The sequence below is a fragment of the Sturnira hondurensis genome, unplaced genomic scaffold (genome assembly GCF_014824575.4).
Source record: "Sturnira hondurensis isolate 20B ecotype Veracruz unplaced genomic scaffold, ASM1482457v3 Scaffold0019216, whole genome shotgun sequence".
Lineage (NCBI taxonomy): Eukaryota > Metazoa > Chordata > Mammalia > Chiroptera > Phyllostomidae > Sturnira > Sturnira hondurensis.
This window is the reverse complement of record NW_028091847.1, coordinates 4669037-4813215: the sequence shown is the minus strand read 5'-3', so window position 1 is coordinate 4813215 and position 144179 is coordinate 4669037. Positions and strand designations below refer to the sequence as shown.

At 36.3% G+C, this 144179-nt stretch overlaps 2 protein-coding genes across 10 annotated transcripts; one reads left to right on the top strand and one right to left on the bottom strand.

The window, feature by feature from the left end:
- The first annotated feature begins 50131 nt into the window (after positions 1-50131).
- On the top strand, positions 50132-109016 carry FXR1 (FMR1 autosomal homolog 1). 5 transcript variants are annotated; one of them, XM_037027658.1, is made up of 18 exons: positions 50132-50234; positions 66690-66742; positions 68409-68502; positions 76398-76469; positions 76908-77056; positions 77279-77372; positions 77806-77922; positions 79252-79422; positions 80842-80920; positions 84476-84585; positions 92843-92929; positions 94490-94547; positions 94635-94697; positions 98113-98316; positions 100365-100565; positions 101235-101315; positions 104947-105038; positions 105769-109016. In XM_037027658.1, the coding sequence occupies exons 1-18, from the start codon at positions 50184-50186 to the stop codon at positions 105937-105939; spliced, it is 1947 nt and encodes a 648-aa protein (XP_036883553.1). In that variant the 5' UTR covers positions 50132-50183; the 3' UTR covers positions 105940-109016. The 5 variants fall into 5 exon arrangements, with proteins under 5 accessions (XP_036883553.1, XP_036883554.1, XP_036883551.1 ...); XM_037027659.1 differs by lacking the exon at positions 101235-101315; XM_037027656.1 differs by having other exon boundaries at positions 94490-94697.
- DNAJC19 (DnaJ heat shock protein family (Hsp40) member C19) lies at positions 98046-119406 on the bottom strand. Of its 5 annotated transcripts, none has more exons than XR_005063851.1 (8): positions 119117-119330; positions 118305-118356; positions 118156-118229; positions 117059-117138; positions 116446-116516; positions 115103-115180; positions 102760-102810; positions 98046-98431 (listed from the first exon to the last, which is right to left on the bottom strand). XR_005063851.1 is itself a non-coding variant. In XM_037027661.1 (7 exons), the coding sequence occupies exons 1-6, from the start codon at positions 119117-119119 to the stop codon at positions 115110-115112; spliced, it is 351 nt and encodes a 116-aa protein (XP_036883556.1). In that variant the 5' UTR covers positions 119120-119330; the 3' UTR covers positions 102591-102810; positions 115103-115109. The 5 variants fall into 5 exon arrangements, 2 of the variants coding, with proteins under 2 accessions (XP_036883556.1, XP_036883557.1); XR_005063849.1 differs by having other exon boundaries at positions 98046-98427; XR_005063850.1 differs by lacking the exon at positions 98046-98431 and adding an exon at positions 100040-101330.
- Between the last annotated feature and the right edge of the window lie 24773 nt (positions 119407-144179).

Here is a 144179-nt window from a genome sequence, read left to right as displayed (position 1 = left end):
TTGTCTACACAAATAAAGATTCATTTTTAAGACAGCAAGAATAAGTGAGTACTTCCAAATAAAAATAAATCCTGGTTCTTACAACCTCTGTTAATAAAATATGTACATAAATCACTACAAATTACCCAGAGGTATGGTAGCCATATGGTCATATTTGCTAAAGACAGTTCTACCTTATGACTGTATTTCTGGAATAACTTATTAATAGGATCCCTTTCAATTTAAAAAGTTTGAATAAGTCACTATACAGGTATATTTTTTAAATTTTCCCAGGAAGTTAGCAAGGCTTGCAGCTTTTCCTCTTATGTCAGCAGAATGTTTGTGATCCAAAGAACCCAAATCCTTGCCTCTACCGATGTGCGGAAATGCAAGGCTGGCCCAGAAATGCTCAGATCCCTGGGCTACATTAGGGTGAATGTAGGTCCAGGGTACACTCCAAGGCCCCTCTGGTCACAGTTAAGACAAAAACTTTTTTTTCTTTTTGACTCCTTGGCTGAAGTGCCCTTAAGGTTGACTCCTGCATCGAGCACCAGAAATCCTCCACGGGACAGTGACCCGACACCTCACCATCACGACACCTCTGGCGTGTCTTTTGGGGCAGAACTCTGGTGCCACCAGGATAGGTAGTATTTTCAAAGCACTGCTATACATGTATAACCAACAACCCTACTGCTTTGTTGGAGATTCTTTGGATGAAAAGTAACAAATACCATTTAAATAACAAGCAAGACTAAAAAATGTTCTAAATTAATTCAAAAGTAACTTCAGGTACTTTGAGCATAGAGCCTAGCCAAGCCCCTCAGGGGGACCAGAACCGAGACTGGTAAGCACAGTTAACTTTTTCTCTTTCTCTCTCCTTCTATTTTCCCTTCGCTTCCTCCTCATCTTTCATTCTACAGGATTGCAGGTCTGTTTCTTTGAGCACAGAGGGTCATTTTTCTCACTCTGTAGAAGTGCTTATTCCGCTACTTCATATCGAAGATAGCCACTCTGAGTGGCCCTACATGTCCTCTCAGGTCTGGCAGCAATTAATTAGTGTAGCATCTCTGAGTCCAGATTCCAAATTCCCAAAAGACAGACTCTGATAGATGTATATAAATTAATGGAATCAGGTATCCACTCTGACTCAACCTATTATGGATGGAGTACGGTACTAAAATGACCCACCCATGTAGGTTAGGGAAGAGAAATGTAGTCTGGATAGACACCCCCATGAGCATCTGCTAGCTTTCCCTCTTTCAGAGAAGTTGCCAAGTTTCTCCTCTTTGATAATATACTCTGACTAAACAGGCAGAAAACGAGCTCTTAGTGACTCAAATCCACATACCACTAGTAACCATAGTTTCCCCCCATAGCTGCTTCACATTTTCTTAATTCTATTGCCAACTTCCAAGGGGACTAGGAACATAGTCCTCACCCACTTTCTTCTATACCTAAACTCCTGTGATGAACAGTCAGGAGGAAGTCATGGGTCACTCATTTGAAGAGCAAAATCTTTATTCTTTTGCTTTTTCATCCATTCACTCATGTTACAAACATTTACTGCATCACTACCATGTGTCAGGGCCTGTGCTCAGTGCTGTGGGGAGAGATGAGACTCGGTCCTCATTCACAGCCATTCACAATGCACTGGTAGAGTCAGGCAGATAAAAGACTGATTATGTTACAATGTGATATGACCTGCAACAGAAGTATATACAAAGTTTGTGGAGTACAGAGAGAAAGGGTCTAAATCATCCTTGGGGAAATCAAGAAAGCTGTCAAAAAGGTTATATTCCACTGGGGTGCTAAAGGAATAAGACTTTTCCTGATGGAGATCAAGAGGAAAATTCCAAGCTAAAATAACAACAATAATAAATAGCTATCACATACTTAGCATTTCCTGCATATACATACTCTATCACATGCCACACATGGATTATCTTGTGAAACCTTGCAACCCAGCTGGTCCACCTGTCACTCAACTATGCATATGGATCTCAGAATCAGTCACTCAGAACACAAGATCCTCAGGGCAACAGAACTATGAGCAAGTAATAAATGTAATAAATGCTAATTGATAAACTGACAATATTTTTAGTGTGTGTGTGTGTGTGTGTGTGTGTGTGTAAGAGGAAACAAGCACTCTTATATACTATTGGTGAAAGCACAACTTCCTGAAGTACAGTTTGTTAGCATGCATCAAAACTCACTCCTAGAAATTGTTTAAGTAAAGACTTTATTGATTTATTTTCAGAGGGAGGGAAGGAAGGAGAAAAAGGGGAAGAGAAACATCAATGTGTGGTTGCTTCTCACACAACCCGTACCAGGGCCCCAGCCCCCAACCCAGGCATGTGCCCTGACCTGGAATCGAACCAGTGACCTTTTGATTTACAGGCTGACACTCAATCCATTGAGTCACATCAGCCAGGGTTCACTCTTAGAAATTTATCTTAAGAAAATAATTGAGAATTTGGGGAAAGTACAAGGATGTTTATCACCATATTGCTCATATTAACAATCTATGATATTCAACAATGTTGCCATAAAAATGATGCTGTAGATGTATATTTATTGAAAGAAAAGATGTCCATGACAAATTTTCAAAAATCAATATACAATTGAAATATACAGAATAGTCTCAATTATTTTATTTAATGTATGTATGCATATATATAGTATTTACATGGATATATAAATGAAAATATACATATATTTTAAATGTGCTTATATACAGGGCAAAAGTAAGTTCACAGTTGTATGTAAAACACAGAGTTTATACTTGCATTATTATTTATTGCACTGTATATCTATGGATGTGTATTTTTATTTTATTTAGGCATATATTTTATTTGTATAAATTTATATGAAACACTATAAAGATATGCACTAAAATTTATCAGTGAATTCTCTAACCAAGAATTTGAAGGTTCGATAATATTTCTTTTGGTTTAGCTCTTTTTTAAAATTGTTCTACAATATATTCATATTATTTGTGTAAGTAAAACAAAAATGAAAGTTTTAAATGCCATTTATTATGATAATTAATAATTTAATGACATTTAAATGTACAAACCAAGAACAAGATCTCAATGTGCAACCTGAATTCAACATAAAACTAGTTTGTATTTATGTAGCAGTCGTATCTCTGCAAGTTGTAAATTTGTGGATCTTTGGACAATATTTTCGTAGAGATTACTTACATATCCAAATTATCTCCTATTCCAATGAAGCTGAACAATCTAAAAAAGGGAAGTTCCAAATATGCCACTTACTAACAATTTGAGCTTTGGTAAGTCACTTAACCTCTCTGTGAGCCTCACAAATTGGTTATAAAAAAGAAAATAATAACCTCTTTTACTAGTTTTTTTAAGAATTGAATGACTGTATCTGTGCACACTCCATAAAACCTTATACTAATATTCAGTGGAAATTTAACAAAGATTAGACAGTAGGTCCTTAAGTTCTCCTTTTGGAAATCTTCTCACAGTTAGAATGTCCAATATTTTTATAGACCGCACAGTTACAGGCAGTATGCTCTTTATTATTCGGTCATATGCAACCCATAAGGCATTGCCAACCTAGGAAAATCATGTTGCTTTTATTTATAGGTTTGGCCACTGCTTTTACAGCTTTGGAGATCTGCCATAAAGAAGGGATTTGCCTTGCTAGTTGAAAACTGTGAACCTGATACAAGCTTCTTAATGCACTTAATTGCCCCTATATAGCAATATGCTAAGCCTGACAAAATAGCTAATAACAAAGTTCATGCTCATTTTAACTTCCTGGTTCTTTTGTAAGCATTTGCCAAAGGACCCAAAACTAGAGTCATTTTTCTGCCTAGTGTGATCAAAAAGTTAGTTATTTCAGTCGCTAGAATCCCTTTTTCCTTCTAGCTCCTTCTACTCTCCATAATCCGAGAAACTGATTTTAAATACGCTGACCACTTACCCCACATTTCATCTGCTAAGCTCTGTCTCTTGTGACTTCACTGGACACCTGTTTACTGTACATTATCGGAAACCACAATGTAATATGACATTAGAGTTTCTAGTTATACAAAATCATTTTCTTTACAGTAAAATTATTGTCACAAGCAGAGTCCCTTCCTCAAGTCAGCTTTTGACAAATACTCTCTTAAAATCATATTGGCAATGCTGGTAGGCATGCTCATTTGGAGAAACCAAGGAGACACTAATTTTGGAATCTTAGAATCTTCTGGCTGCTATGACTTTGAAAGAGGATGTGTTTGGTGAGTTTATAGCAGTGTGTTCTAATCTTTTTGGGTCTATGACACCGTTGTGAACGTACTAGGACACATCTGAAGCATGCTTCCATTCCCTACCCTGGCTGTCATCCATTAGCCCACCCAACTGTTTTGATATGCTATTTTCTACCCTTACACTTATCAGGATAATGGTAAAGCAACTACAAATGGAAGCTAAACTCAGAGTGTTCTTTGTCTATTAAACTCTACTTCAACAGTCATGGCATCCACTGCCTTTTTTTATAATTGCTTATCTAAATGTAATTTGTTGATGGCTGAGTGAAGGGTTGGGTGGGGAAGGATGGATAAGAGCCAGTTTGGTAAACTTCTGATGGTATTTTCAAAGTCTTAGTCTTGCCCCTCGCCCTGGCTGGTGTAGCTCACTGGATTAGCACGGGCCTGTGAAGCAAAGGGTTGCTGGTTCGATTCCCAGTTGGGGCACATGCCTGGGTTGCAGGCCAGGTCCCCAGTAAGGGACACGGGAAAGGCAACCACACATTGATGTTTCTCTTTACTCTTTCTCCTTCCCTTCTCCACTCTCTAAAAATAAATAAATAAAATATTTTTAAAAATAAAAAAAATAAAGTCTTAGTCTTGCCCCTAATACTATGGAGAAATGGCTTCCATTAAACAGTTGATGGCTTTGGAAAACTGACTTTTAGTGAACTGACCAAGAGACATTTGGTCAAAGTGTCAACTTTACGATGAAGGACCTCAAAGTTAGGTTTTGATGTTATTGCTGAGTTATACATATAGTCTGCATTTAGATTCCTGGGGCTGCCATAAAAAAGTACCACAAACTGGTTGGCTTAGGCAACAGAAATTTAATTTTTCACAGTTTTGGAGGCTATAAGTCTGGAATCAATACCAGAGGGGAGAGGGGAGGGAATTTCAGGGGAAAGGGGGAAAGGTTTATAGTAACAAGTATAAAGAACACATGGAGTAAAATGAAATGAAGTGAAATGAAATGAAATGAAATGAAATGAAATGAAATAAAATAGCAATGACATACTTTATAAATCTAGAACAAATATTCCAAAAATTTATATAGAACCTAATAAGACTCTGAATATCTTCAGCAATCCTGAGAAAGAAAAACAAAGTTGGAGGGGTCACAATATCTGATATTAAACTTTACTGCAAGGTCACTGTGATCAAGACAATCTGATACTGGCATGAGAACAGACACATAGACCATTGGAACAGAGTAGAGTGCCCAGAAATAAACCCATTTCTCTATGGCCGATTAATATTCAACAAAGCAGGCATGAGCATACAATGAAGTAAAAAGAGTTTCTTCAATAAATGGTGTTAGGAGGACTAGACTGGTACATGCTAAAAAATGAAACTAGACCATTAACTTATACCCATACACTGGAATAAACTCAAAATGGATAAAGTATTTAAATATAAGTCATGATACCATAAAAGCCCTAGCAGAAAACAGGCAGGGAAATTTTAGACATCCCACATAGCAATATTTTTGCTGATATATCTCCTAGGACAAGAAAAGTAAAGGAAAAAATAAACAAATGGGACCACATCAAATTAAAAAGTTTCTGCATGGCTAAATACGCCATCATCAAAATGAAAAGGGAAAGGACTTTATGGGAAAACATATTGGCCAATGATACCTCGGACAAGGGTTTAATCTCCAAAATATATAAAGAACTCATATGACTCAACACCAGGAAGACAAACAACCCAATTAAAAAATGGGCCAAGGACCTAAATAGACACTTCTCTAATGGAGACATACGGAGGACCCAGAGACATATGAAAAGATGCTCAACATCACTAACCATCAGATGGATCTGTATTAATACCACAGTGAGATATCACCTCACACCAGTCAGAATGGCCATCATTAATAAATCAATAAACAACAAGTGCTGGTGAGGATGTGGAGAAAAGGGAACCCTAGTACACTGTTGGTGGAAATGCCAACTGGTACAGCCACTGTGGAGAATAATATAAAATTTCCCCTAAATATTAAAAATTGAACTGCTTTTTTACCTAGCAATTCCACTGCTGGCAATATACCCTCAGAATCTCAAATTACCAATTCAAAAGAACTTAATCACCCCATTGTTTATAGCAGTGCCATTTACAATAGCCAAGTGCTGGAAACAACTTAAGTGCCCCTCAGATGAATGGGTCAAGAAACTGGTACATTTACACAATGGAATACTACACAGCAGAAAGAAAGAAGAAAGTTCTACCTTTTGCAACAGCATGGATGGAACCGGAGAATATTATGCTAAGTGAAATAAGCCAGTCTATGAAAGAAAATACCATATGGTCTCACCTATAAGAGGAATCTAATGAAGAAAATAAACTAGTGAGTAAAATAGAACCAGAGGCACGAAAACATGGAACAGACTGAAAGTAACCAGAGGGGATAGGGGAGGGGGATAAGGTGGAAAGAAGGGGAAGGGACCAGTCAAGGAACATGTATGAATGACCCATGGACATGGACAACAGTGTGAGGATTGACTGTGGGAGTGATGGGTGGGCTGGGTGGAGGAGGGTAAAGTGGGGGTGGGGGAACCTGGACAATTGTGATATAATAAAAATAAATTTAAAAACAAAGTTAAAATTGTTTCTGAAATAAGTAAGTAAATAAATAAAATTTAAAAATAAGCTTTCATATATGTGGGAATTGATACAATTACTTAGAAAGAGAATATATTGCAGAATAAAAACAAAACATCCTCAGTGCCTATTATGTATCAGGCAACATTCCACCTACTTTAAATGTATGTACTTAATCCCCACAATAATTCCTTGAAGTTTTATTATCTTCATTTTGTATATTAGGAGATTGAGGACATACAGCATATAAATTTTGCCTATGGTGAGTTTAATTTAAGCATTGTAACCAGGGTTTAAATACATAAAGTCTGAGTCTATGTAAAAACAGAACAGCCCCAGAAGTGTGACCTAATGAGCTCTGATATCTAGAAGTAGAGAAGGAAAAGCCAGAAAAACACTGAGAAAGAACAGCCAAAGAGATAAAAGAGAAGTAGTTGAGAGAAGTGTCAGTATAAGCCAAAAAACCGAGCGCATTCGGAAAAGGAAGTGGCCAGTAGTATTCCATGGTGCTCAGAGGTCAAGGAAAATTCATGCTGAAATTAATTCTATCACAGGTAGCAAGCTCAGCTCATGACTCACATTATAGCTTATTTCTGTTGGTATACTTTTCAACAGAATGGCTAATGGTGTGATTCTAACTTGATAAATAATAGGGATATTTACTTCTACTATTATATGTATAAAGCTTTACCTATAATGTGTCTTGCCTTAAAACACATGAAATACACAAAGCCAGACACCCAAAATATAATTTGGAGGGGACTTTTCAGTGGTTAACTATAGAATATCTTACTGAAGTGATTCACCTTAGGATTCTTTACATGGGGATTTCTCCTAATACGTTTAAAATGTGATTCATTTTTCAACTCCATCAGACATGACATCTTACAGGCACATTTTCTATATACCTGTACTATGATTTTTATGTTTTAGTGTTTGCTAAAATTAGGAAAAAATTAAGCTTTCAGAAACAATAAAGCATAAAAGCTGTTAAATAAAAATTAGTTTGTTCTGTTGCTCCAAGATTATCTCTTTAAAATTTTCAAATCTTATTTTCAGTTTCCATAAATAAATTGTTGGCATTTTTGTTCTTAGATTCTTAGGAAGAATCTTCACATTCTCAAGAAATTTGTTTGTGATATGGATAATAGTGAAGAATTCCATTTTCATCAGCATATATGTGCTTCTTCAGGAATTTTCCAGTACTAAGTATCTTGCACCTAGTGGAATGTAAGTTAGAGATCTTCCTCTCAAATAATCTATTTGCAACATCACTGTAATATTGTTACGGTTTCACTTTGATGAAAGAGATACATACCATGCAAAATGGTTTTTGGTTTCAATTTTTCAAACCTTATTAATAATACTAGAGGCCCTGGCCCAGTGGCTCAGTCGGTCGCAGCGTCATCCGATGCACCAAGATTGTGGGTTCCATCCCCCATCAGGGCACATATGAGGATAAACCAATGAATGAACAAGTAAGTGGAACAACAGATCCATGTTTCTGTCTCTGACTCTCATAAAAATACTAGAAAGTGGGAAATTCTTATTACTTTCCCATCTATGTTTGTTTGATTTAAATTTGGCCTAGAGCCCTGGCTGGTGTAGCTCAGTAGATTGAGCACGGGCCTGTGAACCAAAGAATCACAGTTCGATTCTCAGTCAGGGCACATGCCTGGGTTGCAGACCAGTTCCCAGCAGGGGACGCAGAAGAGGCAACCATACATTGACATTTCTCTCCCTCTCTCCTTCCCTTCCCCTCTAAAGATAAATAAATAAAATCTTTAAAAATAAATAAATAAAATTAATAAATAAATGTGGCCTAGAGATCAATATGCAATTATTAATAGTCTGGTCCTAATCTACAAAAGAAAAGAATAGGGGAAAAGACATGGTACTTGACATGAACTACACAATCTAAGGAAGCCCATGAAAGTGAACATACTGCTTCTATTTCCTAGTATCTACAATGAAAGAAAAGGAAATAATATATTGGAGCCAACAACCACGGAACCAGAGCAGGTTCATCCCCTAGCACAGTGACAGTTACACAGTGGGTGCCCAGTAAATCAGTACAGAACAAACAAATGAATAAATAAGTGAATAATGAATGAAGCTTGAGTTTGCTACAGTAATGAGAAGCAGGAGGCAGTGCGTTCAATGATAGTAGTGAATTTGTACTACATGGTGTTCGTGTGCCAAGCACTTGAAATAATTTTAATAACCAATTTTCATTATCATTTTCCATGTACTCTACTGCTCACTAGACTATTACTAATTCAAGCCTCACTAGGTACCATCATTATCATCTGTCATCCTTTTATCTTACAAATGAATACAATAAAAGACAGAGAGGTTAGGTAGCTTGCCCCAAATCACAAAGCTGCTCAATGATAATGCTGGTTTGAAATGTTTGCATTCAAATTTGCTCTTTTAACCTCCAGGTCATCTTATTGATATTCTATATCTTTAAAGGCTCTCTATTCATTGCATGTGCTAAAATCTTTCCAATTCAACCACTTCCTTTAGGTGCATATTAGTACTAAACTCTTTACAGCTGTTTTTGTGGCTTATTTCAACTGCCAGCAGCCTCATCTGTCACTTCCAGAATCACTGACTCAGAGCTGAGTAGCAGCACAAAGATCAGTATAAGACAGTAGCCAATTACATGGGTTTTGGCCTTGGGCTAGATCCAAATCCTGGTTTTGCCCCTCTACCAAGAATTTCTTAAAGTTCTGCTTATTATAATCCTCTTTTTCCACTTTGGAAAAAGAGGCACATCCAGTGAGAAGAAAGTAGTGGGTACCATTTACCAGCTACTGACTACATTAGTTCAAGTTCCTACTGTTGCTGAGGACGAATACCATATTACCTCACCTATAAGTGGAACCTAGTCAACAAAACAAACCAGGAAGCAAAATATAACCAGACACATTGAAATTAAGAACAAACTGGCAGTAACCAGAGGGAAGGGGGAGGGGATAATGAGAGGAGGGGGGAAGGTTGTCAAGGAACAGGTATAAAGGACAAAGACAAAGCCAAAAGGGGGTAAGATCAAAGGTGGGAGGTGGGGATGGCTGGGATGTGCGGAGTGGTGAGGGGAAAATGGAGACTACTGTACTTCAACAACAATTTTTTGGAAGAATGAAATCTTATAAGAAAATGCCTAGTGATGCACCAAAAATCATTCTCCATATTCTGAGAGATTGGCTATGTTTACTCCATATTGAGAATGAAATAAAATACAGCGTGGTGTATTGTATTTCATTTTTAAAAAGTTCCTACTGTTACTAAACTCTGGCTCAGTCAATGAGACAGCACAATATAGTCATTAAGGAGTGGGTCCCTCTTCCTAAGGAGTGAGCCTCATTGTCAATGAGTCCTGACTTCTGCTGAAGCTGCTGTAGGAAATGGAGCAGTGAGAAGCTGGTGCATTCTTCGGACAACTGGAGAAAGTGGAAAAGTAGGGACCATAACACTAAACTTAGTCCAGCAGTTTTTAAGTGCAATCCATGTAGTCCTGGTGTCTCTAAGATCCCTTCAGGAATCTGCAAGGCTAAAGCTATTTCTATAAAAAAAAAACTAAGATGCTACTTTTCTTCTTCACCGTAATGATATTCACTAGTGGTGCAAAAAGTAATGATGAGTAAAACTTTTGTTCTCTCAGGAAGAATCAACACTGGAACAGCAAATTATGCTGGTAGTTATATTCTCCACCATCATATACTCACAATAAAATTAAAGTGTCATGTTCACTTAAGAATATCTCTTATAGAGCAATAAAGATAAGTACATTTATTAAGTCTACACTTCTTATAAATATTTTGTATGATGAAAAGGAAGTGTGCATAAAGTACTTCTGCAGCATACTGAGATGGGGTAGCTGCTTCTAGGAAAAGAATTTATTGCAAACAAGTTACAAATGGAACCATCTTATGTTTTCATGGAACATCATTTTTACTGGAAAAAAGACTGATAGACAAATGATGAATTATCAGGTTGGGTATTCAATAGACTTTTTAATATCTTTTAAGGAACAAGTAAGTCGTCACTTCAAGGAAGACAACAGATTATTTGTTTCCTTCCAGTAAAATTTGAGCATTGAAGAGAATAGTAAAACTGTGGAAAACTTGAGTTCAGCACAGTGAATTTTATAATTTCTTAGCACTTAAATGGTTTTCTGATGAGATTGGTGGTGATATTAACAAAATAAAATTGATATTGCATAATGAAATGAGTCAATATTCAGAAATGCTGAATAAGTCAATAAAGCAACATTTTCCCAGTGATCAATGAATAATCTTACAAAACATACATTAGCCGTAAAAGATCCATTTAAAATTCAAAATAGACCAGTAGATATTAGCACAACTGAGTGCACAATGTTTATTTATATATGGTTTCAGACCACAGTTCCATTAACCTTAAGATCTACCATTTGTAGGGGGTTGGTATAATATAAAAAATAAACAAACAAACAAACAAACCATCTAAAAAATGGGCAAAGGACCTAACTAAACACTTCTCCAAAGAGGACATACAGGTGGCTAATAGACATATGAAAAGATGCCCAACATCACTAATGATCAAAGAAATGCAAATTAAAACCACAAGGAGACATCATCTCATACCTATCAGAATGGCTATCATCAGTACATCAACAAAGAAGTGCTGATGAGGACGTGGATAAAGGGGAAGGCTTTTGCCCTGTTGGTGGGAATGCAGACTGGTGGAGCCACTGTGGAAAGCAGTATGGAGATACCTCAAAAAATTAAAAATGGATCTGCCTTTTGGCTCAGAAATCCCACTTCTGGGAATATGTCTGAAGAAACCCAAAACAGTAATTTGAAAAAACCTAAGCACCCCTATGTTCGTTGCAGCTTTATTTACAATCGACAAGACATGGAAGGAGCCCAAGTGTCTATCAGTAGATGAATGGATAAAACAACCATGAGACATTCATACAATGGAACACTACTCAGCCATAAAAAAGAAGAAAATTTTACCCTTTGCAACAGCATGGAGGGGCCCAGAGAACATTATGCTAAGCGAAATAAGCCAGTCAAACAAAGGCAAATACCATATGATTTCACTCAGATGTGGAATCTAATGAACAAATTGAGCTAACATACAAAATAGAGACAGAATCATAGATAGAGAGTGGGGTGACAGCTATGGTGAGGTAGGGTAGGAGGAAGAGGGATGGAGTCAAAAGGAAAAAGGACTCATGGACATGGACAACAGCGTGGTGATAGCAGTGGGGATGGGGGAAAAAGAGGGCTAAATGGTAATGGAAAAAATAGGAAGGCAGAACAAGTGAATTGCCCAATATCAGAAATAAGTTGCTGAGGGTCTGAGATGAGAAACTAGGTTCCTAAATTCCTATCTCCTAATAAAAAGTTCTAAAAATATTACCCCTGTTTCCGTAGTAGTTAGCCTTATTATGATTCTGATGGACATGGCTTCAACCTTCTCCCTGATAAGAACTTAAAATTTAGAAATACTTCCCAAATTTTTAATGCTAAAATATTTGAGGACTTCTACATTTAGTGCTTATATTTTAAGCATCTATTGACAAAATGCTGCAAGGTATTATTATATCCAGTCTACTGACAATATGAGGTGTACATTTCAATTCAGGTGACTCCTTCCAAGGATCCAAATCCCACAAATTGAAATTCAAAGATGTTTATCTAAACCTTAGAAAGAGCTAATGACAAGGGTAGCCTTCAGATTCAGATCAACACAGAAGGCAATAATTTGTTCCAGCAGTGGAGAATTCTGAAGTGTGCGTGAAAGAGACAATTTTCTCCAGAAAAGTCTGAAGCCTTTTCCAAAATTGTAGCAACTTGGGTGTGGTGGGAGAAATGGGACTCAGTCTTATCTCCTTTGTGAAGCGAGTACTACTATGGCTTTAACCAGTGTTCAGATGTATCTTATTTCAACTCAGAGATATTGTATAACAGCTCGTATTATTGCATTGCAAAAACAAATGTAGAATTGAAGCAGACGGAAGCTGCAAAGTAAAAATGGCTATGTGCAAATATAAGGTGTGTCAGTGTCTGGTCATATTCTGCCCAACATTTAGACGTAGAGAATTTCAGAGAAATCTTACACATCATCTAGCCAAACCTCCCTTTCAAAGATGAGGAAACTATAGCCCAGAAAACTTAAGTGGCTTGCTCACATTTTTTCAGTGAGTAAATGCCAGAGATGTAACTGAAAACCACAGGCCTTTCTCTGTACCACAACTTGAGCATCCAATCGCTTTTTTCCTTGATTGTCAGCTCCCTGTGTCTAAACTTAGACCGAGGTTTTCCTTACCACACCACAAAAAGACTACAGTGTGTGAAAGAAGTTGTTAAGTAGAATCAAGGAAGCTTATTTAATTTCTGAAAAGCAGAAAGGTTTGTTTAATGCTAAGAAGTTTGATAATAGTTTTGCCAGTTGACAGAGGTTCTTAGGATTCAATTACAGGAAAATATTGCCAAAGTCCGCAAGTGCTATCCTAATTTTTCAGATTACTTCCTTAGAAAGTGTGTTTTTGATCTGCTCTTCCAAAGAAGAACAAATGTGTAGACTTCAATGCTTAATAAAGTTGAAAGCTTCTCCCTGGGGTAACTGAAATTTTTATCAAAGGGGCGATAGACCTGGTTGCAGCTGCAGCAAAGAAGAGCCATATAAAGCCAAGTGGAAAGCAGTTATCCATCATTGGTGGTACAGGGCCATTGAACATGGTGATACTAATTGGAATCCATTTCACAGGACATTCCACTACATGCTGGGCACATGACCCTGAAGTTTCGAGTCCCTCTGGTGTATAAAAAAAGTTCAGATGTAAAAATAATCATACAGATGGTGAATTCACTAGCCTTGAATGAGCATAGCTACCCTGAGATCTAGATGGCTGGAAAATTTCTTTTTTAAATAATGCCCTTTGAGTAGGTCCCCTATATATGCATCTTCTTTTACAGCCATTTAAAAACCTGTCTTCTAATAATTTCACACAGAGCTTTCAGCATGGCAACATTCAAAAGAATAAAATCAACGAAACACAGCAACTTTTGCTTTTTTACTTTTGTGCTTTGGGAAAATTCCAATTAAAAGATATGAGGCAGTTCAAGTTGGAATTTCTTTATTGCTTCCAAAATGAATAACTTCTAATCTAACAGAAAATTTAGAGATATTTAAGGCCAAGGTAGTATGGAACATGTTTCAGGTACAGCAGCCCTATGCACTCACAATTTAAATTCTCATATCTTTAGATGCTCATATTGTTTCTGATTGCAGTTGCGTGTAAAGAGAAATCACCATATTTGTCTTATATGCAACAACCATTTCTGAACTTCATCACAGCCTCTTTATCTTACCCTTTAAACTGCATGTTAGAGGAAAACCCCACAATGTATAATAATATCAATGAATAATAACCCTAAAATGTCAGAAATATTTTTGAGATATAGCGAATTGATGAGAATAATAACTTTCTTGGATTCCCCAATTTTTCCCAATTTTAGAAATAAATTGCCTTGAATACAGATAATTAAAAGTAAGCCCTAGCTAAATGAATGTCCTGAAAAGTATCATACTTCAAGTCAATTTTCATTTACTTGAAACTCAAAGCCCCAAATTTTTATGTACATTAATCTTTTCTTCAACCCATATGACACATGCTATAAAGATATTGAGTTTATATTATATTCAAGTTCTATTTCCCCCCAAGAATCAACACATAATGTTGACTGGAGTTTCATTTAACATGTTTATCTAAACATAACATTTATAAGAAGTCCAAGTATAGAAATCGGCACAGTTTCAAACATATTTTCTTAACCTAATTTGGGTAAACAGAATAAATATACTTTTTCCTCTTCCGTAACCATAGCCAATATCTCTTCTATGTTTACCTTTCTACCAACAAGTGAAATTTAAATGATATCTACCTTCCACAAAATGATTATCTTTGAATCTACTGGCACCCCAAAAGATGAGCATGATTACGGTCAAGGAGAACAGGGAGGATATTTACAACCAGAGCTGGTTTGATGTGGGAAAACTTTTATGAATAGCTTACCTAAAGGTCAAATATCAATGCATATATTATTTAGGTAGAAGCAACATGACCTCTAGAATCACCCTCTAATAGGTGGAATGGAACTGATGAAAGACAAATGACAGATGAAAGAGCATGATATTCCACTGCGTGCCTTGCTTCCCAAGTAGTGTCTTGCATTGAGAAGCAGCCAGAACCAATATTTAATGGAGATTATGAGATAGGCATGGAACAACTTGCCAAATTCTTTCTTTATAATGAATAACTCTGGTCATCACAGGTTTCATTAATTATAGCAGTAACAATTCAATGTGGCTATCGTTGAAAAAAGGTTAACAGGACACTAAATAAGTCATTTTTATACCAAGTCATTATGTTGTCCATAATACTTTCTCCCACAACTCTCTATTAAAATTGATGTAGCCATAATATTCTGGGAAGGTTGTGAGCAAGCACTATTCCATATATAGTATCACCACAAAACACAACAGTAAGTAGAAAGCTGTAATAAAAATCTCTTCCTAGATTGTCCACTTTCATAAATGTATATCACCTAGTATTACCCAAACAATTTATTTGTATGCACAATGGATAATCAAAGTTGAGAATTTTCATCCTCAGTCAGAGTACAAACGTTTTCAAACAGTCATGGTATTATTGAATTCTTTTTCATAGTGACTGACAAATCGTGACCATTTTACCTGCCTAAGATACATACCAGAGAGATTTGAGGAATGTTTGATGGTCCATTGAACTAAAAATCAATCACTGACAATATAACATAATAGCTTTAGAATCAGACAAATCTAATTTGAATTCAGACTACAATACATATCAATTCTGCAACTTAGATCAGGCTATATGAGTTCTCTAATCCTCATTTTTTAATTTTAAAAATGAAAATTATAATACTTTCAATATAGGGTTGTTATGATTAAATGTGATAACACATTTAAAACCTTTAGCACAGTGTCAGACACATAGTAATTACAGAGATAAATGGTAGCTATCAGGACCACCACCAGACTTCATAGTTCATCTGAATTAGAAAAAGCCCTGTGGGTATCAAGTTTGAAAGCAGAGCATGAACTGTATTTTAGCCTTTCCTGGCCACCCAGCCAGGTGCTTCTGTTCAGGGTACAGCCTGTGCAACTGTACTCAGAGGCCTTGGGAGATAGTATCAATTACAGTACCTGAATTATCCATTGATTAAATAATTCCTTGTTTATAAGATTTTTTTCCCTCTCTCTAGGAAGCACTTGTTATTTTGACATTCAATGAAAATAAGAAGGCAATGAGATCAATAATTTCATACACACTATTTCAAGTAGCAATAACAGAAAGCTATCTGAAAATCCTCCAAAATTTGGAAACTAAGAAACACACTTCTAAATAACCAATGGGTCAAAGAAATCAATAGGGAAATTAGTCTTTACACTTTCCCTATTGTAATAGGGAAATAATATACATATAATATTTCAAAACTTATGGAATACATCTTAAGCAGTATTTAGAAGTAAATTTATAACATTAAACACTTTGAGGAAAAAAAGAAAGGTTTTATATCAATGACCTTAGCTTCAATCATAAAACAAACAAACAAATAAACAAACAAAAAAAAACAGAAAAATGCCCTGACTGGCATGGCTCAGTGGGTTGGGTGTTGTCCTGTGAAATGAAAGGTCAGGTGGGTTCCATTCCTGGTCAGGGCACATGCCTGGGTTGTGGGCCAGGTCCCCGGCTGGGGCGTGTGAGGGGCAACTGATCAATACTTTTCTCACACATCAATGTTTCTCTCCCTCTCTTTCTCCCTCCCTTCAAATAAATAAAATCTTAAAAAAAAACCAAACTTAGGAAAAACAAGATCAAATGAAGCCCAAAGTAAGCAGAATACAAGAAATAACACCACAGCAGAAATCAATGAAATAGGAAACAGAAAAACTTAGGGATCAATGAAAAGAAAAGCTTTTTTTGTGAGAAGAGCAACAAAAGTGACAAACCTATATAGTCAGACACACTAATCAGGAAAAATGAGAGAAGACACAGGTGACCAAGATCAGGAATGAGAGAGGTGAATTAACTTCAGATTCTACAGATAGTAATATAGCTCTTGTAAATAGTAAGAGCATATTGTAAATAGTAAGAGCATATTATGAATAACTTTGTGCCACTGAAGTCAGCAACTTAGGTGAATTAAAATTCTTTGAAAGATCTATATTCACTAGCATTTCTTCTGAAAATGCTGTTTCTGATCAGTAGGCAAAAGCTGGTTAGCATATAATGAAAAAGAACAGAAGCAACATGAATGATTATAGGACATAGTCAAAATGATAGCTTTTTAATATTTTATTGATTATGCTATTACAGTTTTCCCAATTTTCCCCCTTTGCCTCCCTCCACCTAGCACCCCTGACGCCATCTGGTGATCTACCCTCATTGTTCCTGCCTATGAGTCGTGCCTTTAAGTTCTTTGGTTACTCCATTTCTTATATTTGCTCTCAACGTCCCCCCGCCTATTCTTTAACTTCCAATTCGTGCTTCGTAATCCCTTCATCTTTCTCCCTTTTCCTCAGAAACCTCTCCCCACTGGTCACCATCCCGATGATCTCCAATTCTGTGATTTTGTTTCTGTCCTGCTTGTTTCCTTAGTTTGCTTTTTAGATTCAGTTGTTGATAGTTGTGAATTTGCTGCCATTTTAATATTCATAGTTTTGATCATCTTTTTCTTAACTAAGTTCCTTAAACATTTCATATAATAATGGTTTGGTGATGATGAACTCCTTTAGCTTTACCTTGTCTAGGAAGCACTTTATCTGCCCTTTAAGTTTAAATGACAGCTTTGCTGGATAGAGTAATTTTGGTTGTAGGTCCTCGCTTTTCATCACTTTGAATACATCTTGCCAGTCCCTTTTAGCCTGCAAAGTTTCTTTTGAGAAATCAGCTGACAGTTTTATGGGTACTCCCATGTAGGTAGGTAATTATCTGCTTTTCTTTTACCACTTTTAAGATTCTTACTTTATCTTTAATCTTTGTCATTTTAATTATGATGTGTCTTGGTGTGGTCCTCTTTGTGTCCATCTTTTTTAGGGCTTTGTTGCTTTCTTGACTTGTATGTCTATTTCCTTAGCCGAATTAGGAAAGTTTTCTTTTATTATTTTTTCAAATCAGTTTTTAGTTTCTTGTTCTTTCCCTTCTTCTTCTGGCACCACTGTGAAGTGAATATTGGTGCGCTTGATGTTGTCCCAAAGGATCCTTACACTACCCTCGCTTTTTTGTGTGTGTGTATTCTTTTTTCTTGCCATTCTGAATGAATGTCTTTTGGTTCCCTATGTTCCAAATCATTGGTTTGGTTCTTGGCTTTCTCCACTCTGCTGTTGATTCCCTATAACTTGTTCTTTATTTTAATTAGTATATTCTTCATTTCTGTTTGGATCATTTTTATGCCGTTGAAGTACCCACCAAGTTCCTTGAGCATCCTTATAACCACTGTTTTGAAATCTTCATTTGAATGTTGATGTATCGTTGCATTTGGTTTGCTAATATTTTGTTGAGGATTCTAACCATCTATATTCATTGGGGAAATCGGCTTATAATTTTTATTTTTTGTACTGTCTTTATTTAGTTTTGAGATTAGGATGGTACTGTAAAAAAGAGTAAAAAGAGTTTGGGAATCCTCCTTCTTCTTGAATATTTTAGAATAGTTTAAGAAGGATAGGTGTTAAGTCTCCTTTGAATGTTTGCTAAAATTTGTGAAGCCATCTGGTCCAGGACTTTTGTGTATTGGTAGTTTTTTTTAGTACTACTTCAATTTTACTTGTTGTTATTGCTTTATTCAGGTTTTCTGCTTCTTCCTGATTCTGTTTTGGAAGATTGTATGTTTCTAGGAATGTATCCATTTTTCTCAGGTTGTCCAATTTCTTGGCATATAGTTGTTCATGGTAATTTGTTATAATCCTTTGTATTTCTGTGGTATCAGTATATGTTACTTCTCTTTCATTCCTAATTTTATTTATTTGGGTCTTCTCTCTTCTTTCTTGATGAGTCTGGTTAATGGTTTGTCGATTTTGTTTGTTTTCAGAGAGCGAGCTCCTAAAATTATTGATCCTTTGAATTGTTTTTTTAGTCTCTATGTCATTTAATTCTGCTCTGATCTTATTTCCTTCCTTCTGCTTGCTCTGGGTTTTTTGTGTTGTGATGGTTCCACTGGTGCTTTTAGATGTAGGGTTACTTTGTTTATTGATATTTTTCTGTCTTCTTTAAGCAGGCCTGTATCGCTACGAACTTCCCTCTCAGGACAGCCTTCGCTGTGTCCCATAGGTTTGGGTTGTAGTGTGTTCATTTATTTCCAGATAGTTTTTGATTTCTTCTTTGGTCTTATTGTTAACCCACTCATTACTAAATAACAGGTTATTCAGCCTCCATGTGCATGAATATTTTAGAGTTTTTTCCTAGAGGTTGGTTTCTAGTTTCAAGCAATTGTGATCTGAGAAAATTCTTGATGTGATTTCAACTTTCTTGAATTTGTTAAGGCATATTTATGTCCTACCATACGATCCATCTTTGAGAATGATCCATGTGCATTTAAGAAGAATGTTCTTTGTGTGAAATGTTCTATAAATATCAGTTATGTCCATTTGATCTAGTGTTTTTCAATTTTGCAATATTTTTGTGTTTTTTGTTTGGAAGATATATCCATTGTTGACAGTGGGGTTTTAAAATGCCCTACAATGACTGTATTGCTGTTTATCTCTTTCTGAAAGTCCTCCAATATTTTGTTTCTGTATTTAGGTGCACATGTATTGGGTACATATGTGTTTATAAGAGTTATATCTTACTGGACTACTCTCTTAAGCATTATGTAGTGACCTTCTTTGTCTCTTGTTATGCCTTTTGTTGTGAAGTCTATTTTGTCTGATATAAGTATTGCTACCCCAGCTTTTTTTTTCATGTCTGTTTGCATGGAATATTTTTTTCATCCCTTCAGTTTCAGCCTATGTAGATCTTTTGTTCTGAGATAGGGCTCTTGTAGACAGCATATATGTGGGTTTTGTTTTCTTATCCCTTCAGCTATCCTATGTCTTTCGATTGGAGCATTTAATTTATTTACATTTAAGGTCATTATTGATAGGTACTTATTCATTGACATTTTCCCCTCTGTACCTGTGTTTCCCTCTCTCTTCATTCTCTCTTCTTCTTCTTCTTCTTCTTCTTCTTCTTCTTCTTCTTCTTCTTCTTCTTCTTCTTCTTCTTCAAGCATTTCCTTTAGTATCTCCTGTACTGCTGGCTTGGTGGAGACGTGCTCTTTTAGACTCGTTTTGTCTGGGAAGCTCTTTATTCCATCTTCCATTTTAAATAAGAGCCTTGCTGGATAGAGTAGTCTTGGTTGCAGGTCCTTGCTTTTCATTACTTGGAATATTTTATGCCAATCCCTTCTGGCTTGTAGTATTTCTATTGAGAAATCAGCTAATAGCCTTATCATAGCTCCCTTGTATGTTACTAGCTGTTTCTCCTTTGATGCCTTTAGGATTCTCTCTTTGTCTTTAAATTTTGCTATTTTGATTTTAATGTATCTTGAAGTGGTTCTTTTTGGGTTCATCTTGATTAGACCCTCTGTGGTTCCTGGACTTAGCGGACTTTTTCCCTCACCAGGTTAGGGAATTTTTCTGTCATTATTATTGTAAACAGGTTTCTTACTCCTTGTCCCTTTCTTCTCCTCTGGTAAACATTTTTATGATGAAAATATTGTTATTTTTATGTTGCCCTAAAGCTCTCTTAAAGTATCTTTGGGGGTTTTTTTGGTCCTTTTTATTTTTGTTGTTCTGACTGGGCGTTTTTTCTATGTGTCTTCCAGCTTCTTGATTTGACCCTTTGTTTTGTCTAGCCTTCTTTTAAGGACAGGAACAGAACCAGAAAAATGGAGATCACATGGGGGGTTTTCAGTGAGGAGTTTGGAGGAGAGGAAGGAGGGTAAAGGTACAGGGAATAAAAAGCATAATTGGTAGGCATAAAATAGGTGGGGAGAGGTTAAGAATAGTATAGAAAACTGAGAAGCCAAAGAACTTATATGTACAACCCATGGACTTGAACTAAGGGGGCGATGCTAGATGGCAGGGGGTGCAGGGCAGGGGGGGCAAAGGGGGAAAATGGGAAAACTGTAACAGCATAATCAATAAAATGTACTTTAAAAAAAGATTATTTTTCTGGATTCCTGGAAAATAATCTAGGCTCTCCCTTAGCTATCTTGTTCATGTGTAGGTAACACTAAGTTAAACCATCAATTTAAATTGTATTTTACCATCTATATAATCATTGGAACTTGAAATTCCAATTTGCAGGTCATTATGTTATTCAGCTCTTCAATCTTCATTAAAAATAGGATTCTCTCCACTTACCCCTTTACCCATCCAGAGCATAATTGCAGGCAGACCACCATCTTTTGCCAAAAGCAAGATGGTGAACTTGTTCACTTCCTTTCACATTCTCAGCTGCTATTGAAATACTATGAGGCAGGTGAGAAAAGAGACATAGAAAATTTTTTCTGTCATTGGTGCTACTAACAGAAAACTGCTAAATATCTAAATAACAGATATTTAAAGCTAAGTCATTCTTACAGATGGCTTTATGGGTTCTTTAGAGACTATCCTGCTAACTACAACTCCCATAACCTAAGTTACTCTTTCTGTACATATAGCTATGCCTTTAGCTGCTGCTGGATACAACAGCCCACCTCCCAGATTCTCTATTGAAGATCCCATCACTTTCCCAGGCAATCTTTTTGGAAAACATCTCGCTATGTGAAATTACACATTTTCCTTATTGTTTAAGTCAATAGAGTCATAGTTTTAGATTATCTGCAACCTAAGCACTTGTACTGATAATAGTGAGTTAAATTTTATTCTTCTCTTCCTTGTGGGCTGCTTATTTTAGGGAAGAGGAATTTCCAATTGTTTTATTTCTCTTTAGGAAGTTTCCGTGGTCCTGGTTTGCATGCTCTTAAGTTTAGTGCCTTCAGAGTCTTGGAAAATATCAACAATCAGTGAAATATGATCCTGAATAAAAAGTATAATAAAGAATCGTTTTAAAAGCCTTCAGAACCTTGCCCTGACTAGCATGGCTCAGTGGGTTGAAGATATTCCTGTAAGGCCAAAGGTCACCACTGGTCCCTTGTCCTTTGTGAGACAGGCAACTGATCAATATTTCTCTCACACATTGATATTTCTCTTCCTCTCTTTCTCTCTATCTTCCCCTCTCTAAAAAGTAAAAAGTCTTGAGTGCCTTATCCCAAAACAAAAGGCAAGATTCCCACACTTTTCTCCTTAAACCTCCCTAAGTGATTTTTTTTAATTGACAGATTTTCACTGTGTTTTGGAGATTAGAATGCCCATATGTTTAAAGCAGTAACTGTAATACTTTTGCCTTAAAAACTAACAAGCAACCAAAAGAATTAGAACAAAAAGCACAAATTTTGTACCCAGCTACATGCTAAACACACAATGAACCAATTTGAATATAAATATAAATGCTATTTTCAAATGCCTGCTTAATTTCATAAGTAACACATAAATATATTATGAAAGATTCAAAAAGTCTTGAAGTACCTTTCCTTTTTGTAAGTATTTGAATACATACATACATATAACTAAATATTTTACATGAATGGGGACATCATAAATATACTGTTATTCTGTGGCTTGCATTTTTATTTAGTAGTTTGTTTTGAAAATTTTTCCAAGTCAGTATAAAGAACTCATTTTTTAAATATTTTATTTATTTATTTTTAGAAAGAGGGGAAGAAAGGGAGAAAGAAAGGGAGAGAAACATCAGTGTATGGTTGCCTTTCACGTGGCCCCCACTGAGAGGCAACCCAGGCATGTGCCCTGACTGGGAATCAAACTGGTGATCCTTTGGTTCTCAGCCTGCACTCAATTCACTGAGCTACACCAGCCAGGGCCTACAGAGCTCATTTTAACAACTGCATAATATTCATAATAGTGAAATGCATAGTATTTATTTAACCTCATCTATTAATGGACATTTAGGTTCATTCTAATTTTTACTTATTACAAACCATGCTGCAACTATAAACATTCTTTTATTCATATTTTCCTATAGAATTAAAAAATATATATATGAAACAACAAAATATTCTCTGAATTACTTCTATATGCTTGCTGAAATTTCTTTCTTCAGTTATATATAGACAATTGTCTAACAGGTTGTAATAATATACCACTTGAACAAACACATCACTGCTTGTGTGGATATTACCTAAAATAGTATGCTTAATAAATGTCTCATGTCTCAAAATGGAACTGCAACAGACAAGCTGACTAATCTAACTGGGAATGAAAGCTGACTTTAGTCATTATTAATTACACCAAATTCCCTTCCTCCCTTCCTCCCTCCCTCCCTCCCTCCCTCCCTTCCTTCCTTCTTTCCTTTTTTTTCTTCCTGTTTTTTTCCTCCCTCCCTCCCTCTCCCCTCCCTTCATTCCTTCCTTTTTCTCACATTTCTGGGTATTAATTATTTATGAAACATTTTATGCTATATCTTTCAAGTGTTGGTACTTCCATTACCCGTGAAGTATATCTGTGTAATAATGATTATGTATGGAAAACCATTAAGAAATGTTTCTGACTGGTGTGGCTCAGTGGGTTGGGTGTTGTCCCACAAAGTGAAAGGTCACCAGTTAGATTCTGGGTCAGGGCACGTGCCTGGGTTGCAGGTTCAGTCCTGGTCAGGGCACATAGGAGAAGAAACTGATCGATGTTTCTTTCTCACATCAATGTTTCTCCCCCAATTCTCTTCTCTAAAAATAAATTGATTAATTAAATATTTTTACGTGTTTCTGATTTTTACATTAGAAGACTGAAAGATCAATTTTGAAAAGTAGTTCTCTTTTAAGCAATCACAGAATTATACTTGTCAAGCTGTTTGTTTTTCATTACAAGGGAAGATTTGCATTACAATTTTATGGCCTGAAAGAAAACCCTGCCGTGCTTTTCATGTCACCGTGCAGTCTATATATAGATTTGCTCATTCAGCAGACAGAAACCAGAAATTTGATAAGTTATACATAAGGTATGAAATATTCCTGTGTTAGTGGGTCAACAAACCAGACAATGACACCAAATCTTCCTCACATATTACTGTCTGCATTAGCAGTAATTCTTAGTTTAGCAACCTAAGAATATTGTAACAGAATCAAGGTCTGAAGGTATCATAGGGTATTTTTAGACTTCTGTGGGGTCATGATCTGCTCTTTTTAGGTGTGGATTTCATGTATTAAAATTCAAGAACTAGTTTTCCCAACTTTAGAAAGCCCTTAAGACAAATACACAATGAAAAATTCTGTGGGGTCTCAAACAGGAACAGAGGATACATTTTAAGTTTAATTCCAATGTTGTTTTCAGTAGTTATTCAACTTGTTTACTGCTGTGCCCCAGGTCTTCCCAGGCAGCCAGTTGTAAAAGGCTTCTTTGATTTGGCAGTATAAGGGCCCATAAAGTAATGGACACTAAGTTATTCCAATTAGCACACATGCCAAGTCAGATATCAGTCAAGCACAGCAATAGATAACATTCCTTTTATGTGTAAGGGATTTTGTTAAACAAAACATCCTGCCAGGTTAAATTTAATTTAACCGTACTAAATAAAGAAGACTTTCAGACTCCTTGAAAACAGATTTCTTAGAAGGCAATATATTTGAGTTAAGTATAATTAAAAATCTTATACTCTCTCAGCATTTTTGTACTAACATCCAGACCATTCTCCCTTTACTTTGACCAAAGATTTTTTCTTAAGGTAATGAGTTAGAATTGACTTTGCATTTGTATCTCCAAAAGCACTTATAAAATTAGAGAAAAAACTTTAAATGCATTAGTAAACAAATCACAGGACATTTTCGTTCTAATTGCGATTCACTTTAAATAATCTTAGGTAACTGCATAAGTATTTCATACAATTTGTGATTTATAAATCATAAATGCTTTCTCAAATTTTGATTGTATGATAATATAGTGATTTTTTTCTAATTTTAAAGTGCTTATTTTAAATGATTTTATTAATTACATAGAAAAATAAGTGCCTATTATACTCCCTTAATTTTGCAACATATGCAATTTGTTGATTCCTGCTCAGTGGTGGCATGGGATTAGGTCATGAGAAGAGGAAATTCCACTCATTGTTCATTTCGATGACCAAGGCTTGCTAAATATTCACCACTAACCCCTTAGCTGTTTCCATTTTATAGACAAGAAATTTGAGGCATGGAGACACCAAAAAAACTTCCAAAACTCGCATAATATTTTAGTAGCAAATCAGAATTAGCTTTCTGGAAATTTCAGGATGTGACAATTTACCAAAAGATTTTAAAATAAAGCATCAGTGCAATGACTGAAGATAGGAGTGAATTGTAACTGATGCCACAGAGCAGTAGTGCAGAAGCTTGTTACATTTCACGTGCCCTAACAAGGAAAAAAAACCCCAGGGCAATGTGTATAAACAGTAAAAGCAATACAAACGTTCAAATAACATATAAAAGTATGTACTCTCGCAAAGAGCTAAAGAAAACTAGATACACATAGAAAAAGTCTACAAGGACACACACAACCCTAAGAGTAGTTACTTTGGGGAATCAGGGTTGTAGAAGGAAAGACTTTCATTTCCAAATAAACATTTTTTGTATTGTTTGTATTTGTCACAACCAGGAAATATGATAGTCAACAAATATTTACTAAACTTCCACAGTATATGGGCACTGTATTTGGAATGTGTCAGTGAATACAACAAAAATTCCTATTGCCATGGAGTTAACATTCAACTTCTGTTACACTGGAGTTCAAAAAATAGCTGAGGTACCTTCAATTTAAGTTTAATTCAAAGAACCACAGTAGAAAAATTCAACAGAGGAAACTGCTGTGATTTCAAGCAATACAAGTTATATTCAGGTGAATTTATTTGTTTTTTTACTTTTTAAAAAAGATTTTATTTATTTTTAGAGAGAGGAAGGGAGAAAGAGGGAGTGAAACATTAATATATGGTTACCTCTCAAGCACCCCCTACTGGGGACCTGGCCTGCAACCCAGGCATGTGCCCAGACTGGGAATTGAACCGTAAACCATTTGGTTCACAGGCTGGCACTCAATCCAGAGCCACACCAGCCAAGGCTTTTTGTTTTTAATGGCTAGGAGAGAAAAAGACCCATGTAAAGGTGGCAACAAGGACAAAACAAACAAGAACAGAATTTAGTGATAGATAATATTTCAATATGCAAACTATTTTTATCTCTACTACTAACCATGTTTTATGGTTGAGTCATAAAACTTAAAGTAAACCAAGATTAACAGTTAGAATGTATCTTTGTAATAGGATATGATTTCTGTAGCGCACTTGAGAAGCTTTAACTTTTTGTAAATTGGGCTTCAGAGGACAGGAGGAAGAAATCTATTGGAGAAATAAGAGTACATCAGAATACAATCTGAACTGGGGCTTTGATTCTTAGCCCAATTGGTTCAGCTAATTTGCTGAACAAGGTATTGTTAATATTCCAGGGCAGAGGCATTTACTGCTTTGCGGCTGAATAAAGAAAGGGGCAAAGTGATTGCCTCAAAATCTCTCTTTAATTAAAAATTGATTCCCTTCTTACAAGGGTGACTCATGTTTCTGACTTAGTATTTTCCATCATCAAAAAGGTAATGTTCCACACATAGAAGGCACTAATTTTTATTTATAAGTCATACATATTTTTCAAATGTCTTTCAGACATGTACATGAACACCATATCATTCAGGGTGCAGCTTTCATCAGCTTTAATTTTTAAAAGGTTTTACTTATTTATTTATTTTTAGAGAGGGGAAGGAAGGAGGAAAGAGAGGAAGGGAAACCTCAATGTGTGGTTGCCTCTCGCACGTCCCCTACTTGGGGACATGGCCTGCAACCCAGGCATGTGCCCTTGACTGGGAATGGAACCAGCAACTCTTTGGTTCACAGGCCCACGCTCAATCCACTGAGCCACACTAGCCAGTGCAGTTTTAATTTTTAAATGTCCTTAAATTTATACTTAAAGGGTTTTTTTCTGCTACAGGATATATTTCATATTTCATTTCAAATGAAATGATTTTGGATGCTATAACAAAGTTTTCAAAATGCTGTGTATACCTTGTACTTTATCAGTTATACTGAGGAAAACATGAATTTCCACATACTCACCCATAACAATCATACCTATCTTCCTACTGGGTACAATAAATTATGATATAGAGAGATGTTGTATATATGAAGGTAAATTCTATCATGTTTTCAACCAGCATTCATTTTGTTAATCTTGTATTCTGAAATACATTTTTATATTATATTTATCTATTTATATAATATACACTAAAATTATATGATGTGTGTCCAAAAAGTATCCAGCCACATGCTATGGAAAAATAGAGACATTTATTGAAGAAAATGCAAGATACAAGAAGCATTGTACACAGGATAATGATGCCTTAGTCCCCTTCCAAGTAGGCACCTTGAGTCCTCACATAGTCCTCTGATCTTTGTTGATTGCAGCCCGTATATACTCACCATTCTCAGATGTTCTGCTCGTTGCAGGCCTTCCAGAACATGGAGCACTTTCAACAGGTTCTCAACCATCTTTGAAGTGTTTGCGCCACACTTTTATTTGAGTTGTACCTATTGTATCATCTCCAAAAGTCTTCTGAATCATCAGAATAGTTTCCACAGAGGAATGTTTAAGCTTAATGCAAAATTTAACGCAAATTTATTGCTCTACTCACTCAGTCATTTTGAACACGAGGGCCATGCAGTGCACATGCTCGCTCAACAGGGTCTACCACTGACTAGTACAGTGAAGTCATCATTGTTTACACATACACATTCCACTCCACTCTCCTTAGCTGCCAGGTTATATCAATGTAGTGCAAACTGTTCTCATTGTATTAATAATGGCTGGACTTTTTCCTCCGTGTCACATGTTTCTTTGAATATTGTATGTATAATTTTTCTTAATTTATTTAACTAAAAATAAGCAAAAGTCAAAATAACACTGGTGGAGAGTGATTTCTTAATAATTAGAGGAAAGCAATGAGTATTCTTGGTGTATTTAATATTGTCATTTTTCAAGTGTTAATACCAGTTAAGCATTCCAGATTTTTTAAATAACACTTTCCTAGGAGTACGGTGAATTATATGTTGTAAAATGACTCAAAAGACTCTTGATTCTTTTACACATGAGTCTTCTAAAAGTTGTTAGTAAAATCAAATAGTCACCCAAGAATTGGTAAACATGTTTTTTAGAATTTTCTATGATATTTATTGTTGACTTTTATTTTTACTTTCTCAAACTAAATGTTCTCTTTCATGAATAATGAACTAAATTGATATGGAAAATCTTGAATTTATCTCTAAAACTGAGTTTATGAATTTGGTGAAATAGAGTAGGTTAAAATAATTAATTTTGCTGTGGCATTAGAAATCAGAACAAGTATGTTTTGATCCTCTTTCAAGTTCTAAATGAATCCAATACCAGTGGAAATACACAAAATAGTTACAAGTTGTTTAAGTAGTTTTTTAAAAGATTTTACTTATTTATCTTTAGAGGGGAAGGGAAGGAGAAAGGGAGAGAAATATCAATGCATGGCTGCTTCTCATGAGTCCCCTGCTGGGAACTGGCCTGCAACCCAGGCATGTGCCCTGACTGGGAATCGAACTGACATCCTCTGGTTTTCAGGCCCACGCTCAATCCACTGAGCTAGTTTAAGTAGTTTTTAATAAGAGCTCAGCGACCTTGCTGGTATGGCTCAGTGGATTGAATATCAGCCTGCCAATGAAGGGTACACAAGTTTGATTCCCAGTCAGAGCATGTGCCTAGGTTGAGGGTCAGGTCCCTGGTTGGGGGTGCACCAGAGGCAACGACACATTGATGCTTCTCTCCTTCTCTTTCTCCCTCCCTTCCCTTCTCTCTAAAAGAATAAATAAGTGTAATCTTTTTAAAAAAGAGATTCAAAAGAAGTCATTTTTTAAAAAAAAAAAGCTAGGAGAAAGGAAATAAGTAACAATTATTGAGAATGTAAATTTGCCAGGAATTGAGACAAATGTTATTAGCTTAATCCTTACAATGGTATTATGATGTAGCAAATGCTATTTACAACAGTTTAGAGATGAGGGAAAACAACCTTCTCAGTGTCAACATAATTAGGAAGTGTGGTTCAGTCCCAAATTGGTGACATCAGAATCTGTCTTGAACAATTATACTCTACTGCCCATTTGATTGGTCTTATTTTTCTCTGTTTCCTGGTTTACTGTTAATTTCCTGTTTTTACCCTTTTTCTTCTCCTCTTTCCCCAACCTTTCTTTTTGTCCTTTTCCAATACAAATGGAGAAATGCAAGAAAACAGCAAATATTGTTTCATTGTATTGGGAAAACTACATTATGCTTATCATTTATGTTTTACTTTATTTCTTCTTTTTCTTTTTCTTTTTTTAGGGTCAAAAACGGCAAACAGCAGAGTCCTAAAGGGTTTTATCACTTAGGAACTAGCATACTCAATTTGAAGAGAGTTTTCAAAAGATATTGTTAATAAAAGTGTGATCCGAACACAAGGAAAATGCAAGAGATTGCTCAGTAGCAGTTGGACTCCCCGCCACGGCCAGCCAGGCCCGTGGGCAAGGGGAATTTGTGTCTTCCTGAACTTGGAGACTCAGAAAGGTCTGTGAAGAGGGTCAGCTGGCAGGTAACTCTGATCTTTGGCGAATGGATGCAGACAGATAGGATGGTGGAACCAGCTCCCATGGCTCTCTGCCCTCCTACCATCTCCTGCTGGGCTCCCTATTAGCGGTGTCCACCCTAAGGTGCAAGGTGAAAAAGCTTGCTGAGGTGGTCTGCACAGTCAGTGCCCCAGGGCACGGAGAAGGCTGAAGGGTGGGGAGAGGGCGAGCAGGGCCAAATGGAAGGTCTCCACCGCAAGTTGAAAGGTGGAGTGAGAAGAGCAGTGCAGCCACTCTAGCTGGAGGTGTTTCCTTGTCTTCCAACAGCTTTCATTTTGGCTAATACCAAAAACAGCTTTTCCTGGTTAATCCCATTGGAATTCATGTAACTTCTTTGTACAAATTGCAATAACATGAAATATTTTATCTGTGCCTGATTAGCATTTCTTTCATACATCTTACAGTTCCTAAGTTTTTGCAACATGTTATGTACCCAGGCCTGGGGCCTCCTCGGTCGGATGCGCAGGCCCTGATACTAGGAAACACAAGGTTCAGAGTTACTATTGAGTTTTCATTTTTTTGCAGTTTTCTATTTTTTTCAGCCCTTTCTAATTTTCCAAAATAAATAAATATATAATTGTCTTGGTACATTTGGACTGCTATAACAAAATGCAGACTAGGTGGTTTATAAAAAAACAAAAATTTATTGCTCATAGTTCTGAAGTCTAAGAACATGGTCGTGGCAAACTTGGTATTGGGTGAAAGTCCACTTCCTCATAAAGGTGGTAAGGTTTGAAGAGAGTTTTCACCTTACGTTATCTATTACCTTAAGGTCATAAGGTTGTCTTATCACCCTAACCTCACATTAGAAGAAGCAAGGTATCTCTCTGGGGTTTCTTTTATAAAAGCACTAATTCCATTCAGGAGGACTCCACCTGCAGCACCTAATCACTTCCCAGTAACATCTTGAGGGTTAGGATTTTAACACATGAATTTGAGGGGCACTAACAGTCAGTCCATTGCATGTATGCGATGTATGCAATAAAGTGTATGTATTTTTATACCTCAGAGATACATGTATTTTCCTATGATACTTTGCCTATAGTAATGATATTATTGAGTAATGATATTTCTAAGTTTGTCCTCCTTGCATTGTCTCTGTCTTCTCTAAGCTGGGCCACCTTACTGGCCTGATTGCTATTCTGCCTATTCACTTATGGCCCTGCTCACTAGGTTCTTTAAAAAGGGCTCATTTGAACTCTCAGGGAAGCTGGAACAATAACATACAAATTTTGTTCACCTTCTATTCTCCTTAGAAGGATACCTTCTAAGGGTTCAGCAGAAGTAAGGCCTGCTTGAGTGTGGTTGGTAAGGTAATAATATGGGTGTAATAGTTTATAGCTTTACTTTGAATGTCTCACCTAAAATGCCATACGGTGTGCTTGAGTGTGGTAGTGTTGTGTTACAGAATTCCATGCTTACGATTTTTTAATAAAGGATTTCATAATTTAAAAAAGGTGTTGTTTGTGCTGGCCCCCTGTATATGTAACATTGGCAATATAGCCCTTTCTGTATACAGCTAGGTTTGAATTTGTCATTTAGGTTTTAAAACTAAACAGTGAGCACGAACTGCCTAGAGATAGTAATATAAATTATAAAGAAAAGCAAGGAAATAATTAACAGAGAAGTCAGGAAAGCAGTTACTTCTTAGAACCAGAAAGAGAGATCTTCCATCTGGGAGTGTCCTTAAAAAAATTCTAGGACACTGATAATGCTTTATATGCTAGGCTCATAAATAATCAGTATTTTTAATTTTAGTATAAAATTATTTATATTTTGGACTTAACCTGCTTTTTCTAATTTTGGCTAATTATTTCTAGGAGGCATTTTGAAAGATAACTGCAGATAATATATATATACTTTTAGTACATTTTTTACATTTAGTACATTTAAAATATATTTGGGGTAAGTAAAATTTCTTTGAAACACGGAAAATTTAATAATGTTTTCTCCAATTTCCAATATAAAGGAAATTACAAAGCCAAAAAGATGGAAATAAATAACTTTCACAAATTTTACTATCCAATACTTTTAAGGGTTCTTAAACAGGAGAGAGAATTGGCTTTATAAAACATACTCTTAAGCAGGCCATATAATTTCATAATGATATGAAATACGCATCAAAGAAAATTATTCTAAAACTCTATAAAGCATGGCAGTACCACAGTTCTGGTCAATTGTGATAAGAGGAAGTGGCTGGGGTACTCTATAATCTGCATGTGAATTTGATTTAAATTGTTTTGCTTTGAATCTATACTTGGTAATGTTGAGGAGAAGATAATTCTATACAAAGAACATTAAATCAGGTAGGTGCAGTTGGGCGAAAATGGGAAAGAAGACAGCTGCTCTAGTTGAGCAGATAGAATTTTTTTCTTAGATTTGATGAATCATTTGGCCAGTTTAATTGTTTGTCCTGTTTATTTTTCTTTTGTGGGTTTCTCATGAGGAAGCTAATGATTTTTGGAAAGGAGTTTCAGTAATACTAATAACACACTACTATTAAGAACCCGTAAAAACAGGGGATGACAAGTGTGCATTGGATTCAATGCACTGGAAAGAGCCAGGTTCCTATCTATAAATAAGGTTTTTGTCCTCAGCTAGGTATTATTAGGCATATTAATATATTAGGTTAACATCATCAATGTAACCAAACACACATTTGTAAGGACATTAAGGTAGTATATTTTAAAATTTGAGTGCGATTTTAGGAATAACTGATACTTATAAAAACAGTTTTTCACTCATTCATCAATTAAACATTTCTGGAATATACACAACATGTTAAGTATTTGCTAAATGCAAAGTACATAAAGAGCACAAAAAATCATGGTTAAGTTTTTTAACCCTCATATTCCTTTGATAGGTATATGCTGAGTAAAATTTTTATGACTACATGAATTCCCCATCTTCTCCCAGGGAGTAAAGCACAGGAGAAAAGGGGAAAAAAGGAGCTAGTGCTTGGATCCTCAATTTTCTTTGAATTCTCCAATTTATTAATTAAATGGTGCCTAAGCTTTAGTATCAAGATAGTAGTCATAAAACTTACTAATATACTACAGTGATTGTTTAAACGAAAATTGGCTTGGCATTAATCATGAAAGAGACCAAATAACGCGACTTCACCTAGGAAAGCTTGAGAACTTAAAATTGTTAATGCACCCAAGCATTCTTGATATTTTACTACAATTTTGCTTATAAATTTATTTTACTCAATGTTCTGATCTGCTTTGTAAATTCTTTTTCTACCGTGATCAGAAAATAGTAACATTTTTTTCTTCTCCACTAAAAATTATTTTCTTGGGGAAAAGGGTGTCTTTGGTAAGATGCCATTTTTGGAGAATAGTATGTAGTTATCTCACAACAACTCAGCATGTGCAATATAACTCCGTAGTTTACCTTTTCTGATTACCCTCATTAAAAGACACCAGTTTTCCAGGAAAATGTATTGTGAAGGCATTTTAATGATATTCTTTTGTTATTAATATTATTGCATTTTCTATGCAAAATGTTCATATTAATGGGTTAGAGAAACAGCAAAGTGACCGGAACCTTAAGGGATTACATTACTAATAAGACTATTTTTTTAAGTAATACATTCAATACTGAAAATAAACTTTAGTAAAATGGAGAAAAAGCTTTAGCTTTGAGCTAAGAGCTTTCATTTTATCAGGGTATGAAGATGCTGAACAAGCAAGTACAGCAAAATGGGACAAGTTCCAGATGGGGTAAAGGACTGGGTTCTGTTAGAGCCCAGAGCAGGGTACCATAGCATAGTCCTGTGGGAAGGCAATGCACTAGTTCCTGGAAGGAAGTGAGGTTTGCGCTGAGATTTTACAATAAGAAATTACAATATGCATCTATAGTAGGAATATATGGGCACCATAATGATAATACTTAAAGGCACGCCCATATTCCTTCATAAACTTGATATTTGACAGGTAATGTCAAATGATGACAGGTAATCACAAACACATAATCATTAGGCAAGCAACTCCATCCACACTTTAAAAGAGAAAACATGTTAAAGAGGTTAAGGGATAATTAGGATTTTAATTTTACCTTAATCAATGTATGTGGAGTTTAGGCATGCTCAAAAAGAGGGTACATATATATTAGTTGACATAAAAAGTTTAAGCCTTCCTTGCATGTCAATTGAAAGTCAAGAGAACGAAGAATGTAAAATGTTCACTTATTCAGGAAATCTCAAAGCATACTGAATAAGACAATGAAAAAGTATAGACTCATTTCACAACAACTAAGCAACTATATTACTATTTTTATATTAAAAAAAGTGATTCTGGCATTGCCAAAGAATTCTGTATTTCCAAATATTTTCTTGATTTCAACATTATTTTAAATATATTTGTAAAGACAATTGTATGAGTACCCCTGAAAGAAAACCAGTTTAAAAAGACAGGTTGAAACTCACAAGTCTGGCCATGTTGCCTAAAACCTCTGCTGGCACCCACCACATAGGATTGTTTGTGAGAAAATGAAATGTAACAATGTGCTTTCTAAATTCCTAAAGACTGTTTAAGTTTATTCTCCTCCAACTTTCTCTTGCTCACTGTGGCTGGGGCCAGGGCCTTATAAATAATAAAATAATAGAGGAATACTTATTCCTTTATTGTGGAATAAATGATTCCTTTATTATTGAAAAGTTGAACACAAAGTGGAGGATATCTTCCAGAAACTAGAGCATGATTAAAAAATGAACACCAGGAAAAGATAAGAACATAAGAATATTGGTTTAGTAGACACTATATCCAAATAGAAGTCATTCTAAAAATCAAGAACAGAGGAAAAGGGTGGGGGAGAGATTATCAATGCAATAATTCAGGAACATGGCCCAAAAAGAGAGGCGTGATGCCACGCTGGAAGACCCTACCTTGTGCCCAACCCACAGATATAAATATCCCACATGAAAGCAGATCATCAAAATACTCAGTAATATTTGAGACAAAAATAAGATATTAAAAGCTTCCTTGAATTTAAAAGAGTGATCCCATAGAAAAGACTGGGGATAAGGATTGCTTTAGATGTTTCAAAAGCGACATAGCAAACAAGAAGATACGTGAACAACACATTTTTAAATGCCTGAAGAAATTGATTTCTGACTTAGAATTCTATAGCCAGCCAAACTGTTATAAGCTATGAAGTAGAATAAAAATACTTTGAGAAATAGAAAAATGTAGGAAGCAACTGAAGATTGTAAGCCTCCAAAGAGAAAAAAAAAAAAAGACGGTAAACAAGGAGCTCTATCTAACACAGGAGAGAGGTGAAGTGAATATCCAGGTTGTTGGTGAAGGGAGATCTTAGAATGATAGTTGTGTATCTGGTGAAGAGTACAACCAGTCTAGTTAGAGGTAAAAAATACCTCTAGTTCAGAGGAGGTAAAAAATCTCAGGTGAGGGGACATTTAAGATGAACCTGTTGGAATGTTTGTTGTAAATGAACTTCTTGAAAGAACATTAGACAACTAATGGGAAGTTTGGGATTGAATCGTTAATAAGTAGTTAGAACATTAAGCAAATTAAAAAAATTAAAACTCTAGGAAAAGTATAAAGTAATCCCATAAAAATAATCCTCATTTATCCTATGGCTCAGCTCTGAATATATATGAATCCTGAGCCGTAGGATTGAAATTTGATCCAACTTAAATTTTGATAAGACTAAATTGGAAGAAGAGCTATAGAAAGTATGTATGTTGTAATGGAAGTATTAAAAAGATCTAAAGCCTCTTTCATCCTGAGAGGTAGATAGTTAGTGCCAACATATTATTTGGAGATACAGAAGTTTGCAAAATAGTAAGCTAAACAATTACAAGTGGTTTTCTCTGGGAAAGGAGGAAGTGATTACAGGTGGATGTAGGGCATGGCAGTTTCTGAAATTTCATGAAAACTAATTGATTCTCTCTCTCTCTTTCTCTCTTGTTTCACCAGAGGACACTTTTTCTTTGCTTTCAGAGGAAGGGAGAGAGGAAAGAGAAATGTCGGTATGAGTGAGAGAAGCATTGATTGGGTGCCTCCAGACCGTGCCCAGACCAAGGACCTTTCGTGCCCAAACCAGATGGAACCCACAACCCAGGTAAGCATCTTGATTGGAATCAAAACCACAACATTCCAGACGCAGGATGACACCCAACAAACTGAGCAACACTGGACAGGGCTCAAGGGCATACATTTTGAAATCATAAAGACTGAGATTAAATTCTGACTTTATGCTTTGTTATACGGTCTTTGGTGAGTTAATAGACATCTTTGAGCTTTTGTTTTCTTTTCTGAAATGAAGAATAATAATATCTGCCTCTAAGGGCTAGAAAGGATTAAGTGAAGCAATATATGTAAACATACCGACTATACCATCTGGCATGTAATGAGTGCTCAGTTATTGTTATTAAACTTTAGAAGCATATTACTGCTAGAAACTATTTTCATTTCAATGACAGAACTTTATTTCAAATCATTATAGGTATTTTGTGCTTTTTTAAAACTACTAGTCATGATTCATTGTTGGATCATGAAATTAATTCAGTGGGTCATTATTGATATTTTAAAAACTAAAACAAAGTAGTAATGTCTAGACTAGTAATGACTAGTACTTCGCACTAATAGTTTATTTAAAGGTTTGAGCAACAATGACCTAACTGTTAATGGGATGCAGAAAGCTATTAGAAGGTGATGATGGCTCTCTCCTTTTAAATAAAACCACAATCACAGTTATTAAAAAATTGTCCATGTTTACAGTAAGATTGTCCTGGTTCTCAGGACAATCACAAGCCAAAAGGTACTTTTGTGAGTCCATTGCATCCTAGCTCATCTTTCACATTTACCAATAAAATTCTGAAATCTTTTAAGTTTAGTTTATAAAAATGTCTTTGATAAACTCTCATGTTTTATTTTTTTAATTTAAATTATTTTATTGTTGTTTGATTACAGTTATCTGTATTTTCTCCCCATGCCTCCCCCATAAACTCTCATATTTTAAAAGAAGCAGACACACATTTATCACCCAGACCTTGCTTTCTCAATATAACTCCTCAATATCAGAAACCAGGTCTCCTTGGAAAAATGGCTGATTCCACAATAGGGTAGGAAAAATATGAGATGAACCTGAAACATGTTACTCTGCATAAAAGTACATGTTGTTGAGATATTAATGAGCCATGTTAAAAGAAGTAACAAACCAGTGTGAAGAGGTTCCCATTGGTTAAATCTGGGATAAATTATGAATCAAAGGGAATATTTGGGGAAATAAGTTATTCTTGGGCTGGAGAAGGGAAAATACAAACTGAGCCTAGAGCATCTTACAGAAATAAAAAGAAAGTAAGTACTCAAAAAATAAAGGGATGGACTTATCAAAGGAGCCAACCTGAAAGAGCTTTCAATGGACAAAGTTGGAATGATTTGAACAACAATATAAAGCAGTATTGGATTAGACCAAAAACATAAAATAAAAACATAAGTCTATGTTTATATAAGAAAATCATTAAACAAACAAGAATGAAGAGACACATTTTTATTACTAAAGAATTTCAAATAAAATATGTAGATATTCTTTCTTCCTGGAAGTGGAGCTTAATCCTGCCCCCCCAACTGTCCACTCCCACTGCCTCCTGGCCTTGAATGTGAACTGGGTTTATTAATTTCCAAAGCACACAGTACAGATAAAGAGTAAGTGCAGTGGAGAAATCCGAAAAACACATTACCTTAACCAAGTGATGAAGACTAATATCACCAATGGTGAGTCATGTTGATGGCATTTGACCTCTGTGATTTGATGTGATGAGGACACCTCACCTTTTGTGGTATTCTTCCCCCATATCCTTAACTCCAGTCTGATCATGAGAAAAACCATCAAATTGAGGGACATTCTAAAAAAAAAATCTGACAAGAACTTCTCAACTGTCAAGGTCTTGAAAAACAAAGACTGAGAAACTGTCACAGAGGAGACAGTAGAGACATGATAGCTATATGCAATTTGGCACATTTGATTGGGTCACAGGAGAGTAAAAGAGTATTAGTGGAAAAATAGTGAAATTTGAGTAAAATCTGGAGTTTGGGTAATAGCAATATACCAATGTCAGTTTTTTGGTTTTAACAAATGTACAATCGTAATGTAAGATGTCAACTTTAGGGGAAACTAAGTGAAGAATATATGGGAACTCTCTGTATTAACTTTGTCACTTTTCTATGAATTTAAAATTATTCCAAAATAAAGTTTATTAAAAAGAACAAATATAACTTAATAATAAATCATTAATAACAAAGTATAAGCAAAGAGCTCTAGAATAAGGAGGACCATACTTTTCTATGCAAATTCTGAAAAATTTTCTGAGCAATGTGGAGATGAGCAAGTTTCTAGGAAAGTTGATTACAGCTCCCAGATGATAAGAATTCGAGATGCTCTATTTTCAGTCCTTCATACCTAGAGAGGTTGAGAATTTTTCTAAGTTTACTTGGCTGGGCAAATCATAAGAACAGCTATTTTTTGATAGTCTAAACTCCAAAGTTCAGGTTTGGATGAAACCTGGCTAGAATTTGAACTCCAGCATGAGTTTCCAGTCCTGTGAGAGCCACGTCTTTGTTTTATTCCACCCTTAATGGGTTCCATTGTCCTTAGGATAAAAGTTTAACTAAACCCTTAGTTTGCAAGGGATCTTCAGCTCCAGGCGTCTACTCTTTGGGGGCCATCACACGATCTTTTTTTCTCCAGCTAGAATACTGTCCCTTTTAACTACTGTCGCCATTCCACCTGGTTAAATCTGGAATCATTTTTTCAGGTTTCAGCATAATGGCACTTCCTCAGAGGCGTCAAGTTATCACAATAGAATCTGCTAGCCACAGACAGCCGTTCTCTTGCCTTCTGCTCAAATATACTTGAACAATTTTCTTTGTTATTAAATTATATTACTAATGGGCCCTGGCTGGTGTAGCTCAGTGGATTGAGCGCGGGCCTGTGAACCAGACAATCGCGGTTCGATTCCCAGTCAGGGCACATGCTTGGGTTGCAGGCCAGTTTCCAGCAGGGGCCAGTTCCCTGCAGGGGATGCACCAGAAGCAACCATACATTGATGTTTCCTTTCTCTCTCCTTCCCTTCCCCTCCAAAGATAAATAAATAAATAAATAAATTATATTACTAATGGAACTCCAAATAAATGTGAAGAGGAAAAAAACAGCGTTTTAATCTCCTAATTTTGTTTAAACTCTTTCTTTGCATATACAAATTTTACATAGTTATAATTGTTATGCAGATCAACTTTTATATTGTGCTGTATTTTTTATTCACATAATGTTAAGCACTGCTCATGTTGTTACACAGATTAGGCATTAATTTTTATTATTCCTATCATAAATATTTCATTCATATTTAAAGCCTAAAATATATTAAGTACTAGACAAGATAGTGTTGTGCAAAAGCAGAAATAAATCTTTACTCTAGGGGACTTTATGTCTAGTTTACATTAGTCAGACCCTTTGCTTTCATTAAATTTATGAATATTGTTAGTATTAAATACCATAGTCTATATTACTTTTGTATCTTTTATGAATGTTATTATTAAATACTACAGTCTACATTGATGTATTATTTTATATTCTGTGAATGCACAGTGCTTTGTAGCCTCTTTCTCCAAATAGTCCCATCTATAAATTGCATTTACTCTTATTCTACTTTCTTCTCTTATGCAGTTTCCCCAGGAAATCTCATCAGCTATTCTGATCTTAAATGCTAAATACTTACCGTAGACTCAAAATTTAATCTTTACCCTACACCTGTACTAAAATCTTCGCTGAATGTTTTAAAGACAGTTGAAATGTAGTATTTCCCAAATAGAGCTCATCTTTCTTCACAAATCTTCCCTCATATTCTACATCAGTAGCATCTTATGTACCCAATTGTCCAAGTAAAACCTTAAATTTATCCTCGAGTCTCCTAATTTCCCATCATATCTCTAGCTACTAAGTCCCATTGCTTCAACATTTTGAATACGTCATTTTTTTCTTTTTCTCCACTCTCACTGTTTTCATTTAGGCTTCTTTACACTTGCAATAGCCTTTTAACTGGTTTCTACCTTCTCTATTTTGAGTTTTAAGTCCTCCTTTCTCTTTCTAAGCCCAAATGTGCTAAAGCAGTTTCGCTGATTCTAAACTTGTGATGGCTTGTTCATTGTCTGGCACAATTACCATCATTTGCTAAAATACACCAGTCATTCTAAAGTACTTTATATGTATTATTGAATTCTCACATCAGCCCTTTTGGAGTAACCACTATTTTCAGCCCAGTTTTACACATGAGCAAACCTGGACACAGTGAGGTTAAATAATTTACCCAGGGTTATAGCTCATGAGTGGCAGAGCCAGCAGTTGGACTCTGGAGCTGCAGTCCTTAATATTATACTAAAACTGCCTTGCAGAAATACACTAATTCCAACCTCTTAACGTGGTTTGTAGTATTCTTCCCAGTTGGATCCACAATTCATCCATACGTTCATTAAATACTTATTAAATACCAAGTATAGATAGGTTTTTTTAAAAACACCTTTCTTCATGGAGCTTATGGGCTAGTGAAAAATGAGAAAAATACTAAATAAATTTTTGTTTTAACATGAAAATAATGAGTGCCAAATGTTATTGTACAATTAAGTGAACAATACAATAAAATAAAAATATTTTTAATTCTATGTGATTAGAGTAAGGCTTCAAATGGGCTGAACTTTCCTTTTTTGTACTTTTGGTCATTTCTCATGTTGTTCTTGGGTTTGGAGTGTCTCCTTCCTTGACTACTTGACAAACTGCTGTTTCTTCAAGATGCCACTAAATTGTCTTCTGCCTTGTGGAGGCACACTGCCTTTTCAGCACAGAATTGACATTCCTCTTTTGAATGCCCATCTTACATGGGACAGAGTTGCAATGCTGTGTGGTCTGTTGAATTATCATTGCTTATTTCCCCAGATTATGAACAGATCAGTCTGATTTTTCTTTATATTTCCTTAAACCACACCTAATACTGGGCATATATTATCAATGAACATTTAAAACCAAAAATTAAAATGATGACAGCCAACACTGTACTGTTTATTATGTGTCTGGTTTTCTTCTAAGTGTTTTACATAAGTCAGATGAACAGATGGGTAGGTGACTGTATGAATAAAAGGGAGTCTAACTGTGGCTTGTATGGCTTGGTGGATTGAGTAGACAGCCTGTGAAGCAAAAGGTCACTGGTTCGATTTCCAGTCATGGCACATGCCTGGTTTGCAGGCCAGGTCCATAGTTGGGTATATGTGAGAGGCAACCAATCCATGTATCTCCCACACATCGATGTTCTCTCCCTCTCTTTCTCCCTCCCTTCCCCCTCTCTCTTAAATAAAACCTTAAAAATAAAAAAAGAAACTCACAGAGTCTCAGAGTCACCATTAGCTTCTACTCTGTTTACATTGCAGTAGGCAGAACTCTAAGATGGCCCTTGTGATTCTTGCTCCCTGGATATCCATGTTTTTGTGTGGGTAGAACCTATAACTTGCTTCTGACCAGTAGAATAGAGTAGTCCCTTCTTATCTGTGGTTTTTGCTTTCCTTAGTTTGCCAGAGATCAAAATACTAAATAGAAAATTCCAGAAACAAATAATTTTTTTAAAATATAGTTTATTGATTATACCATTACAGCTGTTCTATTCCCCCCTTCATTCCCCTCCACCCGCACACTCCCTCCCCCACCATTCTCCCCCCTTAGTTTATAACCACGTGTCTCAACTTCTTTAGATTCTGTATTTCCCCCACTATTCTCGCCCTCCCCCTATCTATTTTCTACCTACCATCTATGCTATTTTCTGTGCCTTCTCCCCCCTTTTCCTCCTCCCACCCCCCTGTTTCTAACCCTCCATGTGTTCTTCATTTCTATGGTTCCACTCCTGATCTAGCTGTCCTCTTGGTTTGCTTTTGTTTTAGGTGTGGTTGTTAATAACTGTGTGTTTGCTGTCCTTTCACTGTTCATATTTTTCATCTTCTTTTTCTTATATAAGTCCCTTTAGCATTTCATATAATAAGGGCTTGGTGATGATGAACTCCTTGAACTTGACCTTATCTGAGAAGCACTTTATCTGTCCTTCCATTCTAAATGAAAGTTTTGCTGGATAAAGCAATCTTGGCTGTAGGTCTTTGGATTTCATGACTTGGAATACTTCTTTCCAGCCCCTTCTTGCCTGTAAGGTCTCTTTTGAGAAATCCGCTGACAGTCTGATGGGTACTCCTTTGTAGGTGACTGTCCCCTTATCCCTTGCTGCTTCTAGGATTCTCTCCTTCATTTTAGTCTTGGCTAATGTAATTATGATGTGCCTTGGTGTGTTCCTTCTTGGGTCCAACTTCTTTGGCACTCTCTGAGCTTCCTGGATTTCCTGGAAGTCTATTTCCTTTGCCAGACTGGGGAAGTTCTCCTTTATTATTTGTTCAAATACATTTTCCACTCGTGGCTGTTTCTTTCCCCCTTCTGGTACCCCTATAATCCGGATGTTGGAACGTTTAAAGATGTCCTGGAGGTTCCTAAGCCTCTCCTCATTTTTTTGAATTCTTGTTTCTTTACTATTTTCTGGTTGGATGTTTCGTTCTTCCTTCTGGTCCACTCCCTTGATTTGAGTCCCATTTTCCTTTCCATCGCTATTGGTTTCCTGGACATCTCCCTTCATTTCAATTAGTTTAGCCTTCATATGTTCCTCTAATTTGTGACTAAGTTCCTCTAATTTGTGACTGTACTCTACCAATTCTGTGAGCATCCTGATAAATAGTGTTTTAAATTGGGCTTCTGAGAGGCTGGCAATCTGTTGGTCGCTTAGAGTTATTGGCTCTGGGACTTTGAGTTCTTGCACCATCTTTTGGGCTGTTCGTGCCTGTTAAGTAGCAGGATAGGAGCCCTAGGTTTTCACCAGAGCAGGGCAACTCAGTCGCTGAGTTGTGACGTTGTATGTGGGGGTGGGGTCAAAGAGGGACAATGGCTTCCCTCTGCCGCCCGCCTCCGCGACCCCCACCAGCACCGCAGCCACCACCGTCACCAGGGCCACGCGCCCTGCTCCACTGCATGCGAGTGTGCCACCGCTGTCAGCCCTCCACCACTGGGTTCGCCCCCTGGGGCCTGCGTGGTCCGTCTCACTGCACGCAAATGTGCGACCTTGGTCAGTCTGCCCCGCACCCCGACTAGGTCCGGGCTGCCTGCGCTCCTAGGTCTGTCCTTCCCGACCCTGCTCCGCTGCTGGCTCTGCCTCTCTTACCGTCCCCGTTGAACGGTTCATAGCTGTCGGACTTCCGTATAATTCGGTTTTCTGGTCTCTGGGTGTGTCTTAGTTCTCCAAAACTTTTGTTGTATCCAAACTTGGTTGTGGGAGAAGGCACAGTGTTTCCACCTATGCCTCCATCTTGGCGGAAGTCCAGAAACAAATAAATTTTAAATCATGCCCCTGAGTAGTGTGATGAGATCTTGTGCTGTCCAGCTTCATCTCACCCAAAACTTCAATCATTCTTTGATTTCGTCCAGCGTATTCACACTGTATATACTACCTGCCCACTAGTTACCTTGGTTATCAGATCCACTGTCGTGGTATTGCAGAATTTGTGTTCTCATAACACTCATTTTACATAATCATGACCACAAAGTGCCAAGAGCGGTGATGCATGCAATTTGGATATGCCAAAGAGAAACTGTAAAGTGCTTCCTTTAAGTGAAAAGATATGTATATATAGGGAAAATTAAAAATATATATGTTTACTACTATCCATGGATTCAGGCATCCACTGGGGTCTTGGAACGCATTCCCTGTGAATAAGGTGGGACTACTGTATGTCAAAGGTGAAGGAGTTTTTCAGATTCAATTAAGGTTCTTAATAAACTGACTTCAGGGTAATCAGAAAGGAAATCATCCTGGGTGGGGCTAACCTAATCAGGTAAGCCTTTTAAAAGAAAGTCAACAGGTCAGAGGCTGTGAAGGTTAATTTTGTCAACTTGGCTAGGCTATGGTACTCAGTTGTTTAGTCAAACCCCAGTCTAAATGTTGATATGAAGGCTATTTAACACATGATTAACCTTTAAATCTGTAGATTTTGAATAAAGCAGGCTATCCTTGCTCATGTCTTTTTCCAACACCACCAAACAATTCTTCAATTCTTGGTACGAACAAGTGGGTGTCTTATAAATTTAACTCAATTATGACGTTATCTACCTGGAGATAGCATTAGATCCCACAGGTTAAGGGCTCAGTCTCACAAGACTGCCCACACTTCAGAGACAATACCCAAGTCCAGGTTGTCACCTGTGCTTCTGGTAGACCTATAACTTGGAGGTTCCCATGACCCCCTTCTCAGGCTCCATTAATTTGCTAGAGTGCCTATCACACACTTTACTATGTTTACCAGTTCATTATGAAGAATATTGTAAAGGGTACAAATGAGCAGGCACATGAACAGGTACAAAGGTGGAGGTCCAGAAAGGTCCGGAGTGCAGGAGAGTCTGTCCCTATGGAACTAGGGTGCATCACCCTCCCAGCATGTGGATGTGTTCTTCAACCTGAAAGCTCATCAGATTGCATTGCCCAAGAGTGTTTATAGAGATTTAATTTCCTGCCTCCTCCTATCCCCTTTTTCCTTCCCAGAGGATGGGGGTATGACTGAAAGTTCCAACCCTGTAATCCCTTGGCTTTTCTGGGAACTAGCCCACCTTGAGTGTACTTAGGGGCTCCATCCTAAGTCACCTCATGAACATGAACTTGGGTGTGCTTTAAAGCTCCTATGAATAACAAAAGATACTCTTATTACTGACAAAATTCTACTTTAGGGGTTATGAGGAAGAGATTGGTTGATTAATTGATTTTAAGAAATTTGCTCACACAATCCTTAGGGCTGGCCAGTCTGAAATCTACAGAATAGGCCAGCAGTCTGTAAATTCTGGCAATATTTGATGTTACATTCTTGAGTCTGAAGGCAGTCTGGAGGTAAAATTCCTTTGTGGGAGACCTCTGTCTTTTTTCTTAAGGCCTCAACTGATTGGATGAGATCCACCTGCATTAAGGAGGATGTGGTATAATATATACTTGAATAGATAATATATGTTGTTTAAAGCCTCTAAATGTGTTAATTGGTTTTTAATGAAGCAATAGAAAAATAAAAATTTCAATAATTTACCACAGCCAAGTGAAAATCTTGGGAATTGATGTTTTTTTTTTCTGATTATTGCTTTTTGGTGGGGAGATATGTCATTTCATTTAAAAATTTGCACTTTTGAAAAAATTATAAAAGGTAATAAATGCACTTAAAAATAAAGTAACAAAATATATGTGAAAGAAATGAATCCTCCAACCCCCATAAATACATAAACTGTTTTGCAGCTTATTTTTCCTAATAATATATGTGGAAGAGCTTTATATTATTTTTTCAAGTATATTTTATTGATTATGCTGTTACAATTGTTGCGATTTTTTCCCTTTGTCCCCCTCCACCCAGTGCCCCCCTCCCCTTCAACAATTTCCCCTCTCTTAGTTTAGCTCATGTCCATGGGTCATGCCTATAAGTTCTTTGGCTTCTCCTTTTCCTATACTGCTCTTAACATTCTCCTGTCTATTTTGTTCCTACCAATTATGCTTCTTGATCTCTACATGATTTCCACCCATTCTTTCCCTTCCCCTCCCAGCTGATAACTCTCCAAATGATCCCCATATGTATAATTCTGTTCCTGTGCTGGTTGTTCGCTTAGTTTTTTTTTTTTTATATTCAGTTGTTGTTAGTTGTGAGCTTGTTGTCACTTTAACGTTCATAGTTTTTATCTTTTTCTTAGATAAGTCCTTTTAACATTTCATATAATAAGGGCTCAATGACGATAAATTCCTTTAGCTTTACCTCATCTGGGAAGTATTTTATCCCCCTACCATTCTAAATGATAGCTTTGCTGGATAGAGTAATCTTGGTTGTAGATCCTTGCTTTTCATTACTTTGAATACTTCTTGCCAGCCAATTCTTGCCTATAATTTTTTTTTGAGAAATCAGCAAGAGAAAAGCAGAGAATTACCTACAAAGGAGTGCCCATAAGACTGTCAGCTGATTTCTCAAAAAAAAAATTATAGGCAAGAATTGGTGGCAAGAAGTATTCAAAGTAATGAAAAGCAATGGGCACTCCTTTGTAGGTAATTCTCTGCTTTTCTCTTGCTGCTTGTAAGGTTTTCTCTTTATCTTTAGCTCTTAGCATTTTAATTATGATATGTCTTGGTGTGGTCCTCTTTGGGTCCAATTTGATTGGGACTCTTAGTGCTTTCAATCAAGACCTACATGTCTATTTCCTTTGCCAAATTAGGGCTATTTTCTTTATTTTTTTAAAATAGATTTCTGATCTCTTGCTCTTTCTCTTCTCCTTCTGGCACCCCTACAATACAAATGTTGGACCTCTTGACGTTGCCCCAGAGCATGCTTCTACTCCTCTTATTTTTTGGCTTCTTTATTTTCTTGTTCTGATTGTTTGTTTGTTTGTTTCCTTATGTTCCAAATCATTCATTTGATTCTTGACTTCATCCACTCTACTGTCATTTCCCTGTAAATTGTTCTTTATTTCAATTAGTGAATCCTTTGTTTCTCACTGGATCTTTTTTACACTGATGAGGTCCTTACTATCATCCTTGAGCATCCTCACAGTGTTTTGAACTCTGCATTTGATAGATTGCTTATTTCCATTGTGTTTAGCTCTCTTTCTGGAGTTAATCTGTTCTTCCCTTTGGGCCATGCTTCTTTGTCTCCTCATTTTGGCAGCCTGTCTGTGTATATTTCTAGATATTAGGTAGAGCTGCTTTGACTCCATGTCTTTACAGTGTGCTCTAATGTAGTAGGTGTCCTGTAGGGGTCCAGTGGCATAGCCTCCCCATCACCTAAGCTAGGTATTTGAGATGCACCCTTCGTGTGGGCTAAGTACACCCTCCTCTTGTATTTGACTCTTGGTTGCTGTTGGCAGGTCAGTGGGAGGGATTTACCAGGGCCAGTCAGCTGCAAAGATTGGCTGTGACCACCTACCACCAACCTCCACCCTCTGTGGAGCATCAGCTGTGCAGGGGTAAGGTGGTGGTGCTCCAAAGTGGTCTGTAGTTGTTCACTGGGTAGGCTGGCCCTGGGGTTTCCTGCGTGGTGCAGGCCAAGGTCAGCCCCCACCTGTGTTTTGTCCGGGACTGCCCTTTTTGAGCTATAAAGCAATCTGAGAAGGCTGCTTCTTGCACTGGGCTTGCAGATTCCCTGGCAAAGCCAAGCTGAAACTAATCTGGCTGCTGCTAGTGCCCAGCCTGGAGCTCACTGAGGCCAGTTGCCTGTTTGATAGGAAGCTGTGAACCATGAGACAAGACCAGTTATTCATATTGGAAAAGCAGCTTGGGTGGGCCTGTGAGTTGGGTAGGACAGAGTCTCTGGGGATCGCCAAGGTGGGTCAAACAGTTTTCCAGGTTGATGGAGTCTCAAATATGGCACCAGTCTGTCAGCTCTGTGGCTTTGCAGGGGAGGGCTCAGAAAAGGGACAATGGCCTCTGCTTGCCCTGGTGCCAGACACTTCAGCCTCTTCCAATATGCAACTTGTGCCCTTCAAACTGCCACTTGGTGCTGGAGCTATGTGTGAGTCCGAATGGGTGAATCGTGTGTGTGTTTTTTAAGGGTAACTGCTTGGAGCTCCATAGGTCTCTTCCACTGACTCAGTTCCTCCTAGTGGCATTCAGAAGTTGTGGGGACTTATTTTCTTGGCATTGGAACCCTGGGCTGGGGGGCCTGGTGTGGGGCTGGGACTTCTTGCTCCCGAGATACCCCTCCTGAATATTATTCACTACATGTGAGTGAGAGACCAGCCCGTTCCGTATCTGCACCCCTCCTACCATCTTAATAGATGTGGTTTAATTCCATAGTTGTCAGACTATGTCAAGACTATTCAACTTGATTTTTGACATTTCTGAGTGATGATTGTTCTATATTTTAGCTGTAATTTTGATGTGGTTGTGTGAAGAGGTGAGCCATGTCTGCCTATGCTGCCATTTTCTATATTTTTACATATAGATCTACTTCTACTCCAAAGGTTTCCAATTATTCTTGGTTCATAGCATCCTTAGTATCTCAATACTCAGTACACTGCCCAAATAAATACCTAATGACTCAATTTATTAAGTAATTAGATCAAAACAACTTACAAAGCATTTATGTCCTAACAATTTAATAGACATGTGCAAAATTAATAAATGTAAATTATCAGAAAAATATTTTAATTTCATTCTTAAGTAATTCAATTCCTTACTAATGGGATGTGCATACTCATTGGTCACTACACACCTCTTCTGGAATCACAGATTGATTTTTGCTTTTATTACGTCAATTGCTGAAAATCAATGCTTGCAAAGATATGGAATCATCAAATATAATGTAGCATAATCTAATATTGAAACTATGAACTAACATGAGCAGAATGCAGTGTGCAAAATGTGTGACAGCTATCAACTATCACTGTGTTAATCTCAAAAATGTAAAATATCCTGAGGCATTTCTGTGAATTCATTGCCATGTCCATAACTTGTACAGGATTCCGAAAAAATGGAAATGACCCAACTGTCTATCAAACAAAAGGATGTGGTATATTCATACAGTGGTGTATTTAACAATTAAAAAAGAATGAGTAGAAAGAAGTGAAGGGATTAGCCAAAGAAATAAATACATAACTCACAGAAATAGACAACAGTGTGTTGATGGCCAGAGGGAAGGGGGAGTGGGAGCTAGGTGGAGGTGGGCAAAGGGAGCCAGAAATGGGGATATTTGTAATAATGTTAATAAAAATCAAGGAAAAAAGAATGAGTAGTGACAATACATGCTACAAATGGGTGAACCTTGAAAACATTATGTTAACTGAAAGAAGCTAGTCATAAAAGACGACATATTGTATTATTCCATTTGTTTGAAAGGTCTAGGTTAGGCAAATCTACAGAGTCAGAATGTAGATTAGTGGTTGTTTAGGGCCTGGGTTTGGAGTGAAAAGGGGAGTGACTGCCAACAGGTACAAGGTTTTTTTTTGGGAGTGATGAAAAATGTTCTAAAATTGTTTGAGGTGATGATTGCACCACCTGTAAATGTACTAAAAACCAATGAACTGTACAGTTTAAACAGATCAATTGTATGGTATGTGAATTATACCTCAATAAGGCTGCTGAGGAAAAAAAGCAAATTAAGACATTATAATTCTGAAAGTTCATAAGAGGATTGTACATAAAGTGTTGCATATGTGAAGCCCTTACTAAATAATGGCTTGCTATTCATTGAAGGGTGTTTAGTCTATGTTTTCTTCACATGATGAACAATATTGAGCCCTTTGCAGCTGCCATTTTCTTTCAGAGCCTTTGGCGATGTGGAAGCGCTGATCAAATGCTATATACATTTTCTGAGGAACCGCCAGAAAGACTGGGGCTGTGGGCATTTCCTTGAGAGATGTCCTCCCTTGTCTTTCCTTGAGAGAGTGCCAGTAAAGCAACGTTTTTAAAAAATTGTTTTCAAAATGAATACAACCCACACAGAAAAGAGCCCTAGCATTATTTCTAAAGGTCTCGTTTTGGGAAAGTTCTAGTACTGTTAAAGTATTCAAAGTATCTTCTTCATAGTGTTTACAGTTTTTGATTAGATTCTGATAGTCAAGCCAAACAAGTCGATTCAGCTTTGATTCTACTCATGGAAATCCTCAAGCATTGCATCAGGCAGAAAACGTGGTCCCCCCTCTATTAAAAGTTTCCCTGACTACTTGCAACCATGGGTATTAACTTAAATTCAGCTACAGGTTGTGAACACATCTAAGTTGAACCGAAAATAAGTTTAAAACAGCTAAAACTCTAACAGGTGGGGAGAAGGCTCAATCTAACTGTGCGAGGTGTGGAACTGTGGCATTTGACTCCAGAGAAGGCCACGGTTTTTTTTTTTTTTAAAGAGCCAGGCTAAAGAATTGAAAGCTAAAGAATTGTATGCACGTTTTTAGGCTCCTTTCTTCCCTCAAAAGTTTGTGTCAGTGCACAATTGGAGACCACAGATGCTCTTCCCTAGGTGAGGAAGCTGCTCCAGGACTACCGGCACTTCCAAAAGTTTTAGGGCGTGTTGCCGAAGAGCAGTGGAACAAAGATGAAAAGGGTAGGGGCCGTCCGGGTAGTTCACTCCGGGGTGGCTGAAGTAATTTACCCGCTACAGCGGGCACCCTGCAGGAGTAGGGGGGCGGGGACGTAGGAGAGGGTCAACAAAGGTCGGGCGATTGTTTCGGGAAGAGAAGACCGGAGCCGCGGCTGCGGGCGGAGCCCAGGACAAGTGAGGTAAGCAGCCGAGGGAGCCCACAGAGTGACACCGAGCTGCGGGGCGAGACCCCAGGGGTGTGGGGCGGGGCATTCCAGTCCCCGCCCTGCTTCCTTGCCCCTCCCCGCGCCTCCTTCACGCCCCTCCCCCCTCCTCCCCGCTGGTTGGAAAGTTTCTAGAATCTCTTCCCAGCGGCCTTTGCGGTTCCAACATGGCGGAGCTGACGGTGGAGGTTCGCGGCTCCAACGGGGCTTTCTACAAGGTACCCTTTTGCCGCTTTGTCGGGTCTTCTGGCGCACGGGGCAGGTTTGGGGGAGGGTTTCTGGCCCCGGAGAGTGAAGTTTGGGGTCGGAAAGGGAAGCCAGGCCAAAGCCCAAGGCCGCTGGGTTCCTTGCTTCTCCCCCCTCCACCCGCGGTTTAACGGTCCCGGGGGCCCGGGCCCCGTTATGTTTTGAAACAACACGTCGGACACCTCTTGTATTTTCCTACTTATGAACATTTTTCTTGGGTGCTAGTGCGGTCCTTGGCCGGCCGGTGAAGAGAAGCCGAGGCGCTGCTGGGCGGCGGAGAGCTAGTTCCCTGGAAGCAGGCCTGAGCGCCGCGAGGTGGGGTAGTCCTGAAAGGAGGTGGTGGGATTGTGTGGTCACAGCCGTTCTCCCGCCCCTTGGACGGGGCTGAGCGGGAGCGCCGCGGCCGGCTGCTCCGACCCCTCCCCACCCCCCTTGGGGGGCGCGTCGCGGAATCTTAGGAATTCACCTTTGTACTAGAGTTTTTGGCAAATAAACTTCAGTGTCTGAAGGGTACCTATTTGAGGGTTAGGCTCGAAGAGAGAAAACTAGAAAATCTTGTAATGTGGCGGGTTGATAATCTTTTTGCGGCCTGGGAAATTGGGCGGCGCCTGACCTCCTCTGTTAAGGAAGAAAATGCGCGAGTTCCCGTCTTCAAGTATGATTTAAAATGCGAGATGGATTAGGGAGACAGGTAGGGAGGTGACCAGTTTCTTTATATCAGTTGCCCAGTGTTTTTTGGAAGGTGTCGAGTTTTATACATCACCCGTCCCCACGAGGTTTTTTGTTTCCATCGGGAGAAAGGAGATTCATTACGGTGGGATCGGAGTGTAAAACAGAAGAGGAATTCGACTGTAAAGGAATTTAGCAGGGGCTTCCAATGTAGGGGATCACATAACTGAAAAAGAAATTCTTATAATTATGCCATTGTAACGGGCTCTTCTCCCGATTCTCTCTCCCAAAGTATGTCAGGATGTTAACAAGATCAATACAGAATCTCCCCAGCTGTTGTCTGTCAGTCAATCTTACTAAGCCAGCATCTCAAATGTTTGAGAGTCCTGGCTATTTTTATGAAGGGGCCTTCCCCTGATGCAGGAGTATTGTGCACACGCTGAGTGTATTCTCACTACGTTCATTTCAGCGTACCTTTTGTCCCACGATTTTATTTTAGTTGGTGGTCGAAATTTGCTATTTTCAGCTTTTTTTTCCTTTCCTAGTGTATTGCTTAGCTATGTGGATTTGGTTAACTGTCGCATGGTAATAGCATAGTGGGAAATCACAGTTGGCATCTAAAGAGACTCCTGAAGTTTTGTACAACTAAATATCCTTAGGTAGTCAGCATAAGGTAAAAATACTTGACTGTCTGATGGGAAAGTATTTTTTGTTCCCAAAGTTCATGCGTGACTGGTTATATTAGCAGTCTAGGTTTAAAAGGTGGTGTCAAAAGACCTAAGTAAAATTTGAGTGTATAATTCATTGACTAATATTGAACCTAGTGGGTGCCCTTTCTGAATGACTGCAGACAGAGTCGAGGCACAGTGCCCAAAGAATGGGCTTACCATATTTTTCCTATCAAGGGTAAATGAGGTTCATTATTTTTTGCATCAGTACTCTCTGACCCATGGAAAAGACTCACTATTTGGCCATACATTTCTTGTGTAACCGAGGCATGCAGGTTTTTTTTTTGTTTGTTTGTTTTGGTGGGTTTTTTGGGGGCGGGTTTTTTTTGGTCATATTGAAAAATGGACAGTGATTATTTTTGTCTCATTATTTTGCAGCATGTGGGTGGTAGAACACCATTTCTTTTTAGCTTAGTTACATTGATTACTACTACACAAGATAGTCTTCATTTTATTTATCGATTAGTAAGGGGGGAGATAGAACCATGGATTTGTAATAATCCACTACAAATGGATTGTAGTTCCACTTATTTATGCATTCATTGGTTGTTTATTGGATATGCCCTGACCGAGGATCGAACTTATAATCTTGATATATCCATACCATGCTCTAACCAACTGAACTACCAAGCCAGGGCTTCAATTTTTTTTTTAAACTTGCTTAAGATCATCATTGGAAGTTTTAGTAAAGACTTTACAGTCTTACTTTGGTTTCTCAGCATTTTTAAAATCAAGTCACAGTAAGTCAAATGTCTCTATTTTGGAATTTTAAAGTATTACTGTTGATTCCTAGCCATATTCTGCAAATCTGCCTGACTGTACTGAGACTTTGACTCAATGTTGCCTGACAAAATAAGGTGGTTCTTTGGCAAAGGTTGGGAAGGACCTCTAGCCACTTTTTATGTATTAAAATAATTGCACTTGAACATTGGGACTTTATAATCGACTTGGACATGTACTTTATAGAAACTGTGGTCTTCAGAACGCTGGAAGAATGGGAATGGTGAAGTGGAAGAAACCCTGCATTTGAAGTTAAAGAAATGGGAATTTTAGGCCTGTATTAAAGTTTACCATTATTTAGCAGTGGACCTTGAACAAACTTGTCTGGATCTGTTTTCTTTTCCTTTCTTTTCTTTAAAATGAGAGGTTTGAAAGAGCTCAGGGTCACTAATTTTTTTTTTAATCCCATGAAGTTGCCCACTTGGAAAAAATTGGTTACCACACAAGTGAGTTTTTTAACAATCTGAATTGAGATTAATTTGCCCATAGTAAAATTTCACTTTTTTGATACACAGTTATACGAGTTTTGATAAATGCTCACAGTTGTGTAATTGGCACCATCAAGATGCAGAGATACAGAATAGTTCCACCATCCCCCACATTTCCCTCATGCTCCTTTGTAGTCATCAGCCTCTCCTTACCCCCAATCAGACCCTAGGGTATTTTTTGTTCCCAAAGTTCTGCATTTTTCAGAGTGTCCTTTGTGTAGAATCATGTGCATGGTAGCATTTTGAGTCTTCCTTTCATTTAGTGTTAAGTAATTTTTTTCTAATTTAAATAATAATATGATCAGTGAGGGAATTTTGGAAACTATCAGAAATTGCTTTGAGGTGTTAGTTAACATTTTGGTGTATTTTTTCTTTCACTTGTGTTTTTCAAAGCACAGGTGATTGATTTTTTCCTTCTCCTTTTCTCCCTTTCCCTCCATATGCACAGATGCATACTTGGCTCTAAATGTGAATTGCCAGTGAAAAATTTCAGTCATAGGATTAGTAGCCAATATCATGCCTTGAGGCATTGCTCTGTAGACATGCCTGATTACAGGTTTTCTGTTGAAACTGAAACTTCATTCCACAAAGTAATTGGAACCACTGAAAAGCTGAAGATTTGACCAAAAATTAGGGTAGTCTTTAAAAAATTACTTACAGAAATGGACAGCATGTTCTGTATCTTGCTTTTTATAACTTAACAGTGGATCTGTAGCTTGATAATGTGCATGTTTGCAGCCCTGTACAAATATGGGGATTGGAAGGAATGGGAGATATGTTAATTAAGCACATGGTAAGGGATGCCATTTTATATAAAAATATGCTTTTATAACCTTTTCTACCTTGAGTGCGGCATTTTAGGGTTTATTCATTGGTTGCTAATAGGCATTTACAGTGCCTTTTTAAAAGAAAGCTGTGAGATAGAATTTACCATCTATGATTGTTAGTGTTTTACAGAGTTATGTAACCATTACCACAATCTTATTTTAGAACATTTCTATTACCACCCCCAGAAAGTTCTCATTTGGGGTCAGTAAAATGCTTTTTAACTGATGTATCTGATATTAAACTTAGTAATAATGTGGCAACTTGCATAGCCATGGGCAAGATACAGTTTTGATATAAGTTGAAAGTCATTCAATTTCTAGCTCATGTACAGGAAAGTTTCCCTGGTGTTCTAAGAAAGTGTGTAATTTCTAAGATGGTTGAATGAAATATTAGGAAGATAGAACTAATTACTTTTAGAGTGCTGTGGTTTCTTTGATTATGTAGTTGACTACAAAACCAAAATTAAACTACAATATTTTCAAAATTTTCTTATTAAGCTTAGCTTAATATAACATTAAAATGCAGTTTGATAGTAAGTAAATTATGCAGGTTTATTATCACCAGTGATGATGACCTGTGGAGTTGCAGTAACGAAGTTGTTCTCTGAGAGTGTACTGAGTTTGTTTGTTTGTTTGTTTTTAAGATTTTATTTGTTTATCTTTAGAGGGGAAGGGAAGGAGAGAAATAATCAATGTATGGTTGCCTCTCATGAGTCTCCTGCTGGGAACTGTCCTGCAACCCAGGCGTGTGCCCTGACTGGGATTCGAACCGCGATCCTGTGGTTCCTCAGGCCTGCGCTCAATCCACTGAGCTACATCAGCCAGGGCAGTACTGAGTTTAAGTTAATATAATTTATTGTTGATTTCTTTGTGGAGATAGTAATTGGAGAAAGGTGGTGGCTCTCTTAATAATAGGAACAGTTAAAAACATACCATTCTAAATATTTTAAACATAATTTTTAGTTTTACATGTTTTAAAATGTGATTGTTATGAAAATGCAAAACTTTAAATGTACATGTGAAAAAGATTTAACTAAGTGAAGACTAATTAACAAATTTTAAAAGTCAAGTGTACTTTTCCTGTAGTTTTGTTTTTATATTACAAGAACAACACAATTATGAAACAATCTGAAAACTGGTAAAACAATCCTATCTACTTAGAGATAATATTGTCAAGGCCTTGGTTTTATATACTTACAGAAGGTATACCTTTTTCCGTTATTTTTACTTTTTTGCACCAGTATATTTCCATCATCAACCTATTTGTGTGTCACCTTCTTTTCTGAGTGCCTGATAATTTGCTAGATATTCTGTGTCACTTATACCTGCATTTCCTGGTTTTCTCTCAAGGACTCCAGGGAGTATGTGGTATTATCCCCATTTTTTACATTTTAGGAAACATGATTAACTTATCCAGGATTGCAGTGTAGCTGAAGTGGGTTTAACTCTAGGGCTTCTCATTTCCAATTTCCTGTTGAGCAAGTATTCGTAGTTCTTCAAAGGAAATTTTATGGTAATTAAGAACACAGGGCAGACACCTGAATGGATAGATAGTAACTCAAAAAGTGAGGTCTCTTCCACAGTGTTAAGGATGTAACAAACTAGTGTGTTGGTGGTTTTTTTGTTTGTTTGTTTTTGTTGTTTCTGTGTCTGGATTTTTTTTGGTGGGGAGAGCAATATGCCTTTTGTGTCTGACCCCTAATTCTTATTACTGGCTGGTTGTAAGTCCTTGATTTTTTGCACTAGGAGTATTAGACAGTTGGATATCTAACCAGTTTTCAAGTGGTGAATCTGCTAGGTTTGGTTCACATCTAGCTCTAACAACAGCTATTTTTTATTGAGCATGCAAACTATCAGATGGCCGAGGTACTTTACAAGAATTTATCTTGTAGTGTTTTTAATCACAATGAGGGGAAGATAGTGTTACCACGAATTGAGGAAACTGAGGCTAATCTAGGTCCATTAAATTATAGGAGGCTGATTCAAGATTCTATGGCTTATCAAACTATTACTACAAATTTCTATTTGTTAATATGTTGGAAGTCAAGAGAAGTGAATTGGGAGGATTCTTGGGGAAATGATTTTGAGCTATGTCTTCACTTTACAAAAATCTACTCTTTTTTTTGGTAGCCACTAGCCATGGGGCTGAAATGTGCTAGTCTGAGTTGAGATGTGTTTTAATTGTACAATGTATACTGGATTTCAGAGACTTAGTGTGAAAAAAAGCATATACCTCAGAATTTAAAAATACTAATTGCATGTTGAAATATTTGGATATACTGGTTTAAATAAAATTACAAAGTTTGTACCTGTTTTTATTTATTTTTATATGGCTACTAGAAAATGTAAAACTAGATATAAGTTATAATTTGTGCTGAATATAACCATATATTTTTGTCATCCTCAGTTGCTAGCTTTATACTGATTATGTAAAATATTTGGGAAATGCTTGAAATAGTTTACGCGTTTACAGTATGAAGCTTTTTTCCTTATAATGTGACACTTTCATGGTGGTAATCATGCCGGTAGCATGTTCTTTTGAGGGTGTCAGAACTTTATTTATTTATTTATTTTTTATTTACAGTTGATGTACAATAGTAGTTTCAGGTGTACAACAGTGAGTAGATATTTATATACCTTATGAAGTACCTATTTTGCTGTATATAATGCATACTACTTTGCCCAGGTTTTTGAGGGGAAAAATAAGGATGTGCTTTATACATGGGTAGTACTAATTCCCAGTGGTTAATGTGTGTCATGCACAGGCATTAACACTAAAACGGGTGCACGTTTTGCACAAGAGTGCATTGTACACGGCAAAATATGGTGATGCCCCTGGTAAGTCAATCTAGTGCTTACAGGACACCATACATAGTTACAGCAATATTATTGAACAATGTCTCTATGCCACACAATGTTTTTGAGTGTCAAAAGCTTTAGAAGATTCTTTGGGAGATGTTTAGCAAATAGTAAGAAAAGTGTTTTGATGGTTGTTAAATTTTCTGGGCCAAATCCTCATTTAAAAGGTGTTCATTAATCTGAGCATACATATTTACATATATGATAATTCCTTTAATTTATTTGTCCTTATGTTAAAGAAGACGAAAAGCCATGGCAAAATTGAACCAAGGTTGAATCTGAGTTAAATATCAAGTGTTTTAACTTGTCTCTCATACTCTAGCTCCAGCTCTTTTTGCTTAGCCTTTTTGGGAGGATGAGTAGAGGTCTCCTCCAGTAAAAACTGATGGGGTTTATAAGTATTGTTGGCAAAGGAACATGCATACCCTTGGCAAAATTTTTTGAGGCTAATTAGTCATATTAAAGATTTTTATTCTTTCCCATGTTAAAACTTTTTGGCTATACAGCTTTTCAAAGATATTTTACCTGGTGAGAGGGAACTTTGTCCCCCCCGCCAAAAGGTTTAATACTTCCTTTTTCATTCATTGATGAGTGTCAGCTCTTTTCTTTATAGTGTGGCTAGAAATGAGTTTTATAATCTTTAATTTTGTCTGTCTGTTGGATGTAAAGGGTTAGCTCATCGGAACTTGGACTTGCAGGACCCTGCAGGTGAATTTTGATATATGTTGGCCATTCGGATTTACTTCTCCATAAATTGCCTGTCGTTTGCCCATTTGTCTATTGGATTACTTAAGAGTCATTTATTACAAGAGTCTCTCCTCCACATCTGTTATGTGTCGACTTTCTGGTATCCCTGGCCATGGAGGTTTTATTGTTATTTATTTATTTATTTATATTTTACTGAACTTTTTTTTCCCATTATAACTTCAGGGTTTCCAGTCCTGGTTACGACAGCCTGTGTTCAGATTATACATACAATTAGGTTTTCTTGTAGACTTTTATTCATTTATTTTATATGTATATCAAAACCTATATTTGAATATATAGGCAATTGTGTTAGCATCAGGTATTTTAGGACTTTATTTTCTCTTTTTGGGCATGGGGGGGAATTGCGTACATGCTCTCTTTAGCCAAATCTTCCTCACTTCTAGGATTGGGATGGAAGGAGAATGTCCAATTCCAAGAAAGCTGAATCTCAGGGTTGGTAGAACATCTTGAGAATTGCTCTGGAAAGTCTCTGGGGTTATCTGGGAAGACCATCATGTCCCTAAAGGGAGACATTGTGGCTTGCTTTTGGGCAAATGAAGTGACTTAGGGGCCTTATTTTCCTTACTTTACTGCCCTGGGTGCATGTGCGTGTGTAGTGGCACCCCCTCCTTTTTACTTACCACATAGTAAATAGTGGATCTGAGCCCACGCTTAATGGTAACACCCCACTCTACCATAGGGTCTTCAATGAGATTTTTTCCTTTCTCTGTTAATAATGAGTTATTTTTATATCTGTTAGCTGTATACATAGTTCAGAAACAAAATGTTTTATTGTAAGTTACTTAAATTGCCTGACATAAAAGTTCCAGGAAGATTTACCATGGTATTTATTGGTGAGAGGAGTAGCTTTAAGTATTTGGCACACCTTTGAGTGCCTGGAAATGCCTTAGTTTAAGATGCATCAACTGTTTGCAAATTGAGGCTCATGTAAAATTGCTTAGGTTATGATAATCACTTGCATCTGGGAGCGCCTAAGTTAGTTTTCTCAACCTAATAGAGTTTCTCATCCGAATTATAAAACACACACTTAATTTTCAGTTTTTCAAGGATGATGCATAGCTAGTTCATTCTAGATGGACGGGGGGAGATTAATTTATTATAAATAATGAATGCCTTAATGATTGAATTGTATTCTTTTAGAACCCCATTTAAGAAAGAACTGTTTCCTGTATTCATTTTTCTCTTTTTAATCCTGTAAATTGGATCATACCTGTATAGAGTGCAAAGTGGGATAACAGATTATGCTGACTGTTGCAATACTGATTTGAGATGTAAAAGTAAGCCAAAGGTGGAGATGTCTCTAGTTGGAAGTTGGGTTTGGAGTCAGGACGTAGGTTATTTTTCCATATATTGATTTGGGAAGTTAGTGGAAGATCCATATAATGTCATTATATCGAAAATGGCAGCAGTTATAAGAGGCACTAAGAGAATATGTTGCCAGTTAATGTGAGTGGTAGTTTCCTTTGTCTTTTAAAATTCTTGTTGTGTACTTATTGAAAGTTCATCTTTAAACACTTGCATATGTAAAGTGGAAAAAATGTAAGCACTTATATTTAAACCGATAAAATTTAAATTGGTTAAAACATCTTCACAGTCAGTTGATTGTGTTTCTTCTCACCTTCCTCAGTGCCATGGAGAGCATTGATGTTGCAAGCATACTTTAAAAGAGCTTTCCTCTATTATCTCCAGGATTTTCTTCCAAGAATTTTCACCCACTCTGCAAGTTTTGATGCTGGTGCTTTCTTGATTTTATCAGAAGGTGTCAGCAGAACAACCTTCTGGTAAGAAACCTCAATCTTTCCTAAAATGGTCCTTCATTGGTTTGCTGAATGAGATATCTAGGTGTTGCAGTCAAATGTCAAATAAAATTGCAAGCAAACCACGATTGATCATACTTAAACAGTGACATTCGTATTTATAGCATGACTGCCATATGGCTATCAGCCATTCTAAGATGCCATAAATTTTAAGAAGCATCCCGATTTCAGAGATTTTAAATTGTTAGGATTGATGGGCTGGGAGGGTAGACTGGGGTCAGAGAATGAATCAGTAAATAAACTGATAGTTGATCAGAGTAACAAGTTATAAATCCATTGTGGCAGTTTTTGATAAGCAAAAACCTGAAGCAGATTTTATATAACTATGCTTTTTTCCTTTCTCATGGGTTGTGTTTTGTAATCACATTTATCTGCAGCAGTAAACTTTACCTGATATAATTGGGGAAAATGGAGACTTAACTCAGATCATGGGATCTGGCATATGGAGAAATTTATTTTAATCAGCTTATTTTTGGACAACAGTATTTTATCACTTTTGCTTCAGTAATTAAGCCATAACTACTGTTTTAACACGTTTCAGGAGGCGTCAGAAATGTAGTTATTTCACTGTTGTGTCAAATAAATGGAAAATTAAAACCTGTAAATTTCACAATAGTGAGGAAAAACTGACAGAAGTATCAGAACTGGAATCAAATATTCTTAATTTATGTAAGAATATTTGATCAGTTGTGAGCGTGAGAACTTTTTGCTTGCTTAAAAGAATAAATGTGAACTAAAGATTTGATCCCTTCCTTTTACACTTGAGATTAAGATTAAAAACCTACCCTCCATTTAGCAAGATTGTACTGTTTCTTGCTCAGTCTATTAGCAATCAGCAAACTCTTCTAAGAATTTTGAAATTTATGAAAGAGATACGGCTTTAGGGAATAAATCTTATGTTTTGGGATCTGGGCTTTCATTTTAAACCTTTGAGGATTCATGCTGTTTGGTTTCTTTTAGCAGTTTGCTGAGTATTGAGGTTTTTAAGTTTCTGTTTCTCCTTTAATAAGGAATGTAAATTTAGGATTGTTGTGAAATGCAATAGTAGGAAGTCATTAGTGGATTTTTTTAAAAATCCAAAGAAATAGATGAATTCGAAATGATAGTTACTTTGCAGTCAAAGGAATTTTTCTAGACTAGAATATGTTCTTCATGAATTTAGTGGGAATATTTTCAAAGGGATTCATGCACCTCTAGATTTTTAAGCAACAGCTCAAGCAAAGTCTCTGATGAATTAATTGGTCAGTATTTTAAATATTGAAATGTTATTTTTTCCCCCTCTGGTCTCCAGTTCCATCATGGGGTTTAAATGTTATTTTTAACTTGAGTTTAGGTTTTGGACAAAATAGTTGCCTTTCCAGTTGTGATCTAGGTTTTGATGTTTTTTTTCCTGGAACTTTGTCTTTAAATAGGCTTTCTTAGGAAAGGTGCCATACTTCAAATTAGTAGTGCTATCGGACTTAAAAGTTTAAAACTTTAGAATTAGCAAAACTATGAATTTTAAAACTATGAAGTTTAAAACTATGAATTAGCAAAAAAGTACTTTGTTATCTGATTGGAATGATTTAATGAAAAGACCTCCAAATAGAAGATGAGGTTTTAAGTTTAGTACTTACAAACTTTGGGACTGTGTAGATGTGTATGTTTTCAGCTTCCTTTCTCTAATAAGAGGGATCTGGAAGGTCTATAAAAATTTTTTTGTCTATCTTCAGAGTCATTAGCCATGGTTCATAATTCATCTCTTCTTTTTTTACTTTATATCTACTCTGTGAATTCCTGAAATACACTCAGGTGATGTTGCTTTCTGTTTAACCAGTAGGATTTTCATCCATGACTACTGTCCTGTTGATTACTCTCATCAAGTTGTGAAAAGCCTGTTTTTCAGTTGTGGTGTTCTGTAACTTCAAAAATGTTTACTTATATTAAACAGATACCTTATGCTCCTTGTTCTTTCCACAGGCCATTTAAGCTCCCAGTTCAAAATTGCCATATATCTTATGAAAATATTTTTAAAATGAGGTTGATTTTTATATTCTGATAGGGAAGGATCTACAAGATATAAAGTGGGAAGAGAAAAGCTAAGTTCAAAACAAATTGTAGTGAATGTGTAAAAAGAACATTAAAATCACTATTTTTTTGTGAGTTGCCTATTTATATAGTTCATACCCATTTTTTTCAGCTTCTTTAGCTTATTCTTAGTAACTCACCTGAGGATATCAGAAATTGGGAATTTGACTGTTTGTAGTTTCACCCTCTTTTTTTCTTTGTACGTGATATTATTTGCTTCTCATATTTGAGCTTTTAGATAGTATAAGTTTATCAAACCTTGTGTTTCTGGCTATGTGTGTGTATAATGTGTGTGTGGTTTACAAAGGCACTCCTTAGTCCAAGGTTATAAATAATTTACTTGTGCTCAATCCTATAGTTTTAAAAAAGTTTGACCCTGTTATCCATTGGTTTTTGGTGAAGAAGTCCATTTTCTTTTTCCTCAATAATGATCTAAATTTCTCCGTGCATTTTAAAAATAATCCATTCATTCATGTATTCGTAATTTCCTAAATGACTTGGACTTATTTCTGGAATCTGTCTTTTTGTCTTGATTATTGTAGCTTTAAAATACTTTAGTATTTGGGTATTTGTAATGTATTTTAGTTACCCTACCCCCATTTAAGTTTCCTTTTAAAATACTGTCTTGTTGGTTTTTAAGATAAACTTGGGTGTATTTTTATTAATAGATAACTGCCTTCCCTCCAACAGTATCATATACTCATATAAGTATTGTACTGGGATGCAATTTAGGGATATATTGAGACTTTGACACTGTCAGGACCCCCTAAAAATGTGATGTGGTTTACATTTTCCTGTATATTCTACTTACATTTATTTATTAGTCAAGTTTCAAAGATTTCTGCACATAGATTCTGCACATTTTATTGTTATTGCGGTCATTTCTAGGGTTTTGTTTTTGAATGCTGTTGTAGAAATAATTTTTGTCTTATTTTCCAGCTGCCTGTTGTTTTTATTTAAAAAGCTGATTATTGGTTAATTTGCCAACTTACTGAATCTTTGGCTTTAAAACTTTTTTTATTTTAGGCTAGATTGCAGTTAAAAATTATTTCTTGAAATAGAACTTCCACTGCTGGAAGTAGCAGGGATTCCTGCTATTCCCGTTTGCACATAATATATGGCATTCCTGGTTTTTACTATATGCTGTTGTCTTTATTTCTTGTGGGAAAATGTTCTAAGATATTTTTATAACACTTAAAATGTATTATACTCTCTTGTTATTTGAGGTTGATTATCTTAAATTAATGGTTAAGAGTTTAAAATATAGACATTTTGGACTGTGAGTGAACAGATTAAGGGGCCATTTTATAAAGATGCCTTGGAATCTTACATGTTTGTATATGTATGGGAAGATGAAAAAGAAATGGGTGAAGTTTTTGTTTTGAAAAAGAGGGTTTCAGAAGAGTGTGAAGGGGAAGAGAGACATAATCCCCAAAGGTTGGAGTAATATGAGGAAGACAAAAGTTGTGGAAACTTAAAGTCATAAACCGCCCCCATGCCATGTGCAGACAAATAATTGGCGTTGGTTTTTGGTGACCCTCAACTCAGATTTTGGCAAAGACCCAGTCCTGCCATTTTGGGTCTCTTCACTACAAAGGGACCCACCATTATTCTGGTGACTTGGGGAGTACAAAAATGTCTTGAAAAGTATGGACTTTGTTGTGCATCAAATGGACACAATTTAATAGTGTCCACTAAAAGTACCTTATCCTTAGAATGTACAGTTTGGGGGATTGGAACATATTTCCATACTGTTCACTACAGTCCAGATGTCATTTAAGCACTGATTATCAGAAACTTAACTCATTTAATCTTATGCCTGAAGTATATTAGCAATTAACAGTAGGTGTCCAGCACTCTGTTTGTTTGTTTTTTTCTGTTTGTGAAAAAATGTGCACCCAAACAAAGCTGATGTACTGACAATAAATTGGGGATGGGGTGGGAAGAGGTACAAGCATTGATTTTTAGATAGGAAAAAAGGATTTTATCATAAGAGTAGAATTTCCCAGTGACTTGGACCTTTGATTTGAACTAATACACTGTATAATTAATGCAAAAGTTACAAGGTTTGACATAATGAGACATTCCAAATTCTGAAAATTGTTTGTAAAGGATTAGAAAATGTTAAAGTTGAAAGGATGACTGATGTCTGATGGCAAGATGTGTTTTACTCTAATATTCATGAACTTGAGAATTCTCCGTTTCTGAAATATTACTTGAAAATGGCAGGGGTATAATAGCGATGGATGTGCTGGTAACATAGCTGTGAAAGTATTGACCAAAAATGCTTGCTGAATGTAAATGTGTAGATGAACAACTAGAGATAGAGGAGTTGACCAGGAAATCATTATTATGGTATGGTCAGATAATCAGACTTTGCATTGGAATGGCAATTCTTAATATTTAGCTTTGGGAGGAGAGAGAAGAATGGAGAGAGAAAAATTAAAAATATGTACAGAATTGCAAGACAGAGACTATTATACTACTTTTGTAGGTACAATAAAGCCTCACTTGTGATCCATAGGTTCTTGGAAACAGTGACTTGAAGCAAACTGATTTTACCTTAGGCTAATTGATACATAAACAAGAGTTAAGTTCCTAAAGCATATTTCTGATCACAGAAGTGTCAAATAACTTCTAAATAAAGATTGAAAGCATTTAATATTAAACTTTGAAATAAATGTGAGCTATACAGACATTTAAGAAAGATTAATAAAAACAAGATGATTTTCCGAACTGCTTCTTCAGATCAGGGTTGGGGGATTTGAGGGGCTGAAGCCTATGCTAGCAGCTCAGGGAGCAAGGCAGGAACCAGCCCTGTACAGGATGCCCTTTGATCGTTGCAGGGCACACTCACACTTGTGCTTGCTCAGACTGAGACTGTTTAGTCGTGCCAGTTCACTTAATGTGCTCATCTTCAGGATGTGGAAGGAACCTGGAGTACCTAGAGAAAACTTACCCCAATAGGGGAGAACAGGCCAACTTGATACAGGGGTGGCCCTGGACAGGAATTAGTTTTTCCCTGTCCTCAACATTAAAATGAAACATTGCTATTCAAGGAACTGCTGTATCCTGAGTTTTAGGACTCATATGAGGGTGTTTGCATTGAAATGACTCGTAGCACACAAATAAATCAGGTTATGGGCAATTAGAGCTGGAGAGAGATCAGGGTCAAATTACAAATTCATATAATTGAGTAGCAGATGTGCTAGGAGGGCACTGATAGAAAAGTTATTTAAATTCTGATTTCCATATTAAAGAAAATAAAATGATTTTATTTTCAGTCTAATTTGTTATTCTCTTTCTCTCTAACTTCCAGAGATTTTTTAGGGTGGTATTGGCCATCTTGCATTTTTGTTTTTCCACTGGATAGTTTGTTTCAGTTTTTGGCTTGCCATTTTGCTTAGAATAATATCTAAGACATAGCATTACATATTAGTACTTGTTGCTTTGCTTTTTTAAAGGTTAGTAACTGATAACTCATCTGTTTTGTGAATTTCCCACATTTTTGTTGCATTTTTTTTTCCTATTCATTGTCTTCGAGTGTGGTAGAGGTGGGCATGGGGGGATTATGCCTAAAAATCCCTTTTGTATTGAGTTGGCCAAAAAGTCCATTAAGGGAAGAGACACTTTTTATTATTACTAGTAACTTTATTAATTTGGATATTTCAGTTACCTCCTGCTATTGGCTGCTTCTAGTGGGTAGAGCTAAGGGTGCTGCTAAACATCTCCCAATTCACAAGACAGCCCACAGCAAAGAATTACTTGGCAAAAGGTCACTAGTACCAAGAAACTTCACAAACCACTTGTGACACATGCGATCAGTCACACAACCTTCTCCATACACTGCAGAAATCTTTTGCATTTCAATTGCATTTTTACCTTTCTTTAAATAATAAAGCATAATATGCTGAAAATGTTACATATTTTCTTCACCTTCAATATTAAAATGGCTGCACAACAATTCACCAATTTTGATAAGGGTTTTTTTTAATACATGCTGATACAACTGCTGTCATAATACAGTCTAATGAAATTGTTTTGAATGAAGTTAAAGACAACTAAGCACTGCTAGAGCCATGCATGGAAAAAAACATAATGGACTCTTGGCCTAATATTTAGTGTATTTTGGTAGGGAGGTAAGGTAAACAGAGTATTCACTTCTGCCATGTTTTAACTAGGTACTGAAAGTGTGTGTGTTTATGTAGCCAGCTTTAGGGGATCCTATGTAGTCTGGTGTGATCTTTGTTTTAGAAAAGTATTTACTAAGTAATTAGTGTTTCAAAGTGTGTGTAGGAATTTGCTTTGGTTGAGAACTTTGTGGTTCTGCTTGACAGAAATATGAAGTGTCATTTAATGTCAGTTGTAATCATACAGGTGCCAAGGAATTCTTGCCCAAGGTTACGTAGTGGTAGATAGAGCAAGGATTCGAACAACAGTTCTACAACCAAGACCTTTGCTCTTTCTTGAGTATGTTAGGTCTTAGGGTTTCTTTAAGCTGTGTTCATCAAATGAAGAGTAGTTAACTTTAAGGCTAGAAAATGACTACTGATTTTTATTGAGAATGTATTTTTAGTTTTTTAAAAGATGTGTTGATTTGAGGGTGGGGGGCAGGAAAAATAGAGGAAGGGGGAGAGGGAAACACTGATATGTTGTTCCACTTATTGATACATTCATTGATAGATTCTTGTATGTGTCCTGACTGGGTATCAACCCCACAGCCTTGGTGTATGGGGGCAGTGTTCTAACTACTGAGCTACATGGCCAGGGTGAAGAGAATCTGTATTCATTACAAATAGTTTTTAGGCAATGTACTCAATATAGCCCAATTTTTTTAAGCAAAGAAGGAAGAGAAGCTGTAGGAAAAATATTATTAGTTTAATGGTAAGGTTAGTATTCAAAATATGGTCATGTTTGTTACTAAAAGTGGGCCTTAATTTAATATTTATAACTAATATTTATAACATTTGAGTTCTTTCTCCATGTTAAATACTGTGGTAAACATTATTTTACTTAATTCTCATAATTCCATGAGGTATGATACCTTGTGATATCTCACTCAAGAATATATAATTGGTAGAATCTTGGTACCATGACCCTAGAGCCTGAACTATTAGTCATAGTACTAAATACTGCCTCACTTAGTTTGAGAATTGACTAATACCTGTGAAGTGTCAGGCATTTTACTAATTCCGAGGTAGGTATGTGAAGCTGAGGTTCAGAGAGGTTAAGTAAATACCAAGGTCACGCATTTCACAAATGATGGAGATGGAAATTAAATCCATATTTGCCTAATTCTAAGGTCTGTTGTTTTCAGTGCTCCTTATTTTCTTTGTTATCTGTAATGTTGCCTGTGTTATAGTTAACAGCATTTTAATTGAATATTGATATTCCTTTAATAATGTTTTTGGGTTTTTTTTGTAGGGATTTATCAAAGATGTTCATGAAGACTCCCTCACAGTTGTTTTTGAAAACAAGTAAGTTTTTTTTTATTGTTAGAGATCTTAATTTTTAAGATGGGTAGTGCCAAATGGCTTGCTTTTGTTTCTATTGCCAGTAGAAAGTGGATTTACTTTTGGATGGCTTTTTGATGGTTTGGTCAACATCTTAAGAGTTCAAATAATTCTAGTTTTGGTAACTGTTTTCCTGGTTTTCTGCTGACAATTTACTCATAACTTTTTTCAAGACCCTTTTCTTTGCCAAAACATGCATGAACATGAATCACTAAGTAATTTTTGCAAAAGTAGATGGCACAAATGGGGTTATAATATGCTTAATTCTTAAATGCAAATGTTGAAATGCTTCAGGAGGCCTTCCAGGTGGCTAGAATAAATATTAGGTAGTCAGAATAAATATTAGGCCATTTTTAATTGTGTGATATTGATAAGGAATGTCAATTTTATAGATACTATAATGCCTAGGTTATGTTCTAAAATGTGGAAGAGTGTATGCTGGGCCTGGTTAGGAAGCATAAAGGAGCAGTGTATAACTGAAGGTCAGAAAAGAACTGTTTAACTTGAACTTTCAAGGTGCTTCTGGAACTGCCTGAAAAGATATCTGCCAAACAACTGTTTCATGTAGAAGCAAGTGTTGTGGTGATTTCTGTCTTTGAGAAGCTGCCATTTAGACAGGAATGGTGAAAAGAAAGCACTCAAAACTTGTGTGTGTTGCAAATACATTCTATAGGAACATTTTATGTGTGGGTATATTTCCCAGACATAGGAATGACCTGTTGTAAGTTAAAAGTTATTCTTCAAGCCCTGGCTGGTGTAGCTCAGTGGATTGAGCATGGGCCTGTGAACCAGAAGATTGCGGTTCGATTCCCAGTCAGGGCACATGCCTGGGTTGCAGGCCAGTTCCCGGCAGAGGATGCACCAAAAGCAACCATACATTGTTATTTCTCTCCTTTTCTCCTTCCCTTCCCTTCTAAAGATAAATAAATAAATAAAATTAAAAAAAGTTATTCTTCAACTCAGCTTACAAATTACAACACAAACCGTCAGTTAAGCAATAACTGAATTTGTAATTTTGATATGTATTTGTGCAGACATTAAAAGTAAGCTTTTAGTAAGTTTAATTATGTGTTCATTGTGGAAAAGATAAATTCTATATGGGAAAGTCAAATCTTATGTAAGTCATCTATTCAGAATAATTGTCATTTTCTGTATTTCTGTGAACGGGTACACTAAAAAGGAATTACACCTTTTTATTGTTTGATACTCTGAAATTATGTTCATTTGATAGGTTACAAAATTGTAATGTGTTTGAAATAAGTTGATTCTACTTCTGTTAATTTGGCAGTGGTGTAAATGATATTTCGAATTAAAGTTACCACTATTAATGTAGCCTATTTTATCTCAAGAATATGTATGTACTGTTTCCTTAGGATGAGTAATTTGGAAGATAATTTGTAATTATTTTCAATGATGTTAATTATTTATAAACTTCAAGAGTCATGCAAAATCTGTTCTGTCTCAACAGACTAATTATTTGGAATATATCATACGAAAATTGTTTTTCTTTAGGGAAAGCTAAATGATTAATTGGACAATTATACAGTAAGCATAGACTATATAGCTTCCATATTAGAGGGTATTAGAATAATGTATTTTGAAATGTTTAATTTCTTTTCTAATCCTTCAGTTGGCAACCAGAACGTCAGGTTCCATTTAATGAAGTCAGATTACCACCACCACCGGACATAAAAAAGGAAATTAGTGAAGGAGATGAAGTAGAGGTACGTATTTGTACATTTATTTCCTTGTGTATTTATTATTTTGTTTTACGTAAATATTCTAGGGAAATGTGTTTAGGTAATGGAGAATAAATCTAATTCCCTTTCTTTTTCTGTTGATAATGGCTGTTTAAGTAGTAATGCTTGAGTTTTTGGATCAGAACTGAGGTTCATGTCTCAGCTCTGCTCTTAGCTTTTGTGCCTTGGTCAAGTTTCTTTATCACTAAAATGGAAATAATGAAATAATGTGAGAATTAAGGATGATAGGGTATTTGAATTGCTTTGCAAAGAATCTGGCACAGAGAACTAACTGTATGATGTTGATCGCTGTTTTCTGTTTTTTCTAATTAAAATTTATGTTTTTTCCTCAGATTTTTTGTAAAATACTAATTATCATCCTTTATTATAGTTATCATTAATATAGTTTGTATGTATATGAAATATTATAATTAGTATTGCCTTGTTGAATATTCTAGAACTACCTGGAAATTTTTTAAAGTACAGGAAAAACAAAAAGAAAAAAAAAGAAAGTCACTGCCCAGAGATAAAAACCACTGTTCGTGTGTTCCATGTTACTGCCAGATTCTCCTTTCCCCCTTTTTAAAAATAGAAATGAGATCATTTGTACTGCTTCATTATATCTTGCTTTTTTCTTATTTAGTAGATTTGCTCTTGGGTGTGTGACTTTAAAATGTTAATGTTGTTGATTAATATGTCTGCTGTTGTGTACAAAGAAACTTGAAAGAAAATTTTCAAATACAGGTGTAATGAGTCTGTTAGATATAGGAAACTTGATTTTTGATTTTCAAGAATTGACATAATTCCTCCAAGATAGACATACTAAATATGTTTCTCAGAAGGAGTTGATTCAACAGTAGATTTTCAAGTCTCATTTGTACCTAGTTTTTGTAGGATGGGGGAGGAGAATTGGGGGCATACCATTAGTGATGAAATAGTAATCTGATGGTGTTTATAAACATTTAGCAATACATGCTTTGTGCCAAACACTGTTCTGAGCGCTTGGCAGATGAATGCATTTACTTTATCTGTCAGCTTTATTTCTCATTTTTTAATGGAAATATTCTTTTGAGTTTCTATAAAATTGTAGATACTATGCTAGAAAACCAAAGAATTGTAGTGATTTAACCCCTGACAACCTGAAGTAATTTTCATTAAAAAATTCTGCCTACATTTTAATTACTTGCTCTAAGTTTACCGTGCACTCTTTTGCTTCTGCTAAATCAAAGCATGTTATAACTTAATTGTGTCAGGGCACCATGAGTCCACTCCCTAATAATGTTATAGCCTTTACTTTACTCATTTTTTCCTTTCATGGTTGACCTGACCAAATGTAGGTACTGTGACCTTTGTAATAAGGAGACCTGTAACTGTAGTCTCTCTGGTATGTGTTTGTGTCCCTGAGTATAAAGTAGGGTACTTGGTGAGTCTTGTGAATTGTAGCAGTAATGCTGCTGATTACTACTCCACTATGTTCACTGGGACTTTAGACCCCAGTGAAAATGGTTTTCTCAGTATTGTATCCTGTTCTAATCAACACCTTTCTGTGAGGGACTGGTAAAAGAGTTTTTGGGTTGTTTTTTTTTTCCATTTTTAAAAATATATTTGTTTTAGAGGGTTTTTTTTCCCCTCAATTCTAGAATTGGAAATATGTGGTCAGCTCTGGGCATAGTGCTTTTCATATTTTTTAAATTGTTGTTCAGACGCTTATTGGTAGTTTAAAGGCCCAGATAAAAGGAAAAACTTGGCAGAGTACTGAGGATGTTAATAGTGTTCTTTGCCCAGTCCTTCTTGAGGAAGATCTAACTCATTTCTTGGACCATCTTCTGGCCCATTGGAAATGGAAGATTATAGTGTTTTCAGTTTGTTTTTTGTTTCAGTCTTGGTGAAATTTGCTCCTTACAATTGTGAGAATAATCTGAAATGAAGATATTATTGTCATTTTTTTACTTGAAATTTTTGAAAATTCATGTTAAGGAAGAAGCTTAAAATTAATATTGCAACTCATGGATTTACTAGATTTTTTATTTTTACTTTTTGGCCACTAATATGAGTCTATTCACCACACCTGAAATATTTTGGAATGATAGTAAGGCTTTATATTTTTGAACCAGTAACTTTTGAAAGCCTCCCACATCTTTTAAATTCAAAGTAATAAAGGTTATGAAATGATAAGAGTATTGCGTAATATAAAATGCGAACCTCCCCTCTTAGTGTGGGTGTGTAGGTGTTCTAGTTGCCTACCCCAGTTTACATCTCATTTACCAGAATTTAGTGTCTCTTCAGATTTTTTTTTGCATTCATAAAGAATAATGTATTTGTGTTAGAAAAATTGAAAATATGTTATATATTTGTGACTTTTGTTTTTAGTTAGTTAGGATATCGTATACATTTTCATGTCTGAATGTACAGATTGTCATTTCTACGGATCCCACCATAGCATTCCTTAGTACAAATGTATCATAATTAGAAGACATTGAAGTTGAATGATTTTTTCTTTTGCTGTGATTAAAAAATAGCTGGAATTAATTAATCCTCTTTTATATAAATCATCTTCTGGTAATACAGTTTTCAGCGGTTCAGTTGCTGAATTAAAGGCATGTTACTTAAAATTTTGATAGTACTAAAATGTGCCATTTTGTCCTCTAAAAATGCTTGTTGAATTACCACTTCATAATTTTGCTGACATACGAAGTTATATGTTTCCTCATTGATTAGTATGTTAATTTCTTATTTAATATATTTTAAATTTACTATATTAAATTTTTTATTTAAGTCATTCTTTTGGCTAATCACAAATAGTATAACATAGCAGTAATAGTAGCTAACACTTGTATACCATTAGCATGTGTACTATATAACCGAGAAGCTCTTTAAACAGATTTAGTTTAACATAACAGTTTCTTGAGGAGCTGTGCTAAACTCTATTATTATTATTATTTTTATAGATTTTATTTATTTACTTTTAGAGAGGAGAAGGGAGGGAGAAAGAGAAGGAGAAAAACATCAATGTGTGAGAGATAAATTGATCAGTTGCCTCCCACACACCCCGATTTGGGGACCCAGCCTACAGCCCAGGCATATGCCCTGGCTGGGAATTGAACCAGTGACCTTTTGGTTTATAGGCCAGTGCTCAATCCACAGGGTCACACCAGCCAGGGCTGCTGTTGCTGTTGCTGCTGCTGTAATTAACCATTCCAAGGTCATAAAGGCTAAAAATAATTGGAAAGCTGATAACTAGTTTTAGTTTTTGTCTTGATTGTTATTTTCTAATGTATCATGTTGTATTTATAGAGTGTTGTCGGTTTTGTGCAAGACTCACAACTCTTCTGTTCTTCTGCAGCTCTGGGAACTCCTTCTCTTTGAAGAAGGAAAAGGTGACTTTGATTTGGCCACTAGAAGCAAATTTAGAATAAAAGTGATCCAGGAGAGAGCTTTCCATTAACCTCTTACAGGCGTTTATTTAAAGCTTGGCCATATATAATTTCCATTTTGTAGTTCAGGAATGGTTGAATATTGATCATTTCATATAGTTTACTCAGAAATTCTATTGTTTTAAAAATATGTTTGGCTACTTTGAGGTTTGTTTTTCCAGCCAATTTATGAGACTTGCATGAAGCTATAGAACATAGTGTCATGATTTATAATGGCCCCAAGAAGACACTGTATGCTTCATAATAGTTGGTTTTTAGAGGTCTGAAGTTCAGATATTAAGTTGAAACCTAATTAGTGGCTTTTACTTGACTTTAAAAGTGGTGGCATATTTTTAAACACAATTACATATTTTTTATAAATATTTGCCTAATGGCTGATTTTGCTAACTGAAGATTGCTTAGAAATAACGCTCAGCTTATAAAGTTGGAAGTAGTGGGAAAATGAAAATTTTTTTTAATTTTTTTGAGCTGGTTATATAATGTTCTGGGGCATTGGAAGGGCAGTAGAAATTACCCCAGTGATTTCATGTGAGGTATGCTTTGTCTTATAGATATCTGTTTGCTTAGGAAGTTAATACACACAAAATACATGCAAATGTTACATAGTAAGCCTTATATCTCAAGCCAGTGTATAATTTTACAAGATTTTCAAGGTATTCTCCTTGAGTTTAACATTTAAAAAGTGCTTATTTTTTAATTGTGACGATTTCTGGTTGAAATAAGAATTGATGAATTTTTGGTCTTGTGACATGTATGTCTTTCCATCTTTTATGGCAGACTGGTAGACTTTATGATTATTCATCTTTATATTTAATTATAACAGAATAGGTCATTAAAAGAAGTCAGATAAAAGGAATAAGAATAATTTGAGATAGGACACTCTTACAGTTTTTAAAATTCAGTATTTTACTTATAGATGATGTAAATGTACATGTATTGTTTACATACTGTCTTTAAGTGTTTCAGTTGATTCTTGAGACCAGTCTGAAAATTTTAGCTGTCTGTAGTTAGTCTTTCTCATAATTCCAAGTCCATTGTTAGTCTTAGTGCTTGGGAAAATGCTTGTACATTAAACATCAATGTATGGTTGCCTCTCACGCATCCCCCTACTGGGGACCTGGCCTGCAACCCAGGCATGTGCCCTGACCGGGAATGGAACTAGTGACCCTTTGGTTTGCAGGCTTGGGGCTCAATCCACTGAGCCACACCAGCCAGGGCTCAATTTTTGAGACTTTAAAACCCGCTTGTTAGTGAATCAGCCACAAATATGAATGAGATAATACTGTACAGGTAGATAAATTATATTAGTGTGTTCTATATGTTAAGCTTGCTTTTCATACATCATAATGAGATGAAATGGTGAATACAGAGGAATGATAAATGCTGTATTTCATGTAGTTATGCAAAGTGTCATGGTTAAGTACTCAGTTTAGTGCTTAACATTATTTAGAAACTATCTGCCTTGTGTTTATTTTCTCTATTTGGTTGTGACTTTGGAAGGCATAGTTAATTATTATTAACTTGAATGAAAAGTTAGCAGCATTATTAGGATCCATACAGAAATTTCATTGAAATCACAATCTGGTATGTACTAGAATTTGGAGACAATTTTGTAATAAGGTTTGGCTTGGAGTTATTTGGTAGAAAGAATCCTTAAATAGGCCTTTGGAATTTGATTGTTTATATTCCATCCTTCACACCATAAAACTATAACCTTCAATCTGAATACTATTATGTTTTTAGGTTTCCCATGGCAATTTCTTAGTCCCCTGATTTTTTTTTAGCTCTTTCTTGGGTTTGAAGAAACTTAGAATGTTACAGCATTGAGGGCTATTGCTTTAGACTAGGAATCACTACCTTGGAGTAGATTGGAGATTTAAGTGAAATCTGAAGAAAGAGAATTTCAATGAGGTGCTCTTATTCCAATGATTTAGTCGTGAATAAGTTTAATAATTAAAATACTTGGAACATAGTACACTAGGGCACAGTTTTACTTCTGGGTTATTGAAGTGATTAGTTATTGTATGAGATACAGTCCATTTTATATAGGATGTGATTTGACCCATAGCCCTCAAGTAGAGCCAGATTCATAGTTGGCTTCATGAGAGTGGCTTTCTCTTTCAGGGATAAATTTATTAATGAAGTTTGCAGAGGTAAGATGCAAGTATAAAATGGGGTCTAACATTTCAATGGTGAATGAGAAATAAGGCTTCAGAGCTGTCCAGAATTAATTCTTTTGTTTTGTAGGTAAGCTTACATAGCAAGCCAGATTCCTAGAAGGGTTATGCTTTGATAAAAATAGAATTAGAACAAAGGGATTTAAGTAGCTTTAAGACCTGTTTCCCCGCTGCCAGCATTTCATCTTGAGGCACCCATTTGCTATATAGCACCAAGAGATACTCGACCTAGCTGAACTGCCTTTCTGAGATAGTGCTTGGGATTGGCAAGAACTTGCAGTTCTTAGGGTTTTCTTTTATTTGTTTTCTTCTTATTTTAATCCTCACACATAAGGGAAAATAATCTTCATTTAGCATTTCAGCCCAAATATGCATATTAATTGGTTTTTAAAATATTTTTCACAAGTAAAAATGAAACCATGAAGATAGCCAACATTATAAGATATCTTTTTTAAAAGATTTTATTTATTTATCTTTAGAGGGGAAGGGAAGGACAGAGGGAGAGAAATATCAATGTATGGTTGCCTCTTGTGTGTCCCCTGCCGGAAATTGGCCTGCAACCCAGGCATGTGCCCTGACTGGGCATCGAATTGCAAGCCTTTGTTTCACAGGCCCATGCTCAATCCACTGAGCTACACCAGCCAGGGGTATAAGATATCTTAAAAAGCATTTTTAAACATAGCAAATCCATCTTTTCATTCCCTCTTTCCTTCGTTTGGGTAATACATATACCTAAAATGAACTAAATTCCCTAAATATTACTGCTCATGAGCTATCATGCATAAGAAAAACCTAAAACACCCATCTTATCAGTACAGATAACAAATTTAAAATATATCTCTAATAAGCTTTAGTTTATCATTTCTTCTGGTTCATTTTACACTTGAATTATACTTTAAGAATACTTTAAGAATATTTGGAATTATTGGTGGCTTTTTACTGAACGAAGCATACTCATGTTTGCACTATGATTATACCATTTTAAAAATTGCTATTTTCATATTTAACTGATTCGATCGACTAATCCACTGAATTTTCTGCATTTCTTCCATCATCTGTTTTTTTCTAGTCATTTTGTATACATATCTACCTTTGGCATTTGGCCACTTACTAACTGAATCAAATATATTTTGGTGCGAAAACATAAAAGATGCAACAATACTGTTACATGTACTTGTAGAAAAACAGAATGGTCAAGATGTTTGTTGCAGGGTTTTGTATAATGGAGTCCCAGTTGAATGGAGCCCCTGGGTGAGAATACTAAAATTTCATTTTTCTTCTTAGAAATATATTTGGGATTATCGATGTAGGATTTCATAGTCCGCGATTCTGCTTAAAAGATAAAGTTACACATTGATCATTAGAATTTAGAGTGCTGTTGTCTCTTTGTACCGTCTGATTCCTCTAATAATTTTGAAAGCCCTTCCTCTTTAGATTTTCTTCTCTTTGTGATTCTAAAAATAAAAATCTTGAATTTTTAACTGTTAGGGAATAGCCAAAAGCCCACAACAATAATGGTGCTTCTAGTCTTTTTTATATTTTCTTGAAAGACTATGTAATAAACCAGAGGATGATATAGTAGTAATGATATATTTCACTGTTGTGTTCTTTCAGGTAATACCATCATGCTTCTGTTTTCTTTCAGATTGTTTTTAAAAAGCATAGTTGGAAATACTTGAATGATGATGAAATGGTGAAATAGCGGTGTTTTAAGATACAGGAAAAATGTGATAACTAGATTCCACCTTAGACTTATAAAAGGACTCACTATATTTATATACTAATTGCAAGATACGAGTATTTTTTTTTAAATGAGATTTCTTGGTTTTTTGGGAAGACCTATCAGAAAGGATAGAAGTCTAAATAGTTAGATTTGCTGATAAAAGATAAAAAGCTGCCCTGGCTGGTGTGGCTCAGTGGATTGAGTGCAGGCTTGAGAATGAAAGGGTTGCTGGTTCAATTCCCCATCAGGGCACATGCCTGGGTTGTGGGCCAGGTCTCCAATAGCGGGCATGTGAGAGGCAACCACACATTGATGTTTTTCTTCCTCCCTTCTCGCCTCTCTAAAAATAAACTTGAATTTGATTTTCAAGGAGCCAAATTGCCCAAAAAAGGTTTTATTTTTTAGTAGTAAAATTTAGGCTTGCATTACTTTTATTAAACTATGTTTAGTACACCAATTTCATTAAGGTAATATTTTTGATTCTAATATTACAATGTTAAAATCTTTTTAGGATGAATGGTTGAGGTCATTTTTTTTCCTTCTCAGGTATATTCAAGAGCAAATGACCAAGAACCTTGTGGATGGTGGTTGGCTAAGGTTCGAATGATGAAAGGAGAAGTAAGTGACATTAACACTTGGTTTGTGACTAGTTTCCAAGGAAATGCCTCAACTCTCGGTTTCTATAAATGTTATTTCAGTTTTATTTTGTTTCTAAAAACAAAAGTGTACTAAAAATGTACTTCAGAAAAATAGTTGATCACACATTTCAAAAATTTCATCACCATTAATTTCTGTTCGTGTTCTGCATTTGCAAACACCAAAGCTGCTCTCCAGAGGTACATACACCCTGACCATGTGAGGACTACCAAGGTTCTTGCTTGTAAAAACCTGTAATCTACTTTAGGCAAATCAGATTGATGTAACTAAGCTGTGCTTAGTGTTTGTGCCACACAGGGGAGGGTCTGCTGCATAAGCTGAGCAAGGTAATCAGAACTTCATTTAAAGCTCATTGTTTTTGTTCAGATGGGATTTTTAAAGCATTTTGATGTCTTTTAGTTTTATGTCATTGAATATGCTGCTTGTGATGCCACTTACAATGAAATAGTCACATTTGAACGACTTCGGCCTGTCAATCAAAATAAAGCTGTCAAAAAAAATACCTTCTTTAAATGCACAGTGGATGTTCCTGAAGATTTGAGAGAGGCGTGAGTAATTTTGTTTACTGTTGAATTGTGTGAATTAAGAGGATTTTTAAGTGCAACAAAAATCTTTTTTCCCCAAACACCCAATCAAAAACTCTGCTAGAAATTTTTTAAACAAAAGTTGTAATGGGTGATATCAAAATGAAATACTGGGATTTATATTATAATTGCCCTCTAAATTTAATCTGTTCCTTAGGTCTTACACATGAATTAATTTCTCCCTAGGTGTGCTAATGAAAATGCACATAAAGATTTTAAGAAAGCTGTAGGAGCATGCAGAATTTTTTACCATCCAGAAACCACACAGCTAATGATATTGGTAAGATAACTCCATCTTTTAGGTAGTTAATGGATGTTATACAGATTTTATAATTAAGTGTTTAAAAAATGAAAGCTGACTTGGTGTATAGTAAATTTATTAATGCAGTGTGGGAGAACAGTTTTTTGGTAGTTAAAATAACTCAGTTTTATCTCCTGAAGTAAGGAGAAAAATTAATAGGACATTCTCAACATAGTAAAATTCTTAATGAGTGGGGAGTTGGATTCCTCCCACCCCCATCATTATGTGAATAGAATGAAATAATATGGGAATTCAGAAAGGAGAGTAATATTACTTGTAGGAAGAGGGCGGTATGTTAGGGCAGGAGAGAAGTGTGATTGATGAGAATCATGGAACACTTTATTGTTAAAGTCCTGTTTGTATCATCTTGAAAAACGATTAAGTTTTTGAGTGATTAACTTGTTTGTTATAGTCTGCCAGTGAAGCAACTGTGAAGAGAGTAAATATTTTAAGTGACATGCATTTGCGAAGTATTCGTACGAAGTTGATGCTAATGTCTAGAAATGAAGAAGCCACTAAGCATTTAGAGGTAAGTAGAAGTAGCACCTATTTTGTGGCTAATAATACTTGGAGTCATTATGTTCCTTTGAATTGCTTTTTTCCTATTTTTTCAAACATAGCCTTATTTACTAAATGCCTATTGAATTTTTTTGTCAGGGCTTAGATAACAGGTGCCAAATTGCTTAGAAACTTACTAGGAATATCCACAGTAAACTGTATTGTTAATTCTTCTTTACCCTGTTGTTGTTGTTTTTTTTAACTTTCCTATGCCCTGTCAGTCACAGCACACTTCCATTGGTAACTTTGTTTTTTAAGATTTTAGAGAGGTATAGGGAAGGAGAAAGAGAGAAACATCAGTGTGTGGTTGCCTCTCATGTGGCCTCCACTGGGTATCTGGCCTGCAACCCAGGCATGTGCCCGACTGGGAATCAATCCTGCAACCCTTTGGTTCGCAGCCTGCGTTCAATCCACTGAGCTACGCCAGCCAGGCAGTAACTAGATTATTATAACAGCTCTTGTGTAAGAGAATAGTAGGACACCTAGTGTGTGATTTTTGAAAAGAACCTATCATTGTTTTTCTATCCTGTCTTAAAATCTGTTTTCTCCTGTTGGTCACTGGGAGACTTGTTCCTCTCATCCTCCCCCAAACATAACATGCACATACATACTTTCTTAGAGAAATTGAGCTATGTTTATCTTTAAGACAAATTTGTGAATGTCCTTATTAATTTAAAAGTTAAAAACGGTCTGTGTGAATGAGTTTTGCAAAATGAATCATCTGAATCAGAGAAGTAGTGTGTGTCAGTTATTTTGGAAAATTGTTTTTACCATAACTCTTTTCTGTGACCACGACTAAATAGACTCATTTATTACATGGCCCCAGATGAGCTTTCTTTATTCCTTTAAATTGTTGTAAATTAATGTAAGATTTACTCTCTTAATCAGTTGTAAGTGCAGTTCAGTAGTGTTAAGTATTTCAGATTGTTGATCAGTCTACAACTCTTTCATCTTGCCAAACTGAAACTCTACTCATTAAACAATTTCCCTTTCTGCTGCCTCTTAGCCCCAGACAATTTCCATCCTACTTTCTGTTTCTATAAATTAGAATCATAATAGTATTAGTCTTTTTGTGACTGGCTTATTTTACCAAACATAATGTTTATCCACATTGTAGTATGTATTTTCTTTCTAATGCTGAATAATTTTTGTGTATGAATATACCATATTTTGTTCATCTATCTGCAACTTGAGATTGCTTCCACATCTTAACTCATGTGAATGATGCTATCAACGTGGGTATACTAAAAACCATTTTTGTTTTTGATCTTTTATAAAAATTCTAATTTACCTCTTTTAGTGCACAAAACAGCTTGCAGCAGCTTTTCATGAGGAATTTGTTGTGAGAGAAGATTTGATGGGCCTGGCAATAGGAACTCATGGTAGTAACATACAGCAAGCTAGGAAGGTTCCTGGAGTTACAGCTATTGAGCTAGATGAAGATACTGGAACATTTAGAATCTATGGAGAGGTAAGCTGTTTTCTGTCCCTCACCAAAATAACTTTGCTATAATAACGATTGTTTGATACTGTTTTTTGGAATTTCAGTGTCCCAGTGAAAACTTGTTAAAAAATCATACATATATATGTGGATTGAAGGTGATTATTGTATTTTATGGGGCAGTGATTTTGAGTATTTAATGTGTGTTATTTTCAGAAGTTTCTTAACTGGCCACTTCTAAGTTTAACTCCGTTTTATTTAGTGATAATTTACAAATAATATACTCTTTTTTGTGTGCTTATTGTATATTAGGCACTGGAAGTTGTGAATAACATAATAGAACAGCTTTGGTAGAACTTGAATTTACATAATATTTTGTCATTGGTAGTTGGACATTTGTGTGGACAGGAAAATAATACGCTAGGTAAATAATTCAGATTTTCCATTGGGACCAACCTTCACATTAGAATAAATGGATAAGGTGGTTTGGGGTGATAATTTCAAGTTTTGACTTTTCACACATAGCTATTAATTAAAAGCTTGATTTATAAATCTGACTAGAGGCCTGATTTTTATTTGAAACCTTGAGAAGTGGGCAATATAACAGAGGTAAGATGAAAGTCACTGGAGTCGTACTCCCTGAATTGGAATTCTGTGTGTAATTGGAATTCTGTGTGTGTCACTTGGGGTGGGCTTGGTGAAAGTTGCTTAATCTCCTTGCATAAGTTTCCTCATTATAACATGTAAGAAAGCCGTTTCCTCAAGTGTAACAGTGCTTAGCTTATGATTGATGAGGATTTAAATACACTTTAAAATTTTTATTGTGCATGGTATATTTGAGTACACTTGATCTGTGGTTATTAAAGAATAAACAATAAAAGTTGAAGTTAACTCTTATAGAGGACTGTGAATATCCTCTATAAGATATAGAGAGATATCAGGGAGCCCCCCTCCTATCTTCCAGTCTTCTGAAATTATACCCATTAGAAATTAGGAACTTTAATGATCTTATTGATAGGTACTTTTTTAATGTATCTGCAAAATCGGCTTTTAAAAATCATTTGAGCATGAAAAAATTGCACGGTATAGACAGCATGATCAATTTGTTTTTAATATTCACCTGGAGATAATTCAACATGGGAGAATAGACTTACATGTTTAGGACTAGGTTTAAATTTGCCTAATGTAAATTGATCAGAAGCTTAAGAGAGGACCTTAGAGTTACCTAACATGTTTTTGTTCTAGTAGTTCTTTTTTCTTAGTCTTTTATTGGTTGCTTTTTTTAAAAAGTGCTTCATGAATTCCTTTACATGAAATGGTACTCTAGTCGACTGAGATTATTAATAGAATGTAATGATTTACATTTTTCTTATTTCTCATATTTTTGTTTTGGGTTGTGGGGTTTTTTCAGGGTATATTTCATATGTGTTTCTCTCTTGCCACCCTCAGAGTGCTGATGCTGTAAAAAAGGCTAGAGGTTTCTTGGAATTTGTGGAGGATTTTATTCAGGTTCCTAGGAATCTTGTTGGTAGGTATTTTTACTACATATTAACTAGGTTAAATGTTATTTAATTACATACAGTGACTTATTTTGAAAATTAGTCTTTTTGTTCTGAGTTATGTTATTTTGATAACAATACTTGTTTTTATTTTTTTAGTAATAAGGTATGTGACTTGTATCTTGTCATGTTAAGATGTCTTCTTCTGTAGAGGGTAACCCACTAATAAGACCCATGATTTTTATAGCACTTTGCTATTGCGGTTTTTAAGCCAATTTATGCCTTTGGATCTTTCTTACCATTCTTGTTCACTTAAATGTCTTTTTATTATTTATAACAATTGTCCATACTTTTTGATAAAGTTATAATTTTTGTTTGTTTAGTGCAAAAGAGTAAGTAAGAGTGAATCAACAATCGGGTAATTAATAATAAAACTTACACAGTAGAACCGGAATAAATAGTGGTTGGTTTTTGCTGGGCAGAGAGAAGGATAGTGATGGTGATTATACGATGGGAGGTTTTGCTGGTAAATTTTTGATACCATTAATGAAAACTATTGTACCTGTGAATTATAACTTGGGACAAAAAATTTTGAAGCTATAGTTAAACAATGATTATAACTTGGGGTGAGTTGTCATTGATATCCTCTATATCCGTGCTGTCTGTCCTTTTAAATGGCATTTGAGACAAATGGGAAAGCTTTTATCATGTTAAATATGCAGTGATCATTCTAGAAGTTTAATATGAAAATACGTGTCACCATAAAGTAGTGAAATTTACTAGGAGGGGTGAATTTTTGTCACCTGTTGTATCTCATTAGTTTTTTAACCTTATTGAAATAATTAAGCTCCATTATAATTAGGCCTATTTTGCCTTTAGGAAATGATTTCTTTGCTCTTGATATTTTATTTGTCAAATTCTATAAAACAAACAATAATAGAAAAATTTAACAAAAATAAATTTCCCACTATAAAAAGCTGTTTTTCTAGCCTATAACAACTAGTATATTCTGATACAGTGGTCTCCCACCTAAGAATTGGACAGTTTGTTTGTACTCAGCTGTTACATAAAAAGCTTTTCAATTTTGCCCAAACATTTGGATAGGTAACGACATGCTGCCAGTTAAGTAAGCTCTACTTCATTTGTCATGGAATTGATGTTCACTGTACACTAATTTTAGTAAACATTATGATACAAAGTGTTATCTAATGTTTATCATCAAATGAAATCACCTTAGAGAAGAAAGCTGCTTTTGAAAGTGATCCCCTTTTTTGTTTAAATTATATTCAGTTATTGACATCAATACTGACATTGGTTTGCTGCTTTACAAAATGTAATTTGACTTAAGTTTCTTCACTCATAAAAATGATTTCGAGGTATGTACTAGGGGATCAGGAGGGTTCTTTCCACTCAGTAATGCTATAGGAGATAGCCTCGGTCTTAGAGTCTGTGGTAGTGTTAACCTTGAGTAAAAAGTCCAGCTATTTTAGAAGTTAGGAAATTGTATATACTTGTGGTTCTCTGATTCGTTATTCATTTATTTTATGCAGTGATATGCGTGATTACCATGTCTCTTTTTTCCTCTCTCTTGGTTGGCTTTGATTTGGGTTATTGGTATACTCTTTAGGAAATCTATATTAGCAGCAACTATTATACGTTGGTGAAATTTTCAGAAGTATAAAGATTTCAATTGGTTGTTGTATATAATAATACTACATTTCCTTCCAAAATGTTTTATGGGTGAAGCAGTCTTTTGAAAAGTAATACATTTTTAGTCCAAGTGAAAGAGAAAAAGAGGACTGAGGAGTAAAAGGGAATGAGGACTACTTGGTGGGTAAGTTCCAGAGAGGATTTCTTTACACATTCAGCTTCTCTGAGTTATAGAACTTAACCATTTCCAGCCCTCCCAAATCAAAAGAAAAAATACTGTGTAAACATTGATTTGAAAATGAATCAAAATTTTTCACCTCCTAGCAGCTTTCCTTAATCACTTCTCTACTCTGTCCCTTCAGCATTTTTTGCTCAGTGCTCAATTTAAACCGCAGGTCTGCTTCAGTTTATCAGTATACTTTGGAGTTTAAACTATGGAAAATGATCAGTTAAAATTTTGACGGTCTCTGGTGGGACTAAATAAAACTTGCAGGTAGGTCCTTGCCATAGACCCCAGAAGGGTGATGGATGTTCACTCATCACTGATATCGTTCATAAGAAGAAAGGGGCATAGATTGGGGTGGGAGGGTTTATGACATACCAACCTGATTTTTGTTATTTCGAAGGTATTTGCTTATTTTTAGCAGGGTCAAGGATGGAGTTGCTGCTTGAGCTTCACTGTGTTAACTATGAAGGTTGCTTTTATATGCTGCTGCTAGGGCTGCTCAGAGAAGACATGTGAATTTCCTGACTTACTATATTTTATCTTTTTATCGGTTAATTGCTGTTTTTTAATTTAGAGTTATTAATGGGGAAGGGGGGTTTTAGATGAGAGAGAGAAAATCTTGTGTCTTTGCTGTATTGACCAGCATGCTGTTATCATTGTTCCCTTATTCATTCTTTAATGTAAATTGTTCTCTCAAGCATCAATAGGAAAAACTTCCATTTTAATCCTTTTCAACCAAAATTAATTTATTGTGGAAATACATTGCAGATTCAGTAAAAAAATTTTATTAGGGATTTGTACTTAATAACAAATATGGTGTTGTTATTAACTTTATAAGGGATACATCATTTCATTTAGTGAAGTTACCTGAGTATTCTGTTACCAGGTAACACTGTCCACTATTGGTTTGTTATTTTATGTGAATGTTTGTTGTAACCAGTAAGTTCCTAAGGGGAAGAGAAGTCTTCATGGACAAACTTTTAGATTGTCCTTTAATTATTGGAAACTCAGGAATTGCTGTTTGACGGATGTAGAGGTTAGGTATGGAGAGGGTTAATAATTTGGACTTATGTCATTTTTATAGTATTTCATATTAGGAAGACAGCTTATCATGTGCTGTATGTATTTGTATAGCTTTGAGATACTTTAAAAACATTGGTATAAATGTTTTATGTGTTACGTGCAAACATTTAATCTCTGTGAAGAGATTATTTTAAGTTACATGTTCAAGTCACAGATGTGTTTTGAACGAATAGAAACTTGACAATAAAATCAAGATTGTACTTCTTTGAATTACTATACATAATAAATAATAAACATAAACAAATGATATTAATACCAAAATAAAAGTTTTGTTTCTGTCTTTGTTTATGTATACAAGCTTTTGAAATCAGTTGGACTTGATATTTTAAAAATACAAAAATGATGTAGAACATCTTAAAAAATGCTTAGACTTTGAAAATATTTCCCATGTGTGCAGCATTATCCATCCAGTTAATAATATCCTTAAGTATACTGAAGAGAAAGAAGTTCCAGCCAATGATAAAATTTCTCAATAGTTATTAGGGGAAAGTTAATTGAGAGTATAAAGATAGACCATTGCTTGGTTTTTATAAGTTAATGGAAAGTCAAATTATTTGGACAGCTGCTGAAAGGATAGAAGTATTGGTTTTTAATTTACCATTATATTTGTTTTCTCTTATTAAAGGAAAAGTAATTGGAAAAAATGGCAAAGTTATTCAAGAAATAGTAGACAAATCTGGTGTAGTTCGGGTGAGAATTGAAGGAGACAATGAAAATAAACTACCTAGAGAAGATGTAAGTATTTAAAATTTAATGTAACTGGCCCGTTGTTTTCTTGGCTTGACTTAATGTTTTTTTAATATATATTTTATTGCTTATGCTATTACAGTTGTCCCATTTCCCCCCTTCACTTCCCTCCGCCTTGCACTCCCTCCCACCCACATTCTCCCCCTTTAGTTCATGTCCATGTGTCATGCATATAACTTCTTTGTCTTCTACATTTCCCATACTTTTCTTGCCCTCCCCGTCTATTTTCTGCCTACTGTCTATTCTTGTTCTCTGTACCTTATCCCCTTCTCTCCTCCTCCCACTCCCCTGTTGCTAACCCTCCTTGTGATCTCCATTTCCGTGGTTCTGTTCCTGTTCTAGTTGTTTGCTTAGTTTGCTTTTGTTTTTGTTTTTGTTTTAGGTGTGGTTGTTAATGTGTGTTTGCTGTCCTTTCACTGTCAATATTTATCTTCTTTTTCTTAGACAAGTTCCTTTAACATTTCATATAATAAGGGCTTGGTGATGATGAACTCCTTGAACTTGATCTTATCTGAGAAGCGCTTTATTTGCCCTTCCATTCTAAATGCTAGCTTTGCTGGATAAAGCAATCTTGGATGTAGGTCCTTACCTTTCGTGACTTGGAATACTTCTTGCCAGCCCCTTCTTGCCTGTAAGGTCTCTTCAGAAATCAGCTGACAGTCTGATGGGAACTCCTTTGTAGGTGACTATCTCCTTATCCCTTGCTGTTTCTGGAATTCTCTCCTTAATTTTAATCTTGGCTAATGTAATTATGATGGTACCTTGCTGTGTTCCTCCTTGGGTTCGACTTCTTTGGGACTCTGAGCTTCCTGGACTTCCTAGAAGTCTATTTCCTTTGCCAGATTGGGGAATTTCTCATTTATTATTTGTTCAAATAAGTTTTCCACTCTGCTCTTCCTCTTCTCCTTGAAGTACCCCTATAATTGGGATGTAGAAACGTTTAAAGATGTCCTGGGGGTTCCTAAGCCTCTCCTCATTTTTTTTTGAATTCTTGTTTCTTCATTCTTTTCTGATTGGATGTTTTCTTTATTCCTTTTGGTCCACACTGCTTATTTGAGTTCTGTTTTCCTTCTCGTTACTGTTGGTTCCCTGTACATTTTCCTTTATTTCACTTAGCCTAACCTTCTTTTTTTGTTTTTCATCTAATTTACGACCAAATTCAACTGATTCTGTGAGCATCTGATTACCAGTGTTTTGAACTCTGCATCTGATAGGTTGGCTATCTCTTCATCGCTTCGTTGTATTTTTTCTGGAGTTTTGATCTGTCCTTTCATTTGGGCCTTTTTTTTTTTTTTTTGTCTTGATGGGCCTGTTACATGGTGAGGGGTGGAGCTTTAGGTGCAACCCCCTTAGCTACGATGTGGCACTGTTTTGGGGGAGGTGTTCAAGAGGGAACAGTGCCTCTTTCTCTGCTCTCTGCCGAGAGCATTTCAGTCACTCCCCCTGCTTCCCACAAGCAAATTGGGCCCTTCTGGTGCTGGTTCCCGGGTGGGTGGGCAGGCTTATGTATGTTCTAGGACCCTGTGGGTCTCTGCAATGAACTCTCCTGTGAGGCTGGGAGTTTCTCCTGCTGCCGCCTCAACCCCCACAGGTGTTTTCAATCAGTTGTTTGAAACTGTATTTCCTGCCCTGGCTGGTGTAGCTAAGTGGATTGAGTGTGGGCTGCGAACCAAAGAGTCGCAGGTTTAATTCCCAGGCAGGGCACATGCCTCGGTTGCAGGCCAGGTCCCCAGTGGGGGCCACATAAGAGGCAACCACACATGGATGTTTCTCTCCATCTCTTTCTTCTTCCCTTGCCCTCTCTCTAAAAGTAAATAAATAAATAAAAATTTAAATATTTTTTTAAAAGGGAAGAAACTATTTTTCTATACTGGGACCCTGGGTTGTGTGGTCTGTCCCACTCCCCAGTTTCACCTGGTTTATCTGTGAGTGAATATGGGAACACCCAGTCCACTAGCCACTGCCTTGCTGGGCTAACTTCAGCCTTTCATACCGTGTGTGCCCTGTTCCATAGCCAGCCGCCTCGCTGTGTCCGCCAGCCTCAGCCTTGTGAGCCCCAGTACGCTAACCGCCACCTTGCTTGCCCAGCTTCAGCCTTGCTATGAGTCTTCTCTGCCCTGGCTGCCTGGCTCTCCCTCTCCTACCCATCTGGATAAATGTGTCTTCTTTTAACTCCATGGTTGTCAGACTTGCATACAGTTCGATTTTTCTGTCTGTTCTGGTTGTTTTTTGTTTTTAAATTGTTGTCCTCCTTTTGGTTGCACAAGGTGGGTGGCACAGTGTGTTCTACCTATGCCTTCATCTTGGCTGGAAGTCTTAATGTTGTTTTATGTATTGGAAATCGTTTTATGAAGTTGTATCTCAGCAAACTACTTAGAAAGTTATTTCCAGTAAGATACACTGGCGCAGTGGATTTTAACAAAAGAAAAAAAGTAAATTGTGTTTCTGCCTTGACCTGTGTGACTCAGATGGTTGGAATGTGCTGCAAACCTAAATGTTTCAGGTTCTCTTCCTGGTCAGGACACATGCCTAGATTCTGGGTTTGATCTCTGGTAGGGGCATGCTTGAGATGCAGCCAGTCATTGTTTCTCACATAGATGTTTCTTTCCCTCTCTTCCTCCCTTTATCACCTCCTTAAAGAAGAAGAAGAAAGAAGCGAATGTAAAACCAAAGAATAAAAATAAAATCTTCGCCTTGTAATGTTTCTTTGCATACTTAGAAAACAAATCATCTTTTAATTGTGGGTCTTGGGTTTTGTTGGTTTCTCAGTACTTAGTAAGCCAGTTTTTTTACTAAAGGCTTCAATTTAATAATCTTACCAGTTCTTTTTAGTAGTTAGAATGTAAAGCTGTTCAATGTGACACTCAACCAACAGTCTTTTATGAAGAAATTCTTGATAAACAGTATTCTCCTTGACATTTCTGGAGAACCTGAAAGCACTAACCAATTATTAATTGAGATGTTTAAATGTCTATGTTCCTACTTTGATACCAGCTTTCTAAAATCTCTTTTCAGTTATTATTCTCACATATTAATATTTTGTCCACGATGTTCTTTACTCTTCATATATCAGTTTGAGGATCTCTTTGCTTTGTGGCTCTAGTGGTGAACTTTGTATAGTTTACTGAAACTTTATATGTCTGAATATAAGGCAAGGATTTTCCTACACATTACCTTTTAGCAGTACAGTCACAACTTCTTCAGTTTTGCACAATAGACTACTATTTGGAGAGTTTTTTTAGCCTATTGAATAGTCTCAATCTCAAAAACAAAGTAGAGAAAACTGTAGACATCTAACCTAGATAAATGGCCTCATATCCAGGATGTAGAACTGCCTATCAAAGATAGTCACTTCCTTTATTCATTTCAATTAGTTAAAATGTAGAGGTAAATATGAAGAAAAACAATTGACTTAATACTATGCAAATGAGTACTCCATGGCTCAGGTTGATTTCATCTTGCCTTGTTTCCAAAATTGCTGTAAATCTCTAGTAACTTACTCTTAAGTATACTTTCTTCTCCTTCCCACCATTTTTCATGACTTTAAGAGCCTTCACGTAAGGAATAAAATTAATGGTGTCGTATTATTATAATTGGCACTTTTCCTTTTTATACTTAATATGTAAAATAATGGAAATTCATTAGCATACAGCCACTGTTTGAAATTGGTCTGAAGATCAAGATGTTCACTGGTAAAGGCCAAGATGCAAGTATAAATTTTTTAGCTTGATCTTCCCTTATCTTGATTTATCCCAGTTGCTTTCCATTATTTGTCATCTTGCTGCAAGTGAATTCCTCTAGATTCTCCTTCATAAATAAAATTTACACTTTAGTGTTTATAGTTGTGGTCAGTATTACTGCTGTTTCTGTGCTAGGGTTAAATTAAAATGCTTACAGAGACCAAGCAGATGATGTAAATGATAAGCAAGTTGGGATGTATAAGACAGGGATGGGTTGGGCACCCAGTGCTTTCTATAAAAGAAACAGAAGCTGCTGAGCTTTAATCTGATTGACATGTGGGACTGCTGCCTTGTATTGCTATATCCTGATATTTTTTAAAGAAGCTGGAAATCCATAATACTGTATATAATTTTTCTATACAGTAGAAACACGGAACGTTTTTGAAACATTGCATGTTAAAATGAATCTGAAGTTCGGTATTGGCTTATTTCATACCACTGTTTCTCAGTTTAAGCTGTCTAAATCCCCTGGAGACTGTTTATAACTTGCTGTCTCTGAAGTCTTTGTTGGTGGTGACTCACCTCTGGCCTGAGATGACCTTTCCCACCTGTATTTGTAGTAACTATTGTCTGTATAGTTGGGTATTTAATGGTTTTCTTGCAGCCTTCTATTTTTTTTTTTTTTTGGTTAATCTTATATCTCCAAGCCAGGTTATAAACTACTTGAAGTCAGGAAATCAAATCTGAATTCTTAATTTCTTGATATTTTAAATCACTTAAGATTTTTTAAGATTAGAGTTTTTAATTGTAAAATATGTTTAGGAATTAGAATAGCACAGAAGAGGGCAGGCCCAGAAAAACTGGAATTATCTTCTGGAGTGGGAGCCTTTTGTAGTACAGGCTTCCCCTGCTAAGTGAGCGTTCTAGGACTCCGTCCATGTTAGTGTGCAGCTGGCATTGTTGTGAGAGGCTGCATTTGGCTACCGTGAACATTTTTGTAGATTCGTTCAACATGTTTGCCTATTTCGTGCTGGGTGATTTTATGAGCCCACTTACCCACAGCATGCTGAGTGTTTTGCAGTTTCTGACCAAGAAGGGGCATGACCCATATGCTCCATCCTCCCTAGTCACTGGATCTCACCTGAATTACTTTTCTTTTGTTTCCCTGGAAGACAAAAGTCCTCAAACGGAAACCTTTTGCAAATGTGGAAGAGGTGAAACAAAAAATGGCAGATACTAAATGGCATCAAAATCAACAAGTTCAAAAATTGTTTAAATCAGTGGAAAAAATGTCTTGATAGGTATATTCCATCAAAAGGAGAGTACTTTGAGGGTGACTGAAGTTTAAACATGTAAAAATAAATATATCATTTTTATAAATTATGGTTTGGCCCCTCCCTCATACAGTGTGAAAAATAAATGTGTATTCTATATCCTTTGCATATCTCTCCTTTCTTCATCATGCCTTTAGATTTTTTACTGTTGTCAGTTCACTTTTCATGTCTGTTTTACTATTAAAAACATTATTGCAACAAACCTGCCTACTGACTGGAGAGTAAATTCCTGGAAGTAGGTTTGTTACATCAAACAGTGTGTGGTATTTTAATATTTAGATCTTCCTAAATTTTCCCATACATTTCCTCCACCAGTATAGAAAGTGTCTACTTTCCACATATTGACCAATACTGAGTTTTATCATTTTTAATTTGTGTCATTCCATAAGCTGTACATGCTATCTTTCCATATGCTTAAAAGACCTTTTTTGTGTGGAGAACTTGTTTGTTATATGTTTGTTCTTTGCATATATATATTTTTTTCTACTGAGTTACAAGAGCTTTTTGCATTATAAGGAAGTTTGTCTTTTCGCTTTTTTTCTTGTTGAGACATAATTTTTTATTTTGTTTAATTGGTACTATATGATATGACTTGTAAATTTTGCGTCATGTTTGGCAGAGTCTTTCCTACTCATAGATCATTCAGAATTCATATATGTTGTTTCTCTAGGCCTTTCTCCCTTCTGTCTGTCCCTCCATATCATTAGATTAGAAAGCCTGATACAAACTGATACTTAAAAATGTACTTTCTTAAAGTTTTAGCATATTTAAATGCTGAATTCTAGCACAAATTAGGGTGTTTTTTTGTTGTTGTATCAGGACCAAGGATTCAGCTTTATTTTTTGAGTGTCAGTTTGTTGTCTTAATGCCATCTATATATAAAATACAAGTAATAAGTTTTTAGCAAGTTTTAAAAATTAGGAATTTCACTGAAATAACTTACAAATGAATTAATATAGCTAGTAATGTTTATTCTTTAATTTTTTCTTATTATGGTTTATAATAGCCATTAAATTATCTACCTTTTTACTTCTCCTTTTCTTTGGCAGTAGACATTGGTGATGATATTTCCAGTTTAGGGTCAAGGATTTTATTACTCTTACTAGTTACAGATCATCTGTATAGAGTGACTTCCCCTTCTTTATGTACTTGGTAAAGTCCTAATTGTTTTTAACATCCACTTTATTTATTTTTTAAAAAATATATTTTATTGATTATGCCATTACAGTTGTCCTATTTCCCCCCTTCCTTCCCCTCCCCCCTGCACACCCTCTCCCCCACCATTCCCCCCCTTTAGTTTATGTCCACATGTCTCAAGTTCTTTCGATTCTATATTTCGAGTACTATTCTTGCCTCCCCCATATCTATTTTCTGCCTACCGTCTATGCTACTTACTCTTTGTACCTTCTCCCATTCCCCTGTTGCTAACCCTCCACGTGATCTTCATTGCTATGGTTCTGCTCCTGATCTAGCTGTCCTCTTAGTTTGCTTTTGTTTTAGGTGTGGTTTTAACATCCACTTTAAATAACAGCAATAATGTTCTTAGGATTTTCCCTGAGTTTCCACATCTGAGGTGGCATAATTCACATTCTGTCATCACTAATGGCTATCCAGTGGGATTATTACAAGAATGGTTAGTATCTTTTCTGAGATTGTGATGGCCTTTAGAGCAGAGACTTTATCCTTAACAGACATTTTGGTAATTAACAAGTGAATGTTATTTGGAACTAGGTAACTGTATATGTAATTGGCTGGCTAATTTTATGACTTTGGGCACATTATTTTCTCATGTATAAAATTGGAACTTTTAAAAATACAGAGATTTAGAATAAATCTATGTAGTCCGGTTATGTAGGTGTCCGGTTATGTAGTCCCAGAAATAGGGTTTGTGCTTAAAGTCTTCTAGATCTTTTTCTCCCCCTCCTCTGATTTTTATTTACTTTACATCCTCTCTTATCTGCCTGTGAATTCCTGAGGACTGGGTCAAGACTTCCTCACTTGTAAGGCTGTTAGGTACCCATGTTTTCATAGTTGTAATTACCTCTTAAAAGTTACTACAGCTTTCTGTAAGCTCTGTGATACCTGTGTTCTGTCCTGCATCCTTAATATCTGCCCTGGTGTGTTTCTTTCTGCTTTCAATTTCCCATATCTTGAAAATGTCATAGAGTAATTTCTTACACAGATCAAAAGTTCCTAAGCTACACTTAGTTCCATAACTGTTAGGAACTGTTCTGTGAAATCAAGAACATTAAGAGAGACACTGAAGCCGTTTGGATCCATTTATTTATTTAGGCTTTACTCATTCTTCTTAGATCTTAGTAAACTGGAGATACATACATACATATATGTATGTATGTATGTATTTAATATTTATTTATTTTTAGAGAGAGGGCAAGGGAGGGAGAAAGAAAGGGAAAGAAACAGCAATGTGTGGTTGCCTCTCATGTGTCCCCTAGTAGAGACCTGGCGTGCAACTCAGGCATGTGCCCTGACTGGGAATTGAACCTCTACCCTTTGCTTCGCAGGCCCATGCTCAGTCAACTGAGCCGTACCAGCCAGGGCTGGAGGTATATTTTTTTTAAGAAAAAAAAAAACATGATTTGGTTAGCCTGATTATCTTTCTCCCCATCTTTTTTTTTTTTTTTAAACCGTCTTCTTTTGAAAGTCAGCAAAGTAAACCAGGTAGATTAATTATTTGACTTGCTTTAATACTTGTGACTAAGTATATGCCCTTACCAGTAATTCCTTTCTTTTGTGTAAATATTTGTGTTCTGTATGTGATACTTACGTTAATGGTTGAGAAGCATTCCCTCCAAAACACAGAAATTTGTTTTGTTACCGAGCACGTTACAAAGATGCTCTATCACTGCCGAAGTGCTATAATACATATAGTCTAAATTCATGCCAGCTAGAAGAAAAAATTCTTCAGAAGTTGGTTTATATATGTAGAAAATTAGATTAAATTAGAAATTTAAAAGCCTGATATAAACTGATATTTAAAAAGTAATTTCTTAAATACTAAGCTGTAGTGCAAATATGACAAGTTACTGAAAATTTCATGTTCAGTATTTCAAATTATTTTTTAGCAGTGTCTTTTAAAGTTGAAGTTAAATAGGTGGTAAATTGCTGTGTGTTTCAGAAAAGCTTTCCAGATTACATATTGGTATGTCAAATTTAGGCTAGAACTTTGTTCAAATATTAAGTGCTGAAGGATGTTGTATTTTCTTACAGGGGATGGTTCCATTTGTATTTGTTGGCACTAAAGAAAGCATCGGAAATGTGCAAGTGCTCTTAGAGTACCATATCGCTTATCTAAAGGTTGGTATTCTGTTTACATTATGACATTGTTGCTCCCTACATTAACCTTAAGTTTGTCTATTTAATAGTTGTTGGTAGTAAATTTCAGATCTTTACATATGTTTAATTTAGGTTTAGATATGCCCTGTTTTTCTATGAGAATTTAGAAATAAATGGTCCTTTGGCATAATAAAGTGATTTGCCTCAGGCACATAAAGTGCTTTGCCTCAGGCACATTATTTCTCTTTCCCTCTGAAGTTTTACATTTCTTTCCTTAATGTTTAAGAAAAGGTTACTCCTGCATTCCTATGATTTGACTGTTGTCACCTGTGTACCTTACAGACATGTTCTATACTAGAACTATTTTGCTTTTACCTTGATGTTTTACGTGCAAACAAAGCACAGACCCAGAGTGAAGATAGGTTTTCGCCTTGGCTGGTGTAGCTCAGTGGATTGAGCATGGGTCTGCAAACCAGAGGATCGCGGTTCGATCCCAGTCAGGGCACATGCCTGGGTTGCAGGCTGGTTCCCTGTAGGTCAACTCCCAGCAGGGGATGCACGAAAGGCAACCATACATTGATATTTCTCTCCCTCTCTTCTTTCCCTCTAAAGATACATAAATAAATAAAATCTTTTTAAAAAAAGAGTGAAGATAGGCTTTCTTTGTAATTGTTATCTGAATCAGATGCATGATCTTTATAGACATTACTTTTTATAATTTTTAACTGTGTTTGATGTGGGCTGTTTGAGTTGATAAAGACCAAGGGTTTTAGAAAAGAAATACCTTGTGAAATTACTAAAAGTTGGATTTGTCATATTCCACTGTTCTTTTACTCCTGCTGTATTTTTCTTAGAGGATAGTAACTTCCTCAACTGCTGTGTAGTACATTTTCCTTTTAGTCACTCATCATTGCTGCTCAATCAGTATTTTGAAAGCACCTCTGATAATCTCATTCCTTTTTTTTAATGCTTTTTATTAATCTCAATTCAGTCTGGCATTGTTAGCCCATGTTTTATCTTCCAGTATTCTACTAACTTTTGTAAGCTGAGAGCTTTGTTTAGACACCTTAACCTTCACATCCTGTGATGACCTCAATTACTGAATGCCCAAGCCTAGTAGTTTATGTAGATCACAACTCAGGTGTCATTATTTTGATAGGAAAGTAGAATATTAATGGTACCTCTCATAGATGGTAACTGAACCTCATTGAATGGTGTTAACTCCTTCAAAGCTAAATTTGGTAACATTGTGTACTTATTAGCTATTTAACAAATGAGGTTTTTTAACACTTGTCAGTTGAGCATCCTCTTGAAGGAGAAGAGGCCTTTTTTTTTTTTTTTTATTGCATGCCTCTAGCACTTAGCATGGTTGGCACAAACACGCGAATGGGTCAGTAAATGATTGGTTAATTTAGTTACCAAGTGACGTTGCAGGTTTTGTTTACTAGGAGCACAGTTAGGTGTACTTGACCAGATGCTGGAGATCATAGCTTCTTCATTGATAGGGAGTATAGCTCTAGCTTTTGTTTTTAAGAAAACAAAGTTACAAATAAGATTTACCCCCTCTTGTTTTGATCACAGGAAGTAGAACAACTAAGAATGGAACGCCTACAGATTGATGAACAACTTCGACAGATTGGTATGGGTTTCAGACCTTCTTCCACCAGAGGGCCTGAAAAAGAAAAAGGATATGCCACTGATGAAAGTACCGTCTCTTCTGTACAAGGTTCTAGGTCTTATAGTGGAAGAGGCAGAGGTCGTCGGGGCCCTAATTACACCTCCGGTTATGGTAAAAAACAATTTTTTTTGTTACTAGTTCTTGTTTAGGTGCTCCCATACATTTTGCTTAATAATATTTAGTTAGTTCCTCACATTATCTTCACTTTGAGGGTAGTGGATAGTTCTGAAGTATATGTTTCATTAGCATTGATGGCATATTTTAACGTTAATTACTAAAAGGTGTGGAATGTTCAAGCAACTGTAATGAAATGAAACATTTTTGTTAAGTTAGTAGTTCACGATCATATTTATTATAAATATTTAGAATAAACTCCATGTGAAACTTGTTTTCCAACTATTTCCCTTGTAAAATTATATACATTTTCCAATAAAAATCTAGTGATTTTTTTATTGCTAGATATTGGTAGCAATCATCTTTTGCTTATGTGGGAAAAGGAAAAATATGCTAACTACTGTGCCAAGATTGCATATAATAAAAATGTACTAGCTCTTAAAATATACTTTATGGCTCATTCAGCAGTTCTGAATATCACTATCCCTGGAATTACTTTGTGAAGTACAGCATTTCAGTAAAGTGAGGGCTTTGAAAATTAGAACCGAATTAACATTTTCCTAAAATATGTTTAGTTTACTCTGAGGATGGGGCCTAACCCATACAGCAGGGGGCCAGTGGCTGGGGATGGTCAGTAATTCTCTAATCCTAAATTCTCACTTATTCTTCTTCAGCTTTGGAGTTTTCCATTTCTCTACATTTGGACTTGGAACTTAGCAGTGACCTGGTTTTTTTCCTCCCTCATTCTCTTTCCTTTCTCTTCCCTTCTTTTTTCTATACTCCCCTTCTTTTTTCTATACTCCCCTCTGCTCATTTTACCTGCTTTGGAAAAAACATATTTCATATCCAAATTTAGTATCATGTTTGATTGAAGTATATTATTTAATGTTGCCAGTTATGTTAATTTAGTACTGATTTTTGTTTGTTTTAGAGTTTGAAAGTTAATTTTCCCTTGCCTTTCATATCCTGATTTCTTGGTGTTTTTTAGTTTTAAAGTTACCTCTGTATTAAAACCCGAAAAGCAAATTTCAGTAAAGTACAGTTGTTTATTAGCATGTGAAGGGCTGAGAACTGTGAATTATTGTATTTCTGAAAATGCATTTAATACACAAGAAAACTGGTAATTAAACACAAATATATACTGAATGATTTTAGAGGTACAAATAAGTCTGTGGAAAGTAAAGTTGCATTATTGATAAGAGATCACTTTTTGGCAAAATGCTTTTGTTGACAGTAGATGATACATTTATATGAGAGTGGTAGAGGAATATCATCAAGATTAAAGAAAGATATTCAGATTTTTCAGTAGATGGCACTCTTACCTTTGAATCTTTCCAGGCTAGTAACATTATAGTCCTTGAAATAGCCATGGAACTTAATGGAGAGAAAGAAAATCATTTGAATTTGATTCTAGATTTTCTTGTCCATGTAATAGCAGAAGGATTTTTAAAGAGATTAATACATATAAGTTTTTTTAGAAACATTTTCTCAGTTATAACATCTGAAGTTGGTATATGTCTTATAGTGGATGATGTCTTACAACTTTAATTGCCAACATTTCTTTTTAATGGTACACAAAATATTACACCCTTGAATAATGGATGGATGACATGTGGATTTGATAAATGTGGTACTTTAGCTATTAAGTTCAGCATGTGGGAATCATTGAAAAGGATCTGAACCATTCTCAGGTGATTTTAGAAGTTTTAGAAAGGGGGAAATTTGATTTAAAATTCTGTTGAAAGTAGGTCTTTTTTGTTGTTGTTGAAGTCGTTAAAATTGGATCAGTTTTATGAGTTATTTTAAAGCTTTTAAAATAAATTTGCAAATAAATTCTGAAGTTCTTGTACATCCCAGAGATTTTCTTCACTACTAATGACTGGTAAATTGCACTTACTCCAAACAACTATCAGTTAATAAAGGTATTTTTTGTATTGGGAAAATAAGTATTTGAGATACTTAGTTTATTGTGAGAGTCTTATTCCTAACAAAGATTCGAATATGTATAACTGAAACTTGTTATGTTCTTTCTACAATATACTTCCTACTAATTATTTAATCCATTCTTATATAGTTGATAATTTACACCCATATTTAATGGCTTGTGGGGAAATGGTGCATTGAAGAGTTATTTTAAAGGAGAAAGGAAGTTGGTAGGCTCCTTCATTTGTTAAGCTTGACATTTTGCTTCTTGTACCTCAGTACTTTCAACTTTGACATCTGAAGAGCTCTTGTGTTTTGCTGTTATCATCAAATGACAGTTGCATTTAAATGTAGGGAACTTACAGTTTATCATGGAATCACTGTTATTTAGCAAAGGAACTTTAAAATCATGCAGCATATTTACTCAAGAAAAAATGGTTGTGTTCATTGGTACCTGTCTGGGGGTGTTTTAGAGGTATGAGAAAGAGCTCCAACCTTTAAATTTGTCATAGACCAAGTCAGAAGTAGATCCAGAAGGATAAAAGTAACATGTGGCAACACTGCGTGATATGTATACATTACTTCTAAGGGAGTGAGAGAAGTGGGGAGAGGTCTGTTTCCATTTAAATTTGTCTGAACCTAGAAATTAACCTGGGCTTTGAAAGATATATGTTTGGATGTATGATAAAAGGAAAGGGTGGAAGTGGCTTCCCAGAACTGCCAAAGCATAGAAGTGGAAATTAGTATGATAGTGATTGGGTCACATACCTGGTATAATGATGATGATATTGTAGGCTTCTATAGAACATTTGCAGTATGTATATTTTAAAAGGATCACTATTAAAATAGGTCATTTGAAAGTTTGAAATGGTCTGTAAGTTTTTAAAAATCAGGCTGATTTTATGTCTCACTGAAAATGGCTTTAATTCTCATAAGTTTGAAATGGTCTATTCTCAGAATAACCTTTTAGAATTTGTTTGGTAATTTCAAATACTGTATTCTAATTTAAGATACTGGCTCACAAAACATAGTTATTTTATGTATAGCCACTAAAAATACACTTCAGTTTATAGCTCATCAATTATCAGAAACATGATTTCAGAGATGTTAAAATGAAAAAGAATGTGCCTCCTAGAATCAGTGAAATGATAAAATACACTATATAATTTATTCTAAATATGATTAAATTTGCTTTTAAGTGTTGGCTAGTGGTTATGATTGTTACACTAATTTGATATTAAACCTAAAAATGAGCAAACATTTTTTTTAGTATTTTCCCATTAAGTACATTTTTATATTGTACTAGCATAATACTAACATTTCATTACTTCTTAGTTAAATTTCAAAAGCAGTGTTTTTATTTTACTTTTTTTTTTGTAGCAGCCAATTAATAGGGCAATTTAAACAATGATTTGCAGGAAATAATTTTGAAATTTTTCACTTTTTTTAATTCGTATAAAAATTGGATTATGTTCTGTTTTTTCCCAAGGTACAAACTCTGAGCTGTCTAACCCCTCTGAAACAGAATCTGAGCGGAAAGATGAGCTGAGTGATTGGTCATTGGCAGGAGAAGATGATCGAGAGAGCCGGCATCAGCGTGACAGTAGGCGACGCCCGGGAGGAAGAGGCAGAAGTGTTTCAGGGGGCCGAGGTCGTGGTGGACCGCGTGGTGGCAAATCCTCCATCAGTTCTGGTAGTCTTTTATATACTATGTCAGCATCCCTTCTTTGTAAATATTGTAATTTTATACAAGTTAATTCGTTTCTCAGGGCTACCCAGTTTTGGAAGTTTCTCTTGCCACTCACTGTCTGAGGAAAATAGAACAAATAGCAATATGAGGAAAAGCTCTGTAGAGTGTTTTATCAGTGAAGGTTTAGCTAGAATACTTGGGTCAGAGAAACTTGAATGGCTTGTTCTGTTTCTAGTGGTTAGATGTTTATCCCTTCAATTCTGGGGGAGGGGGACTTAGGAAATTAGAATTTTTTTCCCTCTAGAGTGTTTGAGTGGTATGTATTTGTTGGCTAAACAGACACAGAGAATTCTTATACTCAGCGAGACCTAAATGTTACCTTTTATGCTTAATATCAAAAAGTAACTGAAAAAAACATTCTTTGCTACCATATGTACTATTTTGGAAATCTGGAAAAATTGTGAAATCAATTTAAATTTTTTTTAATTGCTTGAGGAATTGAGTTGTAAAGAGAAGTGTTTAGAAAACTGAGATTTGAGGCGTGCAAGCACTTTTTACTAATCGTTTCTCTGAAAATTTTGAATGCTATAACCTAAGTGGAGTTGTAAAGTTGCCAGAATATTCTTGCTTAGTATAATGGGCTGGGGGCGGGGGGATTATCAGGGATATAACCATAACATATTATTTATAAAACTTGAAGAAAACCATTCTTAGTGTTATACTATGACTTATGAAAGTTTATATAGTATTTTAAATGTTATAGATCATATGTACATATAATTAAATATATACTAAACATGCTTACAAATTAGAAAAAACTGAACCAAATCCCAAAATTTAGGGACTTTTAGAAGGTACTCTCTAGTTCCAGTGAAATCTTTGCTCCCTAAAATTTAGTTTATAGGTGTTCAGGTACCATATTGTTCAGAACATAAGACATACCTGGGTTTTAGAGGAGGAAAATAAAAAAAATATGAAGCAAAAAATGTGGCAAAATATTTAATAACATAATATTTCACCAATGTAAATGTAAACAGAACTCAACAGCAGCATTAACAATTATTCGGGGGAGGGGGTGGGACTTATAGTCCAAAACATATGGTAAATAGTTTTTATGTTTTAGTACATGGTTCACTATTACCAAGGTTTATAAAATTTTAGAATGCTGACTTACAGAATAAATGTACTTTACTTATTAGTCTTTATGATTAATGGATAAACTTAGTGTCTTTTACAAAGATGCTAGCTTGCTAGCTGTTACCAAAGGAAACTTAGAAAGGAAAAGTCGTGATTAGGTGATTTCTTCATTAATTTGATTGGTGGAGGCAATAAATGCACATAGGTAAGATGGGTATTTTTTCTTACAAATTATATTTTAAAACTTTTCCTTTCCTACCCTCACCCCTACCTTACCCCACCTTTCACTCTTTGTTTCTGGAGATGGGAGTACTAGTCCACATTCATTTCCACATTTTGCTATCACTAGTTAGAATTTCAGCTTTTTTGCTTTGCTTTTTGTGTGTGTGTATGACTTGTTTGGGTTGCTTCAGTTTGTAGTAACATTTCTGGTAAGTTGTGGAGTGCAGGTGTTGAGTGTAATTTGGGAGTAGTCCATTAATATTAGCAGAAAGAAGCAGCAGTCACCTTCACTCAGTAAAGGGGACAGAAATCTCTTTCTTAGAATTCATATTGGCTTAATGTTTATTTCTCTTTATTTTTATTTATCTATACTGGGCAGGATTAGCTAGGATGTCAGAAATAGCATGTAATACACTATTTTGTAACATTTTCAAAACAAGTCAAAGGGAAATGGTAGGAAGTTGAGGTGTCTGCCAATCATCTGCTTTAATTTTTCATTGCCATTTAAAGTTTTTCCATATTATTTTCCAGGCAAAATAGTGATACAGAAAACATACGAAGACAATGTATTTTTATTGGGGGAAAATTGAAGTTTCTTTATTATTAATTAATATAGCTCAGTATAGATCAAAACATTCCTAATAACTGCAGCTCTCTTAAATGAATATTTCTTGCCTCTGACATGCATATAGTGCTCAAAGATCCAGACAGCAATCCATACAGCTTACTTGATAATACAGAATCAGATCAGACTGCAGACACTGATGCCAGCGAATCTCATCACAGTACTAACCGTCGTAGGCGGTCTCGTAGACGAAGGACTGATGAAGATGCTGTTCTGATGGATGGAATGACTGAATCTGATACAGCTTCAGTTAATGAAAATGGGCTAGGTATGTAAGCACTTGGGGAAAAATATATATGGTATGATACTGTTAATGTATGATGCTTTTTAAAAACAAACATGTAATTTGAAATTGAATTTTTTAGTGCTTGCTTTAAGCAGCTTTGTGTCTATCTTTAATGTCTAGTTCTCAGATTTGTATAGCCAGATTATTTGAAACGGAGAGGGTTTATTAAAGTGCCCTTAGATGCTATTAAAGAACACAAATATATAGACTGTGAGGCACTTTTAATACTTTTATTGTTCCTAAACCAAAATTGGGGTTTCAGCTTACCTCCTAAAAATTTATTATAAAGGACACTAGTGAAAGTATGTATATTGAGTAGGCATTAATTTCCAAAGGGCTTCAATGTCATTTACTTTGGTACAAACTACACTATATTGGAGAGGAAAACTTTATTCCTGAATGATGGCAATTAAGTCTGAGGTTGGTAAGACTTAAAACCCTCTTAATTTTCAGATGATAATTCCATTTTGTAAATCTTTTTGGAATGCTTAAAACTACAGAAATATTTTTCCTGTCAGTAACTTAATGTTGTTTTGTCTTCCCTATTTACCTGAAAGGTTGTTTCTCCTTCCTTAAATCTTTGAAGGAACAAAGTTTTTTGTTTTGTTTCATTTTTGTCAGAATAGTTCATGGTAAATTTTGCAATTACAGATGATAGTGAAAAAAAACCCCAGCGACGCAATCGTAGCCGCAGGCGTCGTTTCAGGGGTCAGGCAGAAGATAGACAGCCAGGTAACTTGAGTGGACCTGTTGACAACACCAGGTCCTAAGCATGAAAAAACATGTCATGTGTCTGCTTTCTAAGTATATACTTGTACACATGTGTGCATATACATTCAAAATGTGCATTGCATAAATTGTTTACTTGACTAATAAGACTACTACTCTAAAGAAAATGCATTCTTCCTTGACACCATAAATGTTTAGTAACCTGTCTAATTGAACTAATGTTATGTCTCAATTTTTACATGGAAATACTGTTGAGAAGACTATTATTTTGTCCATTTGGCAGATTCTTCACACTTGAGAGGGGCCTGCCATCCCAGGGACTGTATTGTAGATTGTGACTGAGGTTGATTGGCAAAACTGGGCAGCTTTTGCATGGTGCCTGCTTACTCTGTCTGCATTCAGCACCTCATTTTTGTGGGAGTTGTAGTAATAGCCCACAGTACTTATTAAAAAGATACAAATAAGAAATTCTTGGGAGTGTCTTTTTCCTAATAAGAGGAATGCATGTTATGTTTCTGTTTATTGTAGTGTGATGCTTTTCCCCTACACCTACTAACTATTCAAATTAATAGTACTTACTTAGCTTTAGAATGTTAATTTTTAAGTAGTCATATTTTTAGTAACTTTAAAGAAACCTGTTTGCTGTGTCTATATTATTTTGAACAAATTCCATTTCTTGTGTACAGAGAATCACATGTATATTCACAGTGAAGAAATTGTGTGCACCAGAAATAAACCCCTTTAAAACTAATCAATTTTTGCATTCTTTCCAGAGCAAGTTCTTTTATGTGTTTTCCCCAAATAAAGAATGTAAATTCCAGTATCTTTAGTATTTTAAGTTTAGTGGTTCTAGAAACATAGGAAAACCAGTTAAGGGGATTAGTTCCCATTCTTGAAAAAAAATTCATCTTTTAAAGATATAAATTTAAAAGGAAATAAATATTGCCAAGAATAGAAAGTTTCCATAAAATACTTATTGTTTTCCCCCGTTTTTTCTCTCTCTTTAGTGCTAGAAATATATTTTTTGGCCAAGAGATTATATTTTGTTTTTTGAAACTGGCATAGCAGTGAATACCTGTCCATATTTTATAAATAAAAAAGTTCAAGCTATCAGTGTGTGCGTAAGTAGGACAAATTACAGTGTAATTTATTAGCTAGATAAGTGTTGGTTACTACTAAGTCCATGGGCATAAAAAGAATAACAGTTTGTTCAGGAAGAGGCAGAAATTTCTGCATGATATTAATTGAAACTTGAGTGACTTCTGAGTTTTCAATAACTTGTGTTCCATATTGAATTTATTCCTATTTTACTGTCTTTGGAAAAACTACTTTTCATGTTTAGAACTCCTTGCCTTCCCTAGCCTGCTCTCTCTTCCTCAAACCCCCCCCCCCCAAAAAAAGAACCAAACCCAAACCCTAAGATAAGATAGGTAGAACAAGCACACACCATTTTCTCATTGCCCCTGGCAGCGTACTCTTCTAGGAAGGCAGGCTCCATCTGAAAAAGATCAGCATTCTTTTAAGTATACAATTATTTAGTTTGTTTTCATTTGCTTAAAATTTCTTGTTGTCCTTAATTAACTTAAATAGTGAGTATTCTTTACTTAGAATGTGACAATATACTTGTCCAACTGATTTAACTAGGACCTTTTAGAGCAGGGGTGTCAAACTCATTTTCACTGGGGGTCACATCAGCTTCCTGGTTGCCTTAAAGGCCTGAAATAATTTTAGGGCTGTATAAAACTACTCCTTAACTGTTAAGGAGTTGAAATTACATTTGGCCCTTTGAAGGCAACCAGTAAGCTGATGGGACCCCCCCTGGTGAAAATGAGTTTGACACCCTTGCCTTAGAGGAAATTTCTAGAGTTCATGTTAGGTTGCACAAGTTGCCTATATTTTTCTAGATACTATATTTATTAATTTGCATTGAACTTTTAAGTAACTTATAAAGATTAGCTATAAGTTACAAAACAAAGTAGGTGTTTTATTTTTTTATCAGCTGATTTTGGTTTTGGTTTTACCTCCCCTTGGTGGTGGAAGGTGAGAAGCACTAGTAAATTTTTACTTTCTCAGCTAAGTGCCTCTTAACTTAATTGATAAACTATATTAAAGCATGTTATTCTATATCTGTACATAGTGGATGAAGGATTATAAGAATTGTCAGGGTTTCCAAGTAGAAGAATTCTTCCAGGTATCACCAAGGGCCGAATTATGGAAACCAAATGGATTTGTTAAGCTGCTCCCCAAACTAGTCACTCCTAGAATGGTTTTGCCGCTATGTATATACACATAATCATGAAGTGGATTTGATGGTTTCCTCCTCCCCCATTTTGGAAACCATTAGGAAATGAATTTATAATTCATTAACTGAATTTAAATGATTTTAAAAGCTCCAAGATGAGCACACTGAGTTCAATAATTTGAAAGAAAAGAGGCAGTTGTAGGGCAGGAACATCTTTAATGGTGTTTCTAATAAATGATAGATATTAGTTGTTTACTCAAGATTTTAAAAATTCATTTAATAGTTATAGATCTTTCCTCGGGGCTTATAACATTTATATCAGAAAGCTTTATTTTTATATAATTTGAACTTGATGGACCAGTTCTCCCTGTATCTAGTGACTTTAATTTGAAATTTACTTGAATTTTCATTCTTTAATATAATTAACCTGCTCCCGTAATTTAAAATATACTGTATTTCACATAGAGATTTTTCTTCACCAGTTTCTCATAGTTAATTTTCAGAGAAAGAGGATGATTATTTTGATATTTCTTCAAATAAGTGAATGCTAAGTTGCAAGTCCTCGGGAGAGAAAGGATTGAGGTATAAAGTGGGGCCAGCCCAAAGTACCTGTAGCCAAGAGGTCAATTGTGGCACCGGGTTGGCAGTAGGATGTTAGTTTGGGTTAATCTATTTGCTGTTATCACTGTTGCTATGTACCCACTTACTTGCAAACACACATGCACCTCAGTCAGTCCCTTAAAAGATTAGAAGATTGGTAAAGTGGGGAAGTGGTCAGTAAATTCATGGTGCCCGTTTCTTTTGTGATGATCAGTGTCCACATTTTTAGGCTGGTTTTCTGTCATCTTTAGTTTGCTTGTAGTTAACACTCCAGACTGGTTGCTAGTGTGGATTGTTTAAAGGGAACCATAAAGTAACAGAACAACTAATATTTGAGTAGCTTTTTATATCTTTGATAAATTTTCAAATTGAAGTACATCACACCATGATTTACACCAGATTTACCCCATTTCGCCTCCACCCCTCCTCCCACCCCCACGTCACTGATAATTGCATGGGCTTAGAATGCTGCATTTTCTATGCTTGGTTGTGGATGTCTATATCAAACTTACACCACAGCCACATACTCACCCAGAAGGAAATGGCTGGATTCCTCTGAAAGAGGACTTCATTCTAGTCTTCCTCTATCTCCAGCTTAATTTTTCTATTATCACTTAATCACAGGCACATTTTTCAAGCTTTGTTTTTGGTCGGAGGTGGTACCCAGCTTAAGAAAATTTTGAAATTGGGTAACCCACCATGAGTTTATTTTAAAAGTAAAATTACTCTATCCATAAATAAACTTTAGAAATAGTTTTTCAACACCTGTAATTTTTTTCTCATCTTCAACAGTCACAGTTGCAGATTATATTTCTAGAGCTGAGTCTCAGAGCAGACAAAGAAACCTTCCAAGGGAAACTTTGGCTAAAAACAAGAAAGAAATGGTAAGGAGAATTTAACCTGTAGGTTTTATTATTTTTTTATTTTTATTTTTTGGTATGGTTTAGCTTTATTTTTACTTAACTTTCTGTATGATCACTTGTTTCCCCAAATAGATGAAAAATATTTTAAAGACTGCTCTTGAGTTTGTTGTTGGCCCCACGAAACTGAAGATAGATAGCATGCATGCCTGAGCCTGAAATACTTTTTCCGTTAGAACTCCAAATAGCATTTGTAAAGTTCAGCCTGCCCAAAGATACTGGGCATAGAGACTGTTGCTTAATTTGGGGAGCAATAGGCTATATACCTCTTCTCAGTGACGGATATATAGACCTTTGATTCTGTTAAATGTTTTAAAAGATTTGCTATGTAAATGTTTTTTTAAAAGGTGAGTAAAGTAGGTGATTATTTGCTTTAGTGTATTATTTTATATCTTTACATGGTAAGCTTTCCACTACTTTAAATAAAAGTAGGTACAAGTTTTCAATAAACAAGTGCATATTCTTCCTGTTGTTGAGGCACTGCTAGGTACTAGAAACAAAGAGTTCAACCACCCAGAGAGGTGGAGTACATTGGTATTTGTTTTGACCTTTAAGAACATTTGAATTGTTTGACCCATTGTGGTATGTAAAACTAAAATTATGTATTAGGTAATTAATGATTATGTAGCTGTTTTCCTCCTCAGCTGTAGATTTCATTTATAAAGAAGTTGAAAAAGTTGTCTCCCTTTGGCAGGCAAAAGATGTGATTGAAGAGCATGGTCCTTCAGAAAAGGCAATAAATGGCCCAACTAGTGCTTCTGGCGACGAAATTTCTAAGCTACAGCGTACTCCAGGAGAAGAAAAGATTAATACCTTAAAAGAAGAAAACACTCAAGAAGCAGCAGTCCTGAATGGTGTTTCATAAACTGAAGAAGTTCCTAGTTTACAGTTCTTTTACATTACATTTTACAATAGTGCTTGTACAAGCTTGCCAAAGATAGAATACGGATCGCCAGTCTTTACATCGCACTTTCAGTTCCTCCATTTGGAATTCAGAAAGGGGAGGGATCCTGAAGAAATCATATGTTAAACATACTTTGACACCTACTGTGTTATAAAATATATCATCAGATGTGCCTTGAGAATAGTATATGTAACATTAAAAAAAGTTGCTGGCTATAGGAAATGTTATTTTGTTTTCAAAATATGGCAGAGATTGGGGGGAGGTGGGTGGGGTGGGATCCCTAACGTAATATTCTTTATGAAAGCATTAGCTGCTTTTGTTACATTTTTAATAATATGCAACCACTTCTCCACCTGAGGAAAACTAGAGTGAAATGCAGTCTAAAATATTTTGCACTGAATTGTAATTTCTTCATTAGTTTAGTCTGGAAACTGGTCTGTTTTAATGTTTTTAAAATGCTGTATGTAGAGGAAAATCTGCAGACCACTGGAATACATTTGTTAAACTCTCATCTGCAGGGACACTGGGTGATATTGGCAGTGACTGTTCTATATTGAGGCTTTGTTTGGTTTATTTATTAAAGTGTACAGTATTTAAAATCAAACATAGCTTTAGTTAAAAACACTAAGCTGAATTAGTCGTGTCCATTCAGACATAACCTGAACTACTGAAAAAGATCAATTTCCAGAAGGTTTATTCTGTATAAACTACATGTTAGTCTTCAGTAGAGTATCTTTTCCTTTTCTTACTTTTTTTTTCTTTTTTCTTTTTTTTTTTTCCTTTTTTTGATTTTGGTTGTTTGATGTGCAATATGTTTTTGTATGCAGGTAGTAAATAAACTTTGATCTTCCATTTGCCGATTTTTAACTTTCTACTTTTTATACCCACTGTTGCAAAGTAGTTGGAGCTACTTATAGGCCTAGAATAGTATCCCAATTGCTTTTTTAAAAGCATTTATATGTGCTGATAAATAGTATCAAACTATTAGTTGGTCAGTTAATTATTTTGTAATGAACCCTCTGAAATCTTAGCATTTAAAATTTAGTGTGTTAGAATAGAGTAGCTAGGGCATTAATCATACACTTGCTGTTAAGAAGTCTTTATAAGAAAAATCCACTTAAGGTCAACTTTGGAAGGCAGTGGGGTAAAATCTAGAATTTTACTTTTGCCTTTGATTCTTTATTAAAAACTATTTTTATGAAGAAGTATGAGCAATTTTGAAATACAGAAATTGAATCTCAAAATAATTTTGAAGATTCTTATACTAGTATATGATTGTATTTTTTATCTATATATTTTAGCCAGATGGCTTAATTTTAGGAAGGTAAAGACTTTCACACCAAGTATGATATAAAAAGTGCAATATAATAGTTTATGCAGCTAAGAGTGAGGTCATATAAAATAATTGTAGATTTATGGTTGAGTTTAGCTCCACAGTATCATACAGATCACTGAGCAAGAAAACCCTTTTTGTCATTTGGTGTCTTAATGTGTTTTTATGTGCATAATTTGTGTTAATTTTTTATGTGCATAAAAATGGTAAGTGGTTTTAGTTAATTGGTAATGATTGAAAGAGAATACAGGCTAGAAATGTAATACTTGCTAGGTCAGGGTACATAATCCTAGCTCTTAAATTTATTGTTGAGGTTAAGATGTGATGTTATTAAATGTTCTTTTATAAAAACCCTATTAACAGAATTTTTAAAGAAAGTATGTTGTAAATACTTCTTGCACATTGAATAGAAAATGTGAAGTAATCTCATATCTCGGTTTTTAAAAATTGGTACCAACAAATGTATTTTTATCCATCAAAGTTAGAAACAAGTAAAATTGTTGAATGTTTTAGTTCTGTTCAATAACAGGTTTGCAGTTAACTGAGTTATGAGATGACTGTTCACTGATCCCCAAATTGGTGAATATGATATAAGGAAAAAAAGATTTTTCATTTTCTTCCTCTTAGAACAGAGTCGCTAAAATCTTTCTCCCATGAAGATTGTTTTCAGTGGGAAAGAAAGACAAGGTTACCTTAAAGAGTGGGTGTAGCCCAAGCAGTTCTTCAGACTAGGAGAGTAAATGTATTTTAGGAAATAAGTATTAGATCTCATTATTTACAAATGACTAAACCCAATGTTCTTTCCTTCAGAAATACATGTATTGAAGAATTGTGATAGGCTTTTTTGTGGCTAAATAGTACTTGCTCAGATTCAGAAGTGAAAAACACTCCCCAAAATAACTGTTGTTGGTTCAGTTAGCTTCCCAAACTTATTTTGAGAGGGGTGCATCTTATTTTGGTTACTATAGGGGAATATGCCTGTGCACATTAAACAGACATACTCAAGTGAAAAGGTCTATTCTAAAGGTCTTATGCAGCTCAAAGTATTACATCAGCACACATGAAATCTAACTAAATTATGAAGTGGAGCTGAGATTATGTGGGGGCAAAATGGTCTTTTCCCAAAACCTTGGAAAGCCTTGGAAATTATTGGGTGTGGCATCACTTTTGTAAGCCTTCAGTGGGAGTAAAAGTATGCAAAATGTTGTGATCTCTCATGAGGTCAGTCACCACTGGTAAACTTAATAGTTCAAATACACAGAAATCTTAAGTTAGGTATTTGAAGTTGAGAAGTAGCACATCAAACTGGTGACTATGAAAACTTACCTGAGGTATTGCTAAGGATGAGGCTGTGGGAGGTTCTTAAATGTAATATTTTTAAAAGTACAGATGTATGTAGGCAACCCAAAACAGTAACCCAATAAGGAGGTGGCAAAAGTAGCTGGTGTTTTACTACTGTATTCTGGATTTCCATTCAACTCAGCCATTCTTTTTGTCTGGGATCCAGCACCTTTATGTCAGTGGTATTTTTGTAGCTATGAGTCTAGTGTTTAACCTAAGAAGGGTCTCTTGCAAAGTTGGCATGCTAACTGAATGTTGCAGTTAGATTGGGAAATGGTACCATTTGTGTCCTCTGCAAATAGATTAACTTTTTTTTTTTTAGGTTGAAACTAACTAGATACTATTCTCATAGGCTGTGCCTACAGTAAACTGAGCTTAGGCTCGGGACAGATGAATGGAAAATGTAATGCAGAGTTAAGTCCTATGTCAGATGCTGGGTGGTTATTGGAAATGAGATTAAAGGGAAGTTGGATTTGAACTGGATTTACATGTTTGGCAAAATCACTAAAGGCCAAAAAGGGATGTGGTAAAGTTCCATTCAGTCCTCCTATCTTTGCTGTTATGGTTTGTTCCCCCTATACCGTTTTATAAGGTTATCTGGTATAACATGCATTTGCTGATATTTATTTTAAAAATTTTAGTTCTTAGGGTGCATTGTTGAATGCATAGTAGTCACTTATAATACATGATTAACTTAAGATAGCATTTGGGTATTCAGGAACTTGTGCAATAAATCAGTCATTTCAGTTTGGTATAAACCTGGCACGTGGTGGTAATTTGAAGCTGAATTCAACTGCAGGTTGAAAATAAGTCAGTTGGGTCGACCCATAGGAAATCGCTACTAGTCAACCATTTCTGACCCACAGAAATGGCAGTTTCTTCCTATGGTCCAGCCTAACACATTGTTATTTTACTCTGGAAATCCAAGTGTCTAATCAAGAAAACTCCAAATTGCTGGATGAGTAAGGTACATATTATAAGGAAATACATATTCATCTGTATTACTATTTCAAGTACTAAATACAGTGCATAATAATGCCACTGAATAAACTATAATGCAGCTTTTTCTAAGAGGAATTCCATCAGTCAATTTGCTTACCTATTTGAGAAGATGTATGTGTTAAGTACAGGATAGGAGTTACTGCCAACTTTTTCTGTATTTCATTTAACTAGAGAGGGCTGCAGTAACTCTTAAGGGCCTTTTCAAATTAACATAACTTGAGTCGTTTCTTATGTGGGACCCGGGGGTCCACTTAACAGTATTCCCAAATACTTTGAAGAAGGAGCATGCCGAATTAAAATGGTGTTTTATGTGTGTCCATCCTCGATATTTTCAGTTATGTTATATGCAATTCTAAAGGGTATCAAAAGCAAGGGCTAAATTATTTTTCACTGACATTATCAGTCTTGAAGCCCCACTATTGTGTTTTAGGCATTCAATGTGTGTCTTCTTGGGGGGGAGGGCAGGGGTGAAATTACAGGCCTATTTTCAGAATGTGTGTATCCTTTTTACTCTTGTCAAATCTACCTACTAATTTTCTAGTTTAGAGATTTAATTACAAAAATTTTCCTATAGTTTTTCTGGTTAGATTATTTTATACTTAATTGTTGCCTAAAGCTTTATATATACACATCAGCTTCTTCGAGCTCTATGTTTCAACTTGTGTTGAGGTTAATAAAAATTCCATTAATTGACACCACTAACAAGTGTTACATGTTCCAGATTATACTTTAACACTGGACTATGTTTTCATTGGGTTAGGACTAATAGGAAACACAGGATAAAAGCTCTTCATATATCCCGTTGCTAAGGCAACAGTTGGCTCTAAGCAGAATCACAGCACTCTGAACAACAGTGTCATCAACACAAAGCAGAGTGTAGGTCATTTGAGTTTAGTGGTACTCAAAAGGTTACCCTCAATTCAGGATTTTTAATATAACAAAAAAAATTTACAAATGTTTCTGTTTTGTTCTTTGAAATTTTTGAGCCAGTTTCTAAATGTTCATTGGCATTAATGTGTTTTGGAGGAAGGGTTATTTATACTCAATAAACATGACCTCCCTACCCCCTGCACACTTCTAAATTGCAAAACAACTTTTATAGGTCATTAGCAGCAAGATGCCTTATAAAAAACTTAGTGTTCTAGCCTAAAGTGTTAAGACTAGACTCTTTAGATGAAGCACTCTGCTTGAGTTATTTCTTAAATATTTCTGATGCAAGATTTTAAGTAGGGCATAAGTTTTCAGTGTGCTGAACAAAAGAATCACTTTTTAGTGTAGCATGTTCACGTTTAGGTTTTTTGCTCTTGTATTAAAATGCCAGTTACCTCATTTTTTCCATTTCTCAGTGGTTTTGCTTTTTGCTGCCTTTAACCCTTGATTCTGTTATAATTTAGAGCAGAGCAAACAAAGTAAGGGTAGCAGGAGAAACCATAATTTGCGGGTTCGCTCAAAAGTCCGTTTTTTTTTTCCTCCTAAAAGACATTTTTTTCACTTTCACCACTAACTACTGGGGTATTTTGAGTATGTTGCTTCTAGTAGGTAGAGGCCAGGGGTGCTGCTAAACATCTTCCAATGCATAAGACAGTGCACAGCAAAGAATTATTTGGCCAAAAGGTCAGTAGTGCAAGAAATTTAACAAACCACTTTTGACATGTTTGTCAGTCACAGCACTTTCTCCATAATCTTTTGCATTTCAGTTGCATTATTTTACCTTTTTTGAAGTATAGAAGTATTATACAACGAAAATGTCGTGTATCTTCTTCCATCTTCAGTATTAAAATGGCCACACAAAAATTCAGTTTTGCTAAGTCCTTTTAAATGCACACTGGTAAACAGCTGTCATAACCTAACAGAATTGTTTCAGATCAGAAAGATAACTTAGCACTAAAGCCACTGTACAGAAAAGCCATAACGGACTTGAAGGCCAACCCAATACAACCAAGCTTCTAGAGTCAGAATATATAGGTATGGGCTACATACACTTTCATGTAAGTTCTTAACTATTTGTTGAATAGTTTGAGTCTTCTGAAATAATGACTATTTTTTTTCTGTTTAAAGCTTCCAAAAGTATACCCATCATTTGGAAAATATTTGAAGGCAAGAGACTTACAATTCTAAAAGTGGGAAAATATTTAAATTCGAGGGCCACTCAGAGCCCACTTTCATCACCAGTTTTTATAAAGTGCAGTGTAGAGCTCATCTGATGTCACCACAGACAGGCCTGATGGCAAAAGGGAAGGAGCTAGATAAATTAGAATTCTCATATGCCAGATCTACTTAAGACTGTGGGTGGGAACTCCTCCAAAACACAGGACTAATATGTATGTTACCTCAAATACTTGCTCTGGGTTTTTGGTTTCCTTCCCTATAAAATGTGGAGGGATTCTCAATTTTCAAGATGGCCATTGTTTTTCCTCTTAAGAGATGAAGCAGAACCCTAAGCATATATATGGCCTGCTCAAAGCTGCCTGACTTACTGCAGAAGTTTGACTTGAAACCTCCATCTTCCTATTCCCTTCGTGTTCAACCTTACCTTTCTCCCCTTAAAAAAGTCTCCATCTGTAAGCAGCATATGACAAGGAAAAAGGTCCCGAGGTAGATGTGTAATGAGAAGTACCAGACTGAACTCTGTACCACCAAGGGGAACATCTTGGTTATCAGATTTGTGAAAGGTACCACACTGCAGTAGTTAACAGTCTGGTATTTTGGGTTTGAGAAAGATTAGTGTTCTCACCTAGCATGTTACTTGGGGCAAGTTACTTTAACTTCATTAAACTTCATTTACAGTAGGTCCTAGATTGTTTCAGTATTACAATGTTGATGAAATGCCACAGGAATTTAGTTTATCTCAGTAGCCCCTGGTAGAACTGGTTTTGCTGTGCATCACTTCATTTAAAGTCATGGTGCAGAGAAAATGTGTAGAATGATGCTGGTACATTTAAGTAGTTAATGTTAACATTTCACATCAAGTATTTTGTAAGAAAATACCATTAACAACATACAGATGGCATTTCCATCATTCATCCACTGTGATCTAGAGCCGTCATATAGATGACTTTTTTCCCCCAGAGAAATGGTAGGTTTGTTTAATAGTCTTCAGTAAAATAGGGATTCTTCTCCCTGATAAAGGTACACAGAGGAAACAAAGCTGATTACTGGGAAGGAAAAATGGGCACTGTTGTGCTCCTTAAAGTGGTCTCCATTGTCTTCATGTCTCTAAACAGGTTTGCCTATGTACAGTAACTCAAAAGATACACCTACTATGTTAACCTTTCCATTTTATAGTTATGCTTAATTGCCTATTGGCATATTATCTCACTTTGTATTTGTCTTTGAAAAATTTGCTTATAAGTTCTGATACCATTTTTTTCCTTTAAAGCCCTTGGTCCTAGAAACATTTTTTACTAGTCCAAAGGATGGAAATAAAAGGTTAGCAAGCCAGTACAGGTGCTCTTCATTATCAGCAGATTCTCTCTTGGCAAATTCACCTGCTTACTAAAATTTATACGTAACCTTAAAATCAACACTTGAGGTTGATTTGTGGATCAACCAGAAAGTCATTTGTGGATATGTAGAGTGGTGAAAATTTTGAATTTCCTGATGTCCAAATCGTGATGCTCTCCCTTATTTGTTGTTAAACTGGAAACAAGTACCCTTTTTATGATCCATTTAGTGCCAAGGGTTTTCAGTTTTTGTCCTTAATGATTTCCCTGTTTAAAATGACCCCCAAGCTCAGAGAAATGCCTAATAATCCCAAACACAGAAGGCTATGATGTTTGGCCATGAGTTGGTAGTGGCTGTGAATTTATGTTAAGGAAGCAACAGTACATCACGTAAGGTGTCTTAAAAACTCACATAAAACAAGGTTGTACATTGACAGTTGACAAAAATGTGACCAGAGGCTCATAGGAACCTGTAATTCCCCTAGGGGAAAGTGGCACACTACTTGCTAAATCTGTGTTCTCAATAACTTTATAAAACTTATGAACTACTTGGAATAACAAAAATGAACTGAGCCTTCATACTTCTTTCCCCTGGAAATAACTATAGAAAGATTTCTCCTACACAAAAGCCATGGCTGCCTAATCATAATAGACTTGATCAGATTTTAAACAAGGAAGCAAGATGGAAAATAAAAGTCATACTCCAGCTCTGAAATGCCCCTACGCACATTCAAACACTAAATATGGTTAGATATGTTACCTTGACCATATGTGCTCTCCATAAATAACTTTTAAGATGATTTAACAAAGTTTAGATGGTAGGAAGCACATCTTGTTTTTTAAAGATTTTTTTAGAGAGGGGAGGAGAAATGTGTGGTTGCCTCTCATGTGCCTGCTGCGGGAACCTTGCCCACAACCTAGACATACTGGGAATCAAACCTGTGACCCTTTGATTCGTACTCCAGTGCTCAATCCACTGAGCCGAACATATTATCTTAAAGCTAAACATAGTGAGTACGCTGGAGAAGATCACAAAGTAGCTTGGGTGTTTTATACAAGTTTTTTAGTTAAGATCTTTACATGTTAGACCAAAGCAACATGTAAAGCATTTGCTCTCATGTCATTTACATATTTTGCCATGTACAGTGTGTACTTTTCCCAAAGTTTTGAGGGGAAAAATGGGTATGCATTATACATGATTACATACCACAAATATAATAGTCACAAATAATCCCATGTATAATGTGCACAAGAATGTGGTTACATGTTATACACAGCAAAATTCGGTACATTCATTGTATAAATTGAGTCTAAGCTGAATATTTTGATAACTGAGGGCATGTTTCAGTTTAGCTAATTGTGTTTAACCCTGATCATAACAAATGCAAAACTTCTGATTTATGTAAAAAAAAAAAGATTACAAATGTTTTTTTGAAGGGGCTAGCAATTAAAAACAAGACATACTCTCATCTTTTTTAATCAGGTTTTTAATGTATAAAATCTGAATCCTGTCAGTCACATACATACCTACATGAATTTTTTAGATCAAAATGTGGCTACATTAATTTTTAAATTCACAGCTCCAAGCCACTGAGCCAGCTCTCTGTACCTTCACAACCTTTCTTCCCAATGAGTCCCCTATAACTTCTGCTAATTCCATCATAATATTTATCACATTGTATTTTAATCACCAGTTTATCAGTCTCCCATTAGATTGGGGTTCCTTGAGAGTGGAGACCTTCATGTTCACTGCCTTGAGTAAGTACTAAATTATTTGCTAAATGAGTAATGAAAAACATTTCTATTTACATGGTATGTATTTACCCGTAATTACTGAGCAGTAATCTATAACTTCTATAATCTCACAAAATCCTCAGATTTAAACAAATTGATACAAGGGTTTGACTTAGTTTGTGCTAAATCATTAAAAATTTTGGCTTTGGGACATTTTATAAAAAGCTGGTACTTGTACATACACTGATAAGAACTTTAAAATTCATCATACATTTACTTCACTTTTTGGCTTGACCTTCTAGTAAATCTTTAGCTTCATTGATTTTGGCTGCTATATAAGGAGATCCTCCTACAGGAAGAAAGAAAACAGAAATGTTATTAATTGGATTGTCAATTTCTGCTTGGTGAAAAGCTGTTTCTGTTTCAAGCACTCCTATATTTATCTAAGAGGTGGAATTAGCAGAAATGGTACTCCAATTTTTAAAAATAATTATGACACTACTGTATAACAACATATATGGTAATATATTTGACCAATGGGAAATGAGATTTCCACAAAAATGGCACCTTTTAAAAAGCTTAAACTGATGATAGGGATAGGATTTCATAAATCCATAGACTTACATAACTGAAATAATGCAAGTTACCTATCCATAATGATTACAAGTCATAAATGAACATAATTGTATTGTGTTATTTTAAAACCTTGATAATCTCAGAGGCTTCTGAGCTTTGTTGGAAAGGTCACACTTGGCTTTTGATCCTTTTTCTGCCCTTCACAGTTTTTCTTTTCCTGTTACTGTGCCTTTACACTATCATGTACAGCTAGTTTCCCACTTATCTGCTGGTGCATTGACTCTCAAAATGTGGTCTGTAGCCCAGCAAGCATCAGTACCAGGAAGAAGACTGGTAGAAATGCAAATATATGCACACCCCCTAGACTTGAATCAGAAGCCCTCCAGTTAATACAAGCTAAATTTCATAAAAGAGGATATGTAGTCACATACCCCTAAATTAAAACCTTGTTAAAACTCTTGATGAAAGTGCTCTCCCATAAAAAGATTTGAGCACTGGAACATGGATTTTGAGGTTTGTATTTTGGTAGTCCAAGGAATTATTTCCTTTCAACATAGCTAAGGCTGCTTAGAGATGTATCAGAAGCTAATAAATGCATTCTATAAGTGTTTAACTTTGTAACCTCAAGTTCAAAAGTCAAAATGGACAAATTTACATTTTTCATTTTATTAACTGAAATTAAACATTCTTTTGAGAATACAGCCCAAACCCAAGTCTTCCAAAACATTAGGATTAGCAGTATGACTATTAGAAATCAATTTTTTAAAAAGGTCAAATGTTATGACAATTATTTTTAATGCTATCACTTCTTCCAACTTAGAGTAGTTACTAGATATCTACTCATTATTTTATAAGTACATTTTTACTCAAAATTTATTAAGACACCAAAAACAAACACATCCAACCTGGGAGATGGTGCTCATGCAAAGATTTAGGCATTTCCCTTCTTGTAAATTAAGAGTTGGATATAAAATTATCCCATTAATAAGAATTACACAATCACTTCAACAAATGTGTAAGAGTTTAATAACTACTTACCCTTGTCTGGGTGATTTAAAAGCATAATTCGTCGATGAGCATCTCTTATCTTTCCTTTATTGGCAGTAGGGCTAATTCAAAAAGAAAAACATTGTTTACTGCAGACTACTTACAGATCACATAAAAAGACTATACATAAAGGCCAATTAAAGATGCAAAACTGGAATAAGTCAACACAATAGTATGAAAAACTGTTTAGGGACCTCATCCCTAACATACAGGGAAGATGAACAGTCTGAATTAGGGGAACAAAATAAAGAGCTTAGAAAAATAAGGAATTCTCAAAAAATTAATTGAAGTTGGTAATACTCATTACAACAGTGCTTTTACTGGAAAGGAAACCATGTTTAAATACTTACAAATGAAGGCAGGGTTTTCCCCCACAAAAACTTGAATTATGGAGAACTATACTGAGTACATCACAGCATTATGATGAAGTGTTTCAAGCCTATCTTTCAATGAATTCAAGTGTTTATATGCCAGTGTGCCTTATTGGAATTTTGTATTGGAGTGTTTAGATGTTAAAAATGTACACGATACAAATAACTCATTCTTACATTTGCTAATAGGTCTAGAGCTGTAGAAAATGTTAAAATACTGGAAATTATTTTACCTTACACCTAGAATTAATGCTGCTTCCCGTTTTGTCATTTTGGGTTCAAACCCACCTCTGTAATAGCCACCACTGAAGGCCTGAAAGAGGAAATACATTAAGAAGAGATTTCGAGAATAAACTGAAAGCTGCTAAAAAGTGTCTGCATATGTTCATAGAACTAGCAAACACAAACATTTCAGATAACTTTAATTCCCATGATATTTAGCTTTGTAAGTACCAACAAATATTTTGGTGATTAAACATTCATTTTTTCCCCTAGAAAACCTACACTGTCTTGAAAATATAAAAACGAAAGAACAGTGCCTCAAAGCCAGTTCTGGACGTGAAGGGAAGATTCCAAGTAAGCCACATTCTATGTGAAACTTGGTCTCATCCTAGTGACTGTTGCAGAACAAGAAGTGCCTCAAGAACAGGATTTAGAGATCTTTGAGACAAGTAACTCATGGTATTTTGATGTTTAAGGCAACTACTAAAACAAGACTTCAAGGTACTTATGGAGAAAATCAGGCTATTAGGTCTTAAGACCTTGTTATGTTAAATACTGGTAAAGCCTACCATCATCTTCTGTCACATTCAAACACAACGATAAAAATACTCAGCTAGCTGTCACAGCCATATTCATTCTGAACTGCATCCACCTCATTCTTAGGTGACACAGAATGTGAAGGTGTGACCACCACATTCAGTCCTGTTCTGTAGTCTAACTGCAGTGTCACCTAAGTATCATGTTAGGGGGTGCGAGGGCCACACGGTAAGAATAGATTACTTCAGATCCTTAGATCCCTCTGTGATGCAGAACACACTGGTGTGGTGTGGACAGATAATGCTGAAGGTGATAACAACAAAGCAATATTAACTTCAAGATACTGGACTTGTCAATACCTCTGGACACACAATTATGTTGCACATAAAATTTTTTCTTTTTAGGGTGGCACTACTACAAAGTTCAGAACTTCTAAACTCTTGTAGAAAGCAAAAGGGGCCCTGAAAGTAAGCAAATTCATGGATGTCTGGAAATTTACCCTCTTCAAGTGTAGTTCTAGGCTTCCTATACAGGCAGCAAAGAATTAATGAAGATGTTTAAGAAGCCTTACAGATTTTGGTAGACTATGAAAAACTTGTTTCACTTGAGGCTCCATATGCTTGAAGGCTTGCAAAACATAACGACCTAAAAACAAAAGGAACAGAATAATTAAAAAGTCCCCAGCCTCCCTTCACTTCCACCCCCAAACCACAAACAAACCTGCAAATCCTGCAGCAGCAATGGTCAGTCCAACTGCTACCACTGTACTGGCCTGGTAAGGGGAAGCAGAGTAAATAATTTACTTCTCTAATTCCCACCCTTGCCTATTGCACCATTCTCCCATCCCAATTCAAGTTTTATTTCAAGGGGAGAAATACCTTTTAGGGTTAAAATATTCTGCCTAATACTCCTTTAAAACGACAACGTTTACATCCAATGCATTGTAAAGGTATCAGAGTTACACTAAAGAAGAAAAAGATGACTTCCCTGAGAACATCTTTTTCATCTCAGGGAAAACGAAGTTACATTCAAGTTCAATAAAAGCAAAAGGGGCGGCTGCTGTCAATTTTGACAACGCGTTTCAACGTTAAGCGTTTCAACGTTAAACGTCGGCCTCACTAGACCAGCTTTTCCTAGCACCTTCAACAGTGTCCCACCTCGCGACTACACAACACGAGAAAAGCAGAAAAATATTTCAGGAACCGAGAAGAGATGTGTCAGCAAGAGCCAAGGGTATGGACAGAGCAAGGTGGAGAACATCCTGGGAGGATGTGTCAGGGGCAAGGCAAGCGTGAGCAAACACGAGTCCACTGATCTCCGAACGCCGGGGGCGCTTGGAGCCCCCTGCAGAAGGGCCGTGGAAGAACACAGTGTCTCCAGAAGGGTAAGCCAACAGCTCCGTGTCCCGGAGAGAGGGACTCCCCCAACCCACAGCCACACCAGGGGAACAACAGCGGCTCCGCCCCCCAGGGCCAGGCGCGGAGCCCGAGGCCTGGTTCCAGCTCGCCCGGGACACTGGAGGCCGCACTCACCATGTCTCCGGCTCGGTTCCGCTGCCTCCGCCGAGAGCGCGGTTCATCCCACTCCAGAGGCCGCGGCCACCCACTCCACGCCTCTACCAGAAAGCAAGGCAGCCACCGCCGGCAAGGACGAAACTTCCAGACCCTGGTGCCCCGCGAAACACGGCTGGCGCGAACCAGGCCGGAAAACTGTCGTAAAAGGTGAAAGTCGACAGGGAGAGCGAGGTCGCTCAAGCCCTGGGCAGACAGGGAACACGACTTCCGATTGGCTGATGGGAGGGAGGCTCTCCTCCTGCCTGGGCTCAAAGGTGGGGCTGCTGGATGTTTTGCCATTTGCCCCCGAGCCAAGGGTGTTTGGAAATTCCGGGAAGGATCTTGGTATAGACACGCCTGAAGTGCTACTGTGTATCCTTCCTCAAGAACAGTTTTTCTGTCCCTCTCGCCCAGTCCCTGCATTTGCGATTTATTTTGTTTATCATTGTCAAGGGTAATGATATCCTTAAACACGCCGTGATAGTTCTATCATGAAGCCAGCTAAATAGGTAGCAACTCAGTACAGCGAGCCAGATACTGTTCCAGAAAACCAAATGAAGAAACCGCATAGTTTTTCAGGGGGTGCTCTGTAACATTATTATATTTTAAAAATTGTTTTTATTTAAATATGTGACTTGACAGGACCTTCTCTCAGTGTTTGGGGTTTTGCTTCGTGGAATGGAATTATCCCGTTGAAATTCATATTCTGACCATGAGATCTCATTCCCACAACTGAAAAGTGCGATTTACAATTTCTGTTTACAATTTCCCCATCTCCTGAAATAAAAAGTAGGGTTTAGTTTTGCCTTTACAGAGCATTAGCTTCATATGCCCCTCCATAAATGCTTGAGAAGAGAGAAATAACGGAGACAATAATGAAAGTTTTACAATGCAATGTTTGGATGAGCAAAATAAGTTTGGGGTTACTTCCCAAAGTATTAGAAATAAGGTTATATTGCAGTGAAATTCTGCTTTGATGAGCTAGTTGGTTATTTGACAAACAGGCAAATTTGTTGACTTCGTTTTCCTCATCTATAAAAAGATTCTGCATTTGTATCTCCAAGAGCTTTTTAACCCTGAGCTTTTTGTAATGTAATTTATTGTCAAAAAAAAATCTAGTACTAAGACACTAGGGATAAACAAACATACATCTCCTTTTTGTCTCTTTTTTATCTAGCTTTACTCAAGGACTAGAAGAGAAATAATCAAGTGATGCCAAAAATAAGCTGCACTGCCTTCTGAAAAAAATTATTATTTTCTTTTTGATATTTACAAACTACAGCATACAGCTTGCTTGAGGAACAGGTTAACATACAGAAGCTCAGCCCCAGGAAGCCAGGTACAGGCAGCACAGGGAGACACATGAAATGGAGATAGCTCTCTTTTTGGAGGCAAATCAAACTAAATGTACAACCTGACTGTTACTTACTTAGTTGTGTGACTCGCACAAGTGATTTTTAGCTCTGAGTTTTCTCATTCATAAAAACAAGGGTAACAATGATGACCACCTTGCTGAATTTTTATGAGGATAGAAGTTAAATATATAATGTGTTCTGCACACAATTATACCTCAGTGTGTGTCTATTATTATTAGACACAGGGCAGTCAGAGCACAAATTGGTGTGCAGAGGCCTTCCCAAGTCTCATGACACCTTGACTCACAGATGTAAATCTGGTATTCTGTTTCCTACCCACTAAGAGCATGGAAAGAACCTTTAAAAGTAATTTTATTTGATGTCTGTCAGTTGGTGAATGTGTAAATAATCATTGCTTACTTCTTCTAGCTTCTGGTGACTGTCAGCATTCTATGACTTGTGACTGCATCACTTCAGTCCTCAAGGAAGGTCAGTATCTTGAAATCTCTACTCTGTCTTCACAGTGCCTTTCCCCTCCATGTGTAAAATCTCCTCTGCTTCCCTCTTAGAGGATACACATAATTGCATTTAGGACCCGAACCTATAATCCAGGATAACTTCAGCATTTCAAGACTTTTAAACCTAAGGATCTGTGGATCCTTAATGTAATCATGGTTGCAAAGGCTTTGCTATATAAGATAATATTCACAGGTCCAAGGTGTTAGGACCTGATGTCTTTGGGGACCAATATTTAGTCTATTGCAGAGACTGAAAGAAGACAAAACAGGGAACTAGCAGGCATAAGAGGAACACCTGCTCAATTTTTCCTCTCAGATTTATTAATCAAGTAAGTCATTCACTTCTTGGGGAGGAATAAGTGAGAGGTGAGAGAGCATAGTCAGCAATGTTCTTGCATTGTGGCTTTCAAGTAGATTTGATTAAGACTCTTGGTATGAAATATATTTTATGTAATGACCTGGGGAACAAATACATACTTGAACATACACATAAACACATATACATGCACATATAAGTACACAATGAATTTAATATATATTTAAATTGTAATGTTTTTGAGACAGTATTTTTCCTTCATGAGATGCATGCTGGTCTTCTCTATATCTCCAAAAAAAAAATGCTGGGAAACCCACTCACTGGTCATGATTTGAAGTTTCAATAGTGTACCTCTCTAAAAGTCCACACTTGGAAATATGATGCTAGGCAAATAAGAGTTCTTTTCCCCCACTAAAAACTATGTGGCAGGCATTGTGCTAAATGCTTTATGTGGATTATTTTATGTCACTCAATGACTGTAATATTTATTTCTGGTTTGCATATGAGGATATTTTGTCAGGTACACTTGTTTTCCCTTCCAGGGAAAGGTCCCTTCTCTATTGTTTCCATTCTGCCCTTGTCCCAGATGAGCACATGAAGTTATGAGGCTGACCTTAATGGATTGCATTAACAGGCTGTCTTGTCTTCTGGCTTGGGATTCAATTGTGTCTATGATCAGAAGATCTGAAGGCAGAAGGAGAGTGAGTTCATAGTCTTTATTTCTCCATTTGCGTTCTTAGTGGTGATCCCTGAAGAACATAGTTCTTGGGGTATGTGTGTGTGTTGTTCGGGTTATTGCTCCCTGGCCTTGTTCCTCCAGTTTGAGGCTAGTAATGACTCCACTGACCCTCTCTGCCTTGCTAGACGCAAGACACTTGACCATTATGTGCTAGTTTTCTTCAGTTGTGTCCACACTTTTGTAAACAGTTTCTTTATTAAATTCTTCTCAACTATTCCATTTGAGTATACCATGTTTCCAACATACATTTTCGCTGTTACTAGAGGGTACTGAAATAATTCGAGTAGGAGATGATGACAGTGATGAAAGTGGAAAGCAATGTCTGGGCTCCTGCTTATGTTTTGAAGAAAAAGCTGAATAAACTTACTGATGGTTGAGATATAGTATGTGAGAGAAAGAAAGGATTCAAGAGTGACTCTAAAGCTCTAGCTTGAGCAGCTGGAACAATGAATTACCATTTAATGGGCTAAAAAGTCTTCAGAAGTAGAAAGCAAATGGTGGGGACTTTTGTCATGTTAAGTTCGAAATACCAACGTGATAGCTAAGCAATGTTTCAAGTAGGCATTTGGATATGCACGCCAGGCATCAAGAGAGAAGTCTTGAGTTGTGAGTCTGTAGATGGTCTTTGAGCCCATGTAGCAGATGAAATCATCCACTGCATGAGTGGAGAGTGAACGAAACAAAAGTGCTGCTACTAGTCAAAAGAACAACTGACAGTTGACTACAAGAAATCATTGGTGGTATTTCTGGGAAGAGTTTCTGTGCTGCAATAGAGTGTGGGAGGAGAAAGAGTGGAGATGAGGATTGGGAGCCACCTTTTCCTGGGAATGTTGCTGAAAAGGGATTAGAGAAATAAAGAGGCGCCCAGAGGGAGAAACAGGAGGAGATTTGTTTATCTCCTGTAAGAGTGATCTTATAGAGGGGAACATTTGACAAAATTCATTGAATTATGTAACTTAAGAATGAGAAGAAAATGTACAGGCCAGTCCTTCCCCCACCCCTCCCCTAACAGCTTTGTTTTGTTAGTGAGGATACTGGGCCCTAGAGTGGTCGCCTGGTTTGTTTAAAGCACTGATGGCGTCTAGTTATCACTCACCCATACTGTCCACTTCCCAGATGTGTGTAATGTGAGGACCATAACATGAGAGGGTCATAGAACTGCCCCTCCCAAGACTTCCCAGCCCCTCTTTTTTAGGAATCAGCTCAGATCTTGCTAAATTCCTAACCAGCAGCCAAATGGCACTCAATAAATATTTTCTTCCCTTCTCCATCCTTCCAACCATTTTTAATACTCTTCCTCTCCTCCTTTCCTCCAATGATCCTGCCTGATAATCTACCATTGGGAATTCATCCTGTTGTCCCCTGTTTGGATATGAATGTTCTTCCTAAGTCATCATAATGAGGTTTGGCCAACAGACTCCTCTATGAAGTGTTTTAAGAGATTCTTTTGCTGTTATAACTAGTAAAAGGAATATTTTAATTGGAGTTTAGAAAGAAAAGAAGAAGAGATTTAGAGCAAGAGGGACTGAGCACAGGCCCGGGCAGGAATCGAATAAGGACCTGGGGTTGTTGGGGAAGTGGATGGGATGCTGAGAAGCCAGAAGGGAAGGTCTGAGGCCCAGCTACTCTGTCTTCCAGTCAGCCTCATCTGCATCCAAGTCATGTGACCTCACCAATCATAGATAGATTCTGTGGCTGTTACACATGAATTTATAATTATTTCTCCTGTTATTTTTCCTCTCCCTTTTCCTCAACTTGTTTTATTTTTTTTTCACTGCATGTGTTTCCTTCTGACTTCCTACTTTCTTTTCTAATTACAACTGTTGTCCTTATTTAATCTGGAGCATGTGAGTAAACAGCCAGTCAGAGACTCAGTCTGTTTGACCAGTGACAGCACTCAGGAGGCATGTGTTTCTGGATAAAGGGTTTGTCCTCTTGGAGGCTGAGAGGAAGGAGAATTGAGGCACTTCTCCTCAATGGAGGTTCCCCAGCAACTCCCATTTCATTCCATCTTTGCTTGTCTTTTTCTGTTGCCTTTCTCAGTCCGTCTTCTGCCTTCCCTAGCCAGGGTTCCACTTGGAGGCAGCAGTTTAAGAGTTGAATAAATCAAGCCCACCCTGCTGAGCTGTCAGCAAATGGAACTGACCAGCAGAACAGTCTAAGTGCATCTTGTGCCTGGGCCAGATAGACAAGCACAATTATTTGATTGCTGGAGATTGCCACTAAATGAGGGTGAAATAGTGGGTCTGAGACTTGTTGGTGAATATTATTAATAATATAGTGTCATGCATTAATAACATAGTGTCATGTGAAACAAAGCTACACTGAAGGGTCTATCTGAAGTCCCATTTTAAATCACATTTTCAGGGAGCTAGATGGTGGAGATGAGAAGTGATAAAGCAAGGTGTCTTTAAGAAGTGTTTGGGAGTTTCAGTTTGACCTAGGTGGAAGTTAAGAGAATACATACTACTGTCGTGAGTTATTTGGTAGGCAGAACAAAGCATGGGATTCACTTCTGGATAATTGTCATAAAAATCACATTACTATAGTACTCCACTGTGAAAAATCATCTTCCCAGTCACTGTTATTGTCCTTGAAGAGAAGCCATTGCAGAAACTTCATGTGATTCTTTCTGGCAACTGTGATGTCCCCATCACTGTATAGTCAGCTTCCTTAGCCCACCCACCACAGACAACCCTTCCAGACTCCTCTGCTTCTCCCTTCATAACCCGCATAGTCCTGCCCTATGTGGTGTGTCACCACTATTATGTAGATGTGCCCTGAAGTCATCTGCCCCTGGGCCTCTCTTCCCTGCATTCCAAGGGCCCTTTTCTCTTCCCATCTCTGTCCATCAGTTAAAGACCTAGATCAAATGTACATTCTGTAAAGCCTTTTTGGTTCATTTGTTTGGAGCAGGTGTGCACAGACATTTATGTAAAGGAAGAAATAGTAAAATTTTAGTCTTTGCTGGCTGCATATAGCTTCCATATCCTTCTTTGTTTTATCAAAATGTAAAAACAACCCTTAGCTCTTGGACCATTCAAAAACAGACCACAGGATAAATTTGGCTCTTGGAACACAGTTAGCTAATCCATGAAGTGATCTCTCCACTTATTACATCTAGCCTTGTATAGAAACTGTTGGTATACAGGTATTTTCTGTATTTGACTGGAGATCCTTGAGAGTAGAAATCATGTCTCATGTACTTTATAAAGTTCCCTACATCATCAGTTATAGTATCTGAACATAGAAAGTGCTCAAAGGATATTTGAAAAATGAACAAATAAATTACTTAGAATATTCTAGCAAGAACATAATTTATTTACCAATTTTTTCAAGCCTGTAATTTTGTAATAGATAGGTCTTCCACCTCTACCCCAATTCTGGAAACCCTTAATAAGGCCAGGTGCACTTACAGTGTGACTAGTAATTAGACACAGACTGTTGTTTTCATTTATTAAATAATGTATTCATTGAACACCTACTATGTGAAAATGCTCTGAGAAAACATCAATGGACAGTATAGACAGAAATGTCAGCCCCTGGGGTGCTTTGCAATCTAGGCTGGGAAGCATGATCTTAATGTGAACTCTCCTTCTGAAATGTCTCAACTTCACTTTTCTATTTTTCAGGTCATTGACTTAATAATAATTGCCACTTGGTTTGCCAGGGTACAAGAAATAACAAAAACTCTTAATAGTAGAAGCCAACATTTATTTTATGCCTTAGACAGTTAGAGATACCCCTTTTAATATGTCCAACCACACACAGCATTTAATGAAGCAATTAACTGCATTTAGTTATTTTGTTGTCAATCTGGATACACTGGTGATCATAGCTGTCACTTAACTAGATTATAGGAGATAAACCAGTCGACTAGAGGCAATATCTTTATCACAAGCTAAATTAAGCAACATCGTTTAGAATAGGCATATGGTGCTTAATAATTGGTAGTGATTTAAAAAGAAAAAAAAAACCTTAGCTAGTAAGTGAAGGCATAGATAATTTGATTTAAAGTCTGTTTGAGTCCTAAGCCTGTTCCTTCCAGTGTAATCAAAATAGTGTTAGATCATATGGAGTTTCATTCTGAGCACAGATTTGCACTGAAATAAACAACAGTGAAGCAAATATAAAAATAAGAAACAAAAACAACTACACATACAATTAGTTGAAAGAAATTTTTGGCAGTCTCTAAAGAAAATACCAAAAGAGGGAGCAAGTTTTGAATAGTGAGAAGAATTTTCTTAAGCTCTTCTTTTCTTATTGTGTCTTTCTTACTGTCTGCCCCACACAAAATCCATTAATAGACAAAACTCTTAACTCTCCCGATTCTCCCCCAGTGCTGTATGTTCCGCAATTTTTCCTCTTGCCACCACTCCTCAATCTATTTTTGCCCTTCCAGTTACTCTCTGCCCATCTAAGATTTTCCCATTTCTTTTTTCTCCCTCTCCCTGTACCACGCTGTGGTAGGTAGGGTAGGTTCTCAGATGGCCTCCATGAATCCCAGCCACTGGTGTGCACTCTCTGTATGAGTCTGTCCCCTAGGATGTGGCCTGGACTTGTGAATATGGGGGTTGGGGAGTCACCATTCCCTTGATTAGATAACATATATGGCCAAGGTGATGATAAAGTCACTCTTGTGGTTATATTACTTTATGTGAGGCACCATCATAGCAGACCAGATTGAGATTCTCCTGCTTGCTTTGAAGAAGTAAGCTGTCATATTTTATAAGACCTTGTGGCTAGGACATGAGGGTGGCCTCTAGGAGCTGAGAACAACCTCTAAGAACTGACAGCCAGTAAGAATGTGGGACTTCAGTGCTACAACTGTAAGAACTGAATTCTGCCAACCACTTCAATGAGCTTGGAAGAGGCCTCCAGTCTCAGATGAGATTGTAGCTCTGGCTGACACCTTGATTTTAGACTTCAGAGACCCCGAACAGAGCACTCAGTTATAATGTGCCTAGACTTCTGAGCTAGCAGGGTAATAGATAAATGGGTTTTTTATATGCCAATACAGTTGTTTAATTTATTACACCACAGTAGAAGATGAATGCATGAAACATTAATTTGGTTTGGGTGATAAGGTCTAGAAATATCTGGAGAAGGAGTGTACTTATATATTTTTCCAAGCTTCTTTATTTTTGTATTTGTTACAGCAGTATTCTAATCTTTCTTTCCCACTACAATACACAAACAATACACCTGAAGAATGTGACATCCTTCTATCATAATAGGGTCTCCTTATACAAATCTCCAAGGGTCAGGCTGAGGCTTTTGTAGTTTGTCAAAGTCCCCAGGTGGCTGGAATATGCTTTGGTTAAGGACTACTGCACTAGGGACTGCTAAGACAGTCTGCCACTTGTTTCTTGTCTAGATCATAGAATGACTTTGATTGAAGTGAACTCAAAATTTGAAGTCCCCCAAAGTCAGAGATGAGTAGTCTCTTCTTCCTGATAAAATTCAGTGCTAGACAATACCTAGCTGTAACCTTCCCTGCTCCTATCACCTACCTGAAAATAGGATTCTTCAACCATCAAATCAGTTCTGGGCTTTCAGGAAAGTTGTAATGGCTTTTGAGTAACTGCCGGTAGCTGGTGGGGAAGGTGGGTAACCCTAAACCTCCACAGACCCAATGGTCTGTTGTTTGAGAGAGGTGCTGGGAGAGGTGGGGAAGGCATCATGGCTTCCTCAATTAAATTTTCTTAGGGAAAAAATGTAGACTAAGATGATATCTAACACAACTCCTCTATGTCACTGAAGACATAAAGAGGTGTCTCCTAATTTTTTCTCCTTTTCTTTCAATGTTTATGTAGAGAATTACATTGATTTCTTAATGTTAACAACATTTTGCATTCCTCAACTGGATCATGATATACTTATTTTTATCTGTTGTTGGGTGTGACTTGCTGCTAATAGTTGTTTAGGGTTTTGTACCTATGTTCACTCATGACATAGGCCTATAATTTGCCTTTCTCATAATGTCATTTTCAGGTATTGAAGTCAAAGTTATCTTGGCCTCAGAAAATGAACTGCCGAGGATGGTGGGCTAGAAAATGGCTCCCCGCGTGATGTTCATGCCCTAATCTCTGGATTCTACTAATGTTACCCTATTTGGAGAAAAACTCTTTGCAGACATGATTAAGTTTAGAATCTTGTGGTGATAGTATCCAGGTGGGCCCTAGATACCATCACGTATGTTTTTATGAGAGAAAGGCAGAGAGTTGTTCCACACAAAAAAGAAGGCAGTATAGGATGGAGACAGAGACTGGAGCGATGTGGCACAAGCCGGGGAATGCCAGCAGCCCCGGGCGCTGGAACGGGCACAGAACAGAAGCCCCAGAGGGAGCGTGGCCCTGCTGACTCTGACTGTAGCCTAGTGACACTGAGGTTAAGCTGGCCTCCAGAAGAGAAATGTGAGAGAATACATTTCTGTTGTTTTAGGCCAGTTTGTGTTCAAATGTTCTGGGAGCTATAGAAAACTAATACCTCCAGTTTTCCCTAATGAAAAAAATTTTTTTCTGAAAAAATGTGAAATGTTGATATTATTTCTGCTTAAAGTATTTGGTAGAATTTATTAGTAAATACCTGTGACCTGGGGTTTTCTTTTTAAGGAAAGTTTTAATTGTAGATTTAATTCCTGTAATAGTTACAGGAATATTAATTTTTGTTTGTTCCTTCTTGGTGAGGTATTTTTTTGGCATTTTTCCCTTTAATCTAAATTTCCAAATATAATGTCATAAAGTTATTTAAATGTCCCCTTAATATCTTAGAAGTATCTGATTTATCTATAATAATTTTTCTCTGCTTCAATCCTGACTTGGGATAACTATGCCTTCTTTCTTATTTATTGATCAGTCTCATTAGACACGTAAATATAAATAGTTTTGTAGAGGCTTCTGGTAAAGATAAAGGTAAACCTGGTATTTGCATTCTCCCATAACCACATCCAACTACAGCTAACCTATAGAACAACCATCATTGAGAACTGCCTAAAGTCTAGATGAGCAGAAGTCCTATGACTAAGGATATACACAAGAAACCCTATCGAGACTGGTAGGAGTGGCAGAGATACAGAACCGGCTGGTCCCACACCCACGGGAGGTGGATAAAAATTGGCAAGGATATCTCAGATGCAGGGATCCCCCTGAGGAACAAGGAGTCCCAGCCCCGTACCAGGCTTCCCAGCCCAGGGTTCCAGTTCCTGGAAGAAAAGCCCCATACCTTCTGGTTGTGAAAACCACTAGAGATCACGGCTGAGTGAGATGGAGAACTTCGGGAGTCCCAGGCATTCCTCTTAAGGGGCCCATGCCCGGATTGAAAGGTGCCAGGGACATACCAGACCAAATAGACTTCAGGTATTTGTAATAAAAATTAATTGAGATACTTAGTACACATTCATTTTTGTTTGCACTTCAAAATTGAAGTGGTTTGTATTTGGAACATAAAGGAGTGGTGACCCCACTGAAAGGTATCTGTTAGACAGCAGAGGAAGATTAACTTTCAGGTGGTGGGTTTAGTGAGGGTTAAGGAAATGAATGAGAAGAAAAATCAAATTAAGAACTGAATCATTCATCCTCTATAAACTAGAATGTAGCTTAAAATAAATTAACTGCAATAGTCAGAAAAACATATAGACTCAGTTTCAAATGCCAAAGGGCATTCAGCAAACAGAGTCAGGGGTAAATATGGAGTTGAATGGTTTCTGGAAACTTTTCTTTCTTACTCCCCTCAGGTCACCTTTCAGACAGTCAGGAATTCACTTCCTGGGGCAGTAGGAATTCTGCTTCTCCGTTGTTCTCTCTTCCTCCCGTTCCTGCATCCCCCTACCAAGCTCTTGGCTTGCCATGGACCTTTACATTCTACAAATGGAGACCTATCAGACAAACAGACTTCTCTTGGTGCACAGTGAATTATCTCCTTTTCATTTGGTGTGAGCGCGGGGCAGGATGAAGGAGATAAAGAGGAAAGGGAACTCTGTCCCACTCTTCTGATGAGGGCGAGGTAGGACAACGGTGGGAAGAGGACAGTCCTGTTCCATGGGTACCTGATAAAAAGGTGCACTCTTTACATGGAATTAAAGCAGTCAAGAAGTGGTCATGTATTAGCTTTTAAACAGTTCAAATGCTATTTTAAGATGATCAGAACTAGACTTAGTCGCTGAAAGGGAGGGTATAGAGGTATGCAAAGCAAACTAGACAGTTGGACACTGAAAGAAAGGTGCCAACTCAGCATTTTAGGGGAAAAGTGAAAAATATAACATCATTAAGAATATAATAAAAATGAGAAAATAGTTCTATTTAGATTGCTGGTAAATATAAGAATTAGAGCAAAGGCAAAACTTCAGAAGTTTGCAGTACCTTGGCCTTTCAGTCCTTTTAATGGCAACCATGCATTGCATATATACTGGTTTTTAAAAGTGAGATACACCTTGCTCAGGAGTGATTTTTGATACTGACATTCAAGGTTCTGCTTTAAGACCCATGCTTTTGAAGGGAGCTCCATTCTGGCCCTTCTCTGGCTGTGCCTGTCACACTGGGTGATGTGTTTATGGGACCAAGGAGGTGTGCTTACTCAGAGACTTTGTTCTCCTTTCTTGACCACACTGGAAACCTGAAAACAGAGACCTTCCATTGAGCAGCAAAAAGGCAAATGATAAGAAGAGAAGACGGAAGTGGGTAGGTCGCATTGTGTAAAGCTAGAAGCTGTCATTTGTACTATTGCCCAGGGCCCCACAGAAGTTAGGGTTGGGCCTATATTTGCTGGTGTTCCAGCCCAGTTTCTTTACCTTCTCCATTCTCAGCTCCTGTTTTAGATCTATATTCCACCAGGCAGCTTTCTGTTTTTTTTCTTTTTTAAATTGATTTTTAGGGTGAGAGAGAGGAAGGAAGAGTGACAGGCCGGGGGGCGGGGGGGGAGGTGTGGCAGGGAGAAAGGAAGAGTAGGGGGGAGAGAGATTTGTTATACTTATTTATGCATTTATTGGTTGATTCTTGTACGTGCCCTGACTGGCGATGGAACCTGCAACCTTGATGTATCTGGATGACACTCTAACCACCTGAGCTATCTGGCCAGTGCTTAACTTTATCCTCAATCAGGAGTTCCCTGCATGCAAAGGGTCTGCAAATTTGAATGGGGAAAACTTACATTTTTATTTTCACTAACTTCTAATTTATCATTCCCTTCTATTGTGAATGTTTTGTACTACTAACACAGTAGTATTAGTAGTACGAATAACCTTGTCACCAGTGGAAAACACAAATACGTTTATAGCACATTAAAGTTATAATAAATCAGCCCTGGCTGGTGTAGCTCAGTGGATTGAGCTCGGGCCTCCAAACCAAAGGATAGCGGTTCGATTCCCAGTCAGGGCACATGCCTGGGTTGCAGGTCAGTTCCCAGCAGGGGGTGCACGAGAGGCAACTATATATTGATATTCCTCTCCCTCTCTCCTTCCCTTCCCCTCTAAAGATAAATAAATAAAATCTTTTAAAAAAGTTATAATAAATTTTAGAAGGTCATTTACACTTATACTTCAATACATATTTTGAAATAATTCTTATTTGGTATGTTAATAAATATGCACAAATCACAAATTAAAAACAAATTTCTATAGTTTTATTTTAATATAATCTGTTTTCTTGGTAATCTAATATCTTTAGTTTGACACATTTAAAAATTATTTTGAGAATGAGTCCATAGGCTTCAGCAGACAGGCAAAAAGTTCTATGTACAAACATGGTTGAGAGCTTAGACATTGAACTTTGGATCTCCTTGTCTTTTTTATTCCTCCACTATTCTGCTCACCTTGATAGGAACATCTCCACTAGCCACAGGCCCATAGCATCTAAGTGTGCCCTGCCCCTTGCCCAGAATTGGTCAGGATACCTCTGCAAATTTCCCTAGAGCCTCATTGTGTAGGATTGGGTTTGTTTCATGTAGCTTTTACTTTGAGTGGGATAATTCCTTACCGTGTCTCTTAGATGTATGTCTGTCACTGGCAGACTGTTCCTTAGGAGCCACTATGGCCTCACCCCTGGTTAATTCCACACTCTCTTTGTTTATCTAGGTTAATTGTCTTCTTTTTTCTAAGAGCTTTTACTGTACAGCTCTGGATGGACACGTCGATGACTAGGTAGTTTAATGAGAATTATGCCCCCTCTTATCTACCTGCCACAAGTTTTGAACTTTGTGTTCTCATTTGAACACATGGTGCTTTTATCTCATCTCTATTTTGACTTTATGACCATAATCTCTTGAAACCCAGTCTTTCTGGTCTAAGCAGAGTCTCAGTGATACTCAGCTCCTTGTCTGTCTGCTCTGCCTTATTTTTTTCCCCAGTTCTCACATTTAATTGATCAGTACATTTTGCTAATTGTAGGTCTGATTTCTCTTCCCTTTTCTTTGTGCTTACTGGTACAGCCTTAGTTCAGACTCCCCATAACTCCTGGCTGGATTATTAGGGTAATGTCCTAACTGGTCATCTAGGTCAGTTTATATGTTTGTGTGCTTTGACAAAATCAGAATTCTGACTTCCAGCCAAGATGGAGGTGTAGGTAGACACACTGTACCTCCTTGCACAACCAAAAGAAGGACAACAAATTTAAAAACAAGAACTGACAGAAAATTGAACTGTATGGAGATCCGACAACCAAAGACTTAAAGAAGAAACATTCATCCAGACTGGTAAGAAAGGCCAAGTTGGGCAGCAAAGCAGAGAGGACACTCAGCAAGGTGGCAGCCTGAGGACCTGGTGAGGCAGCGGCTGGTGGTCCCACATTCGGTCACAGATAAACTGGGAGGAACAACTGGGGAGTGAGACAGACTGTGCAACCCAGGGTTCCAGTGTGGGGAAATAAAGCCTCAAACCTCTGATTGAAAACACCTGTGGGAGTTGAGGTGGCAGCAGGAGAAACTCCCAGCCTGACAGGAGAGTTTTCTTGGAGACACAGGATTCTAGAACGTACACAAACCCACCCACACGGGAATCAGCACCAGAAGGGCCCAACTTGATTGTGGGAAGTAGGAGAAGTGACTGAAAGCCAGCAGAGAGCGGAGCAAGCAGCACTGCTCCCTCTCGGACTCTTCTCCCACATACAGTGTCACAACCCAGCGACGTTGGTTGCCTTGCCCTGGTGAACACCTAAGGCTCCATCCATCTCTTACTATGTACCAGGTGCACCAAGACAAAAAAATGGCCCAAATGAAAGAACAGATCAAAGCTCCAGAAAAAAATACACCGAAGTGACAGAGATAGCCAACCTATCAGATGCACAGTTCAAAACACTGGTAATCAGGATGCTCAGAGAATTGGTTGAATATGGTCACAAATTAGATGAAAAAATGAAGGCTGTGCTAAGTGAAATAAAGGAAAATGTACAGGGAACCAACAATAACAGGAAGGAAACTGGGACTCAGATCAATGGTGTGGACCAGAAGGAAGGAAGAAACATTCAACCAGAACAGAATGAAGAAACAAGAACTCAAAAAAATGAGGAGAGGCTTAGGAACCTACAGGACATCTTTAAACATTTCAACATCCAAATCATAGGGGTACCAGAGGAAGACCAAGAAATTGAAAACTTATTTGAAAAAATAATGAAGGAGAACTTCCCCAATCTGGCAAAGGAAACAGACTTCCAGGAAGTCCAGGAAGCCCAGAGAGTCCCAAAGAAGTCAGACCCAAGGAGGAATACACCAAGGCACATCATAATTACATTAGCCAAAATTAAAGATGAGAGAATCTTGAAAGCAGCAAGAGAAAAGGAAACAGTTACCTACAAAGGAGTTCCCATAAGGCTATCAGCTGATTTCTCAAAAGAAACCTTGCAAGTAAGAAGGGGCTGGAAAGAAGTATTTGAAGTCATGAAAAGCAAGGACTTATACCCAAGATTACTCTACCCAGCAAAGCTTTCATTTAGAATGGAAGAGCAGATAAAGTGCTTCCCAGATAAGTTCAAGTTAAAGGAATTCATCATCACCAAGCCCTTATTATGTGAAATGTTAAGGGGACTTATCTAAGAAAAAGAAGATAAAAAATATAAACAGTAAAGTGACAGCAAACTCACAGTTATTTACAACCACACCTAAAACAAAAACAAAAACACACTAAGCAAACAATTAGAATAGGAACAGAACCACAGAAACAGATCACATGGAAGGTTAACAACAGGGCAATCAGAGGAGGAGAGAGGGAGAAAAGATACAGAGTATAAGTAGCATAGATGGTAGGTAGGAAATAGACAGGGGGAGGGTAAGAATAGTATGAGAAACATGGAAGCCAAATAACTTACATGTATGATCCATGGACATGAACTAAAGGGAGGGAACTAAAAGGAGGGGGGTGTGCAGGGTAGAGGGGAGTAAAGGGGGGAAACAGGACAACTGTAATAGCATAATCAGTAAAATATATTTAAAAAAAATCAGAATTCTCTGGGCCAGCATTCGAATGACACACATTAACACAGCTGTGCAAAGAGCATTGGAATGGAAGTTAGGAGACCTGGGTACTAAAAAAGTAAGTGACCTATGGGAATGGTGTGGTGAAGTAAGATGGGATTTTCCTGAAGAAAACAGTCCTATTTCTAAAACTAAAGGATATTGAACACAAATCCAGAGATNGGAGGGAACTAAAAGGAGGGGGGTGTGCAGGGTAGAGGGGAATAAAGGGGGGAAACAGGACAACTGTAATAGCATAATCAGTAAAATATATTTTAAAAAAATCAGAATTCTCTGGGCCAGCATTCGAATGACACACATTAACACAGCTGTGCAAAGAGCATTGGAATGGAAGTTAGGAGACCTGGGTACTAAAAAAGTAAGTGACCTATGGGAATGGTGTGGTGAAGTAAGATGGGATTTTCCTGAAGAAAACAGTCCTATTTCTAAAACTAAAGGATATTGAACACAAATCCAGAGATATGGGATTACATAGAGATTCCTCTGGTGTGAATGGAGTGGCTCTTGCTTCACAGAGCCCTGGCAGGAGCCAGGCGTGGATACACAGTCAGATGGTCCCCTGTGATCTCAAAGAACTATTCTAGTGTAAACCACATTCTGTGTTATACTTCCTTACTCTCGGGTCTTTCATAGTCTTTTAAAATTGTTGCTCTACTGTGGAATTAAGGGGAAGCATCATTTCCTCTCCAAGGCCAGGTTATGGACATCAGCAGGATCTCCAGTGAAATTACCCTCAGCAGAGCAGCTGCCTCCAAAGGAGCAGTCCCAGAAGAGACTGTGATGAGATGACAGGGTGAGCACAAGATACAGAGGAAATTATTGTGGGCTATGTGTGTTGCAACTCACTAGGCAACTCCCAGAAATTATGCTGGGGGTTTTGCAGAAGCAAGAGAAACACTTTGAACTTCCAGAGAGTAGGCCAGTGTGGTTCATATTGTAATAACTTTAGTAATAACAGGGTAGTCACTGATAATATGTGCATGCTAGTGACTTATGGGTTATTTTTTAGTGTATAATTTTGAATTTTGGGGGTCTCTTAAAAATGGCTATAGATTCATTATGGCTCATAACCAGAGATATGCTTATTTACAAATAAGGTACCTATTGTTAACTGATATCTTAGTAAGGGAAAAAGCCAATTCAAATTTTTCTCTATCCCCTTTTTTAAAAATATGGTAGGATATAAAAATAAATTTAACAAAAAATAAATTACAACAAAGTATAGAGAATATATATTTACAAATTGGCTACAAATCTGTCAGGTTTGAACAATTTCTTATTTTCTTCATGTCAGGAAATCTACTGAGTCAATAGGAGGCTTTCTTTATTTTCTATTTTGTTTTATTCTTATCTTTATTACATTTTTCCCATTACCATGTAGCCCCCTTACATCCCCCTCCCCCAAGCAATTGCCACACTGGTATCCATGTCCATGAGTCCTTTTTCCTTTTAGTCAATCCCTCCACCCCTACACCTCCCCCACCCCCACCCCTTCCCCACCCTACACTAGCTGTCATCTGTTCTCCATCTTTGAGTCTGTGTCCATTTTGCTTGGTAGTTTGGTCTGTTCATTAGATTCCACATGTGAGTGAAACATATGGTATTTGTCTTTTTCTGGCTTTTTTTACTTAGCATGATGTTCTCAAAATATTAACAATGGATACGCCTTTTGACCCAGTGATCCCACTTCTGGGAATATATCCAAAGGAACCCAAAACAATTAATTGAAAGAACATAAGCACTCCAATATTCATTGCAGCATTATTTACAATCTCCAAGATATGGAAGCAGCTCAAGTGTCCAGCATTAGATGAGTGGATAAAACAACTATAGGCTTTCTTTTCTAACCCTATTTCAAAAAGTATCATTATTTCCTTAAAGTCATTTCTGATAATATTATGAATGTATTTTTAAATCTTAAAATCAATATAATTCATATGCCAAAATATTTACTATTTTAAATTTTACAAATGAGTGGTTTTTAGTGTACTCACAAAGTTCTACAAATATCACCATCAGTTCTAAGATATACTGGTCACCTCAGAATGAAATCCAGTGTCCACTAGGGATCACTTCCTATTCTCTCCTTCCCAAGCCCCCATAGATTTGCCTATTCTGTACATTTCATACTAGTAGAATTATACATTATTTGGCCCTGTTTCTCTGGCTTCTTTCACTAAGTATAATGTTTTTAAGGTTCACTGATATAAAATTTATCGGTTCTTCATTTTTTTATGGCTGGTTAATAATGCATTGTATAGCCTACCATATTTTGTCTGTCCATTCAGGAGTTGGTGAGATTTGAGTTATTTCCACTTTTTGGCTATTATGAATAATGCTGCTATGAATCCCAATATATAATTTTTGTATTATCATATATTTTCAATTCTTTTGGGTGTTTACTGAGTAGAGAAATTGCTGGATGCCACGATAACTCTATGTTTATCTTTTGAGGAGTTCTCAAACTGTTTTCCGCAATGGCTGTAGTATTTTGCATTCCCACTAGCAGTGTGTGAGGGTTTCAGTTTCTCTGTATCCTCACCAGTACTTGTTATTTTCTGTTTCGTTTTTCTGTCATTACATCTATCTTATGGGGTGTGAAGTGGTATCACCTTGTGGTTTTGATTTGTATTTCCCATTGTGATGTTTTATTTGTTTTAATTTAATGTTTATTCTTTTTCCAGTACCATTTTGTCCCCTTATATCCTCCTCCCTGCAGCAGTCACCTCATTGTTGTCCATGCCCATGCATCCTTTTTTCTTTTTGCTCAATCCCTCCAACCCCTAACCACTGCCCCCACACTAGCTGTCATCTGCTCTCCATTTATGACTCCGTCTCCATTTTGCTTGTTAGTTTGGTTTGTTCATTATATTCTACATATGAGTGAAATCATATGGTATTTGTCTTTCTCTGACTGGCTTATTTCACTTAGTATAATGTTCTGCAGATTCATCCATACTATTGCAAAAGATAAAAAAACATTTTTCTTTTTTATGGCTGAGTAGAATTCTATTGTGTAAGTGTCTCATAGTTGTTTTATGCACTCATTGATTAGTGGACACATGGACTGGTCCCACGTGTTGGCCATTGTAAGTAATGCTGCAATGAACATAGGGATATATATGTGTCCTTTTGAATTAGTGTTTTGGGTTCCTTCAGATATATTCCTAGAAGTGGGATCACTGGGTCAAAAGGCAGATCCATTTTTAATTTTTTGAGGTATCTCCTTACTGCTTTCCACAGTGGTTCTGCCAATCTGCCTTCCCACCAACAGTGCAAAAATATTCTCCTTTCTCTACACCCTCACCAGCACTTGTTGATTTATCAATGATAGCCATTCTGGCAAGTGTGAGATGGTATCTCATGATGGTTTTAATTTGCATTTGTCTGATGATTAGTGATGTTCAGCATCTTTTTATATGTCTTCTGCCATCTGTATGTCCTCTTTGGAAGAGTATTTATTCCAGTTTTTTGCCCATTTTTAATTGGGTTGTTTGATATTTTTGGTGTTGAGTTTTGTAAGTACTTTATAAATTTTGGTTATCAACCCCTTATCAGATGTATTGGTGAATATGTTCTCCCATTCTGTGGGCTGTCTTTTTATTTTGTTGATTATTTCCTTTGTGGTGTAAAACCTTTTTAGTTTGATGTAGTCTTATTCATCGATTTTTTTCTTTTGTTTCCCTTCCTGGGAGATATATCTGATAAAAATTTCTATTGGCAATTTTAGAGATTTTGTTGCCTATGTTTTCTTCTATGATTTTTGTGGTTTTGAGTCTAACACTTAAGTCTTTGATCCATTTTGAATTTATTCTTGTGTGTGGTATAAGAGGTGGTCTAGTTTCATTTTTCTGCATGTGTCTGTCCAATTTTTCAAACACCATTTATTGAATAGAGTATCTTTAGCCCATTGTATGTGCTTGCTTCCTCTGTCAAATATTAATTGATTATAAAGGTGTGGGTTTATTTCTAGGCTCTCTATTCTGTCCCATTGATCCAAGTGTTTGTTTTTATGTCAGTAACAGGCTATTTTGATTACTATGGTCTTGTAGTATAGTTTGATATTAGGTAGTGTGATTCTTCCAACTTTGTTCTTTCTCAGGGTTGCTGTGGCTATGTGAGGCCTTGTGGTTCCATATAAATTTTTGAAATATTTGTTCTAGTTTTCTGAAATACATCATTGGAACCTTGACAGGAATTGCATTAAATCTATAGATTGCTTTGGGTAGTATGGACATTTTGGTGATGTTAATTCTTCCTATCCATGAACACGATAGGTGCTTCCACTTATTTGTATCTTCATTTCTTTCTTCAGTATCTTGTAATTTTCTGAGTACAGGTCTTTTACATCCGTGGTTTGGTTTATTCTTAGGCATTTTATTCTTTTTAAAACAATTGTGAATAGGATTTTTCCCCCTAATTCCCCTTTCTATTAGTTCATTATTGGCATATAAAAATGCAACTAATTTCTGAACATTAATTTTGTATACTGCTACTTTTCTGAATTCATTTATCAGTTCTAGTAGTTTCTTGGTTGAATCTTTGGGGTTCTCAATATACATTATCATGTACATATCATATCTGCAAATAAAGACAGTTTCATTTCTTCCTTTTCAGTTTATATGCCTTTTATTTCTTCTTCTTGTCTGATTGCTTTGGATCAGATTTCTAGTACAATGTTGAATAAGAGAGGTGAAAGCAGACATCCCTGTCTCATTTGGGACTTTAAGCAGAACACTTCTGTTTTTGCCCATTGAGTTTCATGCTGGCAGTGGGTTTGCCATATATGGCCTTTATTATGTTTAGGTATGATCCCTCTATTCCCACTTTGCTGAGAGTATTTATCATAAATGTCTGCTAGATTTTATCAACAGCTTTTCCTGCATGTATTATATGATCAGGTGGTTTTCATCTTTAGTTTTCCTTATGTGGTGAATCACATTTATTGATTTGTGAATATTGTACCAATCTTGCATTCCTGGAATAAATCCCACTTGATCATGGTGTATGATTTTTTGGATGCATTGCTGTATTCAGTTTGCTAATATTTTGTTGAGGGTTTTAGCATCTATGTTCATCAGTGATATTGGCCTATAATTTTCTTTCTTTGTAGTGTCTTTATTTGGTTTTGAAGTTAGGATGATTCTGGCCTCATAAAATGAGTTTGGGAGTCCTTTCTCCTCCTGACATAGTTAATGAAATAGTTTGACAAGGAAAAATGTGAATTCTTCTTGGAATGTTTGGTTAAATTCATCTGTGAAGCCATTTAGTACAGGGATTTTGTTTGTTGGGAGTTTTTTGATTACTGCTTCAATTTCATTAGGTATAATTTATCTATTTAGATTCTCTGATTGTTCCTGATTTATTTTTGGAAGATGGAATGTATTTAGGAACTAATCCATTCCATCTAGTTTGTTGGCATATAACTGATTATGACATTTTCTTGATGAGTCTGGTTAAAGGTTTGTCAATTTTGTTTATCTTTTTAAAGAACCAGCTCTTGTATTCATTGATCTTTTGTAAGTTTATTTAGACTATATTTTTGTTTATTTCTGCTCTAATCTTTATTATTTCCTTCCTTCTACTCATTTGGGCTTTGTTTATTCTTTACCATGTTCCTTTAAGTGTGAAATTAGGTAATTTATTTGAGTGTTTTCTTGTTTTTTTGAGATAGTCCTGCATTGCTGTGAATTTCATCCTTAGGTTGCTTTCCTAGTGTCCCACTGATTTTGGATTGTTGTGTCCTCATTTCCATTTGTCTCAAGATATCTTTAATTTCTTCCGTGATCTCATAGTTGACCCATTCATTGTTTAATAACGTTATTTAGCTTCCATGTCTTTGTGTGTTTTTCAGGATTGTTCTTGTAATTGATTTCTAGTTTCATAGCACTGAGGTCAAAGAAGATGCTTGGTATGATTTCAGTCTTTTTAAATTTATCAAAACTTGGTTTGTGTCCTAAAATGTGGTCTATCCTGGAAAACATTCCATATGCAGTTTAAAAGTATATATATTCTGCTTTTGGGGGGTGAAATGTTCTAAAGATATGAATTAAATTCATTTGATGTAGTGTGTCAATTAAGGCTGCTGTCTCCTTGTTGATTTTCTGCCTGGAAGATCTATTCATTGAAGTCAATGGGGTGTTAAAATCCCCAACTATGACTGTAATTCTGTCAGTCTCTCCCTTTATGTCCGTCAATATTTTCTTTGCTTACTTAGGTGCTCTTATTTTGGGTGTGTAAATGTTTACTTGAGTAACATCTTGTTGGATTGTTCCTTTTATCATTATGTGGTGTCCTTGTTTGCCTCTTACTGTAGCCTTAGTTTTAAAGTCTATTTTGTCAGATATAAGTACTGCTACCCCAGCCTTTTCCCCCCATTTGCATGAAATATCCTTTTCCAATCTTTTACTTTTAGTCTCTGTGTGTCTTTCATTCTGAGATGGGTCTCTTGTAGGCAGCATATATATGGGTTTTGTTTTCTTATTCATTCAGTTACCCTCTGTCTTTTGGTTGGAGCATTTAAGCCATTTACATTTAAAGTGATGATTCATAGATACATATATAGTGCCATTTTATTGTTAGACCATTTTCCTTTTTTTTTCTTTCTCTTTTCTTCTGTTAAAGGAAGCCCTTTAACATTTGTAGTAGTACTGGTTTGGTGTTAACAAACTCCTTTAGCGTTTTCTTGTTTGGAGAGCTCCTTATTTTTCCTTTGATTATAAATGATAGTCTTGCTAGGTAAAGTAGCCTTGGTTATAATAGGTCTTTGATTTTCATCACCTTGAATATTTTACACTACTACCTTCTGGCCTAGAATGTTTCTGAATAATCATATGCCAGTCTCATTGGTGCTCCCTTGTAGGTAACTACCTGCTTTTCTCTTGTGGCTTTTAGGATTCTCCCTTTATCTTTAAGCCTTGTTGTTATAATTACGATGTGTCTTAGTGCAGGCCACTTTGGGTCCAACTTGTTAGCGACTCTCTGAGCTTCTTGGACTTGTGTGACTCTTTCCTTCACCAGATTAGGAAAGTTTTCAGTCATTATTTTTTCAAATAGATTCTCCATCTCTTTCTTTCTCTCTTCTCCTTCTGGTGAAGGAGGTAGATGTTGTTACACTTCACGTTGTCCAAAATATTTCTTTAGTGTTCCTCATTTTGTAAATTCTTTTTTCCTTTTGGTGTTCTGCCTGGGTGTTTTTTCTGCCTTGTCTTTCAATACACTGATTTGATCCTCTGCCTTATCTAACCTACTGTTTATTCCTTACAGTGTGTTATTTATTTCAGATATTGCCTTCTTTATTTTTGACTGGTTCTTTTTTGTGGTTTCTATGTCTTTTTTCATGCTGTTGAGTATATCCTTAAAATCATTGCTCTAAACTCTCTATCTGATAAATTGCTTGTCTCCATTTCATCTAGTTCTTCTGGAAAATTCACTTGTTCTTTCATTGGGGCCTTTGTCTTCCCATTTTTGCTGCCTTTTTGTATTTCTTAGTTGTTAGAGTAATCAGTTGCCAGTCTAATCAAGCTGTGATCTGAAGCTGAGCTTAAGCATCACACAGTGGGGCAGAGTATTTCCTGGGGTTAGAGGTATTGCTTCCCCATAAGCTGATGTCACTCAGAGTGGAATGCTCTGGCTGAAGGAGTGGTGCCTGCAGTATGGGAATGACTCAGCACTGGGATGCTGTCTCTTCAGTTCTCTCCCTACAGACACCAACCCCAGACTCTTCTTAAGCATCTCTAGTCCACTCTGCCCTCCCTTTGCCGGAACCCAGGATAAGTGGCTGTAAATGAAATTTTGTGCATTGGCCCTGGCTCTCTGAGTCTTCAGCCATTCCTCCCTGGCAGACAGAAACCCTACTGCTTTTCACAGTTGGGTATTATCTGGTTTCCTTTGCAGCTCTGGTACTGTAGGCTGGGGAGCCCAGCTTGGGGTTTAGACCCTACACTTCTCCGGGGGAACCCCCAGCCACTGAAATTTCGCTCTGGCATTTCAGCTGCTATCCTTGGGAGCCCAGCTAGCCCTCTCACAACTCCTTTCCACTCCCTACCAGTTTTGTTGTGGTGAGGTGGTTTCTTCCATCTGTCTTTGGTTAGAAGGCACAAGCACCAATAGTGCACAAGCATTCTCTTTTCTCCACATCCTCAGCAGCACTTCTCATTTCTTGTCTTTTTGATAATTACCCTTCTAACAGGTGTGACATATTTTATTGTGGTTTTGATTTGCATTTCCCTTATGATTAGTGATGTTGAGCATCTTTTCATGTGTTTTTCTGGCCCGTGTATGTCTTTGGAAAAATGTCTATTCAGATTATTGCCCATTTTTAAAATCTGATAATACTAATTATTATTTTTATTGAGTTTTTAAAATATATTTTGGTTATTAACCTCTATGAGACATGTGATTTACAAACATTTTTTCCCATTCAGTAGGTTACCTTTTAATTTTGTTGATTGTTTCTTATATTGTATAGAAATTTCTTGGTTTGATATACTCCCACTTGCTTATTTTTGCTTTTGTTGCTTTTACTTTTGGTGTCAGATTCAAAAAATAATCAAGACCTATGTCAAGGTGCTATCTTTCTTTCTTGGAGTTTTATGGTTTCAGTTCAAGTATTTATGTTCATGTCTTTAATTCTTTTTGAGTTGATTTTTGTGTCTGGTATAAGATAGTGGTCCAATTTTGTTCTTTTGCATGAGGTTGTCTATTTTTCCCAACACCATTTAGTGAAGAGGCTGTTCTTTTCCCATTGTATATTCTTGGCTCTTTTGTCATTAATTAATTGACCATACATGCATGGTTTATTCCTGGGCTCTTTATTCAGTTCTATTGTCTATGTGTCTGTTTTTATGCCAAATATCATACTGTTTTAATTATTATAGCTTTATAATAGAGTTATAAATCAGAGAGCATGATTTTGTTCCAGCTTCATTCTTTTTTCTCGAGATTACTTTGGTTATTTGTGTTTTTTTGTGTTTCAATGCAAATTTTATGAAAATTCCATTGGACTTTTGATAGGGATTGCATTGAATCTATAGATTGCTTTAGGTAATATGGACATTTTAACAATATTAATTTTTCCAATTTATGAGCACATGATATCTGCATATTTCTGTCTTCTTCAGGTTCTTTCCTTAATGTCATATAATTTTCAATATACAGGCCTCTCCTCACCTCCAAGGTTAAATTTATTCCTAAATATTTTACTCTTTTTGGTGTAATTGTAAATGGGATTGTTTTTTAAAATTTCTTTTTCTTAATAGTTTGTTGTTAGTGTATTGAAAGACAGCAGAGTTTTTGTATATTGATTTTGTATTTTGCAACATTACTGAGTTTGTTTACTAGTTTACAACTAATAAACAATTGTGGTAAAATTTATAAAACAAAAGTTACCATTTTAACTCTTTTAAAGTATATACTTTAGTGACACTTAGTACATTTTCAATATTATGTAACTTATAGGAGACCGTTCTGTGTGGTGTGGGCCCAGCTCCCACTTGGAGATGCACAGGACCCATACCCATAAATAGGTTCTCCCATGGGGAATCAGGCCTGCATTGTACCCAGACTACTATGAGACTTGCTTTTGCTAAAACTCCCTCACCCTGAATTGAGGCACAAAACATTTACTGCATATCTTTAAAGTAACATCCTAAAA

Coding starts and splice junctions, on each gene's coding strand:
- FXR1 (XM_037027656.1), top strand. CDS start 50,184: ATGGCGGAGCTGACGGTGGAGGTTCGCGGCTCCAACGGGGCTTTCTAC. Junction 76,470..76,907: donor TTCGAATGATGAAAGGAGAA/GTAAGTGACATT, acceptor GATGTCTTTTAG/TTTTATGTCATTGAATATGC. Junction 98,317..100,364: donor CAAATCCTCCATCAGTTCTG/GTAGTCTTTTAT, acceptor ACATGCATATAG/TGCTCAAAGATCCAGACAGC.
- DNAJC19 (XM_037027662.1), bottom strand. Junction 118,230..118,304: donor TGCTGCTGCAGGATTTGCAG/GTTTGTTTGTGG, acceptor TTTTGTTTTTAG/GTCGTTATGTTTTGCAAGCC. Junction 116,517..117,058: donor GCATTAATTCTAGGTGTAAG/GTAAAATAATTT, acceptor TTTTTGAATTAG/CCCTACTGCCAATAAAGGAA.